Here is a 144,179-nt window from a genome sequence, read left to right on the forward strand (position 1 = left end):
TCCAGCTCACAGCACATTGTTGGAATTCTTGCTGAACACAAGAATCACTAGTGGAAACAGTTTCCTCCGGATAATCCTAACACATACGTGGCTCAGAACATAGAGAGGTTAAAGAAATGCAAGTTTAACAGAAAGATGGTGTCAGAGGATTTCTTTCTTCTTATTATTTGCTGTTTATGGGTACAGTGAAATACAGTGTTCAAATCATCAATGTCATCAGTGTTCATGTTTTAGATAATACAAGTGACATGCCATACAGTGAATGCACTGTTCACTAACATAAAAATTCAACTCATTCTAAACTCTGAATTTGGCACTTGGCTATCCTTTAAATAATAATGTTATAAAAAAATAAATCTAGATTGACCATGAATTACAATAATGATAACAGCAATTTCCTTTTTTGTCTCACAGGTTTGTCCTTTTCCTGCTTTAGAATCACTGACCGAGTTGTCAGGATGGCAAAGGAAATACCACGGGACCTTTGAAGAGTGAACTTTACACGCCAATGGATTGTTCTTGAGGTAAAAGCCATCAAAGATCAAACAAAATCACCAACAGTAAGGTCAGTTGGCCTTTTCTCAGTTGAAGGATTCTGCTTCCGGAGACAAAATCTGCCATCACTTTCCAAGAAACCAGACAACAGAAGAGTTTTCTTTGCACAAAAGTTGAACAGAATCACTTTTAGACAGTTTGGTGTTAAACTGTCTGAACCATTGAAGAAAACACACCGACCATCCAACGATTGCAATTGACATGGCAGGAAGTGAAATCGGAGGCACTGCAAGTAGTAAAAAACACAAAGTAAAGAATGGAGGGAAACAGCCACTTTTCACAGGCATGCTTCTCCATGCCATTGTATCTCCATGTTCTTCTAGTTACCCCACTGAGCAGTGAGTCATTCTATTAAAGCCTTTTGTTTTTATTGCCTTCAAAAATTTCATTTAAAAGACATTTTCCAAAGTCTGTTTCGGCATGAGGAATCATGTTATGAAAAAAAAGAAACTGTATTAAGTTGGGCAAATACTGTAATAGAATCATAATGACTGACCATGTTACAATACAAACAAATCCTCGGCAGGTGGTAGGAATCCGATATGCTTCATGACCTACCCTTTATTCAGCATATAACTTTAGATTGATCCAAGATCCCATGGATTAACTTTCAACTTCTCAAACAAAGACACTGGTGGAGATTTATTTGGTGTAAAACTACAACCTGAAGACTCTTACTGTCTGCATGCAATTGTTATATTACATGTAGACCCAGGTTGGGTTCCTCTCTTTTTTCTTTTTTTTCTTTTCTTAACTTAAAACAAAACAAACAAACAAACAAATCAAAATGGCTCCATTTTGGACATCAGGAGCTTGGACACTGTTGGCAGCACTGGGCCTTCTTAACTGCTGTCATTTTGGCTGGTGTGAAGCCTCAAGGACTAGTGGTTTGACCTCAGAAGCCAATACAGAAGACCAAGGACCTTCATCGCTTGAACGAGTTAAGAGAGGATGGGTTTGGAACCAGTTCTTTGTGGTGGAGGAGTACACAGGCACAGAGCCGCTATACGTCGGAAAGGTAAGACATTTAATTTTATGATGTAATACATTGTTTCTTAACCTTGTTTGGGCCAGCGACCTCCCATCCATTATCCAGGTCGTTTACCCCAGGCCCCGTCAATTAAAATGTCAGCTAATTGTGTTCCCTAATTATTAATGTTGATTATTATTCTGTGCTATATCATTAAAAAAGCATGGAGTTGGATTTCACATAGCAGAATTGATTTAACTGGACAGTTGAACTATAATTATCATTAGTTTCTGAGGGAGCAAAACAGCCATGTGAATAGAAATGATATTTATGAGTGTTAAACAAATGCAGCGATTAGAAATTTGAAATTCAAACTTTAATTAGGTCTTGTTATTGATCACAAACAGCAGCCAATAAGAAAGCACTAATTTGGTGCTTGTGCCAAACAAGAAGTACTCTTATTAATTGTTTGAATGGAAAACAAGAGCAGCCTACAAATGAAAAAGTCTGAGACTATTTGAAAAAAATCAGAAGGACATTTATTCATAGCTAAGGTGTTTAATACAACACTGGCTGCTTTTCTTACTCTGCGCTATTTTGCTGATATGATGATTGCTTTTGTTTTATGGTGCTATCCAGTTGATTAAATAATTGGAACTGCAGTGGTCTGGCAGACGGCATCAAATAAAATAACCCAGTTCAAGAGCTAGGCCCACAGAAGTTTTGGTGGGTATCTTTATTTTAGTCACAGGCCTACTATTATCAGTCTGGTTCTTTATCAGTACTCTCATTGGTAAATTGGTAAATTCTCTCTTAAAAGAAAAAAGAATGAATTCAAAATAGGATTAGAACAGATTTTAAATATGACAATATTGTTCCTACAGCAGCAACAATGTATCCATCAGCAAAGTCACTATAAATTCAATAATATCTTACTGGAAATGTGGAAAATGTCAGTTAAATGAATAATACTCCTGACATCAAAATACTGAGTGAAGGTTAGGAAGAATGAAGAAAACAAACAGCAGTTACTCATTCCTCCTCCCTCTGCTGCTGGTTGAGAGGAAGAGATAGTGTGAGCCAGTAGCTAACTTTAAAATATGTTGCCAAATTTTAATATTACAAACCAAACTAAACACAAACACTGACAAATAGCAGAGGAGAGGACAGAGAAGCTAGCGCAACCAAAAATGACAGGAAAACGCAGTAGAGACTCGCTACCTGCCAACTCTCTCGCGTTGAACGTGAGACTCACACACTGCATGTCCATTTTCTCACACAATGAATAACAAATTTAAAAGAGGACACTAACAGTGCACGGACAGAGTAGGCACAGCACAATAGCAACACCCTGCATGGGGGAAAGCAAGAAACATACACACATCTATTACTATATTGTAATTTATTCCCATGCATACTGCTCAGAGTAATCTCAGTCAGTGGCTCTTCTGGCACAGCGTCCCTCCCTCTCCTCTCGCACTGTGTGCACATAGGAAGGAGGGATAGTGAGTTATTATGGTTACGGGGGCGCTTTGCATCTCTGTCCCTTTGAAACATACTTGCAATTCCAAATAATGGGTTTTCAGATTAGTATGCCTATGTAAAATCATTAATCTAAGTACCTCATTGCTGAAATTTAGTAATATAATGATACATTTTACAGGTTTGCCAACACACTCTAAACTCTCTCAAATTAATTTCTCAAATCTCAGGTCAAATAAGAGACCGTGCTTCACCACAACGGGCTCAAATCAGTGTCAACTCTGATCTCAGCACACCAGGTTAGCTAGAGCTGTTTTTCAGGTGAAGCAGGGTTAGATAGGTAATCATCGTTCTGATAATAATTTCCTGTCCTGATCCACCCGGTTATATACTGTTATTGATACATTCTTGGTTTTAATAGCACCCACAATTTAATTTATCTAGACTAGTGCAGATGGCTGTGTTTTGACTTAATCCAAGAGGTTAGGTGGTGTAGTAATGCATGCCCAGATCCCTCCACCAACTATGCATCTTTCCAAGTTTCCTCCCCCATTTTAAGGCATAATCAAGTGCCATGCATAGACTTCAATTTGGATAAACCTGAGAGACTAAAGTAGGGTTGTTGGAAGTGTATATCAAAAATGCTAACCGATAAATACAAATTAGCAAAAAGTTGTGTCCCCTCCACAGGAACAAATGTCACACCATGCTGAAATCAAAAGTTGGCAGCCCTGGACTCAGCACACTTTCCCCATGTCTACGCATAAAGCATAGCACGTTAGCAGAGCAGCAACAGCGACTTTAATCAAGACAATAAATAAAGGCATTTTGTATGATGAATTTCCAAATTTCTGCTTTTGTCATCAGGACGAACGCATTAGTAGTTGGAGTCATGTCTAATCACATCAGCTCTTCTCATCCATGTCGCAGCAGACATTTTTCTAATGAGTGGAATTATAGTCCCGATCAATTCCTCTCAAGAGAAAGCTGTTACTGTCTTTGAGGAGCAGAGTCCAATGATGTAAATATGCAGCATTCGAATAAAGAGATACAGCAACACAAATATGCCTTCAGTGGCAGTAATTTTAGTAAAAGGAGGAAAGATATACATTCTTATAAACATGCTTTTTATACTGTAGTGACGCACACAAGTTGTTTAGGAAGACAATAAAATCCCTGCAGTAAGGCTGCAATTATAGTAATTTGTATGGCAATGAGATGTGCTTCCATTCCTATTGTCTATTGCATATATTTATATCTACAAAATTGACTGAAAAGGTTACAGTGAGTTTATGTCTCCCTGTGTGGAGCATCAAGGTCAGAGCCAACACACCAAACATTGTTGCTGCACATACTCTACATTTACATAATAATCTATTTTATGTAAGTTGGCTTACTGAAGTGCATATACTGTAAAGCAAGAGTCTGTTTATTTATATGACTGCACAAACTCACAGCTCTGCATACAGATCCCTATAATCATTTCAATTTAAATAACACATACAATTATTTTGATTATCAATTGAAAACTGACTGTTGTTATTTGATTGAGCTCCTAATGCTTTGCACTGTATAGACATGACTTAACCAAGCAGTTTGGTGCCAGGAAAAATACAAAAGTGTTATTATTTTGCTAGTGTCCAGAGCAGTATTGGAAGATTTGATGAAGGTACCTGTGCATGACTGTTCAGAACATCACTCACAGTAGAGGCTGGTGTTTATTGTTAAATCATAATTGTACTGAACTTCCTTTCATGTATTTGCCTGTAATGCACCTGCATTAAAACAGCAGAGCTCTTGAGGTCAAGACCATAACATTATGGGTTTAAGACTGAGAAGAGATCAATATCAAGTCCCACTGGAATTCTGCAAAGAACTGTGAAAGTTTCTGTACGTACTACCAATAAACAAGCAGTAAAAAGTAAAAGTCTTTGCCACTGCAAAGACATCAACCATTAAAAATGTAAAGGTCTGAATGTTTTTATTCTCTTTCCTTCCCCTTTCACAATGCTGTCATTTTTTTCACTGACACAGTGTTGCATAGTTTTGCTGTGGCAAGGCATGGCATGACACAGTTGACCTTGTGCATGAGACTGAGCAGAACCTGCCATGTTTAAAAGTATGTCTACATTTAGCTGTCAGTATTTGAGCATCTCCTGTGTAACTTAAGAGTCACTGTGATTTTGAATTGTGTTTCTCTCTGTTTCTGTTTGAGTTTGAGAAAATCTGAAAACTGCAAAAGCCCACCAGCCATCTCTTAATGCTAATTGAGCATTTCCTTCAAAAGTTGAACCATAAGTATTGACTACAGGTTGAAAAGAACCTCAGTATTCTGCTAGACAGTCTCAAAAGAGTCAATATCTAGATTAGGACATTTTATGGTAGGCTACTATACATTTTAATCATTACAATGACACAAAAGTCAGCTGATTTGCCAAATGAACCATCATTTCTGAAAAAAAGTTCCTTATCATTATGATCCAAAATTCTATAATTAAGTACTGTTGCTAAATTAGTCAAAATGATGTTACTGCTTATCACTGTATTGTGTCATTTTAGGAAAACAGATGTCTTACTGTAACTAAGGGGACTAAACAAGGAACAGTTTGTTCAGTTACTAAGCAATAAGACAGTGTCAACAAAACATAATTTGCTAATTGTTACTAAAACACTTTGCATATTGTTGCTACTTTGTAGGCTGATACCTATGTGTGTTCTCTTTGGATTCCTCCATTGCAGTAACAGTAGTTTGCAACAACACACACGGGATGAGTCAATGTTGTTCAGTCGTTCAGTAGGCCTGTCACAATCATTTTTATTATTGAGTTATCATACAATATATTGACTTATTGTATGACACATGGACATGATCTTGATCTTTTATTTTTACGTCACTAGTGCCACACATAGCAGCTAAGAGGCTAAGAGGCTACTCATGTCACATTGGCTAAGCAAGTAGTTGCCACCACTCCTTACTGTGCATGTCTGAGTGGAGACTGCAGAAGTAAGTGGCACCACAAGCAGAATTAAAGTTAATAACTCTGTATGTCCATAAAGGCAGTCTGTGTTTTTACAGAGGTGTAGCTCCTACTCTACAACCCCATGCACCCTCCACCCCCTTTGCATTATTACACCATTATATTATCATTATATCAGTGGTATAAAATGATCTTCAAATGACAATAATATTGTTTATTGCAGTTATTTCTCAGACAATTATTTAACAATTATTATCTGAGTTAATAACAACAATTATCTGAGACAATTATTTAACAACAATAGACAATTATATAATATTATTTTTGAGACAACAAAAGTAGTTATAGTGACAAGCCTAGTTTACAGTTCTGCAATGGAAACGAACAGGAACATGCAAAAGTGATTTCTAGTTCCTCATTTAGTTCCTGTGGCTCTGTAGTTCCTTGAACTATCTGGTTGAAAAGCTGCATTACTCAGTGATGACAGACTGAGCAATGCCCTTTTCTTTCATGTTGAGGGCAATGTCTTGACACTAAAAATTGTGATCACTGAATGTTATTTTTTTGAATCTAATAAAAGATAATGAGTGTATGTCAAATCATATCTGTTTGCTATCATCCCCGTGCCATGTGCACATTTGGGAATATTTTCACCTTCTTTCTCCCCTCTTCTCATTCACATCCTATTCATCAGCTGTTTCTCAAATGAACTTCAGTGAGTTGATGAGAGTGGACAGCATGTACGATTCAATTGCCTTACATGGGACGTGACATGAAAAGAGGGAATATTAATGCAGACAGCATGAGATTCAGCCATGAGTCACACACATCAATCATGGGATCCCCCTTGTTTCTAATCATTTAGACATGGCAATTGACCAGCTAATATTGCATCTGCATATATTGATCTCTTTATTGTTACAAATGAATGAAGATGTTCCCTGCAGCAGGGTGTTAATTATCCCTTGGCCATTATCCGTCTGCCGTTGTGATTGTGCTGCATTCCTGCTGTGGAGACACAACAACAAGGCTAACAGGCAGTGCTGTCTGTCTGCTGAGAGACGGACAGATGGACAAAGAGAGAATGAGAGACGGACAAGGGAAGGAAGGAAGAGAGAAAGAGGGATGGAAAGGCAGATTGGGAATGAACAGGCTTCATACATTGACTTGTGATTCATTACAGGACCGAGCACCAGGGAAGGCAGTGAACTGATATAAAAGGGCTGAGGGGAGCTCGAGGGAGTGATGCAGCAGGAGGCAGAAGAGAGATGATTTTATTAATAAAATTATCTAAAGTTATTGCACTTCATGTGTCTAGGGCACTGGGCAGTGCTATCAGCGCTATTAACAGTGTGTGTGAGAATGTGGCTGTGACTATGTCTGTGTGTAACTCTCTCACACACGTACACACTCACACACAGATGGACTCTGCTGGATTTTTGGTATCAACACTTTAATTTGAGCAGTAGAGGATTAAAGCCAAGCAGTGTGCTTCAGTACTGGATAATTGCAACAAGCTTCTTTTTTTTTTCATATTACTTCAGCCCAACTCAGCAAACTTGCCAAGCTTGCTCTGTCTCACACTGTGGCTGCCACTACTCTGCTAATGAAATCAGATTTACCAATAAAATGGTCACTCACATGACATTAAACTGGCAGCTTTGGTCAGTACATTTAGATAATGAATCCTCGTGGACTTAAATGATCCGACAACCATATTTTTTCCTGCCAACTGTTTTTCAGAAATGTGTTGAAATGAAAGGAGGGGAATCAGAAACACACAGGAAGTGGACTTTTTTAAGAGACAGAGTTGCTGTTAAACCCAGATAATCCTAAATGGCTGTTGTGAGGTTGTAAAGGAAGCAAAAATGACACACTGTTTTTTTTTTTCTTCTCCGCCCTCGGTCATGTTTCTTTCTCCTCTATTTTGACAAAAGCTGACAGAAATAAATCCATTGTGTGAATGTGTGTGAGTTGGATGAAACATGTGCACATGCTTTCATATTTCTACAACACAAAGGGTATAGATTGAGTGTTTGTGGACAGTTTTATTGTGTTTTTTTATCTCTCTACTTTTTATGAATGTCTGGCATTTTTTTCTTTATTCTGTCTCCATTCCTACACTGAAAAAATGCTTACACAGTGCATGTCCAAGGTGCTTTTTTGGTCCTTTTTTAAACTCCCAGCCTTCAGTCTGAAGCTAAGTGAAACAGATGGCCTCAACATTTTCTTTTTTTTCCACCAAAATACATCCTTATGATGAATATGAGTTTGGTTTATGCATACCGTATTCTACGATTCTGATTTTGGGTATATCAGGTTATATATAGGGTTGGACACATAATATAAAGCTCACTAAGTTGTAAATGAATGTTTCAATTTGCGACATGATGTTAATTCTATTTGTGTGTGTTTATGAATAAGATGAAAAAGGAGTCTGGCCAGTCAATCAGACAGCAGAAAAATGCACCGTGCTTATTAAAGTACTTCATCATCGTAATGATCCAAGCTATAATTAGTCAAATCCAGGTCCAACATCACAAGGCTGTCATCAAAGAGGAACAAAACAGCTTAAGATCGAAGGAAATGGAAACAAAACAGAGTCTGTGCAATTCCCTTTAGGGAGGAAGAGAAGGCCATTTTGTTTTTTCTGCACCCATCTTCTGCCTCAAATCCCTCCTCGTCCCATCTCAGCACCATCAACCCCCGCATTTTAATTTCTTTTCTCCCTCTGACTTTCTTCTTATTTTCTTTTCGCTTGCTTTGCCACAATTTACTCTCCCCTCTTGTCTCTGGCTCTGTCTCCCGTGGTCTGTACCCCTCTTACCCCGTAGCTGTCTTCACCTCTGCCGTCTCTGATACAGTCACCTTGTTAACACTTTGAAGCTGTTAAGATCAGAGAGCTTGACAAGCTGCAGTGAAATGTGGCAGGCCTTCTCCTGATTACACAGACTTAAATATAAGACAGCCAATTTGCTCCCTCTTTGAAACCCTCAATAAACCAAGGATTCAGTGTAGTCCGCATTCTGCTATCTCCACTGAAAATGTAAAATACTGCTCCACTAATATCTCGTTATTCTATTCTATTCTTCTTCCGTGTGAAACAGGTTATTACTAAGCCTAAACAATTTACTTAGTTTATACCTTTAAATTCACCCCCTTGTTTCTTTTAAACTCACTTTTAACGTACAAACTCAAAAGAGCTGACTACCAAATAAGAAGGAAACTTTCCATCACTCCTTGTGAGTCACATGTCATCCCCTTCAGCAGGTTAGTCTACAGTGACAGCTAGACTCTTTGTTATGACCCAAAGGTGAACCTGACAGGGCATCAACAACCTCACTCTCCCGTGAGTCACCCTACAGCTTGCCACTGTAAACCCTCAGGCACTGCTAACTACTGCTTGCTACTGCTTTAAGTTTAACTTAAAGCCAGAAACTGAAACATAACAATTGCTATACTACAGTGACAAATACATACAGGCTACAATAACTATCTGAAAATATTGCAGTATGTTTAAAGGATCTGTTACTTACTTTTTAGAGGTTTTATCTTAATACTGTATTCACACGCTGTATGTACAGTATGTTTAGAGCAGTGATTCTCAAAGTGTGGTACGCGCACCACTAGTGGTACGTTGGGCTCCCTCTAGTGGTACGCCAAAGAATCACTGAAATAAATATAAATGCGTTGACATCAACAGTTATTCACGGTAGCAGGCAAGAATTGATGGCAAGAGGTGGAGGTTTTTAATAATGAAGAGTACTAAACTACTGTCGTGGCTTCAGTCTGCGAAGGGAACTGTGGACCAGGAGAGAGCAAGAACTGAAGAGGACAAGTGTGGGCAGGGTGCAGGTGCTAACAGCGGTGGCCCCAGTGAAGCCCCCAGAGCAGCTGCTAGCAAAAACTAAAGGCACAAACCAGTGAGGAGATATGACGAAAACTAAAATTTGTATTTATTTGGAGCGGGAGAGAGGAAGAGCCCAGGCCACAGTGTGTGGCGACATTTTGAGCAATGAATGCATGAAACCATTGCATCTCAAACGCCATCTTACAACCAAACACAGGGCACTTAACGACAAACCAGTGGAATTTTTTTTTACGAAAATGTGATGAACTGAAACAGTCAAAGTCCACCATTGAGTCCTTTGGTACACCCATAGCCAAAGCACAAGAAGCTTCATATCGTGCCAGCCTCCGAATCGTAAGAGCCAGTAAGCCGCACACAATTGGGGAACAGTTGTGTTTACCTTTAGCCAAAGAGATGACACGGATCATGTGTGGAGAGAAAGCTGCCAGAGAGTTACACTTGGTGCCACTTTCAAATGACACTGTGTCAAGGAGGATGAAAGACATGGCTGGCGATGTTAAAAACACACTGATAGAGCACATTAAGAACAGTCAATATTTTGCCATACAGCTTGATGAGACTACAGATGTTGCAGATTTGGCCAATTTATTGATTTATGTGAGATATGAATATGATGGTGCAGCTCAGGAGGATTTTATGTTCTGTCAGTCACTTGAGACCAGAACTACAGCAGAACACATATTCCAGGAACGTGTTTATCCAAGAGAACGGACTGGACTGGAAAAAGTGTGTGGGTGTGTGCACAGACGGCGTGAGGGCTATGACAGGTCGTAACAGCGGGGTAGCAGCTCGCATGCGAGAGGTGTCACCTGAGATGCACTGGACTCACTGCAGTTCATATGTGAAATTAAGATATATTTTAAGCAAAGGTAAATGAGGAAATACAATTTAACTGAATACCTCTACTTACCGACATACTATTGAGCAGATCATCTGCACAATTAACATACCTAATTAAAACCAGCGAGCAATAGACCTAATTTCAGTGTCTTGGTTTGATATAGCCCCACTTTAATCCAGCAATGTGTCACACACTTCTAGCCATGCTGTGCACTCATTCATTCATTCATGACTAAATATGTTTGTATGTTTATAAGCATCAGCATCCATTAAATTACAGCTAGTATGACACTCTGATTGGATTGCTAGCCGGCTTCACATCTCCTTCATCTACAAAAGTGGCAAAAACATCATATCCTTTAGGTGAGGGCCACGTCAGAAAGGTCATGGGCAGGTCAAGCCAATCAGAGTCGGAGTATGGAGCTTTTGTCACTTTACTATGGTAGGATTAGTAAATTTGCTTCCAAATTAGAGTTAATGATTGATCAGTTGATCAAAATCAGCAGATGAATTGGTAAAGAAAACAACATTAGCAGCCCTAAGATGAAGCCTCAAATAGGATAGTGTTAGGGCTGGGCAATATATTGAAATGATATCTGTATCGTGATATGAGACAAGATATCATCTTAGATTTTGGATATCGTAATATCGCGATATGTCATCAGAGTTGTCTTTTCCTGGTTTTAAATGCTGCATTACAGTAAAATATGTAATTTTCTGAGCTTACCAGACTGTACTAGCTGTTCTGTTATTTACTTTTTACCCACTTTTTCATTATATCCACATTACTGATGATTATTTATCAAAGATTTCATAGTGTAAATATTTTGTGAAAGCATCAACAGTCGTCGCTACAATATTGTTGTAATATCAATATTGAGGTGTTTGGTCTAAAATAACGTGATATTTGATTTTGTCAATATCGCCCAGCCCTAGATAGTGTTTTTATTATTTAAATTGGTGGTCTAATCCAGTAGTAAGCAAGTAAACTGCAAATGTGTCTACACTCTAAGTAGTGTTAATTTCGTCAGACGAAACAAGACGAAATATGTTCGTCAACAACCCTTTTTCCCATGATTAAGACCAGACGGCACCAATGTTCAAACAACACTGACTAAACCTTTGTTAATGTGCGTTATTGTTGACAAATAAAAACGAGACAAAAATGTTTTGCAAGAAATAAAAAATAAACAAAAACTCCCTCCTCTTTTTCGTCTACTACACAAGAAGAAACGCAACATCCTGTCCAGCTGTCATGTGTTTGTGCCAGCAGTTCTTCTACTGTAGGCAAGGTTACATAGGCTATCCTCTTGCTGCGCCCCCTGTGGCTTCAAAACAAAACTGCATGCAGGAACACGGACAACGCGGGAGCTGCAATCATGCTAGGAAGGAAGAGGCGACAGGAGGTTTGGTCCCATTTCCAATATTTAGACTCGGATAAAAAAAATCACAATGCCTTGTTTTGACAGATGGGAATATGTGCAGGATATTTCGGCATATTTAACCTGTTAAACCAAAAAGTCTCCCAAGTGGGGGACCCTGAAACTCTGCAGCAAAAGGCGTAAAACGCTGCCCTAATTATGTAGCAATACAGTCATACTGCACATCAAATTGAACAGGAGAAACTCCGCTACAAGCACATTTAAGTCATTTTTTACACACACACCAAACACAACTCAAACACCAAGCATATTAATAAACAAATATCAAAATCCGAATAGCGTCAGAAAGTCAACCCACTCTCCACATTTCCATTGCTACCGCTCTGATACTTCATGGTACACAAACAAAATTTCATGTGAAAGCTAGGACCCTGGCGAGTTCAACAGTACCACTATTATTGCGCTAAAAACTCAGTGAACCAGCAGCCAAAGAATACAAACTAAGGTAAACAACCACTTATTTACAGCGAGAAACAGAAATTCTGCCTTACCTTTGAAGTTTTGTGATGAAAAGTTGTACTTGAGAGTAAAAAACGCTGGTCCAACATGGCGTGTTTGTTTACAACCAATGTAACTTCAACCTAACTTAATTTTTTTTCTGCAACTACTAAGGGCTGCGGCCTGCGGGTAAATGGCCAGCCCATATCTAGTACGTAATTCTGGTGTGTTCAGGGAATGTCGGGAATTCAGAAACTCCGTCGAAACAGCGCAAAATGTCGGATTCATGTTGTCATTCTAAACCTGGCGATGGCTTCCTTTACGCATGAGTGTACACCACCCGCTACTGCCCATTGCGGGTGGAGTGAGAGATGGTAGCAATGTTTGAGAGAGTTTGTTGAGAGTAGGATTTCTTAATTTTATTTAGTTGGTGTTTCTAATAAATATAAAAAATCAGAACAAGTGCACCATTCAAGATGTTTGTTATTCCAGACATTTAATTAATATTTTAGCTGTGGAACATAATTTCAACTGGAATGAATAAACAAAAATGATCTCTGAAATAAATAGAAAAAGACTAAAATAGTTTGACTAAAATAATTTGAGTTCTCGTTTGACTAAAACTAGACTAAAATGTTGAGACTTTTAGTCGACTAAAACATGACTAACAAACAATGATATGTGAATGATTAAATGTGACTAAGACTAAGAATGAACTTTGACACAAGACTAAGACTAAATTGAAAAATGGGCGACAAAATTAACACCAATTCTCTAAGCAACAAATTATGTTAGTCCAGCATCTGATAACCACACAGAGCAGGCAAACCAACCAGCAGCATTAATTAGTTGGTTGTATCCTGTGAGACTCCTCCAACCATGTCCTGGAAGTTGCTCCAACAAGTCACACCTGTAACTCAATGGTAACGTGAAAGTTGGTGCAAGTAGGTCTGGCCCGCCCCCAACATTACCGGTGGCGCCCAAAACAGAGCCAGCACACTACGCTGATTTGGAAAGAACCAAAAATGATTGATGTGGTGCAGAGGTCAGATGATTAAAACATTAAATTAAATTATTATTATTGTTATTTATTTATTATACAACACCTGAAATCCACGATATTCTGTGTTTTTTTTGTAGGTCACCTGTTGGGTACTTTTGCCTTTTGATTCTCCAGCTGTAAAAATGGGTCAACAGTAGAAACTATTTTTAGTAACTGAATTCAAGCTGACTAAAGCTGCTGTTCTGTCAATGAAGAATCAACAAACCTATTATGATTGATTTTAGCCTGCAGGAGGAGTGTTTGATCATCAGAATGTATATTTGTGTGGAGTATTGATTTAAAATGTATGTTGCTTTTGTGGGTCTACTCTGCACATATATAGCTTTAGTGTTAATACGCTTCCCTTTAAAACCACTGATCTGGCCACTAAAATCATTTTACACCAAGCTCAAACACCTCCCCTCGTCAGGCCCAAAAGAGGTGGAATTTTTGGGGGGTTTTAGCCAGTGCAAGGGGACATTCTCCAGTGCTAAAATGATAAGAATTGAAAATAAAAATAGCAATTCAAATCCTCTCTGAATGTGTTTAATGGCAACTGACAAATGACAACTGTTGGACAAGAACAAGTAGAACATAAACTTAAATTACATTACATAATTACATAAACTTAAGCCCTCATCCACGGCTGCTAGCTATATTTTACAATTCTGACTTGCAAATGAGCTACGCTTCATTGTTTTGAATGGGTCTGAATGCTCCGCTCTGAAGCTAGCGTAAATAGGAGAGCGGACTTCCTGTGATTTATCATGAAATTAAAGCCTTTTTATTTCTGTTGAATATATACAAACGATGAATTACAACTGCAGCATCCTTTTTGCGTCTGGCCTGCCTCTTGCGACCCTTGCATAACACCCCAGCCCCCCTCTCTCTCAAGCTCACTTCCCTCCCCACATTCCAGTGTTGTAATAAAACTATATTTTAACAAGTTTTGTTAATTGGGTTTGAATCATAATAGGCATTTTTGTTCATCTAATAGTCAAATATAATAGGAAAATGCATCATTATCTGTCCATTGAGGTAACACGGACTCATTTCTTTTACTTCAGGAGTACAGAACATTCTTGACATGTGTAGTCACCCCTGAAAAGCCTATTCTGAGACAGAAGAAACCGTGTACTATTCATCATATCACTATATTCATCGAATGGCACAGCTGCATAGTCTTAACACAAAGAGCACAGAGAGAGGCATGACAGTTTTGACCAATGAAGCAGCTATGATTCATAATTATGAGTTTGTTTTCTCTCCATCTTTTTTTATTTTTTCAAATACATGGATTTGGCAAAGGCAGATTTGTACTCTTGCTTATTTTTTTGCTAAGCAAGTAAAGGCCTGGCTCTGACCTTTAGTTTGTGGAGAACAACTTAGCTAAGCGTAGTGAGTGTGTTTTTGAAGCTGCCAACTTGAATCACTCCTGTGAGGATAGACTGACAGACAGATGGGTATATCCAGCCTGAGGGGGGAGAAATTGCATCACCCCAGCAGAATGATGAACTCACTATGTATTTATGTGTGTGTGTGTGTGTGTGTGCGTGAGCATGCACAGTAGGTAGGAGTGTGTGCGGTTCAGTGCGCCCATGTACAGTAGGTAGGAACTAGCATGCATGGTGCCAGCCTTTTTGCAATTGAATTAACACATGATGACAACATTTCACACACATTCTTGTCTGCAGAATCTAATTTGGAAATACAGAGAGAGGGTAAGAGAGAGAGTGTCTGAGGGAAACATATCCAGTGGCACATGAGTATGCACACTTTTATTGGATAACTCTCACAGTGTGGACCAATGAAACTACTTTTATTATAACTGAAATATTGATACCACCAAAGTATCTGGCAGTATATTTTCTCTGACTGTTCATGTATTTGTCTTCAGGATGATTCAGAATGGAGAGAAAAGGCAAAAACAGATAGATAAAAAGAGAGGGTGAAATGGATGAGGAAAGCAATACCAAGGCACAGGCTTGCATTATTCCACGGTTTTACGACAAATACTTAATGAAAAACCCCGCGAGGGTGATAGAAGCCTGTATTTAATTAAGCCTTTATAAAATATTAACCAGGGAGGCCAGGGCGATTTCCCCTCTCCCCTGGTCTGCCCAGTAGATTGAACCACAGTTACACTGAATAGGCACCTCTGAATTATAATTTCAGAGAGAAGGTGAGAGAGAGAGAGAGTTAGAGAGAGAGAAAGAGAAAGAGAAAGAAAGAGAGAGAGAGAGCAGGTCTAGTGCACACTAAAGAGCCAAAGGGGAGGTTGGGATGGGGGACTGGTGCTGCTCCTATTGCTGCCTCTGGAATGTCTTCTAATCACATTAGGGGGGAACTATAGTGCTGATTTATAAGGGCTCTTTTAAGTTCACTTTTCAGCCACGGCACCTCTATGTCTCTACCTTTTAACAATCTTTGAAATGACTTTGATCTCCTAATTTGGGCGTCACACCCTGTGAAGGGCACAATGTGTAGAAAAGGTGTAAATCATCACTAGAACTGTGGTGTCTTTTTTTTATCACGACAACGATGATGACTGGCCTATAGGGAGCTCGGGGGAGAAGCTTCAAATACTATTGGAGAGTATGAGAGTAAGGCAATGGGTAGAAGAAATACTAATGTCTTTTGGTCATGGCTGATGACCAAATGTCATTATCTGAGAACTATCAATTACAGAATTCACAGCTGTTGAAACTAAATAGAAGATTTTATGGTAAATGTGTGACAAATAATCTCAACTCAAAGGTCAGTGTTATAGTTTTTCTGAACTTTCAATCTAATATATCAGTCTTCATCAGTAAATGGAGCTGGTTCAGGTGTAATCATGTCACCTGAGAGTGAAATGTCAGTCCTATCATATGATAGAAAGGAGTCATGTAAGTGGGAAAGATATGTAAACCCTGTTTTGGCTCAAGGATGGTCTTCAGTGTCATGTGATGGACCCCCATGATCATCATGGTTGAGATGTACATTCATAAATAAAAAAAAGGTTGAAAGCATGCATCTTTTCATCAGTGCTTCTTAACCTACCTTCAAATGTACAAAACAGTTTTAATTAGAATACTTTAACACTTAACACTTACAAACCTTTGTCTGAAAAAGTAAACTAAGTGTATCTATTTTGTATCAATTTACAGATTCATACAGACTCAGACGAAGGTGAGGGCAACATCAAGTACACTATCTCTGGAGAAGGAGCAGGCACCATCTTCATCATCGATGAGCTTACAGGAGACATCCATGCCACAGAGAGACTGGACCGTGAAGAGAAGGCTTTTTACACATTGGGGGCCCAGGCCCGGGACCGACTCTCCAATGTCCCTCTGGAACCAGAGTCAGAGTTTGTCATCAAGGTCCAGGACATCAACGACAGTGAGCCCAAATTCTTGGAGGGTCCCTATATCGGCAGTGTGGCGGAATTGTCTCCCATAGGTAAGACACAAAACATGTAGTGCAGTCAGATAGGGACCATCTAGTAAGCTGTTTCAGGGCTTTGGGCTCAGAATGGCTCAGAGGTGCACATGTTGTATAGCATTACCAGCTATATCACAGCTATTTTCAGGAGGCAAAAGTAGGGTCTGTAACATAATGTTTTGTTCTCGACTCAGGGGAAGCTGGAAAGTGCCACGCAGAGCAATATGCAAAAATTGTCTCCCATTGTGAAGATGGAAATAGGAAAAAGCAGACAGGAGATGTTAGATGAAAATAGATGTGGAGTCAGTGAATTCACAGTGGATGAGAAGGAGGGAGGGATGCAGAATAGTGATATGGACATTACAGGTGAATCCCCATATTGGTTGTGTCTGAGCTATGACCTGTAGGTAGGATTGAAACCTGAAATGTAGGAGACAGTGCATAAAGAAAGGTGAGGTAGACGAATTGCATTACTCCCAGATGAGATTTGTGGCTGTGTTCCGACACACTGTTATGAGGCAAATGATGAAGCAGGGAATCAGGGGGAAAGAGGAGCCGAGGAGAGGTGCTTCACAAGAGTAGATAATGGTGAGGGTATAGCATATGTTGATGAAAGGCTTTTGACACTGAAACCACAATGCTTTTAATCTTGAAAAACATGTATTTATTGTGAGCACCAGTATTAGCGGTGCCCCATGGCTGCTTAAAATTCTCAGGGAAATGGAGAAGACAGGTGAATGAGGGTGTCGGGGGCTTCATTAGCATGGTATTAGTGTCAAAGACACAGCTGATGTTTAATAAACAAAATTCTGTTTGGCTGTCAAGCGATATCACAGCGCCATGTGTGCTCATAATGTGTGCGATAGGTGTGTGTGTGTGTGCGTGTGCGTGTGCGCGTGCGTGTGTGTGTGTGTGTGTGTGTGTGTGTGTGCATATGCAGCAGAGGTGGGGGTTTGCTTCTTGTTTGAGTGACTCCAGTGGTGCAAAATGGAATGGCTCTTCCCTGTTCAAGCCTGATTGGAATTAATTCCTGCTTCCTCAGCATGATCCAAACTATGGGCATTTCTGCCTACAGTGCTGTCTAAAACTGAATGGGGTCTGTGCGAGTGAGTGTGTGAGGGAGGAACAGAGAGAGAGTGTGAGGGACAGAGCACTAGAAAAGTTGCAAAAATGGGGGAGATAAAGAGAAAATAAATAATGCAGTATTTTAGAAAAAGACGCAAAGCCCGGGGAAGAAAGACACCTATTATTTCCCTAAAGAAAGAGAGAGATGTAGTCGTAGAGACCAGGCTTAGTTAATGTTAGTTAATGTAATCTTAATGATCACAACCCTTCCACTTTGGCTGCCCCCCTTTGTTCGACCTTGTCGCACCTCAGTCAAATTACGAACTAAATGAGTGTGCAGTTCATGTTTTAAACATCGTTGTGAAGCAGTAGCCCTAATGAGGTAACAGCTACTGCTTAGTCAAGCATTCTCATGCCCTATCCCTGAATCCTTTCTTTCTGCTGTTCTCCTGTTGAACATCAGCTAAGGCAAGCAGTTTTCTTGTTTACTTTTCCTGTTTTTGGCATTTCAGTGATAAGTTCAGTTCACACATTTTAAAATGAACTAGTTCAGTTCATAGTTCATAATTCAACATTTTGAACAAAGTTCACAGTTCCAAAAATGAACTAGTTCATAGTTCTTTTTTTTTTTTAATATGTTGCTGCAAGCTATTATTTTTCAAAATTATTGCACAGCCCATATTGAACCACAGACAGCAATTATTGTATCAGTTTTAACACTGAAACTATGCGTCAGAAAGATTTTTCCCACCTGGATCATCTCTGACCTTTTCATAAAATAGTTTTAAGTAACCTAACAAGTCCCCAAAGCAGCAAGAATCAATCCTACTAACAAGTATCATTTGTGTAACCAAAGCCTAACATATCTTATTCATATGTGGCATTGAAGCATAAGGGGCTTTTTATAGATCTGCATCCCTGTTGTATATTTTTGTTTGCTTTAGTTTGGCCTGTTTCTGATTGTGTTGTGTTGTGCTATGTCATATGTTTCGTTTTTTTGTTCTATTTTGTTCTGTTTCTCATTGTGCTGTTTGTGGGTTTTTTTGTGTTTTTTTTTACTATAATTCATTTTGCTTATGTATTTATTCATTTATATTTTTCTTGTGTGAAGCACTTAGTAACTGTGGGTTTTAAAAAGTGCTATATAAAGTACCTCTAATGTTGTCCAAAACCTACTAAAAACACATCAATGAGCCACTCTGTTTCACTGGATATATGTCCTTTTATCCCTCCATTATGATTAACATGGGAACTGTTGCACTATTTTGATTCAGTTCCATATAGTCCATCTTGCTGGCATAAATATCACTCATTTGCCAAGGTTTATTAATCTGCAGCTAAAAATAGTCCCAACAAATACACTATGCACTTCTGTTTGAATATTGTTTGCCAAAAACTACAATGCCCAGCTGATACTGACACTTAATTATCAATATTTGAAATAATATATAATATATATTAATGTATAATATATTAATTTGTCCTTGAATTTGTTGACAAAAAAACACCCGTCTTATACTTTAAAACTAAGTTTAAATCCATTCATTTCAAATATATAATTGTCTATGTATTTGTTTGCTTTTATTATTCCAATATCTCCTTGAATTGTAACAAAACCATCCACATTTCTTATTTATTTGATTTATTTTTTTTTTTTTTTTGTGAGTCACTGTGAGTAGTAATTATGTTGGTTCGTTTTCTCATTGCATTTTCAGACAATAGTGTCCATTAGCACCATTAAAATCGAGGACATTTACAAGCATGCAAACATCTTTAAATAGTTCACGTGGTTTAATGTGATTTTGTTAGTTCTGCCACGTGGACACACTACTAATACCTCTTACTCAAAATCGTTTTGGAATGAGAATATAACAGAATCTGGACACAGCCCCTGTGATCTGAAGCCCGCTTGCAGTTTATGCTGTGATAGAGGCAGATTGCAAGCATTAGCCACACCGGTGATATGCTCACTGTGATGTTTTACAGCCCACCATGCAGCAAACTGCCTTGGAAAAACGTGAGGCCATAATAGTAAGAAAGTAATCAGTAGTCAGCTGCCTGAGGCATATTCATTTTTACTTATCACTCCTGTCATGCCCCCCAGTACACGTTGTTGTCATAGCTTTACAGCCTATACCCCCTCCCCCCACACCATCACCACCACCACCACCACACACACACACACACACACACACACACACACACACACACACACACACACACATACACACACACACAGCTCAGCATCTGCTACCAAAAATAACACTTTTGTATAATCTGTTTGTTTTTCAGGGTTGGTTAACTCAACAAAAATAAATAAATAAATAAATAAAGGAGAAGAGAGGGCAAATGAAAAGAGGCATAGATGATGATGAAGTTTGAGGGTTTGCGCTCTGTGTTGTCCTGTGGAAAATGTGCAGCTAATGAAATTGAAGTCTTAAATCAAATTCTTTGTGCTTGGCTGAATGAACGTTGCTGAGTGCCGTGTATGTCATGATGTGGGAAGAACAGAGAAAACATGGATGAAGTCACTCTGTAAAATGCTGGCTGTGTCCTCTCACACGTGATGATCAAGTCTGTGAAAGATGGATTTAATGCAGAGTCTAGGTCAGTGCTCTAAGAAAAAAATAAGTGCCCATACTCCCCTTACTCACATGTTGGCATGTGTATCAGCCAGCATCAGCAAATAATTAAGTATTACATTATGAATGTTTATGGGGAATTGAAGATACTAGGAGAAATTGCTGACGTTCACGACATACTGTACATTTATTTAATAAAGGGGACAACCATTTCAATTATTAGGGTACAAAATCATTTACTATATACACTAGCTTTAGTATGTGCTGACAGAGAAAAGCTGGCAGGCAGGAACAGGTGAGCATTACAAAGTGCCCCCTGGCTAATGCAGTTTATTTAGGGGCATTATGAATTGCCCAGAGAAGCCAATATGGAGAGGGCAGAAAGGGTGCCAGCTAGTAGTGAAGGGAGAAAACACAGAATTCTGAAACGCTTATTTTAACCAACATAGTTTACATTATCAAAGGTAGTTTTAGAAGAACCGAGGCAAACATTAACAGCTCTGCACAGTGTGACATGGCAGCCAAATATTCCCACACACATAGCTGACCAACACAGCAGCACCATTAATTAAGTGTATGGATAGAGGTACACCGGCATCAACATGAAACTGGAGCATAGGCCACATTCAGTAAAACACACACACACAAACAGACACACACACACACACACACACACACACACACACACACATACATACACACATACACTGGAAGCAACAAACAGTATTTTGAAAAAGGTACCAGATTTGTTCGACTAATTAATGTATTCCATGTATCAGTACTGTATTTTTATAGTTTTGAATGTCTTTCATAGTAGTGGACAGTGATTGGAATATACCAAATAGCAGGACTGTGGTTCACTATTAAGCACGGTTGCACCCACACAGGCTTGGCACCGGGATAAAGTGACTGAGGGGGCTGTTACAAATTATGAGGGGCTTTTTTCTTAAATAATAAAATTAATTGATTTAACCATGCAATAGCCTCTAAAGGGGCAAAATAACAACATAAAGCTATTGTTTCGAAGTCAAAGAATAAATAATCAGAGCATTCACAAAAAAATAGCAGAGCACAACATTTATTTATTTATTTTGAATTTATGAACGATTCTGTGTCAAAATTAGCATGAGTAAGGGGGGTTGAAACAGCTGTTTGTGGCTTACATCAGACAAAAGCTTCCTATCTGTCTCTGGATTTCTACAATGGAGGGAGAACTGAATTAGGGCTGAAAGTTCTAGTTACAACCACGAAAAGCAAGTAGGCTTAGAAAGTGACAAGATTTGTCTATCAATCTCTACTTTATTTCAGTCTACTGACTATAGTCAGTATACACCAAAACAAATACCCTAAAATAAAGCTGGCAAATATTTCTATAGATACATAAAGCTTAAGAAGGGGCAGTCCCATCAAGCGCCCTCTTGGTGCCAAGTTCGCCCACACAGCAAGAAGGCCCTGTGTTCAAACTTGACCATGGACAACTAAGGACTTCTGCAAGTATTTCCTGAAGTTTGCATATTATCCCAGTGGCCTCTGTGATTGACTGGCCACCTGTTCATGGTTATCCCCTGCCTCACTCCCAGAAAATGGATGGATCTGGCTGTTGTCTGGTCAGAGAAGCACATTTGTCTCTGTGAGAAGATGCATAAATTTTACCCACATAGTGGTGCGTTGGCGCAATAAGTCCTCCATCTGCCTTTTGTTTACCTTCCCCTGTTGGTGGTGCTAAGCACTTATGCTGTGGAACAGTGAATTTACTGTTTCCACATCTTTAATCCTGTATCTTGTATGACAAATGCAGGAGGATCAGGAGTCTTCAACAGTAATCCTTGTAAACTGACCTTAAATAACAGTAACTGCCCACCACCACTAGCCTGTGACTGGAGTGTAGAGTGGCTGATATTAAAACACTGAAACCACAGAATTCTCTAAGCATACTGTACAACATTGATCTATTTTTGTGTTTATTAATATGGTTGGTGCAAAGAGAAAGCAAAATGGCACAGTCAAGGTTCACACATTAAACTAGTTCACATTTTTGTAATGCTGGATCTATTCTGCATTAATGAACATAAAAATACTTTTTCACCTGCAAAAACAACTGTGGCTGATTTTGTACTGATGAAATCAAAAGCTTTTGAAATTCTCTGGATGTCTAAGAGGGTTTGATGATTGGTTTCAAAATGAATACTTTCAATATATCTGACTTGTTTAAACTCAACAAGCTCCAGTACAGCTATATGTTCCTGAGCTGACTTAGTAGTATGTGTAGTAGTATGCATCTGTCCTATTTTTATATGGGTGCATATATTATTGGTGGAAAGAAAATAGAGTATATGACATAATTATGATGGAGCTTTAAGTACCTTGTATTAGTAGTTTATTTCATGTTTCAGTACATTTTCAGGCTAAAATGAAATAAAGTTGCATTGTATACTGAAATTAAAAAACAAAACAAAAACAACTGTTAATTATAGGCCCATTTGATTAATGGTTGTTCACTCGCAATCTAACAGGTCATCTTTCTCTTTATGGCTCATCACCACCTATAATTTTGGAATAAAAAATGGACCCAGCCTTGGTAGCTGAGTGGTTAAGGTGCATGAAACATAATGGCAGCATCCCTGGTTCGATTCTGGCAAGGGACCTATGCTACAGGTCATTCCCCTCTCTCTCTCCCAGTTTCCTGCAGGCCTCTATGCCATCCTCTGTTCAAGTCCAAAATAAAAAATAAAATAAAAAAAGGACTCATCATTAATGTAAATCAACCACAATGTTAAAAGCTAATGTTGCTTCAAGTCCATTTGTGAGTTGATGTTAGTGCAGGTCTGTCTATTTAGAATAACTCCAATTCATCTTCAGCCAATAGCCTGTGTCATCCTAACAGTCCCAATAACAGCCACTGAGACTACTTAAGGTGACATAATGTGTTAACATATAAAGAGGAAAATAACCACAAATGGTAGAAGCTTGAATGGTTTATTTGCATCATCATCACGCAACATAAAATATTACAGGTAGAAAAAAAAACAATTACACAAGATGTAATTGTTTGAGATATACAGTATATATTTTATTTTTTTAAGGAGACTTCAGCATATTGGTAAATAGTTGCACACGGTTTCTTGCTGAAAAGATAGATGAAAAGATCAATACCACTCTCAAGGTACACCTAATATGAAGCTGAAGCCGATCAGCTCAGCTTAGCATAAAGACTATAAGTAACCAGATTCAGCTAGTGCACTGACATCCCTAAAGCCAGGATGTCATTGCTGATTCAACAAATTATATGTATTTATTTATTTATTTATCTATCTATTTATTTATTTATATTTTTTTTCACATATATAAGCATAAAACACATGAATAAAATACTAAAAAGTATGTGTTATTTTGTTACTGTTTAAAACTTTTAGAACTGACTCTAGGTCTTTTAGCAATTCAGTGTTTTCATTTTGAATAAAATTTAGTTGAAATTAGTTTGTTGTTGTTAATTTTACATTCCAAATTAGCTTTCTGGTCCTAATTTGTATCTCACCTCTTAGTACCAATTTTCCCAGAGTAATGTTGGGCATGAATATTTGCTTGCAGCAAGGCTTACAGATGAGAAGTGATTGAGAGAGGTGACATTTATCTTTAAAATGGTGCTCTTAAGACTGCAAAACCCACTCTACTGAAAATAAAATATCTATGATGATAATGATATGTATTATGAGTGAGTTGCTACGTTAGAGACAGATGGATAGGAACATTTTAGGTTTCAGTGTGTGTATTTTTTAAAGAAATGTAATGGACATACCTACTGAGAAAAATACTATTTTCTTTAGTAAGAGTGGCTGTAGAATTTAACAAAGCTCTAAAAATATTTATTTCCTATCTTTTATTGCCTCAGGCAGTGTGAATCTCATATAATCAACTGATGTAATCACATCGGCGTGATCCCACTAGGCACATCTACGTTGCATTTTGGTTCCTACGCAGCTGCTGGAGCTCATCGTGGCAACTCTAGTCAATGTTTGTGATCCCACCACATTCTCACCAGAAGCAGCTCTCTGCTCCGCTCTGCTAAACATACACAGTCTATCTTTGGGGGAAGTCATGTCAAAGCCATGTCAAGCTGCACCGAGAAGATCAACCTATGGGCAGGAAGTCAGGCACATTAACCCTAACCCTAACCCTTCTACTTACACAAAATAAGAAGAATAACCAAATGTCATAATTACTGTAGTAGCAGTGCAACTGAATTAAAAAATGGATGGCTTGACCACAGTCAAAACGCTCTGCTTCTCAGAAGGAGAAGGATGCACGGTGGAGAACAGAACAAAACCGTGTTGGAGCTGGAACATAATACAGACCCACTTGGTTGGTTCCCAGTGGAAGAGTTTGGGCATTGAATTTACCATTCTGTATCAACAACAGCTTTTTCATGGTGATAATATGTTAATACTATTTGGTTTACATGCAAGGACAGTTTTGCCTAATGTTTATGTTTTGGAAAGCCTCATCATTAATATTTGAATTGGATCCATCTCTTTTCCCCTTTGGTTTTCCAGCAGCCATAGTAAACGTTAAAATATTTATGTAGCTTTAAGCTAGACCTCAAAAGTTTTCAACCCGCAGGCTTAAGTAAAGTCAAACTGGCATGCTGTTGGTTTTCCACAATACTACTTAGTTGTATAGTTCAGAAGCTTCTACATAGTTAAGCATTGGAAAGATTGAGCTTTTAGACTTAATATCTACAACACATACTGCAGAGATATTATTGGCAGTGGCATAGTGGCAGCCCAGGCTAATGCTTATGCTCTACACGCCCAGCTTATATTGAAGTAATAAAGACAGACCTTTTCCAATTTGAAATCTGTATTACACTGTGTTACAACATGCATACTAAGACATCTGTATCTCTGGGGTTTTTTTCAGTTTTTATGCCAGCTGACAAAATAGTGCAATTTGCAATTTAGTCACTGAGGCATCGTTTCCTACCACTCAAAGGTTGGGTGACAGCAAGGGAGCGAGGTGGAAATGTGGCTAGGAGGCGTAGCTCTTGGTGGTGGAATCATAACTGTATGAAAAGTTTCCACAGAGCTAATCCTGTGATTGATGTGGTTCCATTAGAGAGGACCCCAGGACCCCTGAGTGGTAGAGATGTGGCACAACACGCTGCCTGTGCCGTAGCCTCTAACCTCAGGTAACACTGACTGACAAGTCAGTGTCCAGAGCAAAACAGGAAGCCAAATAGCAGTCTAATAACAGACATTAAGCTGACCACTATCCTCAGCTATTATCTACTAATGACACAAGCTGATATCGTGTAAAGTAACAAAACGCACAAAGGACAGAGTTCAAAGTAGCACAATAGTAGCCTTAAAGTGACAGTTATCCTATTTTCTTTCAAAGACATAATCTAATGTGTGACATTAGGCTGAATAAACTGATGACAGAGATACATTTTAACACAATACCCCACACCTTTATCTACTAAACATATGCCAACATCTGCTGCTTTCTTGCATTCCTCTATACTACAAGGCATGCTAACTCTGTAAACCACAACTAGCAATGTCTGGTCATGCTTTTTTTTAAATAATAATTTGAATTAAACTATGTTGCTGCTATTTGTTTTTGGACTAATTTTCTTTTTGATGGAAACTATTGATTTGAAGTATCAAGCAGACAGAGTATAAGGATATCAGCACAGCAGAGTTTTTTACATACAAAAAATTATCTATGCAGTGTCTGTATTGGCTTGTTATTGCACAAGACAGCACACATATGTAACCTGAGATTTGGAGACTAACGAGACTGAAAGCCGAGGGACTATGTTGTATGAGAGGCATTGTGGGATGTACTTTTTACATTTTCTTTGTGAAGGTCACTGTCTTATCCCTTTCTCATCACTGTGTAGTATAACACTGAACATACATGAAATAACTGGCATTTGAAGGCTGCTTCAACTTTAAGTTAATTTATATTGCCATATGTAATAAAAATATAATACTTGTGCTCTGCCTCTCTCGGCCTTCAACACAAAGGACACATAATCCCAAACCCCACAACATACAGACCTAAACATAAATTATCTACACAGTGCATTCATATGTATACATTATGAACACAATATACAGTACACAATAACAACAAAGCTGTTCAGTAACCTGACTGCCTGAGGAAATAAGTTGTTACTGAGATGGGTGGTGTGTGATTTGATGCTCCAGTAACATTTTTAGATGGAAGGAGTGAGAACAGAACATGAGCAGGGTGGCTGGTGTCCTTAATGATGTTTTGGGCTTTCCTTTTGCAGTGAGTGGTGTACATGTTGTGGTAGTTCTGTGCCAATGATTTTTGCTGCTGTCTTTACAGTCCTTTGTAGTACTCTGCAATCTGGAGCAGTCAGGTTGCCAAAACACACTGTGATACAGGCTGTCAGGACACTCTCAATGGTACAGCGATAAAAGTTAACAAGAGTTTTGATGCACATACCGAACCTCTTAAGACGCCACAGAAAGTCTAGTTTCCGCTGTGCTTTCTTGAGGATGCAATTGGTGTTGAGAGACCATGTGAGGGTACCTGAGATGTGTATGCCAAGAAATCTATAAAACTCAACAATTTCAACACATGATCCAATGATGGATATAGGAATGTGATTTTATCAGATTTTTTTTTCTGAAGCCAACAATTTCCTTTCTTATTGACATTTAAAAAGAGGTTATCATTGCACCATATGGTTAGATTTTCCACTTTCCTCCTATCAGCCCTCTCATCACTTTTGCTTATTAATTCAATCACTGTGGTGTGGTCTGCTAATTTTATGAAGCTGCTGTTATCATATTTGGCAGTACAGTCATGTGTAAACAGACAATAGGGGACTGAGAAAGCAACCCTCAGGCACGCGGGTACTGAAAGGTAATGTAGATGAGTATGTTTTACTTATTCTCACAGTCAGGGGGCTGCCTGCCTGTCAGGATATCAAATAGTCAATTACAGATAGAGTGGCCTAGACGAAGACATCTGCGTGTAAACGCCAGTTTTGATGGCACAATTATACTGACATAAGAGCTATTATCAACAGCATAAACAAGACATAGATATTTTTATTTTTGTAATCTGTTCAAGCACTATACAGACAAAGTGAGATGGCATCATCTACATATCTATTGGACTAGTGGGCAAAAAGTAATGGGTCAAGGGTACATTTTATATATGATATAACCAATCTTTCCAGGCGTTTCACAACAGCAGAGGTCAAAGCAACAAGCCGATAATCATTACTGCAAGAGGCTGATGTTTTCTTAGGTACAGGCACAATTGTGGCTTTCTTAGAACAGCTGAACCACACACAGGTTAAAAATGTCAGCAAAACCCAGACATAGTTGAGGGTTGCATGTCTTGAAGACACGGGAAGGGTTGCCATCTGGCCAGCAGCTTTAAAATCCTTAACCCATTTAAAAGTTTTACTCACGTCAGCCTCTGTCACCTGTAGATCAACTTTATTGGGTGGGCACTGCGCTGCTGTCACTTGGTCCAAGTTGTGAGCTTAACAGAGGGCATATAAGTTGTTTAGCTTGTTCAGCCAGAGGTTTTGGAAACAACATTGGGTTTGGATCTGTACTGTAATTGCCTGCAGTGCCCTGCAGATGCACCACGAGTCAAAGCCACTGCAGTAATTTTCCAGTTTGTCCTTTAATAGCAGGGATGTCAAACTCATTTTTGTTTAAGGGCCACATACAGCTCACTTTGATCTCAAGCAGGCTGAACCAGTAAGACCATTGCATAATAACATAATAATATATATCATATACTACAACCATACTATAACTTTACTATAATAAATCATTTACAAAACAGATGAACAGCCTGTGATGTCTTAAGAAAAAATAGTGACATTTCAACAATCTTAGCCATTACAAGTGCATCCAATATTATGTGTCAGAACCTGAGCAGTTGCCAGTTTCAGTTTGTTATTCAGGTGCTTTTATGTCAACCTGGAACACACACGCATGAATTTGGGATTACCCTGGTAAGAGATACTGATAAAATGTGTCCAAGCCCACTGAAGCAAATGTGTCTTTCAAATCTGAATATCACTGCAAGTCAGTTATCCTAAGTTGGATGTTCTTGACTGTGAATGGCAAGCGAAAATAAGTGATAATGATAATAATAATAATAATAATAATAATGGTGCATTATATAAAACAAATTAGAATAGCTTTTCTGTAATTTTCATGTTTTGCAAAGACCTACTTGGTGAGCCATATATTTGACACCCCCTGTTTTATAGTGTCTTACCGGTTTTATGGCTAATTTTTTTTTTAATCGTAAGTACTACCTGGAATTTTGTGTAGCATTCCTTGTCCCCCGGTATGCTCCCCCAACCATTTTCCAAAACATCTTTGAAGTAGTATTTGCGTTCTATAGTCCAGCACTTTACTGTCCTCACAATGGGCTGCACGCACTTTGCTTTCTGCTGGTGGTCCAGTGGTGATAGGTGGTAAAATTCCAATGTATGGTCGCAGGATATACCTGTAAGCTTCCTTGATTGTGGGGTAGCAGTGGTCGAGAGTCTTATTGCCTCTGGTTAGGCAGTTGACATGTTGGTAAAATTGTGATCGCACAGATTTCAGGTAACAGTGGTTAAAATATCCCACCACAATTGAAAAGTGTGAGTGCTGTATGGAGCTAATGGCTCCATACAGTTTCTCCAGGGCTGCTGTGGCAGTAGCTTGCAATGGTGTATAGACAGCAGTTAACAACACGCAGGGAAACTCCCTTGGGAGATAGAATGGTCTGCACCTTAGTGTTAATTCTTTCAACACTGGCAAACAGTGCTGGGGGATTATTTCCATGTTAGTGCACCATGAATTGTTAATAAGGAAGCATACACCACCTCCATTCACCTTGCCAGTGGTAGCCAATCCATGTGGTACACAGAAAAACCCTCTGGTTGTATAACCCTATCAGGTGTCTTAAGGCCCAGCCAAGTTTCTATACAGCAGAAATTACAATAGTCCTTCATGTCCCTTTGAGAGCTGATTTGGCATTGATGTTTATCCAGCTTGCTGTCAAGGGGCTGGACTTTGGCCAGCAATATGCTGGGAATTGGGTGCCAAATAGGACGTGGCTGTAGCGTCACAAGGATGCTACCTCATTTACCTTGCCCCCAGCAGCATTGTTTGTTGTAGGCAATCTCTTTAGGTAAGTCCAGCTTCCAGCTGTTGGGAACTTCCAATCTTATGTCCAGTAAAGTCTGGTGGTTATACGCTATTGTTCCAGACACCCTTAGTGGAAAATAAGTGACATACAACATAAAAACAACCAAAAAGGCATGAAGAGCTCATAGATAGTTGCCATAGTATGGCTAAACATAGCTAAAAAGGTATTTGTATGAGTAAAGTTGTAATACAACAAACCATTTGAAGTATGTCTTTGTGGATAAGCTGTTCAAAACAAAAAGTTTGTCTCTTTTACTTTGGTTTTTTCTCTACTTGTCTCTGGACTCATATCTCACTCACTTCAGCATACTCAGCATGAGAGATAAATTCCCCACTTCCTTTGTATGTAATGTGAGAACTCCACAAGGGGATTAAAGTAATAATCACCCCTACTGTTGCTGTGGTCCAGAGAGGTTGCCAAGGAGGCTGCAAATTGCTGCAGTCACCATTAGGACAGCTCAGCCCTGTCATGCTAACAGTAGATGAGACATTTGGAGCAGTAGGATCACAGGAGAGAGCAATGCGACAAGGCAGGAGCAACTCAAAATCAATATTCTCTGCCAACCACCTTTATGTATACGACCAGTAACATCCACCATTATGCATTCAACCACAGTGCTTGACATAATTGATTTTGGCTGATCTGTGTGTGGTCATGTGTATGAATCAGTGTGTATGTTGGTGAGGGCGGAACCAAGACCCCAGTGAAAAAGAGCAAGATAATGTGTGATTCAGTGTGTGAAGAGCCACTGAAGATGTGTATGACAACAGCAGCACAATTTAGATTTGCACTTGTGAAATTGGTTAAGCTTCTCACTTTTTCATTGTTGCACATTTGCAATCTTGTAAAGATGCATGGACACTGTACAGTTTAGCGTAAATTAAAGATTACTCTGCAAGGATTAAATAGACAGTTCCTAACCCCAAAGATACAGGGGTGGGAGGGGGGGATTCAAATTAAATGATTCATCCATAAATACAGTTTGATATGCTTGTAGGATTTTTAACAAAGTTTGAGCCATTTTATGTAGCTCTACTGCTACGGGATGCACAAGAAGGTTTTTATACCTCAGTGTTTGTTCTTCCAGACCACGAGTTGATAGCTTTTTGTCATAGTTTCTATAAAGACAACTGTGGAAAAATAATGAGAGGAAGACACTGGTCCACAATGTTGTCTACAAAACAAATAATAATCCAAACTATTAAAAAACACAAGTTCAAAGTCTAACCAGGATTAGATTTACAACCTCTTTCAGGAGCGATGAAAAATATCCCTAAATCCTTGTAGAGATCGCGAAGAGGATCAATGTAAGCAGGCCATTGACTTTTATGACATGGCAGATTTTTCTTCCCTTTTTACTTCATTCCCTCTCCCCTTCCTTTCTCCCCCTCATTCCATCCCCATGCCTCTCTCTCCTGGGGCATTTATGTTGATGAGAGGGGAATGAATCACAGTGGAAGAAGTGAAGAAATAACTTTTCATGTGAAAACACCTCAGCTTTTATGGCTTTACTAAATGATCCATAATGCGGGCGGGGAGCACTCAGTCCTGCAGATTAAGGCGGGTCGGAGTGGGAAAGAGGCTCAGTGCTGCAACCGTTAGACCCCTCCACTGAAGCTTGCACCAGTACGGCACCAGCTGAGATAGGCACAAATCTCTTTTACGAGGCTGCCTCTTAAATAGCTGTCAGTCTAGTGTCTCACACGTGGCGCACTCCTCCAGCTCCCCTCACAGTAATTGAACCATCTCTCCCAGAGTGCTGAAATGGTGTGGGAAGCCATTTCGACAGCCTGTGTTGATGCCATTAAACCAAACTCATGCATAAATCCAACTATATAGCCATCGTCACCCGCCCTCCACCGTATCCTCCACGCCCAAAAATCAACCCTCCTTCTTACTCCATTTCACCAGAGATGGCCCCAAGGTTAGTTTTCATCGGAATGTTATTTACATTATCCTTCAAAGGATATTGTGCACTGCTTAAGCATAATTTACAACACAGACTATATCACTATGGAGTTATTTTTGATTGACTGTTGTTCTTCAGACCATGAAAATGTTACAGCAAATTCAAAGGTACGATGGAGACCATCAGAGAGACCAGAGAGACACAGACTAATAAACAGAAATGTTTTTTTTTCCCTCATTGCCACTAGTGTCTTATTTACTTTATGAAATTAGTCTTAATCTTGCCAACTCATTGAGATTTTAAGTGCCATAAAGCAAATAACAATAGAATAATATAAATACTAACTGGTAAACAGGAGTGGAAAATATAGTGTAATAAACAGCTGCCATTCAACCCCAATTATGTCCCAGGCATTTTGCTCCGCTAGAGGATTAAATGAATAACAAAGGCATATCCTCATAATAGTTGCATGGCAATGAGATGTTGTTGCCCTGTCGAGTACTCTATGATGAGGCAAGTCACAGCCAAATATGGACGCTCTCATGAATACTGTCATGGTTTTAGCAAGACCTTGAGTCACAATATGTTTATTTCATCAACTCCAACTTAACTTTTACACTGATTAACTGCATCACACAAATAATAAACAGAAAATCAGTTGTTTTACTTTTGAATATTTGCATTTGAAAATGAGCCTGATTTTGTCTTATCTCTTTTACTATTGTGTTGACGGCAAGACCCTTATTGTAAATATCTGCAGGCTGCACTGAAGGTGTGAGGGAGTGAGATGACTAAATGTGTCTTTGTCAAGTAAGAGTCACAACTTGGCTCAGACTTCTGTCAAAATTATTGAGGTTAACATGTTAAAAACTTGATTAGATGTGACACCGAGCTGAAAAGTATTGTCTCTCTCGTCTCTTCTGGTTGAAAGTTGCACTTTTGACTTTTGATGAGTTGTGCAGAGTCAGAAATGTGTTACCTCTATTGGACCTGTAAGAACATCCAAAGTGATGTCAAGGTGTACTTTAGTAAACAGATACTCTACACCAATGCAGCCAGGTAAGATAACCAAGTGCTGTGGATATCAGCAAAAAAATCATTTCAGTTGGTATTAAATTACTGCTGTTTTTTGTTTTGAAAGAAAAAAAAAAGCAATAACTACACACAAGGTATAATTGACTGTGCATGAATACGTGAAGATTATGATGTGGAAAGTTTTGTTGTATAACCAAACTAAACGAACTCAGCCCAAACAAATGTGCCCGAGAGGGAAAAGAAAGAGAGACAAACCTTTGTATACTGGTAATTAAAATTATTATTGCTACAGTGCTTGCTGTCTCATCTGAGAGTAATTTGGGATTGAGCTTTTAGTTGGTGAGAGAAAAAACAACTCTTTAGATAATGAATATCAGGAGCTTCTCCCCATTAGACATGTGTCTATTTCTGCTATATGCATTACTTTCAAATCTAAGAAAGTCAATATTTTTTATTGAATTCCCACAAGTCCATCAGCAGTAGAATCTCCTTAAGTGAGACACCGGCCATGCCAACGGATACTGTAAGTAATGACTTCTCCTACTAAAAACACTGATGCAAGCCAGTGCTTTAATAAGAACCCAAGCGCCAAACTCACTGCCATACTTCTCTTTTTTTAATATAAACACAATAAAGTAGCATTAGCATTTATATAGTTCTTCCAAGCCATCTAACATTGCTGCCTGCCAGTACCCAGAAACAGCTGAGCGTCAAACTGATTGTTACCTGGGGAAAATTAAGATAAGGGAATAATCCCATGGGGAAAAAATGGCTTTGTTGGACCCACAGCAGGGCCAACCAGGTAGAAAGAATTAGCATACCCCTGCCCGTTGCCAGTAATGAAAATGCCTAGCCTCTGTATAGCCTTATGTTTTCAATATGATAACAAATGATATCACACTCATCCTCCAACTGGGATGCAACATATCTTGATCTTCTAAGGATCACACCGGTGTGTATTTTGCATATTTGGATGAGGTAATGAAGCTATGATACGACTCACAATATGAATTAAAAGCTTATTCCAACCTCGTTAATATGCAGTGCTTTGTATCCACTGGGAGCTGCAATATATCAGGATTTAACTGATAACCACACAAGGTTGTTGACAGCACCTGAATTCGTGATGCTTTGGTGTTGCACATGAAAACACTGATCCATCCAGCCATCCAACCATTTCTGTGTGTCCTCGTGTATCCCTTTTCACACCAGTTATTTCTTAGGATAATTTAGCTTTGAGCTAATTTGTCACATTGTCATTGTAGGTCAGAATAGCAGCGAAATAGCACAGCCTCATTGTTTTCACTAGTTGCATAGACCAGGTAGCGTGCTGCATCATAGACTAGCTATATGTTAGCAGGCAGATCATCCTGCTCATATCTACTGTACCTGCAGGCACAACGAAAAGAAGTGCTATAGGTGACAGCAGCAGGATAGTGATCTGAGCTGTCTGATTTAATGGCCGGGTGACTTAATGATAATCCACTGGCCTCTCCCTCCCTCTTTTCCCCCTTAGGAGCTCAGCAGGATGACAGGAAACAAACAGTGCTCTGACACTTCCCGCTAATTAGCATCATTAGCATACGGCCATTATGTGGCTGGACAGTAGCATGACAGGGCTCTGAGAAAGGCTACAGCAGTGACCTTTGGTGGACAACACCAGCTGTCATTAATTACCCATAGCATTGGCCAGAGGGATGGAGACAAAGACTGACTCCTTGTCCTTGAGGAACGTCTCCTTTTTAATCTTCTTTTTTTTTTACATAAGTGTAATTATTTAAGGAAGAAAAAATGTGCTCACACGCTAAAAGGCAAGTACGCTGTTGTTTCTTAACCTAAAAATGAAGATCATTTAAGTTTTGTAGACTTTAGGCTGAGCTTTTACTAAAAGGTGTGACTAAATGGGGCGATGCGCCTGCGTATCTGCTGCCAGAGGCTTGTGTATATGCTCACTGTTGACAAATAATACACTAAACTGAATGGGAAATAATGACTTAACCACTGTTACTCCACAAATCCTGATTTTAAGGCTTCATGTGAAAATGACTTTATTCTCCGCCTAAGTGCCAGTAATCATAAGTAATTCTTTGTTGTAGATTTCTTGAGCTTCTAACAGTCTTTGAAGATATAATGTTGACGTTATGACTTTGTGTTCCCTTTCATCTGCGAGCACAACTTCTGTGCCGATGAGAGGCAAAACAACTCCGAGCATCGGAGGAGTGAAAACATAATTTGAAACATCAAAAAATTTGTTTGGAAAATGATGTGCATAGAGATGAAATAGTTACCTGGTGCAGTTTTACCCAAATGCATTAACCTCCTTCTCCCAAGTATAATCACAGACAAGTATGCATGAATGCACAAACAGGTCTGCGTACACACTCATACACAAACACACAAACATTGCTGTTACTATACTTGCGAGTCCTCTTTGTAGACATAATGCAATCTCAAGCTTTCAACCTTTACCTTGAATATCACAACATGGAAATTCTTACTGCCTAACCTAAACTAAACTTTCACTTGACACCACAATGTAGCCTTCAAATAGTCATTTGCAGAAGTGAGCACTGTATCCTTACTGTCAGGTCTGGGAACTCAACAAAAGTACCAGAATTTAGACACAAACAATCCCCACATCCCCACAGCTGCCTGTCCTTACAGTATGCAGTGTACACTAAGACTACATCAAGCTAGAGTTTCTCGAGTGGCCTGGCTCAGAAGTTTACATCCTCTTTTTTGACATGATGTTGTGTCTCTTCTCAACAGGAACGTCCGTTATGAAGGTTACTGCATCTGATGCTGACGACCCTACATACGGTAGCAGTGCCAGAGTGGTGTACAGCGTTCTGGAAGGAGAAAAGTTTTTCACCGTAGACAAAAACACAGGTAAGAGTTATAAAGACTGCATTTTCATCACCACTTGCTCATGTTATTTATTTTTCTTAGAAAATATTCTTGTCCTTCTTATTTTTCTACATTGAGCAATCTGGAGCCCAGAGACCATAATTCCCAGATCAATCAAAATTAGAAGCCAAAAACATAAAAATCAATTGGCCACAAATAAGCAACTTTATAAACTTTCAGCCAGTAATTCATTGCTTCCTTCACGCATATACTCTGAATACCACATGGCAAAGATTGAACATAGTATTTAGTGCCATCACTGAAGAACCTCCAAGAACAGTGCATAGTTAAAGCAGTGGTCATTACTGTGAAGCCTAAAATATTTAATTGGTAAATGTGATGATGCTCAAGGGATGGAGATGGTGTTTGTCAGTTTGTGTGCCAGTCCATGGTGGGCCAGTGAAATATCTCCATACCTCTGGATTGCAGTGAATATTGGTGCAGACGTGGTACAGCAGATCTAAGGTCTGACATCACAGAGCTGAGTCTGACAAGCTAAGTGCTAAAATAGCCACAGTGCATAGAATAAAGCCTTTTCATACTGCAGGTGACAACGTGGCCTTTCCGTTGCCAGCTCCTTCAGACCTTTTTTTTTCTTTCTTTTTTTGTTCTACTTATTTTAAGACTCTAAGGGCCTGATTAACTAAGATCCCAAATACTGGGTACTCAACTGCGTGCACAGTGCAATAGATTGCACGATTCGTTTGCGTCTACTAAGAATAACTGTGTAAATGAAAGCAGGTGCAACAGGGTGGAGACAGCAGTATTTAAATGAGGGTTTTGCGTGTCTGAATGGAGAGTTTGGACAAGCAGAAAGCAGCAAGCGCAAAATGAAATGTGATCAGGTTCTAGTGGAAAAGGTTAACAAATATACTGAGTTAGAACAAAAACAAATATTACCAGAAAAACCCACATATGGGAGATTATTTGTGACAAAGTCAATGCTGTTAGTAAAACCAAAAATATTCCACTCCAAAAATATTAACACAGGTGGAAAAACTCCGTCCTGTGCGTATTCTGTCATTGTGTCTCCTCCCCTCCACAGTGACAAAAGTCATCTGTGCGCAGTGCTCAGCCGGTTAATACCTGCCCTTTAAAAGGTATTATTTATAGACGCAGTTAACGTCAGAAATATTACCTTCAGGTTTGGTAAATCACAATGTGTGTGCTAAATAACATATTTGCATTTTCTGGCTCCACCAGATCTGGATTCAGCGTTTGAAGAATCACCCTCAGCTATATATTTCAATATTCCCTATTTCCTTACTGAAGCAATATGGCCTGACCCAGTCTTTCTGGAGTAGCTTAACACTGGTGTTTGCCCCCCAAGGGAGAAGTACAAAAGTTTTAATTATATCTTTTTTGGTCTCCACCACTTTGACTTGGCCAGCCTGGGTGCCTGGATGATAAATGGCTTTGCCTATGTTGGACAAACCAGGAGACTGGAGGGTTTATTCCAGCTTCTGTCTTATGACCCTCATTCCATACACCTCCTTTCCCCATTTTGTAGGCGGATAGGGCAGCCTAATAGGTGCGAGTAAGGAAGGTCAAAATGAAGAGGAGACAGAACAGCTGTGAAATCTGCCTCATTAATATCACTCTCCCTCACCCTGACAAAAAACGTAACAGCAAGTCACTGTGTTTTTTTCTGTCACTTTGGCCGTGCTGTAATTGTCTGTAGGTGTTTGTGAGTATCTGAGTCAAAGGGGTGAATCTACTCTAAGACTGAAGCATAGTACTATATGTAAATAAGGGTGTTTTTTTTAATTTGAAAGAAGAATGAATTTACATATAAAACTCCTAAAATAATCCATCTGAAATGCAACAGCCATGCACTGTTTACTATTTAGTATATAACTCTTACTGATTATTCTATTATCTACTGCTGTTATATTTGTATTTAGCAAGAGACACCTATACATCCTTCATCCATGAATAAAGTATGATGATGTAAATGAAAGAACAAAAGGCCCAGACCTTTACTGGACCTACAAGAAGTACCTGAGGTTTTAGAAAAGAGATTTGAAAAAATGGATTTAAAAACTGTTTAAATCCATGCCCATGATTGTCCACACAGATTACATGCCCACCACTGTTCTTCATTGAATGGACCTCCTTGCAAGGACTGCGGTGACCACATCCACCCACTAAATGAAACTGTATCTTGATTTAATGGCAGATTTAACAATAGTGAAATCAGTTAAATTGATTTAGCTTTGCGTTTTTGGAGTTTTACAGCTTTTATGTGCAATTTAGCATTTATTGTTCTTTCACCTGAAAAGCAACATTGAGGTGAGCAGTGAAGCAGCAATATGCTGTTAAAACTAGATGAAATTGAATTTACTGGGTGGATGTGGTCACCACAGTCCATGCAAGGCAGGTCCATTCACTCAAGAGCAGCTTGTAATCCATGCGTACTGCTTGTGAATGTAAGAGCACCATTTACAAATCTGTCTGCACAGATTTAAACATTGAGTCTCTTTTCAACCATGTGACCCCAGGGGGGCTCCGTAAATGACTAGTCAATGAAAATAATAATAATAATGATCAAGAAAATTATCAACACAATAATTGATAATGGAAATGATCATCAGTTGCACAACTCAAGACAGACACTTAAACAAGTACAAAAGGCATACTGAGACTTTTAGGGCTGGCAGCATTACCTTATTTTAATTTGTATAGTAGCCCAAAGGACCAAAATGTCGGCAGGTGTTTTTGAAGGTACAAATCAGATTTACATTTTCATTGCCTAGTGAGATGAAAACAGAAATGCAATTTATGTGAGTAGAAAAAAAAAAAGATTGAAAATCGTCTTTCATTTTGAAATGAATAGTATGCATAACCGTACTGAGGTATTATTTCACAGTTGGTGTACACAGCCATACTACCCAGGTAAATTGGTTAATGGTAAGGGTACGTGGTATGCATTTGAATGTGGACCACACAGACTCAACTGACTTCATTAATGGATACAGACTACGTGTAGACTCATCTACATAGTCTCCTCTATGACGTTTGGGGCTGTAGTGTTGTATACTAGTTGCGGAATGGGGCTTTACTTTTGACAGCCCTAATTTAGATGCATCCCCTCTAGCCGTTGGTGGATGAAAGAGGAGCATGTCATCTGCTTCCCTCTTTAACTCCAGTACTGCATGTACTGTATTTTGGCTACACATAGAAGGTGGCCCTGGGCTAAATGTGACTGGAATCAGTGAGTTGTGTACCCAACACAACGCAAACCTTTGGGAGTGAGACAGCACACCAAACCCAGGAAATGCATCAATAGATTCTGATGTGGAAAATCCCAAGGGGTAAAGTAGAATTATATTACCACTGCAGAATAAACCAGCCAGCTACTGATGCTGCTGCTGCTGCTGTTGCTGCTGCTGCCACTGCTGCTGCTGGGCCAACAAGGATAATGTCTCTTTTATATGAAGAAAGACCAAGTACTAGTTTGGGTGAGCAAGAGAGAGAGAGTCAGATATAGAAAGAGAAAACTCAGAATTGGCTGTTTGAGCAACCACACATAACCTTTATGTAAAATGCATGTAAACAAACAGAACAATATGTCATATAATCTCACACTGACAAAATAAAAACATCAATTGAATGAATTTAAGTGTAGTCATGGTTACATTACAAACATGAATAAATTGTGTGTGAACAATGACAAACTTATAAAGCTATCCGTAATAATTATATAACAAAGAGTTTGACATGCTAATGTATTAATCCTGTTCAAATATTCTTTAGATGCCTGACACTTTCTGATAGATAATGCTGCAAGTAGCACTGTACTTTTCTGATTAGGTGACTTTCTCACAGCCCAAAAACACAATTTGCTTTCAGGTATTCAGACTGTGTACAGTTCCAACAACCTTTACCAATATGATAAAGCAGCCCATATGTAGCCTGAGATGCGAAACTTGGGGCAAATCAATGTGTAGAGCATACAGCATACCATTCAAACCTGCTGCATAAGCTTATTGCTTTTAGTGTTTTCTTTTTTTGATTGTAGTGCAATTTTTACCAGTTTATATCCTTTCTCATCTGGGCTGTGGTATTTAGACAATAAAAGGAGAGAGATTCAGAGAGATTTTAGTAAGAAAATCAACCTGAAACAATAAAAAACAAGGTCCCATCCATCCCATCCCTCATGGAAATTATACCCTAGAGTACAGAAATCACATTTGACATACATTTTTGCAGCCGGTCTGCAATTAACCATCGTAAACCTGACTGATGTTGTCACAAAAGTTTACCAAAAGGACCAAATTGGTTTATCAGACCTTTGTGATATCCATTAATAGATAGATTATTAAACCTCAGTAGAGAGGGGAACTAGATCTTTGTATGTAAATTGGAAAACTGGCGTGGCTGAACTCAGTCAAGGGAATATTTTTAACTGATCATTGACTTTGTTCAGATGTAACAGACTGTGTGCTCTGGAGTATATGAAGGCATCGCACGCATTTGTTTTACCTCTCTCTGCGTGCTTCCTAACTCTCTCAATCTACCATGTATCTCTTCTCTACGTCCCTCGCTTGCTCTTTGGAAATCCACTTCTCAGATTCGAGTGCGGTCTCACTCACCATGGAAGAGTTGTAATGCTGTTCAGGGTGGCTGAGGCATGCCTTCATTCTGCCCCTATATATTATTCATTTTAATACAGCTGAGCCATAAAATGGTGTATGTGCAGAGGCGCAAATATGACACAATCTCCTCCATCCAGCCTGTCTGAGTAGGTGAAATGGAATGCGCTGCACTTGTGCCTCCATAATACAGTGCTTAGCAGAAGTTGATATTCAAACTGAGAGGGGAAATATAGCTGGTTATAAGTGCTAACCACTAATGCAACCTTTCCTTTGGCCTCATTTACTACTGCTACTCTCTCTCTCACTCTGTTTGTCTCTATCTCTCTCCTTTCAATCTTTCCTCCATCCTTCAATCATTAGGAATCATCATGACAGCAGTGGCAGATTTGGACCGTGAGACACAGGATCGTTATGAGTTGGTCGTCAAGGCAACAGACATGGCAGGACAAATGGGTGGTCTCTCCGGCTCCACGACGGTGACCATAGTGATCACAGACGTTAATGACAACCCACCACGCTTCCCGCAGAGTGAGTGTCTCCCGCACATTCTCTTACTTTAGACAAAGAAAGAGGTGGTGAGGTATAGGAGGAGAGTGAAGAAACAGGCACAGAGAACAGAGTTGGAAATAACAGAGACTGTGAAAGAAATAAGTGAAAATTAAGTGAGGGAGGAAAAATAAAGAGGAATGTGAAAGTCAAGATGTAGAAACAGTGGAAAAGATCACCAGCAGGCTGCTGACACCAATAAGGAATGGAGGCATCAGCAACTATATTGAATGGCCTGTGTGTAGTCTGAGAAAATGACCTAACTTAAATATATGAGGCCAGTCAAACCTGCAGCCCATAACAAAGTACTCTATCAATTGTGGAAAATTGATGTGTTCCACTGCAGGTTTGATCATTCTTCTTAAGCCAAGCTCAACAGAGGACTGAATCAATACAGTTGATAGTACCCTCATTGTAATGTTATGGATTTGGATTTATGAATGTGAGAGGTTTTTCTTTTTTTTTTTTTTTTTTTTTTTTTTTGGGGGGGGGGGGGGGTAAATGGCCTTCAGATTGCTTTCAACACACACATGTGCAACAGTTAAGTCACCCAGCTAAAAATGCAATCTACATTACACCCACCACACAAACACATTTAATTCATCTGAGAGATGAACAGCTGCAGAGTCTGGTTGATTTTATGATATTCTGTTTTACATTAACTGTGAGTGTACTTAAGGTTTGTCACCTTTTTCAAGTCAATTTGCACCTACTTCCCAATCAATGACACATTAGCATGATAGTGCTACTCTGAATACTAATCTGGTTTGTAAATAAAATTGTGTTTCCATTCTTGCATCGATTCCACCAACTCCTTGTTTTGCCCTCTTTTTGGAGTTAAACCTTGACACTATTACTTTTGCTACAGCTGAAGGAACAGCATCTGACAGTATGGTTGATTGTATTTGATATGTCTCCACGCACCTTTTCTTATTTCTGTATAAATCCTTTTTTCATCTCAGAAAATCATATTTACCCAGTCAGAGGGATAAACCCTGCGGGATTATAGTATCTCCACTGTATGGTATGGGGAACAGATAGAGTTCAGAATGCATCTTTATAAATAAGATGCAAAGGAAGATGACATACTGTATATGTTAAGCACTTTGATGTTTTCACATAATTTCCCCCAAGGGATCAATAAGGTTTTATCCCCTTACTTTTATGTTTTATCTTGTTCATAATAAACACGGGCAGATCTTGTAAATTATCCTCTGTCATTTAGAGTATATCTTTAGATTAAGAATTGGCAAAATGTGTCTGCACAAGTGAAATGTATCATATACTTGTAAATGTACCCCACTTTAGGTTTGACTTTATTATATCATCACAGTTAAAATACAATTAAATATTGTTTTCTATCAGGTATACAGTATAATATAAATTAAATGTGGATTGCTATCCCAACAGCAATTGTTGTGTATGGGGGAAAGGATATGCCATTCTGTACACTCTGCTTTATGTGAATGCAATGATCAAAGTCACTGCTTGAAATCTTTTACTTATCATGTTCTTTCAGTATCCTTCATTTTCCCATTACCCATCTCTTCCCATTTACCTTCTTTATCTTTGTTACTCTCATTCCCTTCCACGTCCCACTTTTGTGTTTGTGGTCTCTATCCATCTCTCCTACCAATATCCTCACTTCCCACCCTCCTTTTCCCACCTACAGCCATCCATCTATCTTTCCTCATCCTTCCTGTACTGGTGTTCTTCCTCTTCGTCTCCACTTTACCTTTGCCTCTCATCCCTCTTCTTTTATGGTGTTCTCTATACCTACACCTACACTGTTTTTGGTCACTTTATTCCTCTGTTGCTTTTTCTAAACTTAACACACTTTTTTATCTGTCTATAACTTGTCCATCTATGGCCACCTACTCCATACACCAGAGATGTACCAGTTTTCAGTGTCAGAGGGGGCGGCTGTCGGGACACCGGTTGGAAGTGTCATTGCCACAGATGAAGACATGGGGGAGAACACAGATATGAGCTACCTGATCAAAGAGGGAGGGGACCTCTTCAAGGTCACTACAGATGCAAATACACAAGAAGCTGTTGTCTCCATCAAAAAGGTAAGGTTAATTTCATGGAATGCTACGCTACTATTCATGTTGTCTGTTAGGTCAATCATAATTTTTACTAGATAGGTGAGTCATACAAATACACTCAGCTTTAACTTTAAAAACCTCAAATTAAATAGTCTCACTTTTCATTATAAACACAGTGTTTGGTGACTCAGAATCTCTGTTCTCCACAGCACAAAAAAAAAATCACAAACACAGTATTGCATGCAACTATTGGAATTATCGATGCTAGACATCAACGAGTGATCTCTGTTGGTTAGCATTTGACTATAACTATTTGGGGTTTTGTTGGCTAGGTAATATAATTTATTATTAATTTTCTCCTGCAGATAGTCTTTCTCCTCAATGGGCTAACCAGCTCTTATGCCCTGTGCAGACCCTCAGGCACACTGAAGAGAAATAAAAAAAGAGATGATTGGTCTTTGATGATCATTAGTTGTTCACTAGGGTTTGACAGGTGCTGTCAGTGCTGTATCTCTTCAAATGTTGATCTGTTTTTAGTTGTTTTGTTTTTTGTTTTTTTTGTACTGTACTCACAAAAAAGGGAGAAAGGAATAAAAATGCAGAATTCTAGCATTTGCATCTTTTCATTGAAATACAAACTGTTTATCCTAAGTGGCAAATTGTTGTTTTAAAGAGGCCCTCATGGCTGGATGAACCATGGTACACTCAATCAGCAGTAGTGCTTTGGTTCAATGAACGGTCAATGCCATAATTATTCTATCTACCAGTAATGATGACCAAGTAGTTAGCTGGTGATGTTGATGCAGGTCAATGCTCATACATCAGTTATGTTGCAAAACATTTTCTTTTAAATTCCTATTTGTCTTTCAGCCGCTGGACTTTGAGAGCAAGCGCACACACAATGTGGTGGTAGAGGCTGTTAACAAGCATGTAGACCCTCGCTTCGTGGACCTGGGCTCCTTCCGTGACCAGACCATTGTCCGAGTCAGCGTGTCGGACATTGATGAGCCACCACTCTTTCAACCAGTTGAAGGCACTATAATGGAAGTACAGGAGGATGCCAAAGTAGGAGCACTGGTTGGCATTGTCACTGCCAGGGATCCAGATGTGAAGAACAAACCTGTCAGGTATGACAAGAACCAACTTCACTGAAAGTAAAAAATGTAGTGCATCATTAAAGAATGGCAGAATATTCATCAGATTTACTACATGCTCTCTTATTAAGGTTAGAAAAAAGGTTACGACTGGATTTCACCTCAATGAGTAAACTGATGAAGTTGGCAAAGCTCCCCAGATGTGATTACTTTGGAAATGCGTAAAAAAAATGACTCCACATGGACAACAATGGACTTTATAGATTACAATACTTGATCCACATTGGAATACAAAGCACTTACTTACTGTAATGTGATGGTTAGAGCAGATTGGCTCTATAAATGAGAGAGAAAGAAAGATGACCAAATGTCATGATGTTGTACTGTTTGCATGTGTGGTACTTATATTATATATATTTGGCAGTTCCTACAGAATAAGCAACAACTGCCTTCTAAACAAGTCAGTAGCTTAATAAAATATTGTCTGTAATAAGCATGTAAACCAAACTGATTAAATATAGCCCTATTGCTAAATACAAACAAGAATATCATGAAACATTCTCTATGACAAAAACATCATAGCTTGGAAAGGGCACTACAGCATTGCAATATGTATAGCATGCACATACTTCATCCTGAACTTGTACTATGACATATAGTCCCATATTGCAGGAGCCATGAGTGGATACATTGGTACCAAATGGGCATAACAGCAAAATCTTTATTTTTTTATTTTATTTTTTTTTCACAATATATCATGATGCTGGAATGAAAGCCAAAGAAAAGCATGAATAGTATGACTTGTACAATGGATGACACTGTATGTACATCTATTTTTTTCTCTCAGATCATGGTGTGTGATAAAACAATATCATGTGGTAATCTTCTGTACCAAAGTCTGTAGTTTATATGTCCTCAGAAGAGCAATTGCAGTGTGAGAGGGGAATATAGATAAGGGCTAAGACAGTCTCACTGACAGAGTATACACCGACACACGCAGAGCCTGTGCAAATTACCTCGATTAAAAATGCATGAGGCTCAGAGTTCCAGGTGTAATAAAGTACAACACAATGGCAGCACTGTCGTTCACCAGTGTCTTGGCAGCCCAGAGCTGAAAGTGTGTGTGTGATACGTGTGCTAGCATATATGAGTGTGTGTGTATTTAGGTGTGTGCATGTGTTTGAGTAAGTGAATGGGTGAGTAAGAGGAAAGGAGGGAGATGCTGTTGGCCAGAAGCCACCTACTGGGCTAAGTTAGTGATCTCATGGCCTCTGGCATGAGGCAACATACTCTATTTAAACTCTGCATAATCATGCACTGTGGGTGATGAGGTTTAAGTAATGTTTGCAGCAGTAAAAATGAGCTGCAAATGAAACTACTCTTCATATTACAAAAAAAACAAAAAACAAAAAAAAAATAACATAGAAGGATTGAGCCAGGTAAATCAGCTGGCAGACAACTTAGATACACTTGTCAAAAGATGCTGTTGGATTCACAACAAGCATGAAAAATAGATTATTGTTATTTTTAAGCATATAAATACTACTTTGTGAACTGTGGATGTGTTCTGAAGAGTAAGAGACTCAATGTTTATGTGCAAAAAGTACTGTTAAGGGACTAAAAATATGGTGATAATATCCCCCCACTCCTGCTCCACTCTCCTGTAAAAAACTGACATTTACTTGGAACCAACGATTCTTTTGTTTCATAGCGGTAGGAGTGTGGGGAGACAAAGATAGACAAAAACAATTCGTTTTGAGTCTGTCATCTGAATACAGTTTTTTAAGAAAAAAAGACAATACAATAAAAAATTGTGCAGCACAATCTGAAATTTAGCAAAGGGGAGAGGAATCCAATTTTATTTGGTTTGTATTTCAGACAGATGTCAATGCCAAATATAAATGAAAGCCAGACAAATCAAATTAGTGTTGTAAATGGGATCCGTGTCAATATTAAATGTAAAAGGGCTGTTCACATGAATGCATATACTGTGCATACAACAATGGTGTTCTTGTAAATGCATTTTGATCTCAATTCAAACCAAGGTAATGTCCATATCTAGTTAGCCAATGACTAATAAACTAAATAAATATTGGTCTTCCTGTAGTTAATAGTAGTGTAATTTATTGACATTCAGTGACATGAAATAAATGCACATGCTGAAGTATTATTTAAATATACTATAAGTCATATATAAAATATAAATCAGAAAGCTATCTAACCCATGTGAAGTTCCATACATTACACCAATTTAGCATATTATTTCTTTGACATTATGTTTCATATTGTACAACACGTGACTGTCATTCTCATGAGACCTGAGAAAATGCTGGCTGGCATGTTAGTCAGAGAGGTCTTAAGAGCTGATAATGCCCATGGTACTTAACTATGGTTTATGTGGGTATAAGCCAGCTGTGAGCGTGTGTGTGCAGTAGGGGGAAGGAACTAAGAACAAAGAAACCTTTCAGCAGATTTCTGTTGACTCACCAATCTTTTGAGAGCACCGAGTACCCCAAAGAAGGAACGATGCATTTGTGTTTTATTTTCTAGAGTGCACAATGAAAATTTAATGTTTATTTTCTTACTCTGAATGGGGGAAAAAAAAGAGAGTCACTACATGGAAGCTTGCAGTGAAGAGACACAGTGCTATTAGGGTCACAGGACCTGTGACAAGACTGCAGTAAATGCTGTCAAAATATAATTACTCCAACCCTGGTCCCTTCTCTACAAGTTATTTTTATTTAGTGAAGCCCAAAGTTAACCCTCCAAGCCTTGGATAAACATTTAGGAAAAATATACGAAGACCTACATTAAAGAATTGAAAATATAAATACATCTTTACTTATTGACTCTTCTGAATTACCCACGTCTCTTTCTTTCCTATAACTTACTGCCTCTCTTTCTCCCTCAACATCTATATCTTATGTTTTTTTGTTTATATTGTTACAGGTTCTCCATTGATCCGACCACAGATCAGGAGATGATCTTCCATATTGATCCTGATTCAGGTGCCATCACACTCGGCAAGATTTTGGACCGAGAAACCGCTGGCTGGCACAATATCACTGTGAAGGCAGTCGAAGCAGGTACATCATTTCCCAACCTAAATTACATATAGGATTCATCATTATACTGCGGTGAAGAGTGTGATATTATTTATTGTCTGGTGAGTTCTTCACCCTGTCAACATTCCTGCAAGAGTCTGCAAATCTTTTGTTGAAATTTTCATATCACAAAGTCTGTATAATTATCTCTATCAGATACCATAGGAGCCAAAATGATGTTGATGTCTCTGTGTTTGCTGTGATCATTTTAGATCTCGACATATGTAAACAAATCTAGAATAAACCCTTTTTGGGTTGATGCAAGATACTGCAGACAAGACAAATGTATCAGCACTGGAATGAGCAAATAATTAAACTTAATGTTTTATAATCATTCACAATTACAATTAATCTAGCAGCCATGTACTCTTCTCATATCACTGAAGAGAACTAGAAAAACAACAAGTTAGATGAGGGGCAACTAAAATAGATCTGCTGATTATTGGCAAAACTTTTTTACACCCAGTGCTTGCCAGTGATGGAGACTGTACAAGTTGAATTTAGAGAGGTGATAAGGGGCGATAAGGGGTGATAAGGGGTGACAACCTCAAACTGTGATCATTAGTTACCAAAGCTTCCAGAGCATTTTCAGCTGTAGAATGCCATGGCTTTAGCTTGAAGAAACACAAGGAAGGATGTAAGATAAGATTTTGTCATGAACCACTTTATTTTCTAAGAATGAAATACAATAAGTCTAACAGTATTCTAATTTTCATTCGAATGGCATGCATTTTTGTGAGTTATGATATAGTTTTACATGTGAATGAAAAATATGCCTTTAATGTTCAGAACTGAAAACATAGCCCTGTTTTTGAATTTGATTGCCATGGCAGGTTCCAGTCCTGGGTTTTTAATTTCAGTGGTAGGGTTACTATTTTCTTCAACTTCACTGTACTGTATATCAGTAAGTAATGCTACTGTTCAGTCTGAAATCTGTGCTGAGATAGTTTTCATTTATTCCAAGCCATCAGGGACATCATCCTCAGTGGTAGCTATCAATGCACTGTCATTGTCATTTTTCTGATACCATGGAGAAAATGCAATCATCATTTCATCACTTGTCTTAGAGCTGACAAACACATCACTGAAAATGAAGGAAGTGTTTAGATTTTTTTTTTTTTTTTTTTTTTTTTTTCATTTCAATGGGTCCCTTTGTCATAGCAAAGAAATGAGCAATGTAATAACTTGGAAAAGCTGGGAAGTTATTACTATACCATTATAAGTAAACTTGAAAAAGGAGGAGGTTGGGTATTCCCCACGTTTTCAATCTCATACAGATGAAGTGATTTTGTGATTGCAGTGAAAGTAGAGGAGATTGCATTCTGCGTGTAACTGGTATCACCCGTCACAAACACAAGAAAGAAGAATAAAACAATGCGCATTAACAAAGTTGATTTCAAACTGTCTTCATATTTGTTCTTCTCCCATATAGTCTCACATTGTGATTACTACAATAACCAATACACCCTGAACTGTGTAGTACTTACCAGAGGTGGGAGTAAGTCACACACGTGTAAGTCACAAGCACATCTAAAGTTACTGTGGTGAGAATCAAGCAAGTCACGAAATTCTGATGATCTCCCCTAGTATCCACATTTAAATCAAAAGACAGTTGTTTTATTTTCAACATTAATGAAAATTGTTGCAGCACGCTTAGAGCTTATAAATCTTACTGATACTTGAGATTTTGTGGCAATAAATAACACGCCTTCTTATGGAACAGCAATGGAGAGCCTGGCTCTGAAATTAGTATAAAGCCCTACAGCTCTAAAGGGCTCTTAAGTGAAAACAGATGTATGACACGAACCAGCCAAAGCTAGCTAAAAAGATTAATTCATGCACCTTTCTATTTAGGTTTTATAGTGATGGGTGAAGTTGGATGTTGTAGTGGTCATGTCACTGATTTTTGAGCTGCAGACCTCTCACACAGCAGTTCTCTTCTTACTACTGTCATAGATAACATAATCTGTGAATCCATGTTTCATCATTTTTGGACTAGCCCACTAGCTGCCTCGTGTGTTGGCCTCTTATGGTCTGCCGCTTCCTAGTAGGTTGCCAGGTGAGTGCATACTGCACTAGAAATCACCCATTTATATTTCAAAAACTTCTCAATATCAATTAAAATGAAAATATTTGAATTTTAAAAAGTCAAGTCTAAGTCAAGTCTCAAGTGATGAATACAAAGTCAAAGTCAAGTGAAGTCTTTATCAATGTTTTCTCAAATTTGCAACTCGAGTACGGTTTGAGTCAAGTCTTGTCTTGAGTCCCCGCACCTCTGGTACTTATCCAGTACAAGCATTAAGACAAAATTAGTCTTTCTGAGTCTTTTTTTTTTCTGGGCTGAAATTCCCAGAGCAATTTGCGCGCTTTTGTGCTCTGCCTCTTTGTGCTTGGCATTATGTCATAGGCACATTTTAATGTTAATTGAACATTTAAAGCAGCCCTACCCCTTCCAATATCAGACATAAACACATGCCTGCACTTGATAGATAAAGCCTCTCACATTGCCTTCCAAGAAAACATCTGGACAGACAGAGTCAGTGGTCAATGCCATCAGAATTTCCATCCAGATTGTTTCTATATCGTCTGTTAGCTCACCAAGTCCGGAGAGCTGTACACACACAGGCAAGAAACAAAAAGGAAAAAAAGGGCCCATGAGTGAGATGGTAATAGAGGGGGGATGAAGGGAAATATATTATGTGTCTTATAAAGCAGCTAGCGAGAGTATTTTGAGAAAGGACTTCATTTTCTCCATAATGATTTTGTTCTTTTTTTTGTTGGGTGTCTCTGCTCATTAAGTCTGGAGAGTCACAAGGTCAACTTGTCTGAGGGTATTGTTAAAACCAGAGTTTTGCAGCACAGCCCTTAATTATTCCCCCAGTCCATTACTGACCTTTGAACTATTGTATTGCCATTGCATCAGTATTGGACAAGTGACAACAGTTTTCTGACAATGCTCAGTATCTGTGCTCTAGGATTAACCCAGGCCACAAAACTGCAAGAAGCACACTAAATGTCAATTAGTCTGTGGACTAAGTAAAAAGGTTTAAGTTAAAGTGCAAGTGTGAGCAGAGGGTACGGGACTGATATCCCTCCAGTCATCCCTCCCACAAATACACACACATACACACACAGCTGTCTTCAGATTCACCCAATTAAAAAAAGCAACTGCTAGCATCTCTACTTGCAGACAGTGTCACTGTAAAAAAACAAAAATAAAAAAAACAACCAACCTCTCATCTGTACAGTACTGTCTTCCTTCCAGAGAACACAGAACCTCCTGAGAACAGGAGGAGCATTTAACTGCACTGTCACTAGCCAGGGTACTCGTGCTTCCTGACAGTCTTCGCCATAGAAACATATCAGGGTAAGTTAGAGTGACATATAATTTTCGAGAACTGATAGCAAGTATGATATCACCTTGCAAAACTGCTTTTTTTTTTACCCAGACAGGTAGGTGGGAAAAAGGAGCTTAGACCCAGAGGGCAGACAGATACGGAAGTAGCTGGAAAGTCTTTATCTCTTGCAGTGTTGCAGGGAATAGACATTTTCTACATCATAACTTTTCTCACTTGCTGTCTGGCAAAAAAAATCACACTGTTTGATTTGTATGGCGTTAGAACACTATTGTGCCTGACTCCAAATGAATCACGCATTTGTTGCAGCATTGTGAGGGGAGATGAATGTCTCTTTTCAATCAAAGCGGAACAATGTAAATTGCAGAGTACAATATGTGATTCACAGTGAAAATTAAATTAAATGTGGTAACAAAGTAAACAAAAGAGGGTGTTATTATTATTATTATTATGTTATTTATTTATTTACAAATCATGCAGCATTGGGGGTTTGAAGTGTTCTGTTCAGATGAATACACTAGATGTTATTGTAATGAAGAGCACTGTCAACAAGGGGTGGGGAGATATACTATATATATAATAAGGGACCAGAGGTTATGACCTTGCTTATGTGTTCTGTTTGTCTTTTCTGTTATATAATCACTCATGTGTTAGTGTCGTCGCAGAGTAGCAGAAGATCCTGAATGTTTTGTTTTCCTACAGTTGGTAATAAGTTGACATAATTTGTCATATAACGGTCATGCACAGAGTATAGAGTGGGGAATTGTGGGAAATCTCTGGCACTAAAGGCCACAGAGTTGCTTATATACCCTGCTACTGTCATCAGTTATTTAAATGCTGTTTGTTGTGTTCTGATTTTTTTACCTCATATTTATATGCTTTATGGAGTAGTAGTATTCACTAGGAAAAATATGGAGTTCACTTTTTGTTATGTTGTTTCATCATCCGCCCATTGGTGATTCAAACCCAGCTCAGTTAATTTTGATGAAAGAGAGCTCATGAATCCACCAATGATTTGCAACATGTTCATAATTCATATTATTGCACTGATTATCCCAAGGAGGGGCCATTATCACTAATTGGATTTTGATGAAACTTGGGGAAATTGTGCATCTCTCCAGTTTGTTGCAGCAGAGGACTTTTCATTGATTGGTCAAGAGGATTGTTAATAAACAGCATGGTGCCTAAAGAAAGTGCACATCTCATCAGGATATCAGATGCGTAGGCGAAAAGGCAAAAACAATCTCAAGAGAAAAACAAAGTTCAATCATGAGGTCATTGTTTTAGGATTACAGTGAGTCTAGACTAATGGCATTGACACACTGCGAAGGGGCAACACTGCGACTTAATCATTATTGCCTTGTTTATCTGCCACACAGTTTCATAAGGAATATAAATTTGGATTATATAGTAGAAGAATTCATAGATACACATCTCACAAAGAACTGATTTTAATGCTTATTTTTTACAATGGTCAACTTTTGTGATTTTATGAAGCATCACTTAGTATGTAGTGTTAGGGTTATACTGAGCATGTCTTTGCTTGCTCTTGGTAGCTTGGTGAATCACTTAACTCTTTCTCTGGTGTTGTATCATGTATTATAAATCCTATTAATATCAGTATAATGGAAACCAAGTTGTCTGTGCTTGATTGGTGTTGAGATTTAATTAGGATAATTGTGATTTTTACGTATTGGTGTGGTGTTAAAGGTTTACATAGATTCATTTAGGTCCCTAGCAATGAATGAAAAGCGGGTGTCACAGGCACAGAGAAAAAGTAGAAGCATGTTTTGAATTCCTCTGTCTGTCAGACATGTGTATTCCCAGCTTTGTTAGTTGTGATAGTGGTGAAAATGATTTTTCTTATTTGTTGTCTGAATATTGTAATGTAAATAAACAACTGGGAATCAGAGCATGATTATAACTTTTCTCTCCTCACTGTTAACTGTTTTGAGGGCATGTACTGTATGAGAATATAAATCAGCACCTGAATCTGAAAATGATTATCTTTGAACTATGGTGGAATGTTTCTTTTTGCTTTAAGCTTGTTCCATATAATTTGACACATTTCCAGAATATGTTCAATAATTCACTGTGTTCTGAGGGCCTTGAATGTTTTGTACTATTTACATGGGGGTATTTCTCACAGCTGTCAGCCTTCAAACACACACACGCACACACACACACACACACACACATACTGCACAAACATATAACTGTAATAAAGAGATTTTGGTTCTGTGTAATATTGGATCTATGTAACTGAAAAAAAAAATCCCATAATACTGTAGCCTCTGTGCCTTGCATTGCCAGGCCTCTGGCTCAGTAAAGAGACCAGAAGCAGACACTGCTGAGTACATTTGTATCCTCATTCCACCCTCTTGACAAAAGTGACATTTTAAACCAAACCGTTTCCTCCAGCAAAGAAGATGAACCATTTGGTCACGAGCAGCATGACACTCCTGACACACACCCACACACACACACATGCAGGCATGCACATGTATGCAAAGACATGTACACACGCTCACACATCCTCTATCTGTCTTCCCTGAAGTTATGTCAGTATAATTCAGTGCCTTAGAGATCTACTACACAGTCGTTCAGAAAGATTCGCAACAGCTGGTGAGTGCTGCACAGATGCAGAGCATGCCAATAATCTGTTGAAATCCTTTTATTCTTCTTCTCTATCTGAAGACAGATTTAGAACAGCGCCACTTGGTCCAGATGAATGAACCTGTCTCACTGAATAACTCTTTTTTTTTTCCCCATGGAGGGAGCTTGGGGTGTGTAAAGGCGGGGCATCCTCACATTGTTTCATCCGTTTTCAATTCTGGGAATTGAAATGTAAAATGTGTAACATCTGATGATTGCTGGTTTTCATTCTGGCACAGCGGGGACAGCGGCATAATGTGAAGACGAAATTAGAAGAAGGGAAGAGATATCTTGCACTGGTGGAGCTCTCTGTGCATTTATGTTCTTGCTGCTCCGGCAAAAAGCAGTCAATTAAAACCCTGCATTGATGTGAGGATTATGCTATTAGTTGAGACCAGCATTCTCATTAGCTGCTGTGCCACTGCTGGGCAGAGCTGTGCAGTGAGATAGAGGGAGAGCTTGAAAAATTCTCTGCAATAGTCTGTTGATTACCTGTCTTGCCTTACAGTCTTTGGTAAACCTGTTTCGTCTTTTTACTGTCTACCCAGTGGCCCACCTATATGTCAGCTGTCAACATTTCAGCCATCTGTCTTTTTCATAGACTGGAAAGAACATTGTAGACACACAATAGTGCCTCTGAGTTCACCCATAGGTTTCTGTTGTACTTTCTAAAATTTGAAATGTGGGTTTAAGCTTGTCATCATGTTGTTGCAAGAGCTTTGAAATCCAAATAAAGGCAACAAAGAGGAAACTGGTTGGAGCTGAGGTGAGGCAAGCAGGCAGCAATTACCACAGCTGAGTGTGAAAGAGGTTTATCAATTAAAGCAAACACGTATCCCAAAACATGTCACTCTGTAACCTTTAATATCTTTTTTATATAATTATTTCAAAAAATGATGTAAAGACAGCAAAAACTGGCTTTGAAGAAAGAAGTTGAGGTGAATCAGTTTCCAGAGACATTAGAAGACCAAGCTGTGATTCAACAAGCAGCCACACGCAATTGTGCAAACAATGCATGGCCTTTTTAGGAGAGTACTGGTTGTGTATTGGAATTACTTATGTTTCTTTTCATCTTTCCTGAACTCCATCTCTCCCAAACCTCATGACCATAAGGTTACAGACCATGTAGCTGCCCAAGTTTGCCAGATCAAAAAACGCTAATGAGTCATTGACTTCCCATTCTTCCAAGATTAGAATCTAAAACACTGCAATGTAACCTTTTGATACAAAGTTTAAAAAAAGTAAACTTACAAAGTTATATACTTAGATTTGGTAGATTTAAGGCAGTGCCTTTTCACAAGAACAATACAAAGAGGATTTGTACACTATCTACCCCATGGCAATGCTATGGCAATGCTATTAATAGTTACAAATGTAAAAAAAAATGTAAACGCTAATTAAGATCACCTAACAGTGTCAATACTCTTTTTTAAATTTTAATGCACCATTAATTCCACAATATTGATGGTACTCATTCTTAAAGGTGCAGTATGTAATATGTTGTGGCATCTAATGGTGAGGTTGCCGATTGCAACCAACTGAACATCTCCCTCACCCCCTGCACCCTGCCCCTCAAGGGTGTTGGAGAACAAACAGTAGCCGCACTCAGTTTATCAATTCTGGACCACTGAGCAATATGGCGAGCTCTATGGTAGAAGACCTGCTCCCCATGTGTATATGAAGGGTTCATTCTTAGTTAATAAAAACACAATGATTCTTAGTTTTAAGTAATTATACACTAATTAAAACATACTTATGAATATTATTTCCAATTTCTGCATAGTCTGTTCCACTAGATGCCAGTAAATTCTAAACACTGTCTTAAAGAGTGGGTTTACTTAATTATACTTAACTATCTGCTATATTTGCATAATTACAACTATTTAAATTCATTCAGCAGAGCTCCTTTTACTGCAAGGATTTATGTGTGTTTTTCCACTTGTAGATAATAGTCAGTGCCTGCATGTTGTTACATTTTCTATATGGTGGCATTCAAATGCATGAACTGGGTGGTGACAGCTGTGTATACTGATTTATTCATAAGATGTGTACTCTAATTAACCAGGATATCCAGATCAACACTTGAAGCAACCAGCTCACTCCTTTAACACAGAGATAATGTCCCCTCTCTCTTACTATTTCTCTCGCCAACTTGCATTGTCTCTCTAACACACACACACGCACAGACACACGCACTGGGGCCCTCAGGCTCCCTTCTCTACTGTACATAGTGTTTTATGAGTAAAATGGGTAAAATGGGTACGCCATCAAACATTATCGTATGTTTAAGAATGGGAATTGAGATTCAAGAAGAAGTCAAACTAATTTCAAGTAGGTTTTGATTGTACTAATTATATAATCTTTTCCCCTCCCACGTTTACATTTTAGTCTATTAAGAAAAATGTCTAGAGAGTGCATTGTGGTGTTATTCTTCTTGCTTGGTCTATTTGAAATTGACAGGAGAAATAAAATGACAGCACTACATGTGCAATTTTGACAAAAGCATTTATTTGTCATTATCATCGTGCTGAGGTGTGCCTCTTACACTCAGACTATTAAACAGCTATATGCTCTGGTGTCATTATCAGATAGTGGGAGACAAAAATGGAATCTTTGGTACCATTTTCATGTCACTCACTGGTACCAGAGAGTGTTATTCAGGTAATGGATGCAATTTGAGGAGGCATTAGATTAAAATCCTTCAGCACTTAGCCACAATGCCAAACCAACTGCCTGCTTCCCTGTGGAAAATTGTATTCCATCTGAGTCTTGTCTCACTCATACTAAAGGCAGAGGAAAGGTCCACATAGAAAGCTTTTCATCCACATTTGTCATCCATCTCACGTGCATCTGATGGAAAATATATACTCCTATTGTAATTATTATAACTTTCAACATAGGCCATGTATTAGCTCATGTTTTACTCACATTTCAGTGTACTTCTTTGCTTCAAGTGTGTATGGGAGTATCAGACAGTGTTGCCCAGCTCTGCTTCTGACTGGTCAGATTTTTGAGCAGCTTGACTCTCAATCATGCAGATCACAATCATCTGTGTAATGAATGTACCTGTGTCTATATATTGCTTGTCTTGCTTTGTCATGGTGGTTTGACAATGCCTGTTGCTTTTGTAATTAAAGCTGCTGGGAGATTTTAATACAGAGTGTGGATCCTCTTTTGCCTTCAGTTTGATTCTTGATCCAGCACCTGTGAAAGTTTTTGGATGTGCGTAACCTATACCCAATCATACCTTGTTTGTACCAGAGGCCTGTAGAAAAAATCAGCATGGCAGCTGTTTTAGTAGCAGCTTCAGTCCTCTGTCAATGTCTACACTGAATGCATTCAGCCAAAGTACTGCTGTGTTGTTACCACGCTTTGGCAGCACTGACAACCCAATACACAGTCACTGCAGCTCACTTTCAGTTTATCTTCACTTATGTCTGAATAGAATAGACTTGATACCTAAAAATACACATCGGGCTGCAGTTACATGCGTAAAATGCAGGTAAAATGCAAGCCAATGAAGACAGCCTTTTACTTAAGACACGCTCCAAATAGGATCAGAACCTTAATCAGCCATTTATCAAGCCTTGGTATTATGTGTAACAGTCTTACTTTATTCAAACACCTGTGGTTTGTCTGTTAGAAAGTCATGCAGAAACATGTAACCATCACAGTACTATTAAAATGTATCCACAGTAGACAAGTTTTATTGATGTATTTGCCTTTGTTTTTCATATAGATAACCACACTATGGCATCCCACTCAGCAGTGAGTATTCGGATTCTGGATGTAAATGACAATCCTCCTGAACTGGCCACACCATATGAAGCCTCTATATGTGAAGATGCCAAGCCAGGCCAGGTAAGTCATTTAATGCCAAATCGGATTTAGACAATTTCACATGTATTTTTCACAGCAAGAATTGAGTCTGAGTACAATACATTTTTCAGTCTGGATTCAAAAGCTTCAATGGTTGGGACATTTCAAAAACCATCAGACAGCGATGTCCTGCATAATGACTAAAAGCTGCTTCTCCTTCTTTAGATTTTGCCCTGGGCACCACTGGCAGTCCACTCCCTATAGTGATCTAAGAGGTCTTGCAGGGTTATATTGCTCAAGTGTATCAGTCATATATTTAGGGCCAACTCCATGTAGAGATTTATAAATAAGTAATAAGACTTAAGAAGATCAATTATTTGGCTTACTGAAAACCAGTGTAGAGATCTAAGAACTGGGGTGATGTGGGCTGTCCTCTTGGTTTTGGTCAGAAATCTTGCAGCTGAATCTTGAATAAGTTGTAAGTGCCTGATGATCTTTTGAGGAAGTCCTGTCAGAAGTCCATTGCAGTAATCAACAATGCTGACTTTGTTCATGCTTTTACATAACTGTTAAAAATTAATTAAAACGACATGGTTATATATTCGCTCTTTTGCTTTTAGTGAACAGTAACCCTAAGCCTCTCATCTTTGCAGCTAAATAAAATTATTATAACCATTATTTTTTTCAATGTTTAATTGAAAATTATTGGAGACAACCGCTTATTTATTTGTACAATGCACTTGCATAATGACTCTATAGGACTTAACTTATTTGATTAGAGAGCCAAGTAATATTAAGTGTAATCAACATAACTAGCAAGGTTATTGTTCTGAGGCATTTGGCCAAGTGGCAGCATGAACACCTTCACCCTTGAGTTAAACCACAGGGCAAGGGAGTGTGTTTTGAATTATGGTTCTCTACCCTGCAAGTATGATTCCAGCCATTTTAAAATCAGTCCAAAGCTACCAACCCAGTTTTCCAGTCTATGTAGAAGTAGACTGTGATGGACCATATCCAAGGCTGCACTAAGATCTAAAGGCACTAAAACTAATGACTCATCTATATTACTGTAGTATTAAAAAGATTATTGTTTGAAACCTTTAATAAGAGCCATCCCTGTCTTGTGATTAGCACAAACAATAGTCATTTAAAATTAAGAAGTGTGTTTGCTGATTGAAAACTGCCTTCTCTATATCAGTGTCTCCCATACATAGACCAATGTGAGGCGTGGCGCCACAGAATCAACACCGAGCGCCACAAATTGATTCCGGGTTTTTTTTATGTATTTTTAATGTATTTTTGCAACAGGCTGCAAGGGGAACACCTGGCAGCCTGCTTAAGAATTTCCATAAATGGGCCAGAACTCAAGGGTTCTTTTTCAGGAAGCCACGTAAAATTAGGTGTTCTGATAGGGCATGCAAGCTTTACACCAAATAAGCTAATGCTGTTTCATTATTTTAGTTAGTTGCCTTGCTGTACCTTTAGTAGTTTCTTATATCTAATTATAGTATTTTATTTTATTTTTTTGTATTATTATATTACATTATACTATTTATTTTGTTTGAACAAAAAAGTTAAATACAAGAACAGGCTGATATTGGTTGAGGTTTGGTCTTGAGTTCAGTATTTGAAATAAAAACCTCCAGCTTTAGTTGTTTTTTGCAATTCATACCTTGAATGTCACAGAATCTAAAGTTCAGGTAAAACTAAACTAAACAAATCAATTTTGGTGAGTTTAATTCTCAACATGAAACTTAAAAGACAGGTCTTCCTCCAACATTAAGTCCATGTATTTGTATGAGCAAACTATTCTACTGGCCTGCCCTGTAAAGTATGGAGTTGGGGTGAGGAATGAAACCAGGCAGGGTTCTGGTGAAATGTTTTAGCTGTCTTCTCTTAAAGAACTTACTTTAAAGAATTAAGATTGAGCTCAATAATTTCAAATGCTTCTTGTAGCTTTTTAAAAAAAAAAAGTATCGAGGTTGCCTTTTTTAATGAGCACTTACCAACTGCAGTTTTCAAGGATGAAAGAAAGGTGGCAGACAGTGTTGCATTAAATGTGTTAAGAACATCAGTTTCTATAGAGCTAAAAAATAGTGTATATTGTTATGTGTGAGAAGCTCATTTGATTTAGAGTAAATTGGTGACTCACAGATAACAGCATGGCTTCAGGCTTTTCTTTAAATTAGCTTTTTCTGATTTTCAAATGTGCTGTATAGTTATTATAGAAAGTGACTTATATAAAATATTCTTCCATTTCCATTATCTTTGGTTTAGCAATCAACATTAAGTTTCTCAGGTGATGCATGCACTACATATGGAACAGCCAGCACTCTTATTATAATTGTTGCTTTAGGACTAAAGGCAGAAATCAGAGCAACTAGCAAAACAAAACTACTGCTATGCATTTGGCACAGTAACAAAGATGCCTGTAATACATTCTATATAGAGATACAATAGATTAGAAATTAATACAAATAAGATAGAATAGGACAAAAGACTTAAACATACTCTGATACTCTGCTACTGCTATAATTTATGTGAAATATACTTTTTAAAATAGACACAGTAATATAAACGTGTATCTTCATTCAAATGAAAAAGTCATAAATTGTCAAAAAGTAGTGCAATAAGGTACAGGACTTTTAAGATTACATTGTGTATGTGTAGATGTGATTTATTTCTATATTTCATCATGAACACTCATTCTAGACCTTGAGAACAATTACATTTAATATACACTTAAGTTTCATTTATTAGCTTTTTACAGAGCTTTAAACTATATGCCAGGACTTTCTTCAACAAATTGATCAAGTGTCATTATGTGACAAACAGAACGTTGATAACATAATACCAGATGGTCATGTCCATCCTTGAACACAAACAGAGATATATTTCACATGCTGACACCTGAACAAACTGAAGAAGGCTAGGGAGCATAGGGGAAAACTATTCAGTGAACCTTGAGTTTATTAGATTTTATAACAGTGTTTGTTTGTTTTTTTGTTTGTTTGTTTATTTTTGGACCCACTCATACTTACCAGCCATTACCATATTTCTGGTTTGGATCATTTTAAATGGTACAATATGATCTAGTTGACACTTTATACCAAAGGCAATTTTCAAGTCGTATTTCAGGCAAAGGCACAATTCACCAAGGAGGAATGATACCAGAAACAAACTGTTTTCCAAAGAAAAATACATTTTTTGCTTGGTGCTAATTAAATGTCAGTGAGATTGATATTTCACAGATTTCTATATTGAATTTCTGTCTGTCTCAGGAATGTGTTTAAACTAAAGATTTGGGGAATTCAGCCAATCTCTCCATGAAAGACGGTATGTTTCAGTCAGAGAAGTACTTAACTATGGCACTGTACCTATTTATGTCCCATAAAAATATATACAGTAATTGGTATAGATTAACATAAATTCCTAAATAGCAAACAGGTGACTAGCAGGTGTGATTAAAGAGCAAAATTGTACACAAAATTAAATTCAAGAATGACTTTTATGTGCATCATTAACCAGCACCCATCAAACAGTGGGAGTGTGTTCAAGACAAAAGACAAATAGGAGTCCAATAGGAGGCCAGGTCTTTCCACTGATTACCATTAAAAATGGACAAAGTCATTAGGGTGTTTTATTCTCCTTACACAGTCAACAGGCCCTGGGCTGAGTTGGGCCCAATTATCATGTGCAGAGCAAAGGAATAATAAAAAATAAATAAATAAATAAAAAGCAAGGCTTTAAAGTGGGGCCTCCATGCTGGAAGCTGCATTTACATGTGTAATGAGGCTCAGGCCTCTCCTCCCCTTGATCCACAGACTCTTAACCACTTATAGCCCCCTTGTGCATCTGCAACACCACTTTTCTAGAACATTGTCTGGTCTGATCTCCCTCACTCCCACCTCGCTCCCTCTCCCATCTGTGAGAGCCCACATTAACCTTCAGCTCCTAATCACACAGTGATGATTAGTCTTCCAGCAAAAAGATCATTGCTGGCTCCCAGCATTGTAAAAGAAAAGGCTCTCATTAGAGAAAAATGCTGTGAAATATTTCACACTGTAATTACGGACCAAAGAACAGGATTTGAAAGTAAATACAGGTGAATTTGACATTGTGTCTATCTATCTGTTGTTTTGCTCTGTACCTCAGCCAGACTACCAACAGGGAGTCTACAAATGACAGGAACATCTGATTATATGCTCATTCTCATTCATTTCTTTTTTGTATACACTGGCTTTTTTTTTTGTATCTCTGTTTTTGTATGTTGTTGTGGGGAGCTCTGTTGGTTGGTTGCTGGGATTGAATGAAAATATGTTAGCCTTGGGTCAAAGGGTTTCTAACGCTCATTTTCAGCCTCAGGGGTAACCACTGAGGGGCATAAGGGAAACAATTTTCTCCTCCAAGTTATTTTCAAAATAATACAAAAACCTGGTTTCCAGTGGTTGTTGTTGGTCCATGTAACCTCAGTTGAAATAATGTCCAATGTATTATTTTGTTTTTTCCAATTTTTTGTGTAATTTATAAAAATAGAAATGCACACTTCAAATCTGCAATTGGAATAGAGATGAAACCAAAACCAGAAAACAACTTGTTTTTCCACTTGTATTGTTATATCTGTATTATCTGCCTCTACTGCACACACACACACACACACACACACACACACACACACACACACACACACACAATGTTTTTGAGTTTATTAAATACCTGCAGCGATCCCTCCACAGAGACACGTTTGTGCGTATTTACGCACAAGGCATTTATTTAAATCTCCTGTCGCGCCGACAGGATCAGTCTGAATCTAATGGTAATTAATGTTCTGTGTTCTTCTACACATCCAAAAGGTCACCTGTTACACACACACAGCCCAGCTTCAGTGAAATAGTTTGTATTAAAGCAGCCATTGTCCTAATAAAGAACTGTCTAAAACATGTTATTCCTGAAGCTGAAAGTTTAGTTTCCCCTGGAGATTTTCCTCTGGCCTGTTTATAACTATAACTAAGTTTTTTATTTGTCATGTATCACCCCCGACTATAGGTGGCTGGCAACCAATAGACTCATTTGTACAGTTGCAATCATTTTTCTTTTTTTTTTGTGTTGTGTGCGAGCCAGTCCAGTAAAAATACGGAACTGCTTACTGTGGACATTTCATTCCAACTCTATGGTAGGCTTTATTGCTTTTTGAATTATGTGGAACAGTGTGACGTTTCCAGGTGATTTCTTCAATGTGTTTTGTTTTGATGCATAACTGTTTTCTTTAACAATTTACTTTAAATATTAGAGAGGCTGCCTTCAGTAATTGTCACCTGTAATATCACCACAATGTTCTTAAGGATCTATCTATCTATCTATCTATCTATCTATCTATCTATCTATCTATCTATCTATCTATCTATCTATCTATCTATCTATCTATCTATCTATCTATCTATCTATCTATCTATCTATTCGCAGTAAGGGCAGATAAATAATTTGTTTTAGTTTCAGTCAAACTTTAGATAAATTTTAGATAAAATGGTTTAATGATTTCTTCTTTCATCCAGCCGCTTGGCGCCGTGCTTTCTTTTTCTGCAGTTTGTTATTGTGCACATGCTTACATGTAAAAAGCTGATGAGACACCTGGTTATGTATACATTGCAGAGAAATCAGTGTTCTCCAGGGAGTAACATCTGCCTGTAGAAACCAGGTTTCTCTAATCCTATACTCCAATTACAGAAAGCAGGTTTCTTGTTCACACAGTTAAGAAATCAGCTTTCTGGAGAAAACTGAATATAGTCCCAAGTGCATGTAAACACACTGCAGGATAATACAAGTCAGTGATTTCTGTCAGAACTCTTGTTTCTAAAAGTACTATGATGAATGATCATCTTACTAAAATGATCAACACAACATGCATCTAAACAATCACTACAATAACATGATCTTAATTATTTTCTTCTAATTTATTTTTGTTTATTATTTTATATATTGAATATTTGTATTGTATTATAATATTTGTATCTTTTTTTAACATTTATTTTTATTAGTTTTTTCGGTTGAGTTATATTTAAAGTTCAAGGACATCCAGTGATAAAAAGACATTTCAGTACATGTAATGTGTTTCCAAAGTAATTGAGTAACCCTGTTAAATAATCATCATCTCAATATTGAGTAAAATAATCATGATTTTGATATTTATTTTATTTAGCACAACAAAAAAACTAAAACAACACCAATATCTATTATTTTGATTCATAATATTCTGTAGGAAATAGAGAAGTGTTGGCACTCCGCCTTCGTCTAAACCCTTTGCTCTCTTTAGAAGTAATCAAGTTGTTTGGCAACTGTCCAATCAGTGCAGTTTTGGCCACATCCAATATGCTAGCACTTGTCCTGGTTTTTATTTGTGTCTTGTCAAGAAACACGACAAGCCATTATTTTTGGAATTACATGAGGTGGAGGCCGTATACATGCACTGTAGGTTTGGGAAATTGGAGCAAACAAGATGATGTCACACAGCCTTTATGAATCTCTGTCATTTATAAATTGATGCACATTTTCTCCTCCTCATTCTGCCACTACAGCACATATTTGCCCTCTGCCGCTTTCTGAAATCACAGCCATAACATGCTCACACACACCTACAATCATACACAGACACACACACATGCGTGCACCAACAGTCTTTCATCACTTCAGAGGAAATAACATTCAGTCACATTTATTTCCTGGATATTCACCCTAACTCTAAGCATCACCAGTAACTGCCTAACCCTAACACCATCCTAACCATACCTCCAGTTTAAACCACGTTTTCACCTTATAGTTATTTACATTCCAGTGACTTATGAGTTTTCTGTCCCCAAATGGGAGGCGAGCCAAAGATACATGTCGCCACAACATTAGTAATATTAGCTCACATACACGCAGACAACAGAGTTACGCTTTGTATAACTTATTTAATTAAAACTAACATTAAATGTAATAAAGGCTTCATAAAATTTCCAGTGCACAGTCCCCAGACAGAAAAGGAGTCCTGGTGCAAAATAGTGAAAGATAAGCCAACATCATACCACACTGAGACAACATATTTAATGGACACTTCCAAAATATAGCTACTGCAAATTTGTGTTATTGTTTAACACTAATCTGCATCCCTGTACAGAAGCCTGTTCACAAGGTGTCTGCTTGGAATAGAAGTAATAATAGTCATGAATGTCACATTATATCACATGCCACATGCTTTTCTGAAAGCAGATCTGATTATTTATAGTAAAGTGACAAAGCTCATGATGGAGACAGTACATCTGAGACTACTATCTGAGACAGTATTTTCAGATCTGCATTTGCTTGAAATTGACATTTTGACATTCAAACAAATACTATAGAAGCTTGCTACTTCATGTGAAGTTGTTTTTAAGAACCAGGTTCCCACATTTGTAAGGTTATGGTGTTATCTTACCTTTATAATATAAAATCAGAGGTCAAAACCGTAGGATTATCTTGGAGCAGAGGGCTGTTTTCTGGTATGTTGAAGCACTTTGATGTCTGCTTCCCAGGATGCACTTATTTATTCAACAAAATAAGTTGCCAAAGGAGGAGCCCAGAGGTATAAGCATCAGCTAACAGATGTTTGCATGTAAAATGAGCTTCAATTTTGTTTCAGTCCCCCAGAATGCTATTAATCAATTTGGAAATTTGGACAGGGCAACGGCTCTCGGAAATAGGCATAATTAAGTCAATTTTTCTTTCACCTGGAATAGAAGTCAAACACTGGCAAGCTGCCCTCTTTTGCCTTATTGCATACGCCTCTGGTCCCAGACGATGTGCACTTTGCTCACTTCATTTGGCTACGGTGAAAAGAAAATCTGAAGTTAGAAAGAGTTATTGCTGCTTTGTTCAGTGTCTAGCCCGTTTCACCTTCTTCAAAGGCTTGCTACACCAGCAGAATTAATTAAAGCCCACACAACACCTGTTATTTTGCAAATGAATCAACTGTCAAATTTGCTTGGCTCAAGATTTAAAACTTTTCATAGAACAGTGATCCTTGGTTCCATGTTGCAACTGCAAATCAGCTAAAACTAACTCATGAGGCATTATGAGTATCATATGATTGATAGCAGGACTTGATTGTTGCTAATTATAAGCAAACAGTAATTTATTTTATACCTAAATTATTCAATCATGCTGTCAGCGGGCCAACAAGGCATATAGCATACTGTAAGGAGTGTTTTTCTGTTTGGTTTTTGAGAGCTTTGTTAATATTTACCTAAGTGACAATTACTGTGGAAAAAGCTGTGAGGAAGTCGTGTGTGTGTGTGTGTGTGTGTGTGTGTGTGTGTGTGTGTGTGTGTGTGCTGTTGTTTTTTTCATGCTTTTGGTGTGCAGATGTGTTTGTGTGTATCCTATCCGTTAGATCTATCCTTTTCAACTAAATTTGCTAGCACTTTCTGTTTACCATAAAATGTATCACAAACACAATCATACTCGCCTGTGTCCCCATATATACATATGCTAGAATGAAAAGCAGATGCACATACAGTACACACACCCACACATGCTGTATACTTGTATGCACACAGCCTTCACTGTCACACTCTTAATATGTCAGATCAACCTTCGGTACACTAAGCTAATGAGGAGCGTTCCATTGTCTCCTGTTGTGTGCAGTGTTATCACCCAGTCTTGTTCATGGAGTGTCAGCTCCCTGGCTCAGGTCTAGCTTTCGGTGGAACCACAGAGAAAATCAGATTAACCTAAGCCTTTTAACTGCGGTTGGGTTTGATCCCATTTGAGAGTTGGCAACGCAACCTATTTTGTTTGTGTTTAGAGGCAGAACGCGTGCGATGGGACGGGGAAGTGTTGGCTGAGAAGTAAATAAAAAAATGGGTAACACGGGCTAAGCAGCTTTTACTCAGGGACACAGTTCAAGCCAGGGCCATGACACAAAGTGTTAAATAGCTTCTCACCATTTATTCACATCACCTTCCGGGGGTCTTATGCAGGTTGATGTTCAAAGATGGAAACATAAATCATAAGTGACTTAAAAACAGAATAATAGAGAAAGGAATGCAAAAAAAAACACATAAGTAGATTGGCTTCATATTTCTAGCATGCTATCATATAGAACCAGTTACAGGTAGTATTGCTTGGCAACTATTAGATATTCTTTTTTCTTTTTTTTAATAGATGCCAGAAATAGACATTTGAAACAAAGCCAAATTATTGCAAAAGATTTTTATGCATGCCTTAGGTGAAACGGTTGACAGTTAGCAACAGACTTCTCACACACACAATTGTTTTTGTATATCTTCTGTAATTGCAGCGTTGTCATTTTGGTGCCATTTACCCTCCATGCTACATTTCACATTTCAAAAGGAGAAAAAAAAGGAATAAAATATCAACCACCACAAGTGGCATGACGTGTTTAAACAGAGGAGACACATTCATTCATTAAAATAGTGTTATAGTGGTTAACAGCTTGAAATAGCAATATTAACGTTACGGAAATATGTTTTTCTTGGCTGAGCAAATAGCCAGTGTAGTGATCAGAACAACCTAAGACCATTTATAAATGTTGACCAGATTTAATTTCAACATATTAGAAGATCACTGTCAGTAGAACGTATTCTCTTGTTGGTCAAGGGTTCAAGAAGTGACTTATTGTTTTATTCATTCAAGTGTTAGATTCACAGTAAACACACAAATGCACATTTTTTATCCATTGATCTTTTTGGACATTTTTGAAAACTCATGATAGACTACACTTCATCTTAATCTCAATACATTTCTGCTATGTCCATGACTACAGCATGATTAAATAGTATAACACAACCTCTGATTCAATCAGTTATTACCATAGAAAGATAGCTACAGTAGAGCCTGTGCACCAAGACTCTATTTAGTAACAATGTTTTGTTCAGCAGAGTTTCTTCAGGTCAGGTCAGATTTGGTCATGTCTGCAGAATGTACCTTGTTCAACTGGAAGCAAGTTCTTCTTCTCATTAGCAATGAATGCATTAAGCAAGACAAGGAGGGATATCCAAATGTTCCAGACTATCTCAACCTGCCCCTGTGTGCACTATGCACACACACAAACTCTCAGTGACATAGTGTATTCCTTAGATCTTAACATCATCCCTCACAATTGTATGTTTTACCACAACCCTAAACTTCACATACTAAAAAAATATATTTTTGAAATGTGTACTGAGCAAAATGTACTTACTTGTAGACATTTTCTGCTATGGTGTCCTCACTTTCAAAGTCTAAAACCTAAATGTGTGATTATTCACAATATACATTTTTGTGAGGTAGGAAATATAGATAGGGACAATAATAACATGTAACAGCACACCTATTCACCATGAGTAAAGCACAGTGTGTATAGCTTTCGTAATGCATTGTTAATAATTCATACATTCAACAAAATCATTTATCACTTAAAGCATTTGGGTAACTGCCATATATATATATATCAGTCATTTGAGTCAATGTAATTAGAACAAATAACAATTTAACAACATAATGCTGTTTCAGTGATTGTGTGTTACTCTTGATAAAAGTGTAATGTAAATCCGTAAAGTACAAATATAAAATTCTACTATTGTGAGTAGATGTTCAAAAACAAGCAAGCAGTTTGGTACCATGCTGATCACTATACTCCAAAGTAACACATAATCAAATACTTCAATGGGCCTTGGAGGCTTTAAGATGTAAGACAGTTTATCTGTGACCATTGAACAAGGTTGCTGTATCGGATTAGACAGAAATAATGCAAATCTGATCTTATTGTAATTGCAGCTCACAAGCTTTAAATCCCCTCTAGATTTCCACCATTATGGATCCATGTCTTGATTTTCCCATTATCCCATCTGCTGCACCTCACTGAATGACACGTGAACACAGTCTGCCTCTTAAGCCCATTCCTTGCCCACCTCGTGGTATTTATCTGACTGAATGCAGAGGGACAGATATCATATAGTGCCATGTGTGCAGAAAAAAGGCTGGGTGGAAAGCCAAATACTATACTAAGTATGGCCTGGGGTAACAGAGGCCTGTCATCTCTGCTATGCTGTGTCACAGCTGGCTGAATGGGTCACTGCGACAGATCACCTCAGTTTGGCCACAGCGCTGCCAACCTCCATCCCCTGGGAGAGTCAGTTTGAAATAGCTAAATGTTAGGCCTGTCTGAAACACACACACACACACACGTCACATCAGGTACACGTGAGCACACCACTTACTCACCTCATGAGCGTATAGCATGGATACACACACAGGCACACATTAGACAAATACAACAGAAGAAAGTGAAAGAAAGAGCAAACCAAAATAGATAAGGAAAAAATCGAGACAGGCTCACAGTTTGCCAGACAGTATTTCATGAGGTGTGTAGGAGACTGAGTGAGTCATAATCATCAAATGCCTCCTCCTTTTGTCTTCCAAGCTTCCTATCAGACAAACCAGCAGACTTCATAGATTTGAATATTCACTGATTTCAGCAATATCTTTTTGGCTGGAATGCAACAGCAGAACCAGCCCTAAATGCAAATGACTGACTGACTGACTGACAGAGTGAGTCACTGAGTGATGAAGGTACACCATTTGTTGGATGAAGGCCACTGATGCTGAATAAGGCTTTTTAGGTGACCAAAATGTTACAATCAACTTTTATGAAGTGAAAATACACTGAAATAGCGACGGCTCTGTGAATCTGTTACACCATGGTTACGTTACCTTCCCAACTTTGTCACTGTGTTAACGACTTGACTGGGATGGTACCCACCTGTCACTCAAAACAGCCACTAATCCTTAATTATTCATAAATTTTAGCTTAAATGAAGTCAAAAGGGTGAGTTATGTAAAAAATTTGGACTCCATACAGTAGTCAAGCAATGGGAAGTTAACTTTCGGGACCAAAATCATTTTGATGATTGTTGATGCCCCTCGATAAATTGCAGTTTTAGGCACTTAAAACAAAATAAACATTTGACTATGCTTTGTCAGCCCTGGAAGTAAATCTGTAAGATAGTAAGTTATTTTGCATATGCCCCAGGCAAGGAACTCTTGTGAATAGAGGCCAATAGTTTTCTGACTCCATCATCCTGTCACTCCTTCGTCATCAGACAGAATGTTATCCAAACAACTGATCTGTGCAGCTTTTCGGTCATTTACTGCTGGCTCTAATGTCTCTGTAGCATTTTGATATATAATATAATTCCTTTTGGAAGACAAATATTGGTCTCACAGATGAAATCTAACAATTGTAGCTGCAACATTAGTTTATCTAAATGTAAAGTGAAGCTTGAGTACCTGTTTTGTAAGTGAAGATGCACAGTTAAAATATGTATTCAGTGCATTTCTTAGACCTCAGGGATACACACAATACAAGTAACACTGATGTAAACTAAAACAAGAAAGGTCCACTGTGCCCTTTTAATCATGGGTCACTTAAGCACTCTTTACAACCAAAAAACTAATATTATATATATATATATATATATATATATATATATATATTATGTCCTGGTAAATAAATCTGGTATATATAACTTGTCTATTCCATGTGGACCACCTACAATATATGCTAGTGATTGGAATCAAAAAACAATATGCTATGTTAATGGGAGTGTTACAAGATTAGATATTAGTCTAGGGGAATATTTTGCTTTTAAACTTATCTTACCATTTTTTTTCTGACATTGTGACCTGCTCATGAAAACAGCATGCTGGCTTCCAAAATCTGAATCAAGTCCAGAGCTGTGTGTTGTGAAATTTTAATGTGCCAGTGGACACCATGAGGATGCTTTTTACCACTAGAAATAATGGATGTGGTTTGAAAACACACCTCTGATGCTTCTAGTGCATTCCAGATTTCAGAGATGAACCTCTCTCAGCTCATTTGAAGTAGTTGTGTGTTTATTTATTTATTCATTACCTCCCAGCTGCCATCGTGAAATGGTTGATTTCTGCTGTGAATGAGAAAACCGCCTCCCTCTCACAACCTTGACCTTTCTGACACCTCTGGTGCAGATGGGCTGTACTTTTGGGAAAGTCTCCCCTTCTAGCTTTCCAGAGATGCAGGAGATTTAGGGGGGTCAGGAAAGGGGACCGCTAGATAGAAATCTAATTAGGTGATTGTGCTTGAGGGAGCTTCGCTAGCTGCTCGATAAACTCCCACACGCTTGCTCTCTTCCTCTCTCATTTCCCTCTCTTGCTTCACTCTCTCTCTCTCGCTCAGCAGTTTGCGCTCACCCTGAAATGCCGTCTGAGAGTCCCCCTGCTGAGGGCACAGTCACAGAACGCAGATCAGGGCTCTCTTACTACATTTCACTGCTGTTCATATCTCTTCAAAGAAATGAGTAGATTCATCCCTCAGTTGGTAATAAAGCTGTTGCTTACAGTGTCATCTCTTTGCTTGTTATTCTTTTACCTTCAGACTGAAATAAACCTGGACAGGTTTCAATGAGAAATGAAAAGATAAGATCAGGCCTGTTTTGGAAATAATATATATTTTTCATAGATGATTGTGGATTGACTGGATATGTGGGGGTCTCTGCCTCATAACTTTGGTTTGTGTGTCAGAATGTACACACATGTACAGAAGCTTGGATGCAATTCAGAATAGTCATAGTTGAGTCCTATGATTTTCTTAAAGGGATTTGTTGTTACTCCCATAGCAATGTATATAGCCTTCATCTTTCTTTCTCTTCTCCTTTCTAACAGCAGTGAAAGTGTCTCTCATAATCTCACATATCTAATTTAGTCAAATATAGGGTTTCATACATGTATAGAGGCATACAAAAATAAAACTTATGACTTACAACTAAAGATTGCATGGTAAACACGTGAGTCATGTGTTTGTAGAATTTACAACTCTGTCACCTATACATTTTGTCCATTTTCAGGTGTCATGTTTATTTAAAGGGATAGTTCAGGTTTTTTAACATGAAGTTGTATGACATCCTTACCATCAGTGTCGTGCATCAGTAGTGGCTTTTCCCCGACTGCGTCCTGTGAGCGGAGGTCTGGCCGGCTTTTGGTGTTGAAGAAAGTAGTTCCGGCTAGTTTCTGGGGTCACAAAGATACATCGTTTTGCTTCGAAAAACAATATGTGTTCAAAAGAGTAATACATTTGCATCACAAAATCAGACCTCACAATCACCTGGCACTATTTCCCTCCCTTCGTATCACTGCGCGCTGCCGCCTGTTGACAGCTGGGCACCTTTCCATCAGCTGTTTCACAGTTTTTACATGCTCGGATATGCGAAAGAGCTGATGTGAGAACTAGAGAGAGGTAAATATATGATTAGACAAGAAAATATATACAAAATGGTGCAGATTTGCGATTATGCAGACAGCAGGTACACTGGCGTCCTCATCAATTGAGAGATCTTGTATCTGTGGCATGACAAGTTCCCATTCGTGGCAGGAGTAGCTCTCCACCTCCATTGGCATTAATTGACACTTTGAACAAGTGCACCACCATTTATCGCTCACTCTGTCTCTCATCACAGCTATAGCTGCAGGTCCAACTTCAGCTTGGACCTCTGTCTCTCTCCTCTCTCTCTGCCCGTTCCAACTCCATCTGACAAAGTTCGGTATCTGTATATTCTGGTTCATAAAGATATCCCTTTGGCTCTGTGGTAAAAGGAATGTCTTCATCACTCGTTTCATAGTCAGACATTTTTACGTTTACCATCTGAGCATTTAACACTGTGATACAGCTGATGCCAAGGTGCCCAGCGTGCAGTGATACGAAGGGAAGGAAAATAGTGCCAGGTGATTGTGAGGTCTGACTTTTTTAGGGACAACAATTTTGTGAACCCAAACTATCCCTTTAACATTAGCCAGTAGTCCTTGTTGTTTTTTGGCAGACAGAAGAAGTAGTCAAGGAACTGAAGGCCAGGATGTGCCAATCCTGGAAATGAATAGAGTAATAAACAAACAACTGCGTATTCTGATGCGTCTGTGTGTGTGTGTGTGTGTGTGTGTGTGTGTGTGTCAAAACACTGCCGCAGTGTGGTCTTGCATGCAAATAAAAGGTGTTTTGATGCTCACCATACACTGCCTGTGTGTGTTGCTCTTAACCCTTAGTCAAGAGGTTTCATTATGCCTAATTTCAAATAAAATGTACCCTAATCATATTTTAATTTCCAGGCAAGGACATTGTAGAATATATATTTTTCAAAACATTAGTGATTAATATTCTGCGGGTACAGTTGACAAAAACATGTTTCCTAGAGAACTGTGGTCTAGGAAGCATTACATTTCACATAATTAATGGTTATTCTGTAAAATTATGTAAGAGAGTTGCAGTTTATCATATCTTTTACTAAAACAATTAAAATTTGCAAGAATTTGCAAGTACTCTCAAATGCAATAAAAGCCATTACAGTTTATGAAACAAAGCAATGTGAACCAAGGGTAAGATTTGCTCTTGTTATAATTTCCTCCTTTTTGATTTTCTTTTTCAAACATCATTGTAGAAAATATAGGCCATAATTCCTGGTGCATTTCTGTGTGTTTCTCGAGTGCAGATTTTGCAGTGTGCCAAGGAAGAAGTGTATGATTTACCCTGAAATTATGCCTTAGCATTTTGTAATTACAAAGTAAGCCATATTATCCCAAACAGCCTCCCTGAGTTGTGGGTATGACTAAGCCTGTTCTGTGGTTACGATGCAACGTCAATGCTGAGAAGCTGTTTATTGTGAAGGTTTTGTGGCCCGGAAGTGTGCTCGGCAGTGGCTTAGTCACAGTAATGCATAGCCAGCGCTCAGGCTTGTAATTCAGACTTGTGTGCAGCTCTGTGAATGAATGAGTCTGTCTTGCAAAGGCAGGCAACACGAGCTTAAAAATCACACAATAACACAGATGTCTTAAAGTGCGAGAGAGATGTAGAGTATATCGACAGTATTATTGTTTAAAATAATCAATTTGCAGGCTAATGATGAATGAGGGACACACTTTTCTGGAGAGGACAAGAATGAAAGTGAGATACTTTGGAAGAGATAAATGCAAAGGACAAGAAATCACAGGAAAAGGGAATCAGTGATGGATAGAGCAAGCGGGCAGAAGAGGCAGAGAGCTGGAGGAGAAAAGATAGACAGAGGAAGGGTTCAGTCCAGTAAACAAAGCCATGTTTAACATTTTAAAAGTGTCCTGCCTCTTAAAGATGTGACTGCTACAGTAACAGCCGAGTAATGGTTTGATATATTTCCCTCGATCTTATCTGAGACCGTGAGCTTGTGTGAGACCCGACAAAGGCATTACAGCCATCGAACATCCTGCTTTAATCATTCTGAGAAATGCTTCACTTAATAGTTGTTCTGGGGGCTGTTTGTCATGTGTGTCTCTGCTGATTTCTAACAATGCCTCTGAACACTTCACCTTTGCCTATGTGTTTGTGTGTGTCTGAGGCAAAGGTGGGGGGAACTTACTGCAGGATCATATTTGTCTTCTGTAACAAGAGGGAAAAGAACAGGTGTTGGGACATTGAAGCTCATGCAAGAAGCCATATATGAAAAATCTTGTTTTCTCAGTTCACAAATTGTTAGTCCCACACTAGGAAATACACATTTTAAATTTAAGGCACATATGACTACCATATAATCAAAGTTAGATCATGTTTCAGAATAATTATAATATTTGGATTATTCAATTTGTGAGCTAAAGAAATAGGACTATAATAAGTTTAAGTTTATCTAACAGTACTAACATTACTGCTAAACTTGTTACTGCCTTTTTTTTTGTTGCATCTCTGATTGCTGGAGATGTGCCAAAATATTTGCACACAGCACCTGTCCTTATATAGTGTTTTGGCGGGCATTACATATGCTAATAAGAAACAATAGGCCATGCACCTCCAATTTTTTATGCAGTGGGATTCATCATTCGGCACACCTGGGAAAGAGCAGATTGGTGTGGCTCAGAACATTTTGTGCATGTGGAGTTTTATAACTTTTATAAGTAGAAATTTAAGAGACTGTTGCTGCATGAGGCCCACTGTGTAGTATTAACTTCATTCTGGCACTCTTTTTAAATGGTTTTACAGAAGTTAGAAAAGCTAGTGGAGGATGTTGGAGAGATGGCCTGTTTGTTTCAGTCTGTTTTGGCAACCATCCACATATCTGTTGGTAACTCATGTTTTATTAAGTACAATTTTGGTTATGGAAAAAATCAAAGAGTGACTCTTTCAGCGCTGATGTATTTTGATTTCTTCTCATGCAACTCATTGCAGAGTAGTCTCTCCAGTTAAGATTGAAATTATTCAAAAATCTGACAACTGAGCATATATTTTAACATAGTGATATGAAATGAAGTTCCAACCACGCTGAACCTTTCTATTTTGACTTGGATGAGTGAGAACAGTGTGTGATATGTGCAGTGGGAGTAGCGCTCTGAACACCAACGTGGATGAGCGGGCATCAAAATGGCTGAACAGAAAGTAAAGAAACAGAGTCGTTGTTTGTGATAAAAGAGACTGATTATCATACTCCCTGAGGCATTGCATAACAGATTCTGCTGTTAACTGTTAAATATGTATAATTGTGAAAAGTGAAAGTTAAACTGTAAAAAACAAAAATCAGATCATCTATGTGAAAATGTGAATTGTTTTAGTGTTTATTTAGTGTGTCTTTTGTGTGTCACAGTTTCCAAAAAAGTGTCTCGACTTACTTTTGTTATTAATGAGGAGCCTCAACCAAACAGCAAAGTAAAGCTTCTTCCTTTGTGACATGAAAGCTTCATATCAACAAAGCCAACAAATACTCACAAAAGTTCAGATGCTGTTCAGTGCCACAGCACTGCTGTTCAGTGCCACAGCACTATAGTTAAGCAGCAACAGATTTTGCAGTTGGGGTTGTAGAAAAGTCAAGAAAACCACAAAAAAAATCCAAAAATGTATTTTCAAAAGAATAGACACATTATAAAACTAAAATCTCTGGCAAACACACATTATTGTATTGATTTGATTATAGACTGATTATACATTGGAGACCACATGTCTTATATCATTTAAATTTTACAACAGAATGTAACAAAAACCTTTGCTTTTGCACTTTTCTGTTTGTGTGTGCTTTATTTGAGTGAGGTTGGATTTAAGGTGTCATCTGGGAAAAGCAGATATTTCTTTTATTTTTAAGTGGGAGAACGCAGTAAATAAAAGGTGAAGGAAATCAAAGTAATATGTAGACTTGAATGTTGTGCACGAGCAGAGGAAACAGGGCAGACGGATGTGATGTGAAACTCTCATTTATCAGCTTGTGGTTTGATGCAGACTGCAGAGTAATAGGATGAGAGGAGGATGAATTGTCACTGAGAGGCCCGTGTTAAGGTGAAAGGATCTCCAGGGGCTGTTTGATGTCTGTTCAACTCACAGTGAATCCTATCTCACCTTATTGTGTCCACACAGAGTTCTCAAAATTGGATCACAGTTGAGTTTTATCTCTGAATGTGAATCACTATTATTGCAATAGATAGAAGGACTACACACCTGCCTAGTTTTTGTATCTCTCTTTCTGTTTATTTGCACATTTGCATTGTGACTTTGCTTCTTCTGGATTTGGTAAATTGAAATAATCTGTCTGTTTCCGTTCCCAAGGCCTTTTAGTGAATCGTTTTATTATAGTTTTGCTTTTCTAACATTTAAGACATGTTTTAATATTGCTGTGTCAACTTTCTAGATGAACCTGTTTTTTTTATCTCTTTGTGACTGTAGCCCCTTTGAACTGCACTTTCATAGGAAGCTTCTGAGTCTGTTGCATCCAAGTACACTCGCTCCACCTCGCTCCCTTCCTCATGAAAGAGGCATATGAAATGTGAAGTGTATAGTGCGTTTCATATTCATTTTCTTGTTCCCATTGAGTGGATCTGAGTAGAAGATCTAACCTCTGTTTCTCCTCTTTCTTGTCTTTTTAATTCCCTCTCTGCTTTGGTTGCTTCTCTTTCCTCAGCTAATTCACACCATCAGTGTGGTGGATAGAGACGAGCCACAATCTGGACATCACTTCTACTTCACCCTGGCCCCCGACGCCTCCAGCAATCGACACTTTACCCTGTGGGATGTCAAAGGTGAGAGGCAAAGGGTTATACATTTGGTTTATGGGTGAAGAAGCATGTTTCAGTAGCTGGTTTTATGGTATAATCGTACAAGCAGGAGTCTGTAAAACCAGATTATATATGTGTTTTGAGTTCTACATTATGATGCAGCTCATGATGATAGATGCATTTAGGGTGATGCCACACTCCCCAGAGTGATTGACAATGTGACAGTTGTGTGAAATGCTTGAGGGTGTTCTGCAAATGTAGACCTTAAGGTAATATTCAGTTGGTTTAAAATTATGCAGCTAGCAGGTGCCAGATGGTAGACATTTTTAACATAAAACAATACGTAGACTATACTGCCAAACTATTTTAACAATCACAGTCTTTTTCAAAGTGAAATTCTAAACACTGTCTTCTTCTGTGACTTTGCATTATAAGGGAGATAAGGAGAGATTTTTTTTTTATTATTATTTTTGGATAAACACCACCTGTTCTAGTTCTCCAAGCAGAGTAATATTTTTTCGAAAGTACTCCAACATTCTGTATTTACAAAAGACATTTTTCACAAATTGTTTTTAGTTTACGAACCACAAGTCTATACGGAATATTGTCCCCACAGTAATGACAATTTTTTATGAATCCCATCATCCTTGAAATATCTGTGGGCTTGCCTGTTTGAACATTGTTTAAAACCACGTCTTTTCTTGACTCCTATTCATGGGAATGTCAACAGCTTACATAATTTCCTGAAGTGTCATCATGAAAATTGCCTATTGTTAAAACACAACATTTCTATGTATCTGCAAAATGTTCAGAAACATTAAAATCACTGTGTTCCCTAGTGATGACTTTGCTTTGTCAGGAAGATGAGCTTTTTCATGGTTGTCTGTGCTTTCGCAAACGCACTGGCAGATCCCACGTTTAGAGATGTGTACCTAAGTAAATGTGACATCTGGCTAAATCAAGATTGATCTGACACCAGGAAAATGTCAGGGGAGCAGCCCTAGCTCGGGAAATGTCACCATGTGAAGGCAGCGAGGTCTGCTACAGTCCCTACACATGCATATAACATGGTTATTGTATAATGTGCATACACATACTGTATACACACACGTGCAGGAATGACTAAGTGTATCCCTCTGGCTTCACATACATTACATACACACACACACACACGCACGCACACACACAAACACATAAACATACAGAAGACTGTCTGCATCTGCTTTTCTATGTTTCATTTTCTCACACGTGTGTGTATGTAAGTGGATGAATGATATGGTGTGGATGTAAGTGATTAAAATAATGATAAATAATCATAATCACACATGTTCAGATGTAAATGCCATACTTCCTGCCCTATTTCTACAAAGCACACACATACACACAATACACACACACATACACATTATAGACCCTGTATATATTTAGGTGAAAGACAAACAAAACCACACACAGACTTTTTATCCTCCCACCCCTGTTTTTTCCCAATCTAGTGTCTCTTTTCATGGACACATTTGTCAACCTGTCACTTTCAATCTGTCACTTCTTCTTTTCCCCATCATGGCCTCACATTGCGTTCTGTCTCCAAGCCTTGACACACAATGATGAAAAGTTGTATTCTTTCCCCCATGTTGATGCTCTGTACAATAAAATATCATCTTTGCTGAATAAACTTTGCCGTTACATGCAAAACTGCCATGACATTGCCTGAAAAATGTCCCACATCATGCTTAGAATGTAACCTTTTTTTTCTTTAGTTTTTGTCAGTCAGTCCCTAAAATGTCAAAAACCTTCACATGTGCCACCACAGAACTCATCTACTCTATAAAGCATGAATATAACAGGAGTGTTTCAACAACCAGGTTGTTGTAAGACATCCACAGAAAATTCCTATTAAGTTGTTTTTCCCTCAAGTTTTTTATGCTGTTATATATTTTATATTTCTTGTTATTATATTTGTTACTTTTTTTCATAGCTCTGTGCTTGTAAGTGATTATATGATATGCCAGGAGTCCAAGTCAGCTCTCACAAGAAAATAATATTATCAGGCATTTACTCAAATGCATGTTTTAATTTACCTGGTAAGAAACTCCTGTCTTTCTGGGCCTTCAGGCCACTGTTGGAATGCTGCAGTTTTCTATCAGCAGTCAACATTACTTTCCCTTAACCATGACAACAAACTTTCACTATCCTTTTCACAGTATTTATTTTTAGCCAAGCTAGCAACATGACTCTAGATATTTCAATGTCAGACATTAACTTGCATTTGTGTTTATCTTGTCTGACAGCGTTTTTTTCATAAAATAATTATTTGTATCTGCAGCTCAGTATATTGATAATGACAGCCAAGTCACAATAAATGTTCATACTTGTTTTGCTTCTTACAACAGAAACAGAAAAATAAATTTTTTCTCCATTATAAGTCTCTTTATTTACTACTCTCAGGTAAAGGTGAATGTAGGAAGTTTGTTTGATCAAATCTACATATATGGCCTTGGTTTTAAGTTTATTGGTTTTGATTCAAAGCTATACAAGATGATTCCCTCTATATCCATAAGTAACCATATGTCTTGGAGAGAATCCTGTTATACCAGACAGCTGAAGAGAATGTTGTGGAAAAGTCAAAAGGACAAACACAGGGGGTTAACATTCCCGTACACAAACAGTAATATGAAGATTGTTCTACATGTGCCAGAGAAGCACTAGGGCGGCATGAATAGAAGTGATATATGTTCAGGGAGATGGATTGCTTGGTATCCACTATGCTAAGTCTTCCACATGAAGCTGCTCTGACTCTATTTGTCAAAGCCTCCTCCTGTATTCTGTCTTACATTTGTCTATGTCTCCAGGAGAAGGCTCATATGTGAGGTTTAATTTCAGTGGCTCTCTCACTCATTTTTTCTCCCATTTTTGTTTGCTTTATAAAAAACAAAAAGACATAATGAATGTTGAAAATGCAAAAGGAGCTAACTTTCCTTGCAAAATAATTCAACCCCAAGTTAAACTTGGCACCATTCCCTGAAAGTCCTTGAATTGTGCATTATGGCAAATGATTTATTCTAACTATATTTAACATAAATGGCAATGTCTGTCTTTTTCATTATCACTGGAGCACTTGACTGATGCTTGAAAAAGTTACTTTTGTTGTATTTTTAAATTTTGAATTAAATGGCAAACATCTTACATTGCAACCTTCTCTCTCTGATCCACGACACACTCACATTGCCCACCTAGACACCACTGCTGGCATCCGGACCCAGCGGTCAGGCTTTAACCGCCATGAACAGAATGTGTACTTCCTACCAATCCTGGTAGTTGACAGCGGGCCTCCCTCCCTCAGCTCCACAGGGACCTTGACCATTCATGTTTGCGGCTGCGACACAGGTGAGAGCTACTGTAGGAGCTGCACCATTAACTAATATTATCATCACTGTCACTTTCTGCATCAGCAGCAGCTGTAATGTGCATGTTATTGTTTTGGTCAGCAAACAGTTCTTATCAGCTTATGTGTGTGGAAAATAAAATAACCCAAGGCCACAAATCTGTAGACAAATGACAACAGAGATTTCAGCTGGATGAACATATGAAATATGCCAGATAAAAAACACATTCTCTTGATAAAACAGTGCTTAATCATCGTCCACTGAGCTGATTCATAAGTGGTGCTCAATATGTATAATAAATGCTATTTTTTCTTTTGAAACACAGAGGGAGCCATCCAGTCCTGCAATGCCACAGCCTATGTAATGAGCGCTGCTCTCAGCCCCGGAGCACTTATAGCACTACTGGTCTGCATGCTCATCCTCATAGGTAAGCAGATGGATGTACTCATGTAAGTATGTATGGATGGGCCAAATGGATGGACAGATGATGGATGGATAAGCACAATTCATTAGTATTGCTTTTCTGGGGTCATTGCCAAGTTCAACTACTCCAGCAGGACCACCAGGAGCAGTGCATTTAATAGCGGGATGTACCAGTTAAAAGGCAAGACTGAGGGCCGCACCTTAAGACATGACTTCACGTCTTCTGCACATAAAATCATGCAACCAAGCATGTGTCTTTTAATGGATTGACCACTTTTAGAAGTTATCTATATTTCAAGATTAAAATTGCACATGCAGTGGCAGAAAAAGTCGAGTGACATAGAAACAAGATCAATTTTTCATTTTTCTTTCATGAGTGACTTTCTTGTTTGACATTTTGTTGCTACTTTTATGGAGGAGAAAGCTTTTGTTTAAACAGGAGCACAGATGATGCCTGGGTTTATGAATGATATCAAGCCACTTTGATCCTCAGAACACAGACGGAGATGGAATGAATGGGAGTGAAGTGAAGGGGGGGTTAGAGAGAGCAAACAGGCAAAAGAGCTGCCTCAGCACTTGTATCCCTCCAGAGCAGAGGTTTTAAATAGACAAGGCTTTCCAGACATTCTCTGACTTTTATACAGACACGTACACATGCATGCACACGCTCACCCTCTCAGAAACCGAAGAGGTTTGGTATTGTCATATCTAAAAATTTTATGAGTTAGCCCCCCTCCCCACTCCACCCCACCCGGATGTCTTAGCTTCCCACTCCTCTGTGACAGAAAGAGAAGACAACGCTGTCTCTGTGTTTTGTCTTCCCCACTCTCACCTCTACACGTTTAACATCATGCAGGCAGTGAATGATAGATGATGTGACACACAACAGCTTTAACTGTGACTAACATTGCTATCTATTTCTTTTAAGAGCTTTTCTAATGAGAGTTGTTAAAACTCTGTCTCCATTAAAGGCAGAATGAGTAAAAAACAATGTACAGAATCATACAAAAATTGCCCCTCTCAATCATCACTAATGACCCAGTAGAAGTATATGCAGCATCTGTATCTGCAGTGCCCCTGCATTTTGCCAGCATTTTGGCTGTATTCAGGATGTTTCTGGCCATAAATGTTTGGACAATGGCCAATAACAGGATGTAAGGATGGGACTTTATTAAAACGTAGCAATATGGCGCTGCACTGAGGAGGAGGGGCCAAATTTGAATGTTGTGTTTACAAACTGCAAAAGACAAATCCTACTCATTCTGCCTTTAACCAAACCATCTACTGGAATCAGCTTCAAAAGCAGAGCATCATTTATTCATTGTGGTTTTAAAAGCCTCAACAAATATGTTATGTACAAATCTGAGACAACCTCCACTGGCTATTAAAAAAACTGTGTTTGCAGTGTACCGTGGTTTTGGTTTTCTGGGCTAGATGACATCACCTCAAAGGCCTGAGCTGAAAATGATTCTCTGGCCTTTCAATCTTGTGGAAATCAAGACCCTTTGAGGAAAAAGAGTTGCATGACACAAATTCACAGTCAGAATTTTGCTCATTGCAGCCTGATGATTTAGATAAAAATATACATAACATTTGCATCATGCCAACATGCTTTAATTATTTTAGTATTATTTTATGTTTCATGCCATTTTGATTCCACTAATTGGATAATGTGGAGCTGATTCCAGTGGTGTCAGTGACTAATCACTGTTAAGTTCATGCCACTTTGAGTTACTGATTGGTAGAAAATGGACTGAAGGTGTCTCATCAAAGCAATGAAGGACAGGCTAAGTAGCATCGTCTGGCTTCTGCCAGTCACCATGTGGACAGTAAAATCTAAGGGCTTCAGGGGCTGAGATCAGGGGATGAGCAGTGTTTTCACAACTATCATGTGGTGTGAATAACACACTGGAGCGCGAGGCATGTGGCATCAACCTTATCTTATCAGCTGCCATTGCCTTTAATGTCCCCCCTTCACACACACACACACACACACACACACACACACACACACACACACACACACACACACACACTTGTTTGGTTTCTACATGCTAAGCACACTTCTGTATGCTTAGATAAATCACTCCTCTACTCTAAACTGCAAAACAGTCAGTTTTTTTCTATGCAACATTACGATGTGCACCTACCTATCTACCCGCACGCACACACACACACACACACACACACACATATCATCTACTTAACCAGCCAGCCAACACTCGCTGTCTCCAGAGGCTGGACCACCTCTATTACATCAATTGTTGGATGATGAGAAAAATGAAAACAAATTTCTGCCTAATTACTTTACAAACAAACAGTCCCTCCATCAGTTCATTTATAGGCCTGATGTGATGAATCCATTCCACTGTGTCACAGCATCTGCATGCATCCATTCCAATTACCTCCCATCTGCTTGTGATGAACTCTTGGGTGGGGGCAACCAGCGCAGCCCAAGGGTAAATTAACTGTCTTGTCAGGAACGCTTATTGCAACATCTGTACACACGGGGACCAGCTTTGTATGTACATAAGGCAGCTATACACAGGTGCATATGGTTCTTACAATGGTAAACTCTGTACTTGGTGTTGTATTAACATTGCCTGAGGCATGCTAATCTTCAAGTTAAATAGGTTTCCAATAGCTGACAATTCAAGGATCTGTGTAGCTAATAGGCAGTGGCACTCACATATTATCAGTGAGGAAGGGTTAGTCAGAGGTGAGGTTATCTGATCGTCTTTGCTCCAAACTGAACTGCCACATTCTGTCACATACTGCCTCTTTAGTACTATTTACAGAATAAGTAGCTGATCTGCATGTATGAAGTTCATAAAATCAAGTTTTCCACCTCCTATTACTGTCCTCATTAGTGTGAATTTAGAGTAATTGCCTTAGCGCTTGTTTAGTATGCATGACAGTGTGCGCAGCAATTTACCACAAACCATGACTGTTTCCTCAACCCCCGTGGCAATTAATTCGCCCCATTCAAGGAGGAGAAGAATAAACACAATGGTTACAGACACCGCTTTCCCAATGGAGCCCAGCGAACAATATAAGAGGGGAACGACTGTACATTATCAGTCAGAGGTACTGAATAAAATCCCCATTTCAAGATCAGTAAGGCTCTTTAGGATGGCACAGCTCTTTAAGCAAGGAACACATGGGGCGTTTTCACTCCACTCCAGTTATTTTTAGGCCATTTACACCAAATGAATACAATTACCAGGAGCAGCAACAAGTCATTTATACAGATTATATGCTTGAAACTCATAGTGTCTTTTTTGAGGGGTGCTTTGCTCAAGAGAAAGAAAAGAATTGGGGAGGGAGATTAAATAAAAGGTTATATACAGGGTTTTACAGTCACAACCTGACTACCAAGGTCACTTTCAAAGAGTACATTTGTCCATGGGCTTTTTTCATGCATAATAATAAAGTGCCTTAACGTGTGAATTTCCTGCACACAGCACAAAAAGTTCCTGACATCGATCTAATTTGACAGGGAAAGGATCTGGACATATCTCATTTTCACAATGTATGGATGGGTGTACTGGTGGGTTCCCAGCATCAAACAACCTGAACTGTCCCAGGCAGCACAGGCTCCACTGTAATTGATAGTCTTTTTATCTCTGTGGGCTTGTAGGCATTTGTTTTAAGCAACAGGCTATCTGTTTCAGAAGATGCATGGTGCCTACTGGTTAATGATCTATTTAAATGTCCCTTCACTGGCATCCCTTCAGAGTAGTTCCTCACTGTCCCAACTAAAAGGAGGGAAAAAAAGGGATTGTTTTCATGGTTACACAGTGACATTGTTCATAGCCGATTGGCCACAGAAAATACACTCAAATAAAAAAAATTGGGACAGATATTTTCATCAATCCATCTTTTCAACGGTCTACTTTACTTTAGATGATATTGTAAAGTGGGAGAGAAGGAATACATCTGGCAAGAATACAATTTCATTTTAACAGTTAGCCATTGTAAAATAGGGGGGAAAGATCCACCGCTAGCTACTATAAATTCAAGCAATATAAAAGAATATCAACACTTGTTAAGTATTTAAGTGAAGAAGCCCTAAGTGCCACTAAACGGTCTGGTATAAATCCTTTAACTAAAGGTAACACCAACCCTGTTGTATTGATGTAATTTATTTTGCTTCTTTTTTATTAAATAAATTAATTCCTGCATGATTTTAAATATATTATCATGATAATATTAGTCATCTCTAGCTTAGTTACATGCTTATATTTGAGAGCACTGTCCATATTCTTTGCTTATTAATTTGTTGATCCATACGACTATTGTAAATGGAGTTGGTCATTATCTTCTGCATACTCTCCAGTTTGCATAACTCATTCATAACTGGCTATAATAGGTTTTTATCATCACTGAACTGAAAATGGCATTTGATGCTGCTACAAGTCTGAAAATCTGGTGGAGGCTTCAGAGGGATGGGTGCAGCCCTGAGGAGGGATGATGAAGTCAGGGGGTGGGTGTCTGAGCTAAGTGAAACTTCTCTAATCACAAATGTAGGCAGTGATTAAAAAAACTAAGCTGAAATTAAAGCCTCATTGATTTATCTACATACAGCCTTTTTTTTTTCTCTTTTCTCTCGTCTCATTAGTCTATACTTGTGATCCATCTCTATTGTTTTCCCTTTTTTAATCCAGATATTAATTTTCCAGGGCATTTCTTTCTCTTTGTAGGTGGTTGCCTTTGGTTTTAAGTAGTGATGGATCTGCAGGATCTCAGTTTCTTTGGATTTGGATGAGTATTGATATACAGATTGGTCTCCATTAAGCCTTTTGAATCATATTTCTGGGCAAGGCAATCAGGATTGTGGAAAAATCAATGCTCATGCATTTGAAATGTAAAACTTGATAATATATTATCTTCCCCTGCTGTGCCTTTGCCCTGAGAAATGAAATCAAAGTTAGAATAAGAGTAGTTACAAACTTTCCCAAGGAAAGTAATTGAACATCCAACATGCATAGTCCATATTTGATGCACAGCACCTTAGTACTTGCAGTAATAGTGTACACATTTAGCGCAATTATGTCCTTTTGTGTGATTGTTTTTTTTAGTATTTATTGCCCTGAATCTTGGTTTGGTATGTCATTCTTTTCTGCAAGATGAAGAGGCATTCCATTTTTGTATGCAAGCTCTTTAACTCAGCTTGACAACTCTTAATCCACGTCTACTGTGTAGCAAGAGAGCTAAAGCCATGGATTTCAAAACACTTGCTGTAATGACAGCTTATAAAATCCTTTAAATAGGAACCTGTCTTTCTCTAGGCTTTTATCTCATTCTACTCCTCATGCTGATCTGACAAATTCATATTATAACCTGCATGTTATGTTGTGCTAAAATATGCGGGTGCAACATGTCCCAACACTTAAGAATAACACATTCTTCTTTGTTAAGTGTTCCATTAACCTGTACATATCTGACAACTGTGAAATTATAATCTTTCTGTTTGTCTCTTTCTCTGTCTTGTTCTGTCTCCCTCTCCATCAGTCCTTGTTTTGCTGATCCTGACCCTCAAACGCCACAGGAAGGGCCAGAGGATGACAGAGGACGAGGAGGACATGAGGGATAACGTCATCAAGTACAATGACGAGGGTGGAGGGGAGCAGGACACTCAGGCTTATGACATGAGTGCCTTGAGGAACCTCTATGACTTCCCCGAGGCCAAGAGCTGTGACTCTGGCCCGGACATCCGCTCACTCCCGCAATGGATACAAGCTAATCGGGTAGGTGGTGGAGGAGAGGGAGCTGGAGCTGGAGCAGCAGCTGCAGCAGACTTCTCCCTATTCAAAGGCTACATCCGAAAGAAGGTGGAACAGGCTGATGCTGATCTATCGGTGCCACCGTATGACTCGTTCCAGACGTATGCCTTTGAGGGCACCAGTTCACCAGCTCTATCACTCAGCTCAATCCACACGCTGTCCACCACCTCCGAACAGGATTTCTCCTACCTCAGCGACTGGGGACCACGTTTCAGGCAACTGGCGGGCTACTATGCTCCAGGAAATCCTGAGGAGGAAGGGTCCTAGCACAGCATCTCCTCTGGAGAGAGACGTTCAAACTCCCCTCTGTCCTCTTCTTTCTCCATCTTCTCTTCCTCCTCTTCTCACCCTCTGGCACTCTATTGAGATCATCAGAGCCAGCACTGTGTACTCCTTAAAGACAGAGCACCACCTCTCTATCTCTTTAAAAGAAAAATCCCAGAGTCAAACTTTGAACTCATTTTTTTTTTTTACTCACTTGTGTTTGTTTTTGTTGAATTTTCAGACTTTAGTATGAAAGCTCTGGCAATGATGAAAGAGGAAAGAAATAGAGATGTCACACCACCCAAAAAAAAACTACCATTTAGATATGTGTAAAGGGAATTCATAACTCTTTATTTTAAACTATGTTACTGTTTACAGAGTTCAGCATTACATGGGTAAAGTTTAATCATGCCAAGGCAACCTGTGTGGAAAACCAGTATTTATTTAAGGAGGAAATATTTATGTATTTATTTGTTTTTATGTATTTATTTATTTATTTGCACCGTTATCACTATGGTAACTACAACAGTGAACTCTGCTGAAGTGCTAAACAAGTGAGGGGAGGAGGACATCATAAATGAAATGTCATGGAAGAAAGAAAGAAGGACTGCAGTGGCAATGGACTCTACACAATACTGGCACAGAGGTGACGTCTGGGTCATATAAAAATTACATTCTGGAAAATATTTGTATTTATTTTCTATGACCACTTTTGTAAAATAACCAACTTAAGATGAATAGATGAAAAGCAGAAGTACATAGAAAGAGGAAACAGATGGAGTGAAAGAACAGTTGAGACTGACATACTTTTCCTGTATTTTAGTGATTTATAAAGGAGGTTTTTGAAGGTCACAAACCGAGGACAATTGCGTGTCAACAATTTTGTTTTCTTATCCTCTCCACAGCCAATTGTAAGGCAATAAGGCACAAACCGCAACAGTGATTTAAGACTAAACAAAATGACTGTTTCATGAAATTGGCTGGTGGCCAACTTTGTCCCACCAGGAGCCAATTTTTATTCCAGATTTATGTGTGAATGTGTACAATATGTTCAATTCATTTTATATCCTGAGAATTTTGTTTTGCTTTTGATATTTTGTTTCCTTTGGAGGGGTGGGAGCGGGGTGGGGTGGGGGGGGTAGACAAAAACATGGTTGTGTCTGATAAAATGGGAGTGGTTTAAGGGTTACACGTGATGAATGGACTGGTCCCATCCACCTGATACCCACAACCTATTCAATGTTGACCTTAACTTGCAAATGTATGGAAAATTTAAAAAAATATTAAAATAAATAAATATTTAATTTTTTTGTTAAAAACCCTCATCTCGCTGTCTGTAATAAACTACATTACCAAGTCAATTACTCTGTAAATGAGATCACAGTGATAAAGTAAATAGAGCATCCATTTTATTAATTATTGTTTGCCACTTGTTTGCTGAAGATGTCCCCTGAATTATGAATAGTTGTGGAGTTAGCTTGTGTTTACACCAGGGGTAGATTCAGAGAATAGTCCTAGATGGAAACAAACAGACCATATGACAGGCCAGAGCCAAACAAAGACTCTGCTCTCAGTGTGGCTCCCTCCTGGCTGCCTTCTGCCAAACTACTGTAATTGTCGTAGTCACCAGAGAATGCTGAAGCATATAAAGTTGCTTTCATCTTTATGATCTGCTGCTAGTGGCCAGTGAGACAGTGGCTGGGATTCACCATCAATTGTTTTCATTATTGGGTTTCAAAGAAAATACCAGCGTTTTCATTTAGTAGTAAGCCTCCTGTATCCACTCATTGTTTGCTGAGAGAAAAAAAAGCATTCTATTGATGTTTACTATCTTACAGGCTTTTATCGATATGTTATTGAAAAAAAAAAAAAAAGTCAGACCAGCTGTCAAACGTCTTATGTGTAGGACTGATGCTACAATTAGAACATTTCAGTCTTGGACAGTTTAAAATGGTGTTGCAGCTGCCGTATGACAATATCATTTTGTTACAGGGTTTAACTCAACTCATAATTTGAATGGGTATCTCCAATTTCTCTAACTCAACAAGGACACAGATATACAATACAATTTTCAGAAATTAAGAAGGGTTGAAATTCAATCTTTACGTCTGCATCAATCTATTATACTGTATTGCTCTACATTGCTTCACTATGTGTTTATTTGTGTATCTTTGCCATGGAGTGATTTGGCCATCCATTATTAATCTTAGCCTTTAGCCTAACAACATTTGCAAACTGATAAGTAAATGTCATGGCCTGGGTGAATAATGTAGGTCAGTGTGAGCTCCACCGGTAACACTCACACAGGGAAGGATGAATACAGTATGTGTGTTCCTTTTAATGAAACTCTGTACAAGACAATGTCATCCGAATGGCCACAGGTCATGTGACTAATGCTGTGAGTGCTGAGGTTAAAGAGTAAGAGCATATTCAGGCAAAGTGAGCTCCACTGGTCACTTTGGTCCTATTTTTTCTCCAAATGAGCATTTCATTCATCTTGAATCATTGTCAAAGAAAAAGTCATTTGTCAGTGATGGCTTCTATATGAAAACATATATGTTGTTACCATAAATCAGAACATTTCCTACTAACTCCAAGGGCAACGTCATTAGTTATGCATAGAGATGTGTGGTGACTGACAGTTCTCTGGGGTTATGGCACATTTAGCACATTAACTATAGCATAAATGTTATTACATAAGGATAACTCCCTTCAGATGGATCATCTCAGTTTCAAGGGGGTCCCAAACAAACACTCAGAAAACAGAACAGTACAAGACACAATAATATGTAACACAACAAGGAGAAAACACACAACATGCAACCAAAAAACAACTATAAACTGAATAATTAAAAACAATTGAAAATTAAGAAAAGGGAAAAATGACAACCTTAGATGAGTCACAATCAAAAAGAAAAGAAGTTCAATCTTCAAATAAATAAGGGAGCAGTGATAGCATTACCAGAACACAGGCAATTTGTTTTAAGATGAGAAACCTTTTTTTCAATGAGCAAAATGATGACAGAACAGATATTTACAGGTAGCTTAGTTCAATCACAAGGATCAATCAGAAATAATCAGAAATATCCTCTCATCTTCTCTCTGTTCTTGGCTGGGTAATGACAATTGATTAAACTATGGGGGCAAATATGAATACGCACTGTAGAAAATATCAATCATATATAGCCTAATAGCTGAACAGCATTTGTTATGTAGTTTTCAGACACAGCCAAAACAAAGCTTTCACCTTCACCACCATAACAACAAATCAATTTAGCTAAAATACACTGCACAAACAATCTCAAGTTTTCCACAATGAATGCAAATGCAGCACTCTGACAGACTGAATTAATAAAGTGAGACTATTGCAGTTAGACGGCCATTGACTCTACAAAAACTTAGATAAGGAGTCGTGAGCCTGTGCTTTATCCCAAAGTGAAACCTTTCCCATGGACAGACAAGCACTTCATTTGAAGCTTGGATAATGAGAATTACTTGTCTGTTGCTCTTGTTCCATTGACAGTACATTACTTGGGTTTGCAGTTTTTTATTTATTTATTTTCTAATACAAAACAATTGTACAATTTATTTGTATATTCCTTTTAAAAAGTACTTGAAGTGCTTGAAACTGAATGAATCAATATTGTAAGGTAAAAATATAAAAAGTGAGACAGGATACGGTGGAAATAAAGGGATAAAAAACATCAAATAACAACATGCATCCATTTTCTAAACGTATCATGTTTGAGGTCACAAAGGACATGAGCCTTTCTCCTGTTTGCATTGGGTACACTCTGGACAGGTCATCAATGTGTTACAGTGCTAACACAGATATACAGACCTACAGGCAATTTACTGTAGAGGCTACAGTTCAACTAATCAGCATTACTTTGGACTGTGGGAGAAAACAAGTTCACTTGAATGGAATCAACGTGGGCATGTGGATAACATTCAAACTCTACACAGCAGGTGCTGAGGGACTAGAAACTGGGATCTTTTTGCTTTGAGGGAACAGTGCCACCAACAAACCATTTTAAAATGGTATGATAATATTGATTTTGCTATTGACTGAGCGGTTGAGCTGCTGGTTGTTCCAAATCACTGAGGCCCTGATGGAGTACGCCAGTTTGCCCCATCTTTTAAAAGACCAGTGTGTAAGATTTAGGGGGACCTATTTGCAGAAATGGTCATTAGTGCATAATGACCTGAAAATGATTGTGTTTTCTTTACCTTAGTATGAGACCTTTATATCTACAGAGGGAATGGATCCTCTTCTGTGGAGCCCACCATGTTGCACTCCCATGTTCCCACAGTGGCCCAGAATAGACAAACCATACACTGGCTTTACAGAGGGCCTTTGATGTTTTTGGCTAATTTCATGGTCACTGTACATTCTTACTCTACATGTATATTCTCCTACATGCTCTGAAAGGGGGGGATGAGTGAGAGAGGGTGTTTGCAATCTACAACCTCACTGCTTGCCAATAAATCTTACATACTGGTCCTTTAACTTAAAACGTATCAGCAAGAGAGACCTTGCTGAAGTATCAGTGGCTGTGCTCTGACTCACAGAGGTATGAAATGCATGCAGTATAGCTGGGGGCCAGACCTAACCAGGCTTTAAAGGTGATCAATCACATTTAATTATAGAGTGTATTTTGCTTTGCTCTTGTGCAAGCTGGTGACATGGAGGATACTTCTGATTCATACAGTATAGAAGTCTAATCAAACAGACCCTTGATTAACAATAAAAAATGGCTTCAAAACGCTTTGCTTTTAATATCACAATGGATTACAAGTACTGTCATCCCCACTGGGAATCAACAGCTCTATGCAGAGTTTAGTTACTTATTTCATATTTTGGTTAGTCAGTATGTATGGTTAAGTATTTCTGGTTGTTGCAACATAAAACTGCATTCTCAGTTTGCAAGCATCAAAAGTGACCCATTTCAAGAATGTGAATGTTAGGAAAGTGACGTCCAGGAGAAATACGTTGAAGTCAAAAAGCATTCGGACAGTATTAACATTACAGGAGGAAGTAGGGAATAAAATATCGACTCTGTTCCTCTATAATTTAACTCATCGATCTGGATAGTGTTTAAACTTAATTTTGAAATTAAGCTCTAGCTAAGAAATATAAGTGGTACACACTTGTGGTTCACATTTCAACTTATTATAACTTATTTGATGATCTTCTTGCTCTCCTAATTGCTATATTGGTTCTTAAATAGGCCTTTATATTGAGATATATCAGATTCGCAAAAACATTTTCATCTTTCTTTATTTTCAAGTCAAATTTCACAATATGCTGATAAAATGCAGAAGAAAGAAAAACAGTCCATCCTACGGAGAACAACAATACAAGCGACCTTTCTCTGGACGGGATTTAAATTACAGGGTCTGGACCAACAACTTGGAAAAACAGTGGGTAATTGCATGTGTAATTATGACTGGGATGGAGGTGAAAGATTACAAACATATGCACTCTGCACTAGTATAAAATCACTGACTAGTGCTGGTGAGTAAAATTCAGTCCAAATGGAGATAAAGATACACTGGTATTTTCCTCAGGCATGGGACTAAAACACTAGTGTAGACAGTACAAGTTTAAATTATGCACTCATAAATTATATGGGGCACCACCTCTATTGATTAATTAATGAATTAATTAATGAATTATGAGGACAATTAATTACTGTACACCAAAGTAATCAGTCCTCTATCTGAAACTCATGGACTCTAAATACAGATACCACCATCTCTGTTGTGAAGGAACCAACAAACACAATGACTTGGCAAGATATTTACTGAATTACTAAGAAATAGGAATGACTATGAACAACTAATCAAAACACATATTTACAACTAAATTGGATGATCGAATGAATGCATAGATGAATGGGTAAATTTAATTAACAAGCTATTGCAGACAGAATGAATGAATTGATTAATGTATGTTATCAAAAACAAATCAAAAACACAATAAGGGGCCAAGACTCTAACTACAGCCAATAAAAAAATATTTTTTGAATAGCTCTTGCATCAACTCAGAAACATGGTAGATGGTTTTCCTACTGTTATCCTCGGGTCGCCAGAGTGACAGCCAGATGAGAATTGTTGCAGTAGGTTCAGTGAAACAGCTTTGGTTCACTGCTTCTCAGGAGGATGAATCCAGCCTCAGACTAGCTGAGGCCATGTAGTGGACATACGCAGCAGGGAGGTGTCCCAGTGGCAGGCTGCAGAGTTTGATACATGGAGCTCTAAACTAATCAGACGAGTCCTTGGAAAAGTATTTAAGAAAGTTTTAACTACAAGATAAACATAGGAGATTAAAAATAATTTCCATTTTCTGGCATCAATGTCATCAACACATCATGAAGGAGTGACACTTGTAACATTTATTAAGCAAATAAAATACAGAATAAAATTGATAAACCTTCATTTCTATTCTGTAATTAAATCTATTTTGAAAACATTATCTTAGTAATGACATCTATATGTATATATATTGCTAGCCTGCTGCTTTGTGTTTTATTGGCATCATTGAAGTGAAAAGCCATTACAGTACACCCATGTCATAATATTGCAAAGCCTCAAAAAAAAAAAAATTGATTAAATAAATGTGTGTAAATAATGTAGTAGATAATAGGAAGAAGAAGTGAGCTACTGTACACCGCATCTAGCTATCCTCATCTCATGACTAGATTTTTCATCATTGAAGTATTTCTTTCTTACTTTGTCTTGGTTGGGGAGGTGGACTCATTAACAGGTGCACCTACATTTTGTGTGCTCTCCCTGATGTTGGTGATTTAGACCATGCTTTGTGCGATTTGAGGGAGGGATGAAACATTGGGTTCTTTTTCTCTCTATTTCTTATTTCTTTTTCCTTCCAGCTCAAGCACTATTCTTTAGTTGTTAGATGTTGTAGAGTAATTGTGCGGTTAAAAGTTAAATGAATAAGTTAATGTGTCAACTTTAGCTTTTTTTGACGATGGTGCATTTAAAGCTGCTATCTCCTTCATTAAGACCGGGGAGGCACATGTGCCTTTATGTTAACTTAAAGAGATCTTTGCTTTTCACAGTGTAGGATGTATAAAAGAGTGAAAACCAAGCTCTTTAGCATATACTGTGTCTGGACTGTCTGTCTGTTGCTTTTGAAGTGGCTCCTAGCCTCCAACTGCAGACTCATAACACTGTCAAAGGGTTTTTTAGATCCATACTAAGCACAGATTTAAAAAATAAATGAAACATGGACTTAACTTTGGGTGTTACAGGGCTCATATCTTTCACCCTCATATTTTTAAGGACCACATAAGATATTTAAGTAATCACACTGATCTCAAAAATGTTGTATCAACTTTGTTTTGTAGTCAATTTAAAATGGGTAGACCTGTTTCAGAGGTCAGTTGTGACTCCTCCATACGTCATTGCACAGTGGCAGTGTAGCAGACAATTGATTTGACACTGTCTCTGTGTTACTACATTTGAGTCTGCCTCAACAGCATTTCTGTCACTTTAAATAAAGGAGGACATCTCAGTGATGCCTTAGTGTACACTGTGGAGAACATTAGTGGCATAGTCTCTTGACATGCAGCTTGTGTGACTGTTATAAAGAGCAGGGTTTAAATAAAGGAGGGTAAAAAGTGTATAATGTTACATATTACTAAGATGAAAAAATACGGAGCAGGAAGGCATCACAGCTTTGCTTACGGTGCTCCCCTTGGCAGAATGATGAGGTAACAAACTACAAAATGTAGGAGAACATCTGAGAACATTATTCTCCAGTTACCATGAGCTACAATTGCAGGTATTTTTACAATGTTTTTAGTTTATTATGTTAAAAAGGAAGTGTTTAATTATGCACACTGCACAATCAACCTAGCTGTATGGAACATAGCCCATTATTTGGACATGGCCATGACAACAAGGTCATTGAGGTAAAAGAAGCCCCTCATGCCTAAGTCGTACAATGGCTGGTCACTTTGTCCACACATCTACTGAAAGTGCACAGGCTATGGAATAAACTTTTGTACTCATAGGCTATCCATGGAGGGGAAAATGCAGGAGCCTCCTCTATTTTGGAGCCATCTCGAGATGAAGTATCTGTCCTTAAGGTCAATGGTGGTGAGTCAATCGACAGGCTGAACAGCTCCAGTAACTGCTTGATGGTTAGCACTATTAGTCCAACACAGCCTATCGCAATGATGATCACTTGTGGTAAGTTCAGTGAGAGAATACAGAGGTTGATTCCAGTGGAGAGCAGGGGCAAGAAGAGGAGGCTGCCGCTAAGGATGAGCAAAACATGTAAGACAACCTACAGCAACTTATACTGCTTAACATTAGCTCAAATAGTGACAGTGTGAACAGCGGAGCTCCAGACCTGACTCTCCCCATGACACAAGTGGCATGTGAGCACATTGTTATGGCTTTGGACTGATGGAATAATTGATAGGATAGCAGAGTAGAGCGCACTAGTGAGAAATATCCTCACTGCCTAAGGTAGGACATGCTATTCTATGTGCTGCCTAAGGCCGCTGCGCTATGCTGTTTCTATCAAATGTCACACTGGGCCTGCTCCAGTAGAGTGCAGGCAAGCTACTTGTCACAGCCTGACAATAACAGAATGGAAGTTTAAAAAGTGTCGGTAGCACTAAATCCCAAATACTAAGCCTGATTTGTGAATTGAATCAGATCAGCCATGAACACAATGTCAGATGACTGACTATAAATAGTGCTCACATTTTCAGATCATTATAGGAAAGTTTAACTAATAATAGGTTAACTTATGACATTAATGCATTTTGTCATGGCCACATTCATGACATATGATTATGATATGAGAGTTGGGTTACCCATATCAATTGTCAAATGAATCGAATTGTAATTTGCACCTCTTAGATGGCAACATTTCCCCTAGGCGATCTCTTGACTATTTATTTATTAGTTGGGTTTTTTTAAACACTCTGGAAGTACACCTGTTTATAGGGTCAACTTGACATCTATTGCTTAGCCTATATATTATCAATAACCTGATATTTCTTTATGCTATTATTTAAGAGTGTGTATTGAGGAAAAATGGGGCTGGTCCACACGAAAATTTCCAGATCCCAATTTCGTTCCCAGTCTAACCCTGAAAATCTTCATATAAATCCTGCAGCTTTGCAATCCTCTCCTCTTCTCTCTATCTTCTCTCCCTCTTTTTTTTGGCAAACCAGCAAAATCCTTTGCTTTGTGAGGAGAAAAGCTGACAATCGAACTACCTAGTTTACACAGTTGAAAGGTGGCTTGATCCATTCACATATCTCTTTATAGATGTCCTTGAGACCCTATTTCTGTGGCCATGCACTTTTCAAGGCTTCACCCAGGCTTTAGATGATACCTCCCTCCCTCAGAACATCATTCCACCTGAGCTGCCATTAACCATCATCACATCTACCATCAGTGTTTAGAAAAATGTAATTATCTTGTCAATTAAAATGAGCTTCCTTGAGGGACCAGCCTTTTAAAAATAAATAAATGCCACATTCAAAAAAATCATGATGATGTAATCATATGCCCTCACAACAAAAGGCTACTTTTGTTTGCCCTTCAAGCCCCATCCTGCAGATGTAGTGGCTGAAGCACAAGGCTCATACTAGTATCATTTAAAACCAGCCATTTCACCAGTACCTTGCAAAGGCTTATCCAAGGAGACATAAAAGCCCATCTCTACCTGTCAAAAGTTGTCTTACTGAACATGCAGCACTTCATTAGTGATGATCACATATAAGATTTATAGGTGAATTAATGGTTGTCTATGCAGTTGATCTCTCCTCTGGGAGGTGTTTCAAGCATCAGCTTTGTTTCCCACAGGAAAGTACATTAGACGGAATTACTCATGCCGCAAGCCATACAGCATTAGTCTCTATGTAATAGGAAGACACAGATACAGTAGAGCATATCACAACATGCAGAGGTGTATTCCTATCCTCCACAATTTCTTGCCTTGGTTGGATCAGTTGTCCTCTAAATGGAGATCATAATTCAGCACTGGAATGACAGTACCACACTTGTCAAGGGCAGGGGAAGAGTCGTCCTAATGTGTTTTCAAAATGTGTCATATGCCTATGCTTTTTGTTTAATCACTCTGCAAAGCTATTTTTTTTTTGGACTGAAATCTGAGGTATGATTTACTTTCTTGAAAACAATAAAAGTGCATTTTCACTCGCTACCTCTTGATTGACTATTCAAACATTTATAGTGGCCCCACAGACATGAGCTACCAAATAACAATGACTAATCACTTGAATTGGCATTCAATATACAATAACAATGCTAGATAAACCCCAGGAAATGTTAACTAAACAGTGATAAACAGGCTTGTATTGCCAGTTTGAAATGCTTCCCAGCGCTTTGTTTTTGCACTTGTGCTAAAATTTGCCAAACAATGGTATTTGTCACAACAGAGTCTGTGAAGATAAAGGAAAAAGTACTGTGTGGAGTGAACATGAATAAGTTTTATGTCTCACATGAATGAGCATTGCATTGTCAAAAAAATGCTATAACTTTGTAAATATGGATTTCATCTGTGCTGCTGCAATCCATTGCTATTCATGAGCAGAGGATGTTATAAGGTCATCTCAATAAAAAAAAAAGGCTGGAGTGTCTGAAGAGTCTACTCGAACATTGCTAATAGACCAATGGTCTGCCATGGCCTCACTTTTAGATGAGAAATCTCATGTGCCTGCATTAATAAGAGACAACCTAATCTAGGTATGGTCATTCCAGTGGCTGAACAACGGACATGCCCTTTAATTCATAGTATTAATTCATTTATTTATAAACAATTGTGTTTCCTGTAACCTCTATCAGCCTATATGTTGCCTCAACATTTCACCACAATATAGGTAAATACTAAATGCCTATATACAGCACGCTATGTTTCTAAATGAATTAGCCTTTAAGTAATCCAGTTTTAATTACAGAGTCTAAAATACTGGAATCAGCTTATAAAATAACCACCATAAGTACTGTGAGGACATGACCTCAGTATAGTGAGGCTGTAGCCTTGGGCAGGAAATGTTATTGCAATTAATTTAAAAGTGCAGGAAAATGTGAGAAAATACATCAATGCAGGCACAAAATGCAGGCACAAAAAAAAAAAAAAGATTGTCCCTGATCTTGATTTGATCCTGGCATAGCCGACATGCTGTTTGCCCATCATCAGGTGACCATACATCGTAGGGTATTGTGCGTGGCCCAGTAAGGATGATCCTGCATGTTTTTGGACAACTAAGCAGCCTTAGAAATGTCCTGGCAGCACCTTTAACTATGGGATTTCATTAGAGGTGTTGATTTAAGAAAACTAAATCTTAAAGAATGACTCAGGAAAATGTGTATGTGTATCTACAAACAGAGTAACCTGCATTGCTGATTCAAAAGATACACCCAGCTATGAGGGCTTTCTTTTTTTTTTTTTTAGTTCCCACCTCTCGTCTACTCACCTGACATTTCAGAAATGAAGAGAGCAAGCAGACATGAAGACTTAGCCCTCATACATTATTAACTGCATGGCTGCGGAGAGGAGAGGCCCTGATTGAGAGAAACTGCAGCAGGTCTCTAGATGTCAATCCTCTGAGATGCTTTCATGTCCTCTCTCATTGACTTGAAGCTGATTTCTAAGACACTATGGAGAAACAAAATGGGACTCTGACATATTTATGAAGCGTATCCATGAAAGATGTCCATTTGAATTCCATTTATTCGACAACTACAGTCTAATACCAGTTTGTTTCCTTCTACTGATCTTTCCATGCAGAAAGAATTAGCAATCGTCCAAAGTTTTAAATGCTGTATATAACCTAAAGCAAAACTAATTAAACTTTCTTGACTGAAAATACTAATGGGCATTTATTCATGTCCCATTTCCCCAATCTGTCATATTTGTGTCAACATTTGGGAGATCTCAGACCCTAATGTATCCAAATCAAAAGTGATCCCATACCTCAGAATGGTACCCAGAACAGAGACATAACAAATAACAGAATAATTAGATGAGATTCATTGTTGAAGGTTGCCAAGCATTAACATGATAATAGAAATGTAATTAGCAATAACACCTAGAAAGTGGAGGCTGTCACAAGGGTTAGCGACATTCTAATTTCCTTTTTTTTTTCTTCTTACACCAGCGATTAGACAATGTGTGGTTTTGTAAGGCTCGCTGCGGCTTTGAATGAGCCTTTATAGCTTTGTCGAATGAAATAATGTGAAGCGCCTATCTGGATATTTTTGTACGTGCTGGAATTATAGGTTTATTGAAGCTGTATAATTGCATTTTATTGTTTCTTTCTTTCACCTCTCCCTTCCTCTTGTGGCTCATACCCCATCCGCCCTCAGAGGAAACTCCTTTTTATTTCTATTTTACTTCTGTACAGTAAATTTGATCTCCTTTCATTATGCAAATCAATTTAATTTCAGCTTAAACCTGGAGAGGGCAAGCGAGGGAGAGTTGGTAAGAGAGAAAGATGAATTAGAAAAAGATGAAAAGGAAATACAACAAAATGCATTTACAATGAAGCATTAGATTCTCCCTGGATCTAATTTCAATGGATTAAACCTTCTATTTTTTCACCCCCGTTCAGCCTTTTTATCCATGAAGCCTTCTAAGTTGATTTAGGTTGACACCTGTTTTGCCCTAAAACAATTCCACTCCTTGCCCAATGTCGGAGGGTGAGAGACAGATGGAGCTTTAGGATAAACTGTCTCAGTGATTACCCTCTCTGTCTTGTACAGTAAGTCAACATTATAAATCTCTGCAGAGACAGTGGAGCAGTATCAGCCAACTCTAAAAGCCAATTACTTTCTCAATGAACGAGCTCATGTAATATTTACAGCGATATAGTGGGTTCTATATCGAGCAAGTCTATGGAATTGTGATGTGGAAATAATAAAATTATTATCATACATTTTCAATAGTGCTTGTTATCTTTATGTCACTATAGCGACTGCTGCTCCAGTGCGGTAAGATGTGTTTGTGTGGCTGCCCAAAAAAGAAATATGATTTTTTTGTTTAAACAGTCTTTTTGTTTGTTTGTTTTCCTCATTTAGCACAGTAAGGATTTCTGAAAAGACTTGTATTTATTTTTTTAAGAGCCAAAGATTACTTTGATGTTCATTTAATGCAGACAACATATTCACACAGTCTGGCATGTTTACCATTGGAATTTCCTGTAAATTGCTGCTCTTTTACTCCTACACCCTTAACAAATTGAATTACTATGACCAAAGAGTTTAAATCTCGCCATTCGCTAAGTGATGTGAAGGCAACAAGCCAGACATCATGGTGAGAAGTTTGCAGTTGCTCTCCACATGCCATTCGATAAAGCGTGTACATGCTTTTGAGAGTGTTTTCTGTATGTGGCCAGACAGACGCTGGGGTGGTACAAGCTGTCTCAGCTGGCCAGTCCTTACCCGAGCTAACTAAAAGTCTGCCCAAACACACACACGCACACGCACACGCACACGCACACGCACACACACACACACACACACACACACACACACACACACACACGCACACGCACACACACACACAGAAAAAACAATGAATGCCACTGGCAAGGGTATTACTCAGTCTCATGTGTCCTTATGATCCCCCCTCTTTACTTTTTGATCTATTCAGTTTTTTGTATGAAAAATAATGAGGACGTCATTGCAGATACATCAAAGAGGTCCAACGTCATCTTCATGAATGTGAGAGGGTTTGTGGTTTAGTGCATAGCTGAATAAAATAAACAAGGTAAGTGCACACTTATGTCTGACATTTGCTTTTCATCCATTTATTTATCTGCATCTACCATCTATCAGAAGCAATACTACACACTCCAGCATCGAAAATTACTATCAAAGTGAATCAACCCATCTTATCTAATATGAAGCTCCAATATGCATAAAGTTACATTCCTAGCAGTCTCTCCCAGCCAAAACCAGTCACCTCATGCTGATTAAAAGTGATATTTGGACCCACACAATACCGAGTGGTTCATTGCCTGGATATATTGTACATGAAGTCTGTTTATGTTGTTTGTGGCCTCAGTTTCAGCCAAGAACAAATGTTGCCAACTCCTGTTTCTTGGCTTTCACTTGACAAGCTCAGTGCTTTTAAGTCACATTTTCAGAAGTAGAATGCTGTGCCTCTTGTTAGAGGTTAGGTGCTCTATCGATCAAATATGTATTATGAATCTTGTTTTGATGCTAGTTGGACAATGTTTGACTTACAGTATGCTTCACGGTCAACAGTAGTCTGAAATATGAACAAAAGAACATAGTGGTTCATACACAGAGCTGAGCAAAATCTATGTGAACTGAATATCATCTGTAAAAAAATGTTTTTATTGTTATATTAGCTGTGCATTTATTTCATTTTTCATTTGTCTCTACCAGGAGAATACAATGATTAAAAGCGCCTGCTACCTGTTGGGGAGACACTGGTGACATTGCTAACAAGTGTTAGTGTTGCTCGGGGAGTTTGGAAGCTTTGAGACAAGATTACTTACAGACTTGTTCACTGGCTAATTATTATGGATTATGTATTAAAAACAAAATAGATTATTTAAACATGCATTTGATGTAATATTCAGTATTTTTACAATTATGTCACAAATTGTGCCACTTAAAAATTACATTGCAGTGTTATTTGATATATGAAAATGCAACAGCATTTTATAGCAACAATATGTTGCTTTGAATAACTGTTGACCACTGGAAAAATGCAAATGTTCAGTGCTGATGAATTTGGAATATTCCATCTGTTTGTCAGCAAAATAATGCATCAAACTATAATTACTGTCTTAAGCCCACATTGTTTGTCACATCATTAAATTTCCATTAGATTATCACCAACAGAGAAAATAATTAAAGTGTTTTAATATTTACTGGCCATTGCTAATCATGGACTAATCATTGTGATTGGTGCTGTTGATTGAAAATGTGCCTTGATAATCTAAGAATGAAGATTTGTTTGTCAACCAGAATAAATATCACAGTATCAATCTATTGATGGATGACAATGTTCTATTTCACATTGACTAACACAATCTGGCATCAACAAGAATCAGCAACTTCATGAAACACAAAATCATCTCCATTTCTTGATAAAAGTTTCTCAGCAAAGGAAACTCTTTCCTACAAACTTTTAGTTCCTCTTAATGTAGGATGACTCTTTGTGGACAAAGTTAGGACAAATATACCAAAGATGTAACTATCAAACATTAAGCTAATTAACATTTTAAAAAGATATTTTATATCTGAATCAGAACACACAATTTACTTTTAGGATTTGTAACAGTCAATAATACACTTTTTTTTTCATTTTCCAACATTTGACATATCCAGAAATTGTGAATCCATAATTACAGTGGGCCTTTTATTTTACACTAATCATGGAAAAATGTCTCATGATATCAAACTAAAAAAAGCTGCCCACTCAGTCTGGCTTGGTGAAGAATGATGTTTTTGCCACTAATTTATCCCACCAGTCCTAAGCATCTGCATAATGCCTGAATGTGATGCTGATGTCAACAAAAACAAGGCAATCTGTGGTGAAAATGAGAACAACCACCTTACTTGTGGCTGACCGACAAAAAAACCCAAGAGCATGATGTTCATTTTATCTTTGGTGGAGACATCTGTTTGGGACTGCTTCACCCAAAACAATTGCAGTCTTCATGTGAGCAGTGTGTCCTTTATGGCATTCTATTAACATGCATAATACACTTCTACACAGTAGGCTATGATATATGACACTTTGCCACCTAACATGAAATTATTGCCTGAACAGTGTATTGAACTGGACAGCTGTGAATCTGAATTGTTTAAAAAACTGATTTAAATGTACAGTTATAGTACATACATATATGTAGTACAGTTATAATCAAACGTTCCAAAGTTCCAGTTTCAGTCTGTCTGTGAGGTGAATTTGTTGCAAAATCTTTAGAGTTAATTAAGAAGAACAGGTGATTTATATGACATTCCTTGTGATTACATTTCTTTCTGTCTCAACATAAACACTACACAGGTTTGAACACAGCTTCCCATTCACTTTAATGAGAAAGTATGCCCAAACTTTTGACTGGTACTGTAATACTAAAGTTTAAGTAGGCTGACTAAAAAAACAAATGTTGCCACAAGCAAGTGTTCAAAACAACAACTCCACTCTTTACTGTGCCAGATTTCTAGGATAGCAGCCGGCACCCAACACTCAAGCATAGATGTGCCTGAAGAATGCTGAGAGTTGGGGCCTGCTGTTCATATCAGACTTATACACAGAGGTGAAGAAGTCCTGGCAGCCCAATGAAAATTGAATTTCATTGAAAAAGTAAATGCCCTATCGGATGTTGGCTGTCTGAAAATGGCAGCACGTTTTCCCCTACAGCCCTCAAACAAGCCTGTACAGTAGTGATGGCTGATGGGATGCAGAGTTCATAAAGGCATATCTATAATAACCACTCATTATTTTCTGCAGTGCAAATAGATAGCACAAGAGTATGGCAGGGACTTTCACCTTTAAGGGTAGTTTTGTCTCACTAAGGTCTGACTGCTATCTACAGTATACTGTATGACTAACCAGGAATCACATACTGAGTTGGAGTAATGCCTTGATCAAAGAAGCACTTTCTCTTACCTCTCATGACTGTAGCAATTGTTTGGTATGTTCAGCATTGAGCAGGTAATCGACAAAGTCAATTGATTGGATTTTTTTCCATTGCTACTAAAATGGCATATGGCAAATTAGTTTATTTTCAAGGCAATCTGGTTCCACATGGTGTCTCATTAAAAGAAACTGTCTGAAACTGGAAAAAGTCGATGAAAACAGCAAAATTTGCCAAAAAAACCCCCAAAAAACAAACAAAACAACAAACTTCCATGATTTTACATTTGCTTTGGGTGTTTTTTGTCTTTTTTCTAAAAGGAATTAATGTTCTAAATGGGATATTTGGGTTAGGGTTAGGGTTAACCCAAGTTTTTTGTATTAAGATCCACAGGAGGTTTGTGTCCTTGAATTCTCCAAAAGTCTTACTTACATAAGCATTTGACAAGTGTACCGCCCCAGTAACCCACCTGCCCATCGCACCCCTGGTAACCTCACCTCCGACTACCTTCCGGCCCGCACCCTCAGCCGACAAAAGCTTGGATCAAGGGCTGACTTACAATATAACACAGTGAGGGAGCTGCTCTGCTACGTACGAAACTTGCAAGTGATTTAGCAACAGGTTAGGCAGAGTTGGTTAATAATTACTATATTTTATTTAGAGCTTTTTATGTCCTACCATATAAAATATGTTTTGTTTTGTTTTTTTATAATCTCAAACTGCCCTCCTCCAGATGATAACACAAGTACTGTGTCAATCTATCCAGAGGCATTAAAAAAAAAAAACATGTAGTGTTGTTTTTTGACACATTCGTTTTTGCAGTGTGCACACAAGGGAACAAATGTACCAATAAAGGCTTGTCCTCTCATGTATAGCTTAACAAAATATATATGCATACAATATATGGACCAATCAGTTTTACCTATGTCAAATCAACCAAATGGAATAAGTGAAGAATAAGGCTAACTTTGTTGGCTAACCTTAGAAGAGGATGTCCTCATGTGAAACTCCACTAGCAAATTTAACTTTGAGGTTGATATGGAACTGTATGGCAGTACTGATGTAATAGTATACCTGAAATACTGATATTGCACAGTAATGTACATTAAAAAGTGCTGTTTCTCAATTATTCAGGTCCTGGTGTGTGTAGTTTACTGGGAGCAGTGCTAATAAACCACACATACCCCTGACCTGGATAATGGATTTCAATTCATAATATATACTGTAAAGTGTTAACAATTAAGACATTGGTAACCTTGTCTGTCCTTGTATTGCTTGTGCTGAATAAAAATCACTTGCCCCTGGAACTTGCTCTTCAATCCAGTATGAATTAAACAAGAAATTTTCATTATATACACAACCTGCATATACAGTATTTGCCCTTTGCTGAGTAAGCTGGTAGTGCAGGGAAGTAGATATGGCACACAATTAATTATCAGTGTTTGTACATCATTAATTTTTATTAAAGCCAGCTGCAAGTGTGAGTGAAATCATTCTCTCCATGCACTGATAAAACAGATAAACAGATCATTAGGCTTTTTCATGTCCAGTGGGGGAAAAAGTAGACGCTTGCAAAACGCTAAAACTCAAATAATAAATCAATGTTCAGTAATGTAAAGAGATCATGTGACTAATTCTCAATTGAGACATAATTATTTCTGGAAACCAGACCCTGACTCAGACAGAGTGGACCTCTTAGATTCAGCATAGGCAATCAATAATATGCTTGTCAAAGTGGAAGGGTTGGTTAAATTATAGACAAGTACCAATCATTACCATAAACTGTGTGGTTCATTAGCCAGTATCCTCCATATCATGTCATTAATTTAAAATGCCCCTATTAGTACATCATGTATTGAGTGTGGTGAATCCTGCTGCTGAGATGTATGACTACAATCAAATGTCTCTCTGTCTGTATATTATGAATGTGCTAAATATGGCCTATGATTTTCAGCCCAAAACACTTTGAGTTTTGTAAATATTACTTTTAATTATGGTCTGTGTAAGCGACTGACCGCTTACACACTGACAATACATCACTAGTTTACTACTGTTCTCATAAACTGTGAAAGCTGTTGTTTTATAATGTAAATGGATTTCTTTATAGTGTGCTGATGGATCATCTGCTGCAGAGCCGGAAATCATTGCAGTATGACATCCAAGGTATAGCCAAAAATTAAATCCTTTGAATAATTGCATTACAACGGCTGGTGTGAAATACTGCCAAATTTGTATTTTACCACACATTCATTTTTTACACAACATATCCCTGTGTTTTTCAAACCCAGTGACACACTAAGATAGAAACGGGTCCACCTGAAACACTGCACACCCAAACACAAGAAGATGTCTAATGTATGGAGTCCATTGCAGTGAGGAATTGAAAGATTAATATATCGAGGAAACTAAACTACCATTAAACAAACGCATAGTTGAACACAAGTGGGCAAACTCCTCAGGTCAAGACAGTTTACCTTCACCTGAAAGAAAAGGGACACTCTTTCAAAGACAGTAACTTACATATTTGGATAGGGAGGATAGATGGTTTGAAAGAAGAGTGAAAAAGGGTATCGACATCTAAGTAGAGAAATCATCCCTCAACAGAGGAGGTGGACTATGACACCACTTATCCCTCACCTACAATGCTGTCCTTTCATCCCTTCCCAGGAGACTTGACAACCTTTCACATTTGATCTCATGTGACAACTTCAACGACTGTTGTTTACACTCAGCCACAGGTGACTCCAATGACTCTAACAACTGTCATTACAAAAGGCTGGAGCACTAATGGACCGAGTGGTATCAATGACCTAGATAATGACCCCACAGAGGTTAAATACCTGGCACTCCCCACAACTCAGTCAGAACTGGAGAAGCCCCTTGAATGAAAGGCGAAACGTCTTCATGTATCTTCAACCAAGACCAGTTGTCCTCGAGTCAACCCTCCTTGGATTTACCACAACAGCATGCCAGAAATTTACTTCCAGCATGTAGTTTCACCATTGTATCCACAGGGGCCTGTAATTGCCATGATAAGTGCAAATGAGCACAAAACAAAGCACAGCAATTGCCTCATGCTTCTCTTCCCTCTCTCACTGTTTTTCTTTGTCTCTCGCTCCCTTCCCTAATGATCCTCTCATTTTGGTAGACATATCTGCTGCAGATTAGAATCTGGAACCAGGACGACAGCAGAAATAAATAATGGTCATTACAGCATGTTCAACCAATGCAGCACCGGAGAGTAACTTGCTCATTTCCTGCCTATGCAAAGCCTCCATGGCTCCCTGGATTTTTTTTTCCCAATGAGATTTATAGATGAGTAAAAATAGGGTTGTGAATCTGATTTATCACAACAAAGCTCTTTGGCTGGATCTCTCTGCCACAGTGCCCATGGTCCTCTCAGGAGAACTTCACCTGGCATCCAGCCACCTACTACCCCATCTCCCCCTCCCTCCTGCTCTGTGCTTTTATGGTTCTGTGGTGCAGAGCTAATTTCAATCAATTTCTGAAAAGCACTCTGTTATTCTCCAAAGAGGTCATAAGGGAGGAAGTTTCTGGTTGATGGGATGTTATTCTATGTTACAGCATTTTTGAGATTGACTGTGTTTGGCAGCAAATATTCTAACCTTCCAATTTTTATAATGTCAACAAACACATGCTTCCCACAAGTGTTGCTAAAGTAATTAAATAATAAAGCATGAACTGGGAATTATCAAAAAGGTGCCGTTGATTAATCTTATTTTAAATATATCATCTCTGTAACAGGAGTCAAGTATAGTAGAAGGAATCAAGTAAGATAAAATATCTCTTTTTTTCCTTTTTCCGTGAGACATGCTAATGTATGTGATGTGTTATTGTGTGCGACTTTGTAATGTGTATGTGTGCTGTGTGCTTTTTGCTTTGTACTGTTTGTTATTGTGATATTAGATTGTCTGGTACAGTACATCAAATGGTACTACTACTACTACTACTACTACTACTAATACCATAAGTCCTAACAGCCATGTGGCTGAAGGCCACTACCAGCCTCTCACAGCTGTTGGCATATGATGCTGCATGGCAGCCCGCACTTTAGCGGTGGCAAAATTATACCATGTGTGCAAGCCTGGTGAGTGTCTCTCAAAACATTGCTGTTTATGGATGTGCCAACTTCACACACAGCTGATGTTTGGCTACCGATTGTCAGGATGAGCTATACTCCCTGCTTCTATATCACAGCAGTTAGAGGAAACAAAACCAGAAAACCACTGCTAATTCCAGTGTTAGCACAGTTGTTCTTATGTTAATATTTTGGTTGGTGATTTTTTCCCCCCCTATTCGACAGATTTTGACATCACACTTGTTACAGAATGTAAATATGTCAATGTCAAATTAAATGCTCTTCAATAAATACACTTACCAATTGAGTTTGATTATTTTTCTTTAGTGTCTAGGATTTCATCAGCATGGTTCAACAGCAAAAAAGAGCAACTTTACATATAAAGTCACAAGTGCAATAGTATGCACATATGACTGTGGATAGTGATAGATATATAGGCACATTCAGCATGTTTCAGCTCTTATTGTAACTCCCTCAGAGGGATCACTCCAGGTGTGATAGTTTTCTCCCCTGTTTAACAGGGAAGGATACACATGTTGGAAGTGATTTTCTCAAAGGCTTTTTACTTATTACACCATCTGCTAGAGCAAGAAAATCTGAAAGCTTTGAGAAGAACAGGAGGAGAAGCAAAAAGACCTCCTTTTTGTTTATATGCCTGAAAAAAAAAATCACAAAACCCAACCCTTGAAAAGGTAGAGGGAAGGCCATAAACCCTTCCAGTCACCTAATTTATAGTTTACTTGTTTATGATCATTACAGAATACTGTGTTTAAAAATGCATGTGATTATGATTTGCTAATGTTAAAATGCTTGCAACACTATTAATATTCCTAAACTACACTGCAATAGTCTCTAACTCGCTGACTTTTTCTGTTTAGTTCTAAACACTGTTTGTTGTGTGAGTAATTGTGTGGCTAATTTGGGACTTGAAAAAGACGAGCAGTATGTCACTACACAACAAGCTATGTTCACAGCACTCCAGTCACATACTGACCCAAGAGAGTGCAGCAAGGATGAATGACTGTGATAATACAACTGGTCTCCCGGCAACAAGGAGGCAGTTCCTTTTGACTAGATAGAAGCCAGGGGATGAAAATATATTAAGTAAATTAATTGAAAAGACCTCCCAAAAACAGGGGATTGAGAGATATGTGTGCAGGTCCTCCTGTGGGAAGATGTATCCGAGAAAAACTAATTTTCCCTCCCTCAATTATGTATTAGACTATTGTTCCATGGACGGTTTCATATAACATGGGAAGCTTGGGACTCACTTGTACGTGGGATCTCTTCAAATTAAGTCTGTTTTGTTTTCTGACAATATTATTCTGGTTATCCATTATGAGTTACATTGCAAAAAACACTTAATTTTGTTACAAATTAGGTGCAACACAAATATCCAACCACAAATGTCTTGAATCAATAACAAAATAATGATGTCTATAAATTATTCACTTTGTTATGTGATCTGAAATATGTCTTACACTTACTTTCTACTGTTTTTTTGTCAGGCACAGTACTTTTTTAAGTAGAAGCTATATCAACCAATCAAATTTTACAACCAAGTTTGAGTACTCTAATTAATTATGAGTATTGCACTACAGCTTACATTGATCAGCAATATATAATTAATCATATTTTTTTATGTGGCCTCACCACCATGGATTGCTGTTATACTCTGTTAAATCCTCAATATAACACACTGGTCCATTATCTTTTAACTGTGCATTATTTCCAACAAAGTTAAACTAAGCCAGTCACTACTTATTTGACATTAAAACAACAATAATTGCTTAAGATGTATTATTGTGTTAGTCTGTATCCCCTTGAGTAGCCATTTACTTTAAATGGGCTTATCAATAATTAAGAGAATGATTTGTGGCTTACTGTGTCTTTGCTGTGGGCAAATGTCCAATGGGTCAGGCCAGTGAGATGGGTTTTAACTATTAAAGTGAGGAAGGCTGCCACAGCTGCATACGGCAGTGGGAGCATTGACAGCAAATGAGAGCAGAACATTTAAAATAATCACAGGTTTACTGTATATTAGTGCTGTAACATTTAGTAAATGGTTTACAACATCGAACAATCATTTTGAGTCATTTTTCAAAACAAAAATATTAAGATTATTCTGTTCAAGCTTCTTAAAAGTGAATATTTTCTGGTAGGTTGATAATAAATTGAACATCTTTGGGTTATCAACTGACATTTGAGTTTGACAGTGACAGTCAAACTGACAGTGAACATTTTTCAACGCTTTCTGACATTTTATAGAACAAACAACTAATCAATGAACACTTAAACTACCGCCTCACCTCTCCAACCACACACACACAATCCTGTGAATATAATGACGCACCGGATTCACTGCAATATAGCGACAGTAGACCTATACTAGTGTAAGAATATATGTGTAAGAATATATATATACAGTGGGGAGAACAAGTTTTCTGATAGACTGCCGATTTTGCAGGTTTTCCCACTTACAAAGCATGTAGAAGTCTGTAATTTTTATCATAGGTACAACTGTGAGAGATGGAATCTAAAACAAAAATCCAGAAAATCACATTGTATGATTTTTAAATAATTAATTTGCATTTTATTGCATGACATAAGTATTTGATCACCTACCAACCAGTAAGAAGTCTGGCTCTCCCTGCCACATTCTGAAATGGTTTCATCTCATTGTGAATCACTGATCTGAACTAGCCTTACGTTAATAGTATATTCCTGTAACACTCTCCATTAAGGGTGTCACTATTTTCAAAATCCACAATTTGATTTGACTTTCAATTTTAAGGTCATAATTCAATTTGATTTTCGATTTTAAACATATGTTTTCAGTACTGAGGCTATGCCATTGTTAAACTCGAGTTTTGATTTGTACAGATACAAAATTATTGGGATAATGGCCTGACAACTGGCATTTACAATTTAAAATTCTTCATTATATGATAAGCTACATAGTATCAAGTTTGATACAACCAGCATTTTTATGGGAATGTATCACACCAAGGCCATATGGTCGAATTTAAATAACTTATTGAAAATGCAATAAGCAACACCTTATTTCAGCAGTCAACTGGAACTAAACTGTTAAACACAAAAACAAAAAGAGGAGCCCTTGATGTAAGAAGAGTATTTTACAATAACAGCTGGGCTTTTTGCAGGCAAGGAAACCAAATGTAAGTTTAAGCATTGCACTTTTTAGACGGTCCCTGCATACTCATCTCACAGCCGGCTGTAGAAACCAATGTTATATGTCCAACTTAGAGGACTGCTTGTTTGGGGAAAATTATTTTCAGCTTGTTATCTACTTGACTATGGTAGGAAAGAGGTGCTGTTTGTGTTTTAACAACATTTCACTTATGCGTTAATGATCTGGGAAGTTCAAATCTGAAACGTGTGGCACAGCCCTCAAACTGTGTTTTGCTGTTTTTTTTTGTCAATGACACATCCACTGTTTACACAACTCACCGGGAAGGCCACATGGAAAGCCACACCATCGTCTCTGACTATTGCAGTAGCCACGGTGTCTTGAAAAGTAAAGCAGCTGCAGGTTACCTGTATGCTACACTGTGTTGTCTTTGAAATGTTCATTTTCTTCATTGGACATGTGCTGGACATGCACAAGTAGGCGGGCGTGGAGAGAAATATAAACGGGAAAATCAACAAGCCTGCTTTTGATTTCGAAGGTTGAAATCAAACCCTCATTTTGATCGATTTTTGATTTAGAATTGAAATGGTGACACTCCCTTCTCTCCATACTTTCTCATTTTCTCCCTTGAACAGCCATCTGACATGAATCTCATTAAAGCACAGGCAGTGCAGTATAGCGAGGCCGAAGCATCAGCAGTGAGCTCTATTATATTACAATTTTTCAATCACTGTGAAGATTGATATGTTGGTGAAGAAGCTGTTTCTCTCTCTTACTCTCCTTTTTCTGTCTCCCCTTTAGGTCTGACTGACTCCTTGGGCCCATGAAGAGGCTGGGTGGCCCCTCATTAAGCACATTCTGGATTACAGCTCCTGGCCAGAGCTATTTCCAACAACATGCTAGTGCATTGTAATGAGCCTCTCTGTGTGCTGGGCAAACACACTCAATCTCCGACTTTAATCACCGAGGAGGAGACAGGCTACTCCTCGAGCCCTCAACAGGAGCAGTAAAAGGAAAGGGGGATTTGCAAGTTTCTCCATCCTGTGATGACATATAATCTCCTTGGGAGATGAGTGTTCTGTCTCAGAGCTCTGATTGACATGTCTAGCATTATGATGGAGTGAGTTAGGAGCAAAAGCTGGGAGAAATGCCACAGCCAGGAAAGATGAGGCTGAAAGGGTTCACAGGGTGTACAGTGATCATTCAGCTGTCTGGTCATCCTTTTGGCCGTGTAGTTGCAGATCATCTGTATGTCAAACAGCTTCGGGGGAGATTCAGGACATCATGTACAGTTCATATGGTGTGTCATCTTCTGCACTTACTGCTTGATTACATTCATGACATTTGCATTATATGGAATTTTTCACTATTAAAAAAAAATGAATAACAAGGAAAAGAAGAATGAAAAGTAATTTTTTTGGTTATTTGTGAAAACACCTGTTTTAGACTTAGAAGTGATTCCAAACAGAAATATAACATACAACACACACCAGTAAAAAATCCGATTGCAGTAAATTCCTATAATTGACAATTTCTTGGGTCAAATAACAAATACAGCGTGAATATGTTCAAATGAATTGCACTCCACAATAAAACTCAACACAAAAAAAGTGTTGTTGTTTTGGGGTTTTTTTTATGCCTGCACGCACACTAACTGCAGGCTGTTATGAGACAAGTGTTGAGTGCTTTCCGGTACCTGAATAAATTGCAGAGCAACAGAACACTAGCATTCGTACTAAATGCCAAGATGAGACAAATATTCAGTGTACAGGTCAAGTAACAACACTAGACATCATCAGTACAGTACAACCAAGCCAGGAAACATGAGTAGTAAGTACATGAGTGGTGTTTCACACAGGCATATCTTTTTTTTTTTTTTTTGTTATTGCTATTTGTACAACATTATGAAACCAACTACATGGTTTGTTTTAAAAAAGAGCAAATAAAAGACTTGATAATAATGAGAGAGGGAGAGAGAGAGAGAGAACCAAAACATATGCATGAAAATCCAGGTGTGATCACGGGGAGCCTCGCAGTCCCAAGTTTAAGCCCAAGTGAAGGTCCATGTTTGATGTCACCCTAGCAGCTGATAAAAAAACCCCACATGGATCAAAAGAGACAAATGTCATCTTAACAAGTGTATTTAATGAAGTGTATCATACACAGGTCTCCTGAATGAAGGAGGTAATGCTGATAGTTTCCACAACTGAAATTGCCTTTCTATTACATACATAATTTATAATGCTCTTCAAAAAGGCTACTATTTCTGATTTACTGAAGGGAAAATACATATTAGTAAAGCATTTTTCACCGGGGCAAGCTTCTCTACAGGATACAATGTCCATAGATAGCTCTCATTTTTATGCTATTCTGGATGTCAAAACCACTGACATCAGAGAGGATCTATGGATAGTTCCCCACCTCTGTAATTTCACTGTAACAGAAATATTGCTTTGAAATTCCTCCACAAAATAATATCTTTCTCTTTGGATTTCTAATGTCTAGATTTTTGACAGTGACTTAATCAGAAACAATGCCATTCCCCTTGACTTGCTTTGATTTAGAAAGCCCGTTTGGGCAGAACACAGTTGACTTTTGAAATGAGCCACTGTGAAAACACATGCTGTAGGCATTTATTGTGATTGAGGACCTGTTGCTGTCTCTGGGACGATAAAGAGAATTGCAGCAGTAATGACTGATGTTTGAATCTACTGCCACATGTACAGCAGCAGGAAAAAAAGGGCATCCTGATCGCTACTGTAAGTCCCTTTGACAGTTTATCTAACTGGCAGAGCCATACAGCAACGTGCGGTGTGGTCGTTTTTCATCACACTGATTCATCCGTGCTGATGCAAGATGATGTCCCCATAACTCTGGCTTTACTGGCACAATGTTTGGTGGAATAATTCATGGTTCCATAAATATGTGGCTGGTGGATATAGATGAGGAAGAATAATGTTAGTTTTATTAAAACTGTAAATCCAACTATTCACTGATGGTAGAATAATGGACAGAAGAAAAAAAACAGAAAGGGAACATGATCGTGTCCATTGATAGTTTGCTCTTCAGTTGACGATAGTATTGGAGTTCATTTAGAGCTTGTTATGATACGGCGGAGGGGTGTGGGGTTTGTGTGTTGAGAGGAAGCCAATATAATCTGTCTTTCAAACAGGGAATGACATGGGGAGGGGAGGAAAGCAAGCAGAAGCAGGTATGCAGCCTGCCTAACTGGTGGCTGTATTACATTCTGCACAGGCAGCACTGGTGATGGATTGAAGCCAGCTGGAGAGAGGCAGTCCTGAATCAATTAAGGTGAGTTCATGAAATTGAACAGAGTTAAAACCTGGGGGCTGTCTTTTTTTCACGGGTAATTTGATCAAACCCGTGTTCAACTGCAAACGCAAGAACTAATGGACGATAATGGATTGCAATTGCATCATTTTGTGGTGACAAAAAAAATATGCATTCCAAAAGTTCATATTCCAACTCATTATGAACTCCTCGTGTCAAGATATTGTGTTAGGAGACCCAAGCACTGGACACAGACAAGGAAGTTGATGAAGTTAAGAAAGGTTTATTTTAGGTGAACTGAGTGGGATGTAGTGGTGATGGTAATGTGGCTGGAGCAGGCAGAGGGTTGGTGAAAATGGGAAGCAGCAGTGTTTCCTGTGGAGGTAACTTAGGCATGGCTAGGGAGCTGGCAAGCAGAAAGGTCGGCTGGAGGTGATCAGAGGCACAGGAAACAAACACATTAATCAAGGAACGCCCTGGTGGTCGAGTGGTTAGCGCGCATGCCACGTAATTGCAGCCTCCCTGGTTCGAGTCCAGTCAGGGACCTTTTCTGCAGGTCTCTCTCTCTCTCTCTGTTTCCTATCGGCCTCAGTACCATCTACTGTACAAATAAAAAGCCCAAAATATATTAAAAAAACCCCACATTAATAGAAGTGTAAACAAAGCATGACGGATTGTTCTTAGAATACACAGATTAAGAGGCCAGAGATTTTAACTACCACAGTATTAGAGACAACTGTATGGTGAAAAGTGGAGTGGGGACAAGCTGATGGATAGTAGTTGGAGGGAGAGGGAGTCGATGAGCTGATTGAAGGCAGGTGTAGGGCAGGGATGCAGGTGCCAGGAGAGTGAGAGAGGGAGTGCCATACAACACCATACACATAACACACAAACACAGCCAGACAAACAGGGAATGCAGGATAGGGTGGGAACACATGGGAAGTAACTGGACTATAACAGAGCCCCCGCCACCTCCCTCAATAGTGCCTCCAGGTAACCCAGCAGACTTCAAGAAATCTCAGACAAGAGAGAGGATAGCTCCACCACACTGTATTCTTTCCTTCCCAATCCACCATTTATTAGCAAACCCAGCCTTGGTGGTGCACATCCATAATGTGGGCCAAGTTGTCGTTTATTACAAAAGAGGGTGGAAGAGCGGCAGGTGGGGGGAACAGAGGGCTGGCTCTGCTTGAGTACAGATGAAGGGGAAAGCTGAGGAAATTAGCCATGTGAAAGGAGCCACAACCCACACATAGTCTTGACTCCTCTAGTTATGTATGAATTTAGAAATTAGCAAAGCCAAGGAATGCTGGAGTTGTTTGAAGGATGATGGCTTTGGCCAGTCTGACACTGCCTGAAACTTTTCTGTGACTGTCTTCATTTCTACACTCTCAGTGAAGTTGCCAAGGAAGCCAACTGGAATTAATGGAATTCATATTTTTCTGCCTTAATAAACAATTTGTTTTCCATTAACTGCCGGAGTACTTGCCAAACATGTTGCATGTGTTCTTTGGGATTTCTGGAGATCTGGATATCATCAAGGGACACAAAAACAGACACAGGAAATCACAGACCAGGGCTTGGAACACGTGGACATTGGTCAGACAGAAAGGCATAACAAGGTAGATGTTAAGGCCCATTTTCCTCTCAGCTCTTGACTGATTCTGATCAGGTAGGACCAGTCAAAAGAGGAGTTGTGCTGTCTTAACTAGGGATGACTAAGAACCAAGGGAGATTGCAGGGACATGACGTGGAACTGTGTGGCTTCACAAAGACATGACCAGATGCAAGGGCTTAATTCGGTGAGTGAACCAGGCAAGGTGCTTCCCATCTAGACCACTAGTGTCAAGGGGAGTGGTGAGTAGTTTCATGCCTATGCCAGCCTTGGAAACAAAGTTGGCGTCAATAAATTTTCATCTGGACCGAAAAGGAAGGGACTGATGGTCAACAAGAAGTGTGGCGTCTAAATGCATTCATGATCAGGAGATGAGGAGAGGAGATTTGGCTCACCAGGATCCCCACCTTCACAGGTGAGCAGCCTACTTTTTTGGTTAAAGACCACAGTAGATGCAACCTCCGGTCTTAATCCACTTGGGACTTTTAGTCGGGGTAAGGCTGGTCTGAGCCAGTTTAATGGGTTCTTCTTTGAGGTAAACACAAGGGACAGGGGAAGGATTGGCGCTAGCCCTCAAGAGTGATGGAGGGGAAGAGTGAGAAGAAGACAGGAGAAAAGAAAAGTTAGGGCACTTTCACACCAACAGCAGTTGGTACACACTAAATAGTCCATTTGGACCAAAAGCTCTTAGTTCGGTTCGTTTTTGTTGGTGTGAAAGCATCAATCGCACTCGGGTGTGCAGTAAATCAAGCAGACTGAGACCTCCAAAAAGAAGTGGTCTCAGTCTGCTTGACTCCGCTCCAAATACCGACCTACCGGAAGATGAGGGAACATCAATCAGACCAATTTTGATTCGTTTGCAGGTGTGAACGCGGACCACATCGCAGTCTGTATGCTACATAGTGACAATTTTACTGCCTGGTGCGGACCAAATAATCGAACTAGTGGTGTGAAAGCGCCCTTAGTTTTCACTAACTGTTCCCTAGCTGCTAGCTCAACTTTAACTGAGTTACTGAGCCAGCCCTGGAGCGACTCATCATTCCACCCAGAATCAGAATATTATCCAACAAGGGGAACTTGACTGGTGAGAGCTTGTTGGTGATTATCTGGGTTGGCTGGCTCTACAGTTGCCAGATCGTTCTTGTATCAACAGACCCAAGCACTGGACACAGACAAGGAAGCTGATTAAGTATTAAGCGGTTTATGTAGGTGAACTGAGTGAGGATGGATGGGCGATAGGAATGTTGCAGGAAAAGGCAAAGGGTTGGTGAGCAATGGCAAGCAGCAGCATGGTTAGTGGGTTGGTAGGTGAGCTGGCTATGAGAAAGGCAGGAGGAACAAGCAGACTGGCAGGCTTGAGATGAACCTGAGGCACATGAGCATTAATCACAGGCTTAAACAAAGCACTGGTCCAAGAATATAAAGACTAAGGCCAGGGACATAAACCATCACAGCAGTAGAGATCTGGCGAAGAGTGTGTGAAGAGCCGGGGTTGATATACTGGAGAGAAGATAAGCTGATTGAAGGCAAGTGTGCAGGTGGAGCAGGGATCCAGGAGCCAGAAAAGTGAGAGACACACAAACACTATGATCGCAAACATGGATAGACAAACGTGGGAATAAAGGAGACACAGGGGAAATGGGAAACACACAGAATCACAAGAGAAAGTACTAAGACACGGTTGTGGCTGTGACATCCAAACCATTATTGAACATCACTGGGCCATGAAGAGACCCTGGTATGTACTTGTTCGGTAATGATAATATGAATCATTAAATATGGGAGTGAGTGCAAAGTAGTAAAAAAAATAGAGGGATGAAGCAAATTCTCCTGTTTCAGTCACTTCTGTGTTCCAGTCACTTCTGTTCCCTTTGCCCTCTGATCAGAAGATAGCATTTTGATTGACATTTTGGAAGGTCATTGGTTAATTATCAGTAACTCTTCACCTTTAATTACGCTTCAGTGGTATTATGTACATGCTTATTTGCTCATGACCCCAATCGGTTCGACAACATTTCTTATGCAAATTGGGCAACAATTATCTTCCCCATCAATGATGGAGGAGGCAGGACTTGTTTGTTCCTAACGACATTGTTTGCGATATTGAGCGTGTCATTAAGTCCTTCCCTACAATGATGCTGTCAGGGTGAACACCCTTTCATCACCTCTGTACCCCCTGCCCTATACAGAGCACTCAACAGAACAAAGCCACTGCAAACTCGACCTCAACCATTTTAACATGCATGCTGTTACTGTATCAAATACATCCACTAAAAACAATAATTGCATGTGTTTTTTAATTTTGCAAAGAGCTGTACTAGAAAATGTTTTTTCTTCATCATAGCATAATGAAAACAAATCTCAATACTAAATTGCAGGTGCAAGTGCTAATCAGTATAAAAATACGCACTGCCTACTAAAATTAACAGTGATATAGTTGAATAATGTGCCTATTTGGATGTAAGTATTAAAGGAGTTCATGTTAATTTGAATGCTAGAATGGAAGTTACAAAAATAATTATGGACAATTACATTATGCAGTTTGACAGAGGTGAGGCAGCTGCACCATTCCTGATTGACATTCCTTTTTTATATTCAGATACCTACATCACAGCAATCATTTCCTATATGGCAGAAAATTGCAATGTTCAGTTAGCAGTGAAGGTGATAAATTCTATTGTCTTGATAATAATAATAAAATACTTCGTCTGTCTCCCACAGGCTGTATGTGGATGGCTAATTATAAATGCCAGTGTAGAAGCCTACAGAGCTTGCCAAGTTTATGAGAGTTCAGTGAGCCCTCAGCAGAGCCAGAGCGACTCACATTCTGCTCTGAATACAAAATGTTAATTCATGCTGCAGGGAATCCAGAACTGGGTGAGAGAGCAGTAGTAGTCACATTGTCTCTTTCCCTCTCTCTCTCTTTTTCTTCATCTCACTGTACCTCTCCAGCTCCATAACTGACTGCATGCACTCCTATCATGATAGTTTGTGTTCATCCTCCCTGTCTGATACATTTCCTGTTTACTTGCCGACTACCACCGACCCGATCCACTCCCCCTCTCTCTGACCGCTGGCCAGGCTGATGAACCCGAGTCCCTCGAGCCGTCACAGTCAATATCCAGGAAAATCCATATAATTTACTGAAAATACCCATATACTGCACCAGCAAATGGCCTAGCATCTTGGCCGAGGAGAGAGGAGAGGAGAGAGGCCCAGAGATTCAGGCAGTGGTTGTCAACAGTCATTAAGATGCAACGGGAGACATATCCTAATTGGGAATTAAAGAGGGAAAAAGAAATACTGATATGGACTTTTGTAAGGCTTGTAATCACCACAAAGTAGTATGTATCTACTGCCTTGAGCTTTGCCATGAGCCAATGAGACATTTTACTCATTAGTAGTGTAAGTAGTACAGTATGTTTTATTTGCCAAGTCAAATAGCACAGAGGTATAAGATTGCAAGATTTGCATTTTTTTTCTTGCAAAGAATTGAGCATTTCACATATTTTACAAGTTGTTATCTAATTATGCCCATTATGTACACTATGTGATCAAATTGTTGTTACATTTGTTTTGGTAAAAACTGTCATCATAAAACATTGAAATCCGTACTTGATTCATTCTTGTTAACGTGGTTTAAACTCCAACCATGCCTTCTCATCCCTCGATACACATACACACTCATACATACAGTATGTGACATGTGAGTGTAAAGGATTTAAGTCAATCCCTCTGGAAAATTGCAACCCTCTAAACGTCAGTGAAAGTGAATTTCATGGTTAACTGTCTGCCAATCTCACACCACTTCCTCCTTCATGCTGCTTTCAAGAGTGATTGATAGGATTCAAGTCATCCATCCTGGGACTTTATATGTCTTTTTGTGGGTTACATTAATCTTTGTTGCAATTACCCCATACAGGGCAAGGTCATGTAAATTTAATCAGACATGCATGTAAACTCAAAAACTACACCTTTATGTCATAGTTGCACCTGTGTCCAACAAAGAATATAACAAGAATACTTATTGCAAGTGGTGTCCGTGAATGCATGAGTGTTTGTGTGTGTACATGTGTGTCAAAACATGAGTTCTTTTCTCTCCTTTGTATCTGCTACAGCCCACACATTTGTCTAAATGCACATGCCTGCAGTGTTAGGCAGTTTGGAAAAAAACAATTATGTTTTGCTGTTGCTGAACATAGATAGTCTTTGGTTTCTTTCAGGATGAGATCCATTCTTAGTTTATATCCTTATGGCAGGTTGGAAGAGTTCAGTATGAACACTATCCATAATGCCCAACAGAGCTGCACTAACTGTGGAAGTGACAAAGTGTCGAGTCTGCAGTCCTCTGACAATGGTAATCAGCCCTCTGCTACTGTGCAAGGCTAGTAAATTGTGTGTGTGTGTGTGTGTGTGTGTGTGTGTGTGGTGGTGGTGGGGGGGGGGGGGGCTGTGTGTGTATGCTTGTGTGTTTAGGGGGTTTGTTGCTGATATGCACACAGGTGCCTTTGTCTAATAGTATAAAATGAGTTATTGGTGCAGTATAGTACAAGAATAAATGAATAGATTTCCATGTCCAATCTCAGTGCCATCTAGTGTCTCATTTGGCTTGATCCTAGGCCTGTCACACCAATAGCTGCACTCGCAAGACTTCTGGCTTCATGTCCCTCCACCAGTCCACCAGATGCTCAGGCTTTTTAAGACTGGACTTAGAGGGGTTGCAGATTGTATTTATATTTAAGGACCTGAGAAACTGTTGCTTTCTACATTAACTCTTGTTGGAACTAAGTGCTCAAGTGAACTATAACACTAGTTATGTTATTCAGAGCAGCAGTTACCTTTTAGGTTGATTTATGTTGTGTCATGCAATCCTAACATGGAAGCCACTGTATTTGATAGACAGATTTTTCATGTTATATGCTGAAGTTTATTTTGCTGTGTGCTGGCTGTGCACTTATTTTAGTTGTGTTCACCTGTGTTCTGGGGCAGTTTACACATTGTTTACATTATTTTTTGGTCTCGTTAGCCCTGCCCCGCTCCATGTGTCTTCTCCATCCAGTCAGCTCCCAGCCTTGTGTCTTGCCACCTGTTCCTTGTTGTTCAATTAGTTGTGTTTGTGTTTTCACTTCAGTTTTGTTGGATCCTCTGTTTAGTTTGCTCTGCTGTGTTTGCTCTGTTCAGTTTTACTTTGCCTGTACCTGAGCTTTGAATAAAAACATGAATCTTTAACTGACCCCCCTCCCATTAGGGCAACAGCTGGCACACAGCTTGCCATTGATACACTGAGACGACAGTGAGTGTAATTAGTTTATAAACTAGAAACATATAAATGTATTGGTTTGCATCACAGTATCACAGTCTAAAAACTATATTTTCTTGTTTCTAATCAGACACACAGTACAGTTTCCAGTGAGCATGTTGAGTTATCCCTTCATTTTATCATGACGTTACAGCAGAAAATATCTACGGTATATATTTTTATCCTTTTTATTCATAGGCATCACAGCAACAGTGCCTTGTCTCAATATTGACACCAAAACCACTTCCAGTTATCCAGATGTCCCACTGTCCTCAACACCTGTAAAGGACCCAGTGTTCAGACCAAGCAAGAAACCTTGTCTTGAGTTGGAGGATGACGAGGAAGAGACATATACTTATATACTATACAAGCTAATTCAAATGACTCAACGTATAACCCTGGCGACTCTGCTTGTTGCACAGGAATCTGAAATGTTGTAAGTTTAATTTGTGGGCTACATGCTACTATGAGTTATCAGCAGTGATGAAAACATTGAAAGACTGAAGCAGAAATGAATTGTTATTTGTGTTTTGTTATGTTAGAAATGATACAAAATTAATTGTCTTTTTAAAACTGCATCCGAGAGCTGTTTGACACCTGTCCAGTGTGCAACAGAGAGTGTGATGTCCAGCAACAACGGGTGGGTGCTTATGTGGTATTCACTCAGCTTTGCCAACACTGTCATTATTCCAGTCAGTAACAGAGCCAGCCCATTGTTGACGGCACCCCTGTTGGAAACCTTCAAATATCAGCAGCCACATATTTCACGTGTGCATCCTTCTTCCAACTGTCCAACTGGTGTTTACAGGTAGTTAGCTTCTAATTATAGTGAGTATGCTAACTGTTAGCTACCTTGTGTATTTCTGTGCAGCAGACATTTTCAACTTCCCTGGGCATTCTGGCACAGCTCCCACAAGTGCATCTTCAGTTTGTAAACTGCATACAGTTTTTATTGTAATGTAGGGAAATTACAGTTATACATGTGAAATGAAATACACCTTATTGTGAAACCTCCTGCATTAGTCTTGTTTGCAGACATGGTCTTAGTGTGTTGGGTTATTCTGCCTGACTTTGTGTTTCAGGAATAGACTTTGGGTCAAATACAGTGTGGAGGACTGAGCCAATGTCACTGGCTCAGTCCTACACTTACTGTAGCAACAGCTGTGGTTTTAGCATTTCAGGTTGAGTGAGACATAGGTACTGCATCCATGGCTTGCTCAGCTGTAACTATATGCCTTTTGACCATTAAAACATGCAAATGTTTGTAAAGACCACCAAAATTAAAATAGTAAACTGGAAAAGGCATAAGCATAACATGACATCTTTAAAGTGTAATTGTTGTTGATGTACTCATTTTACACACATAATATTGACTATGGCTAAACAATTAATCAAAATGTTATTGAAATCGCAAAATGGCCTACTGCAGTTTTAAAGTCAGGGGTCACAATATTTGTTTATGGTAAAAATATGTGTCACCATTTTGAATTAAACACTGTTGCAGAAATGTCCTGGCCTACACATCGTATTCTACAGGCTTAAGAAAATATTTTTGTTTGGTACAGATCCCCACAATCACATCACACCATAATCATTTTAATATGTTTTTCAATCAAAATTAGTGATAATGATTTAAAAATCATTCCCTCTAATATTGCAAATCATATTGCAATTGCAGTATCAGTCCAAATAATGACAATACGATTTTTATATAAGAAATTGTTCAGCCCTTATATTGACTGACGTGAGTCATTTATCCTGCCTACACACAACTTCAGAGTGTTTCTATTCAGTAATCATTATGAGAGTTTATGCTCAGTCAGACACTATTAGTGCATTATGTTCTTTTTCCAAGGTCAAAATTGAATTCTGAACTGCAGCCTTTAAGCCAACACGGAGCAGAATTTTAACTGCTGATGGAAATTACATTATGTGATCAACAGATCTAGAGTAGATACAGTGTGGATCTAGAGGCATAGTCCATTGTGCTAAAACATCAGCTTATATCTCTCTCCCTACTAATATATTTAACATACAAGGACTACCAACTGGGGATGTAACCTAACCTAACCATCTCTGTAAAATGTCTTATTTCTTCTCACAACATAATTAGTTCATTAAATATGAAAACAGATTATTATTTTTTAAGGAATGTTACAATTATTTTTGCATATTGTACAAAACAACCTTTAAAATGACTGACAGAATGATCCTATCTCCCTGATATTGGGTGATACTTTAAATTAGTGCCCATGGCGAACACAATAAATAGTTCCATCTACTGAAACGGCACAAGCAAACTTGGGTGCTCTGGACTGTGGGGCCCCCAGGACCCAAATACATTGGGGTTTTTTTTGGGGGGGTTTCCTTATACTGTTAATGTATAAAATATATAATTCTAAAACATATCAGTGAATTGTCAATACTTAATAGCTGGTTAAACACTGACTTTTATTCTGAAAATATCTCGGAGTACATAATGTTTAAAGTAATGTATATGTAATGTATATTATATATAATATACAGCACATAATATATAATGTTTAAAGAGCTCATCATCATAGTGGTTTTTGGGTATCCCAAACATCTTGTATCACAGCAAGGCAGAAATACAGTAAGTGTTCATCATTTTATTCTCATCTGCTCAAGGTCTCTGTGTAGCCGAATCTCCCTGTTTTGCATCTGTGTTTTTATGTGCTCAACTTCTACGATCTTCTGTATCTCATGTTGCTTTAATCCCCTCTTCCTTTTGCTGTTTGCCATCTGCTTTCTCGCTCTCCACTCTCTCTCTCACTTCCTCCCTCTATCTCTCTCTAACTGCCTTTGTCCTCTGATGTCAACCTTCCCCTGAGACAGTGTTGTCACTTCTCTTTAGTCTGGCTACTCACCGAGGTTGCGCAGCTGTAATAGTTTTAGATTCCAGCTAAACCTTTGGCTAACTGCATTCGGAGAAGGAGGGGTGGGAACAAGTGGGGCAAGTGGAGAAAGAAGAGGAGGTGTGTGTTTGAAGGCTGCAGCCATCCACACAGGCAATTAATGACTTTGAGGACAAACCTCTGTCTTCTGTCTCTGACCCTAGGTTATGCATTTTCTTCCTCATCACCCATTTTTTCAACTTATTTTCCTCCTCTTGTTTTGTATTTAAAGCAGTTCCTACGGGGACAGGGATGTGTTTTTAGAGTTTCTCATTTTTTCTTGTCTTATCAAAGAAATGCATTAAGGGCACAATGGTATTACTGCCCTCTCCTCCTCTTTTCCTTTCACACAATATTTCCTGTGACAGTGTGGGCCCCCTTACAAAGTTGCTTTTGGACATGAGGACTGATGAAACATCCAAGTCTGAATCACTGGCTTTTGGCTTCCGGCTATGTGGGTGGTGAGCTGTGGAGGGTTACCATGTCAGACGTCACAATACAAAAAAGATTCCCATTAATATGACTCTCCCCATGACATTCGTACCCCTCACATGACACTGAAAATCCATCAGTGACCATATTTAATGAGCTTTTGATAGAAAATAACTGATAATAACTTTTGGAGTGAGGTATTTTTCAAAAATAATAAACGCAAAAAGTGAACAATCGGACTATGGAGTAATTTAAGTGTAACCAAAAACGTATTTGTTTTTACTGCGGTATTATTATCACATTCATTCAGTATAATTGCGTAAATTATCATACATTATATTGTAGATAAGGGTTCCTGGGTATCTTAATGCAAGTTGCCCCCAAGGAAGCCTTAATGCTAGGATAATATGCTGAATTTAATGCCTTAAACTCAAAGCACCAAAGGGTTTTATTAAGGTCAAACCAAACTCTTTTTTTTGTTTGGATCCTTGGTTTATTTTTCTCTTGCCCCAACACTGTTAAAATAGATATTCTTTCTAAAACAGGAGTGTATTTTATTTTATTAAGATTTTGTTGGCATAGACGCCTTTATTTTCGCAGTAGACCGACAGGAAACATGGGAGAGAAAGAGAGGGGTGTGACAAGCAGCAAAGGACCTCGGATTGGAATTCGAACCGGGGTCGGCTGCGTATATGGCATGCGCTCTAACCACACGCCCAGGAGTGTATTTTTTATTCTTATTTATTTCTTATGGTGATGGCTCTGTCTATAAAAGGTCCACCACCAAATCATTAGTTTGCCAAATGTGTAGTGACTGATTGAGACTGGACATGTTTGAAGAGACTGAAACAGAGAAGAAAAATAAGTAAGGTTTTTCACAATTTATCGGCAGTTTGGTTTGTGCTGATACAGCCATGGTCCTTTGGAGAAAATATTTCTGACCTCTAGTAAATAATTTTAACACTTGGTTGAAGTTTGCAAGAGGCATTTTCACATTTCATCTACTCTGCGGTGCATGTCATTCATTAAATCCAGCAAAGCTGTACTGAAAAGTCAGCCAATTTTACCCTGCAGATGTAAAAATAGGAAAAAGGGAGGTGATTTTTTATTTTTTTTATTTCAGACAAGACAGAATCTTTGCCTCATAATCCCCTGTTCTCCTGGAAAGGTTTGAGACCTTGCTAAGCCTGTAATCTCTGCTTCCCACAACTTCACAAAAGTCAATATGAAAGACCAATTACCAGTATAAATACTACACATTTCCTGTCTTATAGATATTATAAATAAAAAAGTGACAAGTGTGTGCATGTGTTTGAATGGGGAGGAAATGAGGATTTCCAAAGATTTAGAAGTGTCTATCAGCTCAGATGTCCAAATATGTTTAATATGCCCAGGTAACCTAAGTGTTGCTTTGTTTCTTACTTCTTGCATCCATTCATGCATGCTGTGCAATGTGAGTATATTCTTATCCTCAAATAAATAATGGGCTGTAGTTTTAATAGCAGCACATTAATTCTTAGCCTTCCAGAACTCATCGAAATCAGATCTGATCATCTCCCCATAAACCTCTTACAGTTTGTCATTTTTATCTGCCTGTATTTCCTTTGTCTCTGTGGACGCTCCAACCCTGTCTGTTTAATTAAGTAACGTTTGTCTCAAAACTCGACTGGGACCCTTCATTAAACTCTCTCCATTATGCAATTTCAACATCACTTACCACAAGAGCTCCTTCAGTACAGGCTAGCTGGTTACTCTCTACAACAGTTGTGTGCAGAGGAGAGGGGGACCCTCAGAGGTAAACTCAAATCAATACCCCCAGGCAAGGGGCGCTAACAAGGTCTATCTGGTGTTGTGCTCTGCTTCTAAGTAATGTCAGGGGACACACGTACACGTTCTCACAGTTAGCTTATCACATGTCTAATAGAGTACTACTCTGCCTCTTTGTGTGTGTGTGTGTGTGTGTGTGTGTGTGTGTGTGTGTGTGTGTGTGTGTGTGTGTGTGTGTGTGTGTGTGTGTGTGTGTGTGTGTGTGTGTGTGTGTGTGTGTGTGTGTGTGGGTGGGGGGGGGGGGGTGGAGCTGGAGTCTCTGGTGGCAGAATCAGAATCAGAGAGGAGGGTGCTCTGTAATTTACATGTCATCTTGGACAATATCTGCCACCCAATCCTTGACATGCTGGTCAAGTATCGTGCATTCAGAGCACCACAGGAAGACATGTCACCCTGTAGCCATCAAACTTTTAGTCTGGCCCTGTGGACTTATTTCACCCCTGTCAGCACCTTCATAACCCCTGTAATTTGTCATTTATATTTAAAATTTTGCAATATTGACTTAACACTAAAATTATTTTGCGCAGTAATTCAACTGTGCAATACCCTGGTGTATATTTATATACTGCATTAAAATTGCATTTATACACATTCCAACTAGTATTTCCTATTATTTATACTGTTCTGCTTTTTAACATATCCATAGATCCCATTTATCAGCCTTATTATTAAAATGCATATGTTTTACATATTTTCTATGTTTCTTGTAATGTCTCTATGCTCATATTTATCTTATAGAATGTGAGCAAATGTAAAATGACCCAGTTTCCCCTCAGGGATCAATGAAGTATTTCTGATTCTGATTCACAGTGGATTCCGGGATTGTCCTCTCTAGTATGTACCATAAAGATACAAACTTTACAGTCTTTGTATACGATTGTCTAGGAAGACAATATTGGATCAACTAAAGGTAGAAAGAAAGAAGCATTTCCACCAGGTCAAAATGTCCTCTGACCACGTTGATGGAAACGCATCAACACTGTTGATTAAGTGCCTGGTGATTCTATTAGTGTGTAAGCCAATTCAGTGGCAAATCGAACTCTTGTTAGCTTGGTTAGCATAGATGCTGATTGAAGGGTATGGTGATTGCTTGTGTTCTTTAATTGGAGTGGCTTGTGCTCATGTCATTGGTAATAAGAACAGAAAAAGGTGTTGTTTGTCCACTTCAGAGATATACTAGTCACCTCTACATGCTTTTGTTTACCCCCTCTATGTCCTGGCACAATTATTTGGCTCCACTTCAGTCCCTTACAGTTTATTGAAAAGGCAGGAAATTGCAGAGCTCATTGAAAAATACCTCTGCTGTGAGAAGGATTTAATGGACTGGATCAGGAGATGCTGAAGTTCACTGTTAACTTGGGTTCTTGTATTACAGATCTTTTTGATAAATTGTGACGTTGATGTATTAAATAGTGTTCAATGAGGGTAAAAATGCCTGTATATAAAATAGGTTGCTATTTCTAATTCTATATGATACTGTTTTGTGATTAGCATTAAACTGTGTGTTTTATGATGTGAAAGTCTTTGTGACACATTCTTCTATCATCCATTTTAATTAGCGCCTGTTTCAGGTCTTTCCAGTGGTTGCTGTTATTTAAGCCATTCTGTGTTCCAGAGCAACAACTCCTCTCCTACTTAATTGCTTTGTTTAACAAAGTGGCAATCAATCATACCATTCACTAGTTACCTGTCATACTATCCAGGCGTGAAATAGATGAGGGACACCATTCCATCTTTTCTTTCAACCAAAGCACTTTTACCCTGCCGCAACCACTTTTTACAGTCAGTGGAGAAGAGAAAATGGGAGGATTTTTAAAATCTGTCAGTCTTGATCTTGTGCTTTTTCATTGTGCACTCTCAAGTAATTGATCATTCACAGTGAACTTAGCATTACTGAATAATCAATGAGTTCTATTGCTACAAAACGCAGATCGAATTCAAGCAGTTATAGATAGATATTCATTATGCCTTCATGTATTTATTTTGTATATAAGATCAGGGAGATATTTCTATCTCATTGTATCAATTAAGATATGTTATATTACATGTGCATTATCAGTTTAGTCAAATAGAGGTGAGTTCCTTTTGATAATCCCTGATAGTATACAGTACCTGAAAGGGCAGAAGAAGGATGTGTTTCAGGAAGGTTTTTGGGAACTTTATCATTTGATTAATGGAGCATTGATATGCATAGCTTATGAAATGAAAGGCTGGGAAATTGCTTTCCTATCTTGATGGGCTGATAATGTGAATGGGATGGGGGACTTGCCTAGCTCAGTCAACAGCACCTGTCATTACACCTTTGGTCCCTATCAGCTCAGCGATCTGTCTTCTCCCAGTTTGCTTCAGAAGGGTAATCTCACAAAGCAATTAGGACTTCCTCCATCCCCCCACTGTATTTAAATGGCAAATTATAATGTACCCTCCTCTCCAGCTGTGGTAGAAGCAATGGCCGTAGTTGGATGTTTGCTCAAGGTGTTCAAAGAGTGGAGAATGGCTCATTAGTTTGGAATTCTGCAAGGTAGAGTACACCTGCATGGACCACATACTTCACTGGAGTCACATACAGAATTGTAAATCCACTAAAAATTCTGACCTTTACATGCTTTACATGATTATTGTGTGTGACTTAAAGACCCAGCCTGTTGTATACTGTTGGTAGCCATTTAAGTAATTTAAGTAATTTTACCAAATTATGGAGAAATTAGCACTGTATGTGAGAGTAGGCATGTCACTGTAAGCCCCCAAATATGTGGCTACACATTTTTTGTGGCTGTCCAAATAATGATTGCTCTCTCTCAAGAACAAATCAGAAGGAGCATGATGTTTGTGTATCACTGCAGAAGCTATTGAGTGATTTAAATTGTCATGTAGTTTGGAGGACATTTTGGATTTTGAAATAAATTATGTAATATGCAACAATCAAACACTGGCTACATGAGCAATTTAAGTTATCTAATAGGCCATAATACAGAAAAACTGGTACAGGTCTGATTGATGACAGGGTCCGTTGGCTCTGTTATGCAGTGGGGGCCATTTTGCTGGCATGGTTTGTGTCCACTTGTGCCAATATAGAGAAGAGTCACTGCAAATTAGGGATGTCCCGATCCGATATTGATATCGGAAATCAGTCCGATATCAGCCAAAAAAGTGAATATCGGATTTTATCGGACTGAATCTAAAAACTCTGATATAAACGCTCCGATATAAGCTGTCCATTTACCGCTCCAGCACTTCTATAATAATAGGTGACTCTGGTTTGATCACACTCCAACACAGTAGGTGGTGGTAATGCCCCTTAATTAACGTTGGTGCCGGCCGCGGAAGAAGAGCGTCTCTGATCCAGCATGCACAGCCCACGTGATCACAACAACGACAACGTGTGTGCCTGCAGCAAGGTGTAGTGATGTCGGCTGTGTGGAAGTATTTTACTGTAAACTCGGACAAAGACGTTGCAGCTAAATGCAACATTTGTCAGGCGCAAGTGTCCCGTGGAGGGACAGAACCGGGAAGGTTCAATACAACCCACCTCATCGCACATTTGAAAAAACACCACAAAAAAGAACATGAGGATTTTCGCGTGAGCAGCAAGGCGAAGCAACAAGCCTCTGGCTCGCTTCAGTTGTGTTGGTAACCAGTGGTTATTTTGCACTTTAACATTTTGTTTTTATTGGATTTGTTGAGGTAATACTCTTATGTTGAAGGTTAAAATTTATGTAACCAATTGGTTAATAATAAATGGGTCAGTTTTTCCTATACCTACTGTTGCTGACTATTGTTTTCTGTTATATCACTACAACATCAGTAACAGTAACAGTAACATCACTTTATCAAGCCTTTTCTAACATTCCACACAACAAAATAAGGAATAAATATATGTATGATTCGTGCCTATATCGTATCGTATTGATATCGGTATCGGCCAATACTCAAGGCTACAATATCGGTATCGTATCGGAAGTGAAAAAGTCATATCGGGACATCCCTACTGCAAATCAATACAATGTTGTTGTGAGTGATCATCTTTATCCCATGAAGAAACATTTCTACCCTGATGGGAGTGGTCTCCACCAGGATTGCGGCGCCTCCATTCATAGCGCACGGAAGGGTCACTGAATAGTTTGATGAGTATGAACATGGTTTGAATTGTAAACTATGGTCTTCACAGTCATCAGATCTCTACCCAAATGAACATCTCTCAGAGATTTTGGACAGATGTTAAGACAGCACTCTCTACTAGGGCTGGACGATTATGGCAAAAATCAAAATCACGATTAATTGAACTTTTAACCTCGATTAGGAGTGAAATTAACAATGTTTTAAGGTGTGAAGCTGTGGTTAATGTCTAGTTTACTTGATTAGAACTATGTAAAGATCATGGTTTGGGGTTTGGGTTAAAATGATCACTGGAGACAAGTTTTCAAATTCCTTAAAGATATGCAACCTTTACTGTCATGGCAACAGTGAACACTACGATTAATTGACATGAGCAAGATTAAGTCGATTAGAGTTTCTAAATGACGGTTTCGGTTATTGTTTGATTAATTGCCCAGCCCTACTCTCTACCACCATCATCAAAACACTAAATTAGGGATTATCTTTTGGAAGAATGGTGTTCATCTCTCCAGTAGAATTCAGAGACTGTGAGTGTGGATTGACAGCTGTGATTGACAGATTGCTCCCCAGCTCCTGGATTCATGCTTGTTTGGCCTTTTATATGCAATATTTTAGTAAGTTTACATAATATTGCTATTACTTGATTACAATACCTGTCGTTTTAGCACAATGTAATGCCAGCCCAAATGTGCCCTGATTGGTGTTTACAGTAAGCTAGCCTTTATACTTTACTCTGAGGCAGCAGGGTGGGTTTCCAGAGCGTGAAAGGCAACACTCCACTCTTTTAAATGGGAGGGCCTGGCTCCAACTGGAAAATATGGTACTGACCATAAGCAGCAATTCTGGGTTCATAACCGTCTCCAAAGAAAAACAGTGAGTCACACCTTGCTACATCTATCTTCATTCTGATACAGAAATAGTGTTAGGAAACATCATCTCTGAACCTCTGTGTTGTTCATTCTGACAAAGAACTGTGTTTGTTGGTTTGTTTTATTTTTTGAAATTTCTCTCATGTCTGTGCTGGCATTTGCAAAGATCCATCAAAAACTATGTTATCGGTGGAACAGATGAAGGTTGGAAACTGGAGCACTAAATCTACTTGTAACTACTGGGTCTCAGTAGCTCAATCTTTATCATCCCAGCAAGTTGTGGTGATGCATGGTAAAGCAGCAGCGACATGTGCCTCGACCTATTGCTTTTCATCAATAGCGGACTGAGGTGATACATGTACAAGAACAATGTTATCCTTTCCAAATGTACACGTGATAAAAAATGGTGCCTAGATAAAATAATGATATAATATAATACAACATAATAAGGTTTGTAACAAGAGTTGGACATTTGCCATGAGTTTAAAAAATATAATTAGTATAAAGTATAAGAAATAAAATACAGTACCCAATTCAGTACAGTCTTTTGATCTGTCACATTGAAGGTTTCACTTCAGCATTTTTTTAGTGTTCACACAAGCTGAGTGAGAGGGAGAGTTAATTTGTTGTTGTAGTATGGTGTCTCAACTGTAATAACACTATTAATCCTTGAGGAAGGCACCTGCATGCCTGCAAATTGTTTTGTTGAAGTACATTAATTTCAATCCACTTTATCCAATTACCTTATACTGACACGCCAAGGATAACCAAAAGCAAACCAAGGTGGAGTAGAGTTTATTGTTTATTATTTTTTTAGTGTTCTTTAATTTTGTGGTACAGTTCCTTTTTACTCTGGCTTTGTCCTTTAAGAGGCTCCATGGCCATTTGGAAGTACTGTACTGTTTAGGCTAACAGATAAAGCAGAGTCAGTCTGAAAGGTCAAAAAAAAACTTGGACTGGACTGCAGCGACATCCCACAAGCTGCTGTGTTGGCCAATTACATACAGGCATGTGCACATTCTTGGTGGACTTCTTTGTAACATGAATGCCATTTTATATTGTTTACCTCGCAATTATCACAACAAAAAATAAAACAGTTGCCACTGTTTAACTGTAAAATATTGTCTTTGAGTATTACAAACCAATAGCTCAAACACTAATTCTTAGATTTTACTTCATTGCCCTCCCAATACCTTAAACAACATGCCCCCACCAATGCTGCCCTTGCACTGTTTTAATGCAGGGCTGATTTCAGTCTGAATGGGCCTCAGCTTCTGGCTGGATTGTCTCATAATTGTTTGTAGCTTCTCCAGCCTTCATACGGCTACACTAAGCTAGAGATGGGAAGAACAGCAGTAAATTACTTTGTCCAACCTCTCAGCAGAAGATCTGACCAGTGGTCAGACAGTGGCAGAAAATCATCTACCAGCCTGTGCTGCTGCCTGGCTCCCTTCCCAGTCTGCTGTTGAGACTATTTGAGTCGGCATTGTTAGAGCCCTTTAAGTATAAGGCTCCACTTCTGGTTTCTGATAATAACAAGAGTGGGAGGTTATCTGAGACACTGTAGTCTGGGCTTTCTCTTCAGTTGAAATATTGATGTTGCTGTGTCTTTGTCACTGCTCAACAGGTTTGGACCCCTTATCAGTAAAGTGCATTGAATTTTTTCTACATACATGGACAGCTGACTATTGCAGAGTCACTATATCTCCACCCCGTTACAAACCATTTGCTAGACTTTTCACATGCCCATGTGTGCAGGTTGTTAAGAATGATTAACTGAGGCATATGTTCCAACCACAGTATCTTTCAGCTCCCCACTTTCCTTTTGGACAGCACGAATGTTCAATTTTTCCCTATCATTATTTTGTTACTGCTGTTCCACTATCCTCCTCATTAGCAAGTGTGTCTTGCAGCTCACACAGTTTCATCACTTTCGTCACTGTTGATCACCAGTTCTAAAGCCATTCTGATTGGCAATTCTTTTCCACTTCTGGTAAAGCAGGACAGCAAGTCTCTGCTGAGACACTGATAGTGTGCTGCAGTTCTGCAGACACGCAACCAAAATCCCATTAACTGACTTGATGTCAGTTGTCTTGTCTCTAAAAAAAACACAAAGGCCTTACATTTGTGTGATGTAAGGTCAGGATCGACAAATGGAAAATGATTCACTAAGCAGTATTATGTGTGGAAAAACAGGGTTGTTTTTGTCATTTGTGGTCAAACCTAATATGTAGGCTGGCATTAGTGCTGAAGAGATGTAATGATGTGGGTTCTTATCCTCTCAGTATCAGTGTGAAAAGTTAGAATTAAGCAATGACGTATCCAATAATATTGGTGTCCGATTTGTACCATAGGTTTCAATTTAAAACATCTCGCAAATTTGTCTTCTCATTTATTTGAGATGTTATCATTTAGAACAAACAATTAGCTTGACAAAGGCCTTACATCTAAAAGTGTCATAATGAGCTCAGTCACACTGTTGATCTGTTTATGTTGTGCATCTCAAAGGAATATAAATGAGATTTGTAATGTTTATTCCCTGATGAGCCAATCTTTAATTGATATTGGACCATAGAAGTCTAGCTGAGATAATTGACAGGATCTTTGAAGTAAGAGAGTGTTCATTTAATGATTCAGTCTATTCATACCTGTAGGGGGTTGTGAGAACTGTGGGAACTGCACAGGCATTTTAAGTGGTTAACACACAGCTGTGATTGTTAGTAGTTTACTTCCATGCAATCAGCTGGTTAGGGTGTAATCCATATTCTTTAAAACACAAAGAATTCTTAATTTTTTCTACAGAAAAGTGAAAGACCTAACCTGGCCATTAATTGAGGCAGTGTATTGCCAGAGGGGTGCGGCTGTACCACCTATATCTACTACCACCAACAGAGTCTGTCAGAAGGTGTAGCATGTGTGAAACAGAATACATTTTATGGTAGCCTGAGTTCAATGAGCACTGCTGTTTTGTAACCTTACCATTCTGCCAACACATTGTCAGTGAAGATTGATGGATGTTTTTTTTACAGGTACATTTCATCCCAAATGGCTGACAAGTACATTTCTATATTTCATCCGACACAAAGATTCGAGTGATGGCAGGCTAGTGCCCATTGGATGGCAGGGGTTATTATGTGCAGTCTATAGGTATGAACCTGGTTGCACTCTCCTTGCAGATAGAATAAATCTTTAAACATGACTCATTGGCGGAAGCGTAATCTGCAGGCAATGGAGAAGAATGACTTTTCTGCTTGGCTGATTAGGCCACAGCCTGCTGACCCTAGTGTCTTGTCAGCTTCTGAGTGTTGAATGTCTTGTTTATAAATAAAGATACCTGAGGATATCATTTCATCCAAGCTTTTGACATTGCCACTGACATGAAAGTCATTCTCGTGGCAAGCCTGTGCCAACTGAGAAATCGTTTCTTTGGGACAGTATACACACAAGCGTGGTCATGCATCCATGAGAACTGTTTATTGAGCCGCTGGAGCTGACCTCTGTGAGCGTGATTGCACATCACACAGGATCAACTGTGTCATAACTGCAGTAAGGCTGTTAATTCTCAATCTACTTTTTTCCCCTTTTATCTAATTAATGAAACTGTCTTAATTATGTAATTGTCATTTTTCCGCTGAGGGTAGGAAGTGTAGCCACCGAGGATAATGTAATCTGATAATCTGGGTGAGAACATTAGATAAAAATTCAATAATGCAAGATTTGCACTCGGACAATTGGATTTTGATTGGCATAATTGACAATTACCATTCACCGGCATGTAACACAGCCGATTGTTTATTGTTGATGATTCATTTTGTTGTCAGAACAAACAATACACGGTGTAACAGAACAGTGACAAACCTCTGATTTGTTCTCTATCACCAAGAATATATGTGCTGAATGTGTCTGTTCTCATTAGCATTATGATAAATTACTGATGTTGCTGTATGAATCTGTTCTGTCAATCTTTTCTTGACCTGCATCAAGTCTGTCACATCATTTTGCACTGTGTTTAAAACAATCCTGTTTTTCCAAGAGCAATGACGACAATGCCATTTAATATGTTCTTGTAAAATGCAATGTACAATTAATCAGGAAATATGCAATCAAAAATGTTTGAACATCTTGAATAATTCTCTTACATAATGTTAGTAATCAAGCTGATAAATACATAGAGAAAGTATTATCCACAGCTCGCCACAATAATTTAGAGAATTTAAAGATGTTTTTATTACTTCTACTAGTGCATTTCAAATAGTGTTTTAGGCACGTTAAGGAAGGCAGATTAAAGTCTTCTAAGTTGCTCCACCTTGCCTGTCTTGCTGCCATCAAACCATTTATCCTCCTTTTTTGTTGTTCAGTCTTCATTAGTCCTGATTTAATTTACTTTTTCCATGTCCACTCACAAAAGGCATCCAATTGTCAGTCAGACATCGTACCTCTTGCTTCCAACTCTCTGAGCTGGAGTAGACTTGATGATAAGAAAGCAGGTAGACTGAAAAACAAAGACTAATTGATAGGGAGCATAATTTTAAGGCTAGATGCTCTGAGGCTTGTGGAATCCTAGGAGGAAATTCTGTTTTAGTTGGGTTGTAAATTGGTTGTATTAAATGCAACATTCACAGTGTTTTTATATATCTGTGAGGTCATATGACTGTACATAATCTGGCATGTTTTGTATTCGCCCCTGTCTAATGTTCTTTTCATCATGTCAGGCACTGACATATGGTGACTATGGTATCAGTCACTTTTGGATGTCTCATCTAATATTTACGTGTTCTTGTCTTCCTGTTTGTGACATGAATGATAAACATAATTTCCTTAATGTGAGGCTTTAGTGATCCTTACTGTATGTATCTGATGAATATTGACTCTGTGTATGCTATCTAATATGTACCACATATTGTCCGTGTATGTCTGCTGCAACGTCCAAGCAGAGAAAAATTGCTCTTGAAATGATTATGTCCTGGGGCAGGGACTAATAAGTGCAATGTCTGTGGGATACAAGTATCACAAGCTGTACTTGTAAAATTTGCATCCTAAATACAAGACATTTCTAATCTATGGTAGGCCTATAGCATATTAAATAGAGCTAACTGATCTCTGTTGACAGAATCTATTAGTAAACCTCTGCTTCTGCTGTATTGCTTAGTCAGCCACAGCTGAAAATAAATTTGGAAAAATCACAGTTGAGTGCAGGATGCACTGAGTGGGAAATATTTTGGAAATACACTGCATTGGTTTAAACTTTTCAATCAAAGTAAGTTAGAAAATTGTTTTAATATGTTATCTGCTACCACAGTGGGTAGACATGTAGCTTCATCTGTATTTTATGATTGCTTTAACTTCATTATGCAAATTCTTGATTCAAAGAGACAAACTGCCTCACTGAAATCATACCTTTGACTATAAAATGATCATATGCATAGTACAATGGACATATAGATTACCTAATCAATTTAAAATGTTTGCAGACATGTCTTGTTACTTAAACAATATTAAGCAGATGAGCAGCGATGCAACATAATCACTTTCGCAACCCAAAAGGCTGTTCGGGTTAGGGTTAGGGTCTATGGCAGCTTCAGGCAGTACTAAAGAGGCCAATGCAGTATGTACTGAACTGTAGGGTTATGACAGAGATTTAGATTTGCCAAGAGTATAATCTATACTTATTGATATATGATAATGAAACTTAAATATGTACAATTTAAGTTAGCTTTGTCACAGTCACAGGTGGTCCTTTGTGGTTTGATTAGTTGTCAACCAAGAGAGGAAGATGCCAGAGAGAGATAAAAAGAGAGAGAGAGAAGGGGGGGGGGCACATAAGAGAAAACTTTTCCATACCCAGACATCCCAAGGATAGCAATAGTGTGGCCAGCAGCACATTCATTATCAATTAACTTCTAAATAATCATTAATTTCCTCACCAGCCCTTAACATGTCAAGCCATTACAAGAGTTACAGTACCGTGCTGTGCCCTTGAGCCCCTGGGTAAACCTTGTTACAACCTTGCTGAACATGCTAATCATGTGGAACTAGGCTGCAGGTCACCTATTACCTAAGAGTATCTGTCCAACTTATCTACATGTGCAAGCTACACAAAAGATGCTATCTGGAGAGGAAATGAAAGTCATTCTCACCTCTTACTAGCATTTTGAATAACGAGAGTGGGACCTCATCATTCATAATGACACTGATCATCTATAACTGTTTCAGATATGATAAAAAAAAACCAAGCTGGTGTTGAAATTCCCTCTTTTCCAATTCTGATTTCTATGGATTTATTGGCTTTAACCTTGAACAGTGACAGATAATAGGTTTGTCATTGGGAAGCTTCCTCCTTCCCACATAAAGAACCTTTAAAAGAGATATATCACTGGCGTATTGCTGATGAAGTCTGCAGTGTTTTGGGATTATATCTCGATTCATTCTCATTTACTTTCCTGTGGGTCTCTAATTTGAATGACCCTGACAGGATCATTAAAGCAGAGGTTATCACCTCTACCGGTAGATGAGATACGTCCTTAAGCATTGAGAACCTCTGAGTCACCTCTCTCACTTTCACAGTCACCTGGTAACTGTCTCTTTAACAAGCTGCTGAGCCTAGATATCATCACTGATGGGTCTTTTGGAAGCACTTCCAATCAAAGGCCAAAATGAAATATATAAAAGTGTCTCATTTAATCTGCAATCTCTTTAGGTACTTTTCAGATTTTGGATAGATTTTAGTTGGTCCACATTTCAGCTCAAGAGCAAATGTTATGTTTCTTTGAGAACAATATGACCAAGAGAAACACATAAATCAATTTATGGGACACATGAAGCTCAGCAAAAGTTCATACAGGAAGACCATCTTTTTGTATTCTCACGTCATAGTTTTATTTCTCATTCTTCCTTGCTGTTATTTCTGGAGCATCAATTGTCAGCTGTTCACATCACTGGGGCAAATCTAACCAATAACACGGCGACACACCTTCTTTGTGACCCTATCATGTTGAAGCTGTCTTTTTAAATGTTCTCCTTCTCTGCTCAGGTGCTTTCCTGATGCCACCTCCCCATCACCACCCAGTCTTCAGATTCCTCAGTGCCTCACTTTCTCTCTCCCCTCTGTCTTTCTCCCTTCTCTCTCTTCTCCTTCTCTCTCTCCCCTCAATCCCAACCAGTCAAGGCAGATGGTCACCCACCTAGAGCCCGGTTCTGCCTGAGGTTTCTTCCCGTAAAGGGGAGTTTTTTCTTGCCACTGTTGCCAAGTGCTTGCTCAGGTGGGAATGTTGGGTGTCTTTCTAAATTAATCATGTACACAGTCTAGTCCTACCCCATACGAAAGGTGCCTCAAGATGACTTTTTTTACGATTTGATTCAAGATTGATTGATTGAAGTCATCAGCAACCACTACCAGTGTCTGGACTCCATGGGGGGGATCTATCTTGCTGCAGCTCAGGACTCACGTCCTTTGATTCAAAAAATTCTCCCTGCAGAGCCCAAGCGCCAAAGACTTTGACAATACCCAATCATTAATATCATCTGTATAATAAACATTCTTTTTACTGCATTCTCTGGTCTCTCCTGATTGAAATAGATATAGACAGCTCATCGTTTTGGCTGTAGGGTCGCAACCCTGCTATTGCAGTTCACCATCACATTGGCATTATTTTCAGATGCAGAAGACACTCTACTAAACCCATGATAAGCTATCTGCTGAGTACCAAATGTCAGGCAGACAAAATTGGAGCATTTACCAACTAAAGAGTTAGATATGTCCTTCAGGAGTTGGTGGAGACCAAAACAGAGCTTAAAAGAGCGATAATGTTGAGCTTACATCCATCAGAGACCAGAAACATGACGCCAAACAAAATGCTAATGTTACTCACTGCTGTACTAAATAAGTAACAGTTTTAAGTATCAGCGTTACAAGCAGACAATGTGTCAGTGCTATTTTTACAGCTGTGCACAGGTGTGGATCTGGTGCCATCCACCCTTACTCCAGTTGTGTGAGACATGCTGTGGTACTGTACAAATAAAATGAAGCCAATATTTATGTTTTGTTTTGCTTTTTCCTGAGTGGATGGTTCTTTTAATGAAGGCAATAAATCTGACTAATAGATTTCAGTGAAGCCAATAAAACATTACTCACAACAATATATTGTTAGAAAATGTATTTGGTGAGACAATTTGAATCTGCCATCATTATTACTATTATTATTGTTGAGGCTGATGCACTGAAGACATAAATGAACTTATATGGTTTCAAATTGAGATGAAAACAGACAGACATGAAGACAAAGGACATCATTGCAGTGGCATATACAATACGATACCTTTCTTATCAGAATTCAGAGGTATTCATTGTGCATACAGATGTTCAGTTTCTGAGTCATTTTAAATTTAAAACAAATGTATTGAAGTTTTGTTCTGTGTGTAGGTTGAGAGAAGTACTTTTTTCCCCTCCATACTGCTTCCCTTTTTCAGTCCTCACACTGTTAAGGTTGATAGCATTTTGAAAAGTAGGCAAAATCAAGTCTGACTCATCTTCTATTTATTTCACAGCCACACAAAGAACAAGGTTGGAGCAAGAGAAGTATGATTGGAGTACCTTACTCTACTTCATTTTATTCTAAAAAAATAACTAATTAACATCAAATAAGATTGACAAAGACAAACCTTTACTTTACAATACCTACTTTTTCATTCATTTGTTACAATGGGTTTTTGCTGGCATATTTCTAAACTGTCATTGTGTTTTGTAATTTGTATGTTTGTTTTACACAATGTTGTGATTTGCACTGTAACCCTACCATAGAACCCCAGAGCCTCAACAGTGAAATGACTTAATGCTGCTTCACATTACAAAGTCTACAAACTGCAAATTATAGGCTGTGTGGGTTGAAAAATTGGTTAAGTCAAGATCTGAATTCCCATGATAAGTTACATTATTCATGGGAAGGCAAATATGGAGGAATACAGCCAACAATAAAAACTTGCCAAAGACTTAGACTATAATAATGAGATTTTGCCTGGTACAAAGGTCAGATATTCTGGTTACTGTGCTATAAGTAATTGCAGACTTTAACTTTTTAACCTTCATCCTACCAATATATTTAACATACAAGGATTATCAATTTGGGTCCTTGGAATAGATCCCAAGAGTAAACTACTGTAAGAAACAACCATCATAGCAAAATGTTAACTTATTTCTTCTCAAAACATTATTAGTTATGTAATCAATGTTATATGAAAAACTGATTAATATATTTTTTTCGAAAGTTACAGTTAATTTGCATACTGTATAAAACTAAAGTATATTGTATACTTTCCTTTAATACAAATTGCAGTTTTTATCCCAAGTAGAACATTTCCACAAAGGCTTCAAAATGACTGACAGAGTGCCCCTACACCCTGATAGTGTGTGCTACTTTAAACTAAGACCTATTGCAAACATGAACTCAATAAATAGTTCCATCTATTAAAACTGCATAGGTGGAATTGGGTGCTTTTGCCAATATATTAATATATTTGAAAAGCACTAATGAAAATGGAAAAGAAAACAATGATATGAAGTCATAAGGAACAAATTAATCGACAAAAAAAAAATTGAATGACAGAAGCACCTGTGAGATATGACAAAAAGTATGCCTCTGGGTTCTGTGGGTACACCAGTCAGTATTATGGTTAAATGCATAAATAATACTTATTTTATACAACCTCTTCGGACATCACATATTTTTTCTTTGCATGGTTCTCTTTTATCCCATTTTGTTCCTTATATGTACACAAAGAAAACAACTTACACAAAGTCAATAGTAAGACATTAGGAAATAGGTCAATCTTACATCTGCCTTTGGGTTGTTTCTTCTAATGTGTGTAAAAGTTGGTAAAAAGTTCTGTTGCTAAGTTTTTTTTGTTTATGGGACATGATGAGCCTGTGTGTATGTCTGTGTGGATTCTTCTTTTGTTACCTGAGAGACTGAAAACATCAGCGATTTAATTTCTGTCCACCAATGTGATTAACTGTGGCAGACATACAGGATGAAATGAATGAGAAGTAAATAAGTGTTGCACACATTGGTGCTGACATATTAGATTATTATTTTAATGTAAACTCTACTTATGACTGTACAGATTAAATTCAAAGGAAACTAAAGCAAGGCAGTGAAATGTGACTTTCTTTTTTGCCTCATTTGTTTCAGTGTTGTGTTATCATTACTCTGGTTGTGTGATCAGAACATCCACGCGCTATTTCAATGGAAAGTGCAAATGAATTGAATTCATCACAGGCAGATCCTTGCCCATCTTTTCTCATTCTCCCATATTGATTGACAGCCACATATTAGTGCCTTTTCATTCGTTTCTTTGGATCAAGATGAGATGCTCTCTGTTGAATTTCACCCGTGCTAACCACATGAGAGCCACTTGAATTAAAACCAGAGGTTGTCTCGCCCCTTTTCTCGATGTAGGAGATCTCGATGGTGCTCCTTGGGTCAATTTCAATCAGCACAAGTCTCACAATGGTTGAGCCCTTTGCATTAGCTTCTGTCTTTTATTTTTTTCCCTTTGTTTTTTACCCTGTAATTCTCTCATTGTGCATGATAGTATGTCTCGAATTGTGAGTTTATAGCAATTTAAGCAATCCCATTACAATGCTCGTACATCACACTGACAGTGAATACATGATTAAAGAGTAAGGATGGTGATTAATCTATTTTTAATTACTCAATCATCCTTTTCTGAAGAGTTGCTTGCAGTCACAATTTTCTACCCTTGACAAAAGGTGGCTGATCTCTGTAGTTTAAAATGTGATGATGGAATTTGACCACTAAATAAGAACAGTCTGGTAGAAATAAAACATGTTTCAGAACCAGTGTTCACTTTCTATTGGATTTTTCACAATCATTTCTTTAATTTGTTTTCTTCAGCGAAAGGGATCATTTGTTCTATCGATTTATAGGATGCCATATGAGCTTTGTTATAATCTTCAATAATGTTTATCATTTGTAACATTTGTAATTGTAAAGAGCTGTTTCATTTTTCATGTGTGTGTATTCTAAGTTTCTGGTTATCAAAAAGACTTACACTTCTGTTTATAGAATCAAAACCAAAAGTTTTCTCATTTTGAAGTTTCTTTTAGTAATGTCTACAGTAGTTAAATACTGTCAGAATTAATAGTTTTGGGTTATTTTGTGCGTGTTTTTTGACAAGGCTTATTCAAAAGTCAGCTTTCCATATTGATCTTAAGCTCATTCTTTGTTGGTTAAATTGCCACACAGTGTGTAACAGTAATGTTGGAATCAATTATACCATGAACTTCAAGAGAAAATAGACAGATCAATACAAATTTAAAAGGGTTTTCCTGCACCCTAAACCTGATGGAAGCTTACCACCATTACCCATTTACCTATATAGTTTTGCATTTATAGCAGCTGCTTACTGGAATTTACCGTCATCTTTACTGACAACATTTACTGTTACAGAGTTCTTTTGTTCATACTGATATAAACAAAGAGTAACTGCATCCACGCAACAATAATACAAATCCTGTAAGAGCGCTTCTTGTGTTTACCCTCAAGACAAACTGCTGCATCTTTAACAAACAAACAAGTGAGAAAATAATGTTTCAAGCTCAGTTCTTTATGTACTAACAATTAATCTGTACTCAGGTTTGGTGTGTCAAACTAAATGAGACTAGACAAACTTCTTCAAAGTTAACTTTGACACTGATGAAGGCATGGGGCTGACAAGCCTGTCGGCTTCTTCCCCCAAGTGATTCATTACAATCTGTAAAAAGTATCACTTGACATGAGCCTTCAACTCTTTTCTAGTTTGAGCCTATCCGTTTTTTTTTTTATATGTTGTAGGGTCAATTTAGATCTAACTGAGCTTTATTCCAATATTATGCGAACCACAACTGTCAGTCATACTTTCACAGAAAATAATATTAAACAAGTCCAACAGCTCAACAACAAAACCATCATTTGCCATTATAAAAAAGAGTTTATGTGAGCATCTGCCACCTCTGTTAGGTTAAAGTTTAGTTAAGGTTAGGCCTCTAGAGGCTAAGGAAAGTTTTTTTTTTAAGAAATCACAAATCTTAATACTGGCAAAAGACAGGATGCGATGTTTGGACTCCCGTGTCATATTCAGATTCTTTGTATGACCAAACCCCGACTCTGATCTCTTCCCTAAGGGATTTTTGTAGCACTACATCAATGCCTTTGCTTCTGAGCTTCCCAGCTCACTATCAGTTCTTTGCAGTGTAATTACACAGATGAAAAACTGAGTTACACTGAATTCACTTATAAGCCATTTCTTCAAAAGAGGCAAATAATAGTAAAACATTTTCAACTTAAATTACCATAAATATGATGAATAACATAGACGGATGAATGCACCATCACAGATTCTCTGGAAAAAATGTGAATGGGAGTCTTTTTCTTCATATCCACTAAGTTGCAGAAGTTGTGATGACTTGTGTTCAACTATCCATCAGTCTATCATCATTATATTTCAAATAAATAATGGCATGGAAATAGCTGTGTATGTTAACTTTCCCAATGAAACTATGAAAATGTGTGACATTGTATTTTCTGTCACAAATCATGTGGTTACTGTGCAAACAGGAGCGTGCCTGTGTGTTGTTTGTACTGCAGGTCCCACTGACAATCAACAATGCAGCCTGAATCTATGCACCTGAGCCACAACAACCCTGATGATGACTTTATTCAAAACGTGTGGAAACTTTGGAACCATTTATCACACTGTATTTCAACCTACCTGCACTGATCATTAATTATGTTTTCTCCCAGAAGATTTTATCATAATTATCTTGATCATTTATTTCACAGGTTAACATGCACACATGCACCACTATGCTCCCACATAAAATGACAATCCTACAATAAACCTACTGCAGAATGTGAACTGAATTTAGTCCTTGCTTTTATCTGTTTTTAAACCTCAGCAGTTTTACTCAGAATGTATGATGTTTTAATGGAAAACACAGATATTGAGTGCATACATCTTTTTTCATTGAAATCCTAGGCAACAAGTGTTCCCCTGGACACTCATAATGAACACACATCCTCTCAACAGATGCAAGGGAATGGAAAGGATGCAGTAGTGGTCTTTTTCCTAGTAAAAAGGTGCTACCTATATTACCTGAGAAGCTTCTATAGATTATATACTGCTAAGAGTGCTTTTATTTATTTATTTACTTTATGTGGCTCTGGGTTATCATTCATAGCAGCAACCAATTTCTGCAATGGTGGATGCAAAAAACTCTTAAGAGGCATCTTTCAAGGCTACAAGTAGTCAGAATTGTATACTAAAAAGATTGAGTTGAGAAGAGTTGATGGTTATTTGTTGGAATATTTCTTTCATTTCAAAACTGTCTAATATACTGCTGTTGGAGTCAAAAACACTGTTCTGTATATGTGATTTGATTGCAAGAAGCCTTATAATTTTCTCAGACAAGACAATAATACAATAGAAATTGTATGGTTGGTTATCTGAAAGTTCTTTTGTTGTTTTTTGTTGTTTTTTTTTAATCAATGTTACAATAGTAGTGTCTATGATGTAGAGCCTCTGCCCCGATCAGTCTGACAAAAGTGGAAGAAAACCAAAGTAAAACAGGCTTTCTGAAAACTTGGTTTCTGAAATCCTGTAGATGGTAGCTTGGACTTACCCCCCAAAGTAACCCTCAGTCACTAGTCAGCACGGGGACGCCCACCCAACCTGCACCTTGGGAGAAAGAACACCCCTGCTGCAGCCAGCGGGCCTTGGGGTGGACAGGTGGCCGGACGCAACCACGCCAACCCACACCATTCTAGTACCCAGTGGCTTTCATGCATCAGGGGAGGTGTGGAACGGACTATTGCTGCAGTCACTGGGGCCGAGGGGTGGGCAGGTGGCAAGCTTTAACCACACAAACCCACCTGAGCCCGGCACCCAGTGATTCACTGGCAGACGACAGAGAGGGTTTGAGAAACTCTGTGTTTTCAGGAAGCCGCATCGCGTGCCCCGGGCCGAGGTCCCCGACAACCCTGCGACAGCCTCCGTTGAAGGACCGCTGAGATCTCGCCAC

The 144,179-nt window shown here is 38.5% G+C and overlaps 1 protein-coding gene across 1 annotated transcript; it reads left to right on the plus strand.

Moving 5' to 3' along the window:
• Nucleotides 1–1,342: 1,342 nt before the first annotated feature.
• LOC128354970 (cadherin-22) lies at nucleotides 1,343–85,866 on the plus strand. The gene is made up of 12 exons (XM_053315094.1): nucleotides 1,343–1,573; nucleotides 16,768–17,062; nucleotides 35,612–35,731; nucleotides 40,708–40,875; nucleotides 42,784–42,965; nucleotides 43,812–44,068; nucleotides 46,985–47,121; nucleotides 56,890–57,011; nucleotides 75,914–76,031; nucleotides 79,242–79,391; nucleotides 79,716–79,817; nucleotides 85,328–85,866. The coding sequence occupies exons 1-12, from the start codon at nucleotides 1,343–1,345 to the stop codon at nucleotides 85,864–85,866; spliced, it is 2,421 nt and encodes an 806-aa protein (XP_053171069.1).
• Nucleotides 85,867–144,179: the final 58,313 nt, after the last annotated feature.

The sequence above is a fragment of the Scomber japonicus genome, chromosome 3, assembly GCF_027409825.1.
Source record: "Scomber japonicus isolate fScoJap1 chromosome 3, fScoJap1.pri, whole genome shotgun sequence".
NCBI lineage: Eukaryota > Metazoa > Chordata > Actinopteri > Scombriformes > Scombridae > Scomber > Scomber japonicus.

Excerpts from the sequence above, each read along its gene's own strand:
- LOC128354970 (XM_053315094.1), top strand. The coding sequence starts at position 1,343 with ATGGCTCCATTTTGGACATCAGGAGCTTGGACACTGTTGGCAGCACTG. Across the intron at positions 35,732-40,707 it reads CACCGTAGACAAAAACACAG|GAATCATCATGACAGCAGTG; the intron begins GTAAGAGTTATA and ends TTCAATCATTAG. Across the intron at positions 40,876-42,783 it reads CCCACCACGCTTCCCGCAGA|AGATGTACCAGTTTTCAGTG; the intron begins GTGAGTGTCTCC and ends TCCATACACCAG.